This window comes from Heterodontus francisci, chromosome 33 (assembly GCF_036365525.1).
Source record: "Heterodontus francisci isolate sHetFra1 chromosome 33, sHetFra1.hap1, whole genome shotgun sequence".
NCBI classification, from domain to species: domain Eukaryota; kingdom Metazoa; phylum Chordata; class Chondrichthyes; order Heterodontiformes; family Heterodontidae; genus Heterodontus; species Heterodontus francisci.
In genome coordinates, this window is record NC_090403.1 from 22,837,302 (window position 1) to 22,981,480 (window position 144,179).

A 144,179-nucleotide genomic window follows, 5' to 3' on the forward strand; every position below is an offset into this window, starting at 1 on the left:
TGCTTTACAGGCAATGAAGTATTTTTGAAGTGCAGTCACAGCTTATAAGGTAGGAAATAGTCTTTTTATACACAGCAACATTTCTCAAACAGCAATGAAGTAATGACCAGATAATATATTTTAAATGATATAGGTTGAGGGATAGATATTGGCCAGGACACTGGGGAGAACACTCCTTCGAAACAGTCCTTTGGAATCTTCAACGTCCATCCAAGAAAGCAGATCAGGACTTGGCAATGTTCCCTCTAAGCTGTGTGCGTGTGCAGCTGTGCAACAACCCAGAAGTTACCTTGCAGGTCACGCACAATTCGTCCCTTTTAAAATACAGTGTGTGCATGGCTGAGCAAATAAAATTTAAAGGTACTGCACACTTAAATGAATAGGCCACACACAACAAAAAACAAAACAGGGGATGTTGGGCCTCGTTTTAATACCTTAGTACTACACTGGAGTGTCAACCTGGATTAAATACTTAAATCACTGGAATAGGACTTGAACCCACAACCTTCTGACTCAGAGGCGAGCGTGCTACCACTGAAACAAGGTTGGCACTGTACATAACAGTAGCATCCCTAAGGTGAGGGAAAGGAGGGAGACGGACCAGTAGAGATGACCTCTCCCTCCATAAAGGGCCGCACTCATTTGTGAAGGCCTCAGTCTTTGCCAGCACTTACAAAGGTACTTATCCTTTAATCTTCAGGGCTCTTTACCCCGTTAAATAACCAGCCTCCTCTTGAGCGTTGCAGTGTCAATCCTGCCACATTAATGTCACAATTTTGCAGTCACTGATGTAGTCCCTTTTGGCAGTGGGAATCCCTCTGGGAACCCGCCTTGCACCAATCATGACCCGACCCAGGGAAATGCGTTGGGGCTGACGCAGAGTCAGCGGAGATGGGTGGAAGTCCCAGGCTGTTGGTACTCCATCCCAGAAAAGAGAATCCCATGCAAAATCCCTATACCTTCAAGTATCAGAATCTCTCCATTCCCAGTAGTGGTCAGACCAGAGATGAGGATAAATGACTGACAGCGAATGTTGAGACGTAGTACCTGTTACAAAAAGAAGCCAATTTGTTCCATTAAACCCACTCTTTACAGTAGCCTAGCGCTGTCACAGTGGCAGCTTCAGGACAAAGCCATAAGTGGTGACATTCAATTACGAGCACTTAAAGCACAGAAACTGCACTCCTCTGTGAGCTATTTTAAAGCAGACACTAACCTGTTTATTTTAAATGGGTTAACACCAAACTAAAAAGATCAAGACGACAGTACCAGAGCATTAAGGACACAAGCTTAATTGAATCAAAAATATTAACCATTGTTCAGAGTATGGCCAATACTTGCAAACTCACTGCTATCAACATATCCATCTAATTCATCCGCAAAGGAGCTAGCTGCTTTAAGTCAGCTTATCCCATGCACCTACCTCTCTATGGGAGGGGGAGATATTCTAAATTTCAAATTCATTTGGTACTTGTTAATTTGACTTTCATCCTCTCTAATTCAATAATCACAGGTTAAGTCAAATGATCTCTACCTTTCAGCTCTTTAGAGCTAGACCAGGTCTCCTTCTCAGCTTCCCATTCAAAACAAAACACGTTGAATATTGTAAGCTGTTCCTTGTGACTTTCGTACACTCTACCGATGCAATAGAAACATAGAAAGATTTATAGCATTGGAGGTGGCCATTTGGTCCATCGTGTCTGTGGCGGCCTAAGAAGAGCTATCGAGTCTAATCCCATCTTCCAGCTCTTGGGCTGTAGCCCTTAGTTTACAGTGCATATCCAAGTGTTTTTTTCAAAAAATATGATGAAGGTTTCTCCCTCTACCACCCTTTCAGGCAGTAAGGTCCAGAACCCCACCACCCTGAATGAAAAAATTATGCTCTTGCAGGGGGTGGGGGTGGGTCTAGATTTGAGAGTCCTAGCTTTTTTCTTGGTGGGAAGATATTTATTCTGAACCCTCTTTAGCTGCTCCTTAAACACAACTCACTGCTCAGACAGATTTATCTCAAGTTGCTGTTTCTAGTCCACTTTTGCCAAATCATATCTCAGCTTAGTAAAATTGGCCTTTACCCAATTTAAAACATTTACTCTTGGTATATATTTTTTCCTTTTTCATAATGATTCTAAATCTAACTGAATTATGACCACTACCACCAAAATGCTCTGCCACTGATGCAGCTGTCACCTGCCCAGATTCATTCCCTAAAACGAATTCCAGAGTTGCTCCTTCTCTTGTTGAGCTTGCTACATACTGGGGGGGGGGGGGGGGGGGGTAAAAAAAGTTCTCCTCAATACATTAAGAATTCTTAACCCTCTGAACCTTTATACTGAATTTATCCCAGTTAATCTTTGCAGAAATTCAGAAACAGCAAAGTAATCGTAGAACAAAACTACACTGAAGTGAATTTTGAGCTATTAGCTTTGTGAAACTTGCATCATCACCCTGCACTCTTATCATATTTGCATTACCTTCTAGAATAACTTCAAACATCACTTCTATAGGTGTATTTCAGTTTGACTGATAAATTTTCAGATATTGGTATTGAGCATTCCCAGCTCAGGCACATTATTACAATTGCCCATAGGATAGGGCAGCTAGAAGATCATACTATGGAATATTGCCCATTGAGAGCACCTTAAAAACTGCACTGTGTGCTGGACACAAACTTCTGACCATTGTAGTAATAAATCGTGCACAGTGTGTCCAGGAATTTCTGACACGTACCGTTGGTGAACAATCTTAGTCACCTTGCTTGATTGATTCACAGAAGCAGGAGAGGGTTGTTTTCCCCCAGTGTGTTTGGTGAAATTGGACAGTGAATTCCACCCACCGACCCGCCCCCCTCACTTCCCCACAAATGTAGTCACAGTTTAGAGAGCTGTGCACAAGGTTGCACCCTGCAGACAGTGGGATGACCCTAGCTGTCTTTTCTCACCCTATCTGTACATAGGTTGGGTCATTGAATATATTCAAGGCTGAGTTAGACAGTTTTTTGATCTACAAGGGAGCCAAGGGTTATTGGGGGTGGGGCGGGGGGGGGGGGGGGGCAGGCAGGAAAGTGGAGTTAAGGTCACAATCAGATCAGCCATGATCTTATTGAATTCAGAGCAGGCTCGAGGGCCCGAATGGCCTACTCCTGCTCTTATTTCTTGTGTTCTTATACATACCTACAATCCTACACCCACCCACACACAAACATGTCATTAATTAATCGCATAGATTTTATTCAATCCCGTAGAATTTTTAACCCTATTAGAAATGTTCGATAAGATGATGAAAGTCACACTTCCAGGACAATGGATGGAGATAATTTTGAAAGAAATCATCAAGAAATACATTGGAAACTTCACTGGAATAAAAAAAAAGCAGCACAACACCCAAGGAGAAAGGCTCCCACCGGAAGTTTCATAACTGTTTAACCAGACCTCAATCCCTAGCACCAGAGTATCATGACGTTAAATCTAACAGATTTTAATTCAATGTCTTAGATGAACAAATGCTCTCAAGATACAGTTTCTAGCTCACTTGGCAATGATAGGAGCCTGAAACGATAAAGCTGTCAGACTTGGTAAACAATCCATTGAAACATTTTTTCAGTTAAGATTAAATTGTTTTTAAGTACAGAATGTTTGCATTCATGTTAAGTACACTAATAACTCTAAACAGAAGGGATTCCAGAGGATGAGAAAAGGAAGTTAATTGGATTTTTCGGCCATCACCAAATTTGACAATGACTTATCAAGGTGACAGATACACAAACAGATCACATGGGACAGTTCAAAGCATGCTCATTTGCAAAATTAATCAAATGCATGACAGCGGAAAGAGTTACAGGGCAAGTGTTCCCGTGCTTTGGGCTACTGGATCACCTGGGCATAGTGAATATAGGAAAATCGGGTGGGAAGTGCGGACACCCCTACTGGAGTCAGCCTAATTTCCACTATTACTTAAACAGACGGAAGATCAGACAAGCTCTCTTATGGCTGTGCACTCCTCCCAACCCGACTTCCTTTATGCTCTCCCAGTCCAGGCGATCCAATAATCCCAGGCACAGGGAAGAGGAAAGCCTGCCTCAAGATTTGGATTAAAATCTACATTATTTACTCAAAACCTATGGAGATGAAAAGACAGGATTCACAGTCTGATGGACAAAATGTCTAAATAAATTACAACCCGCATCTCATGTAGTCGTAGCGTTAAATCATTAAAAACATGAATAAACACAGTCACAAATCAAAATATTTCTAGAGACATTCCATAACGCAGGATACACATGAAAGCACATGCTGTATTTTAACACATTCAAAATTAGAAGCACCTTTGGACTTTAGTAGATTTACAGGAGCCTCTGGATATCTATTGAATGCCTGAACAGAGGCTGTTTAAATAGGTTTCTAAAATGTAATTTTAGGCCAGTCTCCAGGGAGAATGGCAAGTACAGTTCCTTTAACCATCAACTAAAGACAAAAGAACATTGAACTGGAGACAAAAGAGCAGTGATGGGGGGAAACAATTTAGATTTTTTTATTGAGCGTACAGCAGCTACCTTTCAATTATTCCAAAGTATCCTGCAGGCCAAGAGCCAATACTGTGGAACGTGATCACAGTCTGATGCACAGTGAGCATACAAGTTATTCCAATGAGTAGCAATTCACATCACATCTATTTCCTCCAAACCCATTTTCTACAGGTGCAAAGCCACCCTAAGGACACCATTTGGCATCCTCCCAGTGCATCTGGGCACCATCTAGAGTGAATAAGTAAAAAGTAGTTTGCTGCTTTCTAATAAATACAGGGTCAAACAGCAACCGTAGAAATCTTCATCAGAGGAGTGTCTTTTTAAAAGTCTAATTCCTGTTATTCCCCATACTGTGATTTAAAAAAAAAAAATCCCTGGATGAACAGTAACAGGCAAGGACTAGGTCACTCTGCACATTGTCCTCTTAATGCTGTTTGGAACCCACCATTAGATGGTGCATGCAGGTTCACTCATCTTCAAGAGCTTCTCATTCACTGTGGCAAATCACACTGAAGTCAACAGCTGCCTCTGAAGTATGGCTGGTAAAAGGAACTCATTCTCTCGGGAATTGTGGACTCAACACATGGCGCAGTGGGGTAGTGCAACACCAGGCAACTGGCCATTACCTGAAGCACTGGTTTGTAGCATTTGTCACGGCAATTATGGGATGCCTCATTTTAATGAATCAAGTGGTCAAGAGCTTTTGTTGAAAAATGCTGTTTTTTGAAATGGTCATCTCAACCACCTGGAATTACTTGACTTTTCTGGAAGAGAAAAGTTGAGGAATGAAAGGGAGAGTTACTAAAAAGTGGCTTCCTGGCAATACGCTCAAATTAGCTTTATCAAGCTTAATAAGTGAAGATTTCTTCTCCTTCAGGCACCACAAAACTAAAATGCTTAGAACCCAATACTTTATTTATTAGAATTATAATAATGAGCCTTGATCAAATCTTTGATCAGTGGTCCTATCCAAAACAATTGGAAGCATTACAAATCATATTTAAAGGACTTTTCGTCCAGACTGGTGGTCTGGATTTCACCTGGTCAACTTTGAAAAAGGGGGCAGAAGTCTGAAAACAACGAGCCAGACAATAGGCAGTCTTTTCATGGAAATACTGATTTTTTTTTTCCTGAGGCAGAGTCCGCAGGACGACACCTACTCATGTCAAGTACTTAACCGCCAAGAACATGATGATGCAAGTGACGACCATTCCACCAATCATGATGAACTTGTCCTGGAAGGCCCGTTTCTCAATTAGACGCATCACAGTGTTTGACATTCCCAACATATTTGCCACATCCAGCATCTTCTTTTGTGCTCCCTGCAATGACAGATAAATCATTAGGCAAGGCACAACACAGTCAGCAAGAAATAGAGCCCCAAATTACTGCAAAACCTTCACGATAGCTTGGACAAGGTCATTCTGGACAATGAGCAAATATGTCCTTTCGGATCAAGAGGCCATTTTAATTATCCAAATTAACAAGAATAATTATTCAATGCCCTCTCAGGTGGTTGTAAAAGATCCCATGGCAATGTTTCAAAGAACAGCCCTTCTCAAGGGCAATGAGGGATGGGCAATAAATGCTGTCCTAGCCAGCAACGCCCACATCCCACGAACAAATAAAAAAAAAAGCAAAAACAGCAGGCGAGTTTCCCCAGTGTACTGCCCAATATTCATCCCTCAATCAACATCATTAAAAAAAAATTGTTTATCTAGTCATTAATCGCATTGCTGTTTGTGGGACCTTGCTAAGTGTAAATTTGCTGCCTCATTTCCTATTACAACAGTGATTACACTTCAATGGTACCTCAACCTCAACTGCCTTGAAGGAGGGCTGCAGGTGCATGACAGCACCAAGTTCCCCTCCAGGTCACACACCATCCTGGCTTGGAATTGTATCATGCTCCTTCACTGTCATTGGGTCAAAATGCCAGAACTCCTTCCCTAAAATTTGTGTGATATACCCACACAACAGGGACCGCAGCAGTTCAGCAAGGCAGCTCACCACCACCTTGTCAAGGTCAACTAGGAATGGGCAATAAATGCTAGCTTTTCCAGCAATGTTCAAAGTAGGATGCCCTGAAGTCATGAAAGGCACTATATAAATGCAACTTCTTTCTTATCTTAATGTAATAACAATATTTCAAGTACACAGGATTCTTGGGTCAGTCCACTTACAGTAATTACAGCAGTTGCCCATAACATTCAAAACCATTAATTGATGAATAGTACTATCAACTATTAAAAAAGATTAACTTACCATTGATCTTACTGCTGGCTGTGGGATATTGCTGGCCTAAACTGACTAAACATTTTCTTACATAGCAACAATCACTGCACTTCAAAGTAATCAGTTGCATGAAGTGCCTTGTGATATTTGTGCTAAGTCACAATGAATAATATAGAAATTACAAGAATTTTTTTATTACATCCTCCCATCAGTGGAAGCACTGTACCACTGGCAGAAATGATGACACTGTGACAAGTTTACATGGACAGTTTCTATTGCAAACGTGAACATGGCAATTTATAATGGATACAAAAAAAAGGACAGCATGTATGACTTTAAAATGAGAACCAGAATACGTCAGCATGTTTCGGTCCAATTATACCTTGCCATATAACCCCATTCCAGCTGAAGACAACACTTGGTCTTGACTGAGTGCAACACCACAGAAGACAGACTAATAAAAAATATTGTGCACAGTGTCACAAAAACATGCTAGGTCACATGATTTTTTTAACCCACCGCTGGAAACCTGAATTAAATTGAAAAAAAAAGCAGATAAAAGGTGACTCTACAAGAGCAGCTAATGATGGCCACCCCAGTTTACATCACTGTACTCCACATTCCTCCAATGCACTGAGGTGGAGATGGATTGCCTGCACAGACCCATCAAGAACAATGACCTGGGGAATTTGAGTGAACTACCTATCCTGTTCCCATTAGCAAGGCATCAAGGCCATCACCTGAATATTAAACTGGTGGAGACGAACCACTCAAACCTGATCATTTGAACAATGAGACCCTGGTTGTGAGAAGGAAATTCCTAGACATGGACTAATTAAGTTGCAAGACGGAATATGTGCTGATAACCACCATGCTTGAATCACTGGGTGACAGTCATGTGGCAGGCCCACCACCTGTTTGCTTAAGCTGGTTTTTCTCTGCAGCAACCAGACAAGTAGCTAGACACTGACAAGAGAAGACCCAAGTGGGGTCCCTCCTTCCAAAATCTCTCTCTCCTATCCAACTTGCAAGCTTCGAACATTGCCTGCTGACCGTGACCACCTCGGTATATTCCTGCTGCAGACAGAGACTTCTTGAAGAAAATCAGCCGCATTGCTATCTCCAGGAGAACCACCGAATCAGCCGTCCACATCTTCAAAACCAGAAGCCTCGGGACCAAAAGGAAAAGTCACGCGACCACCGAAGTCAGCCTGAAGCCAGCTGAGTCACCAACCTCCAGATTGTATACATTCAACCAATTTATCCTTCCCTACTCTGTAATTTATTTGTTTGTGTGTGTGAACTTAGAGTGTGTGAAAGTTGCAGCATAATTTATTTGTTTACTGAGATCAGTTTAAGTACAGTAAAACTAACCTCTTTCTTTGTTAAACTCAAGAAAACCTGTCCGATTGGTTCTTTTTATGATCACAGCGCGTAAAAGATTAAATACTAACTGTATTGGCATGTTTATCCACTTCAAAAAGAAATAAACTTGTTGTGGTCAAACAAGGAGAGGGAAAAGAGGGGAGCCCTTCGACCCCTCCTTACCTGATCGTAACTTCATACACACAGACATGTATAATGCGTCAGCACAGCAGTTTATTTCAAAAGACCAGGCAATCACACAATGCAAAGTAAGTGAAATCCACTGTCTGGGAATATTCGGGAGGCCTGTCAGGCCTCTCAGGGAAAAGCTGTTTCAGACATTGGAAGATAGGATCGATGCACTAATAGCTAGCTTTGTGTTTTTTATCCCACAAGTGTTAAACTAATTGCGATACAATGTTTTTGGTAGGATATAGCTTAGACAATAGAGGACCACCATGTGGCTGAATGACACTTACGTTTTGCAGAATGTGATTTGTTTTTTGCTGATGACCATAGATATGATGCTGTGGAGAGAACTCAGGAATAAGACTGGTTGGAAGGAAAGCGGGCTCTGGGATTTGATTGGTCAGAGTTCTGGGATGCAAGTGTTTGAAGAGATGCTGGTTTCTTGTTCTGTGATTTCACTGGTCAAAATGACTTTCACTAGGGTATACACAGTTTTATTAAATAGATTCTTTGCAACTGTTGAGGCACCAATAACAAGGCAGCCTCTCATAAGTTTTATACATTAAGCAATTTATATTTGACAAAGTCTGTTTCTTCATGCTACCAAAACTGCCCTCAAAATGCTTCCATTAGCTTGACAGTCAAGATTCAATTTAGCATACAAGTATATGAAATGCTTCAGTAATTCACATCTATTAGATTGTTTCAGTTATCAACAGAATCACATTATATTATAAAGTCATTAAGTAAATCAATTTGCAAACTTCCTGCTGTTAAAATTAATTTTGGCAAATCTTTATTCACTCCTGCTGAGGGTCAATTATGGAACTCTGTACCCATCAACATAAAATTATCTCCAAATCTGCATAGATTTAAAGCAAATAAAACAGCCAATTCTTCCCACAGTAGAAATGTACAATCGTGGGTTGGCATAAATTATAATCTGTAACACTCAAGTATCCAGATGTAGATAAATACAAGGCCTTGCATTAGAACAGGAACTAGGTGCACATACTGAAACGGCTAGAATAGCAAAGGTGGCTAAGCATCTGGGTTTGATTATTGATCACTGTGGCATGCGAATTATCACTCTGAAATCAATGAGTTTTTAAAGCAAAAATCGTACTCAAGAAGCAAATTGCACTACATTTGGTAGCTGTACAAACCATCTTGCTGTAACAAGTCACTTGGTCGACTGAACATATCCAGTCGCTGTGAAACAGTTATCAATAGATCTCAAAGGCATTTCAATAAAAGCTGAAAGAAGTTATTCCAGTTTTGTGCAGATCACTGTTAAGGCCACATATAGAATGTGTGCACACATTTGGTCACCCAACTTGTAAAAACACAGTGATGCATTGGAAGGGATTCAGGAAAAAGTGTGGAAGAGGACTGCAAGCCTTTAGTTGTGGAGAAGTAAACAAGCAACGAAGAGCTTGTTTTCAAAGATTGAGAGGAGACATCCACGACATGGATGCTATAGCTCTGTTAATCAAGAAAGGCATTGGTGCAATTGTTAGAGATGACCTTGGTTCAGGAGATCAGATGTAGAATCAGTTTGGGTGGAGATGAGGAATAGTAGGAGAAAGAAGTCACTAATGGGAGTGGTCTACAGGCCCCCTAACAGTAACCACAATGTAGGACTAAGTATATGTCTATGATTGTTATTTATGTGGACTTACAGAAGGCATTTAATGAAGTCTGTCATAAGAGACTGTTAGCTAAAGTTGAAACTCATGAAATTGAAGGTAAACTATTAACTTGGTTAGGAAATCAGCTGAGGAGCAGGGGACAGACAGTAGGGATAATAGACAGGTACTCTAACTGACAGAATGTGACTAGCAGTGTCCTGCAAGGATCTGTTGGGCGGCACAGTGGCGCAGTGGTTAGCACCGCAGCCTCACAGCTCCAGCAACCCGGGTTCAATTCTGGGTACTGCCTGTGTGGAGTTTGCAAGTTCTCCCAGTGTCTGCGTGGGTTTCCTCCGGGTGCTCCGGTTTCCTCCCACAGCCAAAAGACTTGCAGGTTGATAGGTAAATTGGCCATTATAAATTGCCCCTAGTATAGGTAGGTGGTAGGGGAATATAGGGACAGGTGAGGGTGTGGTAGGAATATGGGATTAGTGTAGGATTAGTATAAATTGGTGGTTAATGGTCGGCACAGACTCGGTGGGCCGAAGGGCCTGTTTCAGTGCTGTATCTCTAAATCTAAATCAACAATTCACTGTATTTATTAATGATGATGGGATAGAAACTCATGTATCCAAGTTTGCCAATGACACAAAGATAGGTGGCATCATAAGCAGTGTAGATGGAAGCATAAAATTACAGAGATATTAATAGATTAAGCAAATGGATTTCAACATAGACAAATGTGAAGTCATCCACTTTGGACCTCAAAAGGCTGGAACAGGGTACTTTCTAAATGGTGATAAACTAGAAACAGTGAAGGTCCAAAGATCATTAAAATGTCATGGATAGGTACAGAAAATAATCAAAATGTCAAACAGAATGCTGCCTGTTATATCTAGAGGACTAGAATATAAGGGGGTGAAAGCTATGCTACAGCTATACAAAGCCCAGGTTCAACCACACCTAGAGTACTGTGAGCATTTTTGGGTAACACACCCTACGAAGGATAGACTGGACTTGGAGGGAGTACAGTGTAGATTTACCAGAATGATACCTGGACTCCAGGGATTAAATTACAAGGAAAGATTACACAAACGAGGGTTGGATTCCCTGGAATTTAGAAAGTTAGGCGATTTGATCAAAGTTTTCAAGATCTTAAGGGGAACAGATAGGGTAGAGAGACAGCGAGAGAAACAATTTCCACTAATTGGGGAGTTTTGTCCTCGGGGGCATAGTCTAAATAGAGCCAGCCTTTCAGGAGAGAAGTTAAGAAACACTTACACATGCAAAGGGTGTTAGACGTTTGGAACTCTCTTCTGCAAATGACAACTGATGCCAGATCAATTGTTAATTTTAAACCTGAAATTGATAGATTTTTGTTAACCAATTGCATTAAGAGGATACAGGGCAAAGATGAGTATTGGAGTTAGGTCACAGATCAGCCACAATCTCACTGAATGGTGAACAGGCTCAAGGGCATCCTCCCGTTTTTAAACTCCTACTGGATGTGCAGAATAGAGACCCAGTGAAAGCAGCTGTGGCAGTGCTGAGAAAGAGGAACTGATGAAGTGTTCTTCAGCAAACTGACAGGGGTGGCTCAACAGTGGAAATTATAAGGATGAATGATTTGGTTGCACTGGCCACTGATTAATGTACAACCATACAGCACAGAGGAGGCCATTCAATCCATCATGTCTGGGCCAGTCCTTTGAAAGAGCTATCCAATAGTCACACTCCCCTGCATTTCTCCCTTTTCAAGTATTTATCCAATTCCCTTTTGAAAGTTACTATTGAATCTGCTTCCACCACCCTTTCAGGCTGTGCATTCCAGATTATAACTCACTGCCCTTCCACTCCACACATCACTCAACAACACAGGACTCTTGTCCTGTACCAGGACCTGCACAGGAGCCACGCTTATTTGCAGGTCCCCTCACTGCAAAGATATTCCCTTTCAGTTTGCTGAAGCCTCTGTGCTTGTGGCCACTTATTACAGTGTACTGCCATCGTGCCACCACAGAAAACTTTTCATCTTCGCATTACACTGCGCAACAGATTTTCTGTACTACTGACAGGCACCAGTTAAGAACTTGATGCACAGAGCATGTTAGGACAGCATGTGAGATTTATTTGCATAACACACTGAATTTTAAACATTTCCTATGCAAGTACCTTTCATTCACCCATTTTAAGAGGAAATGCATTGTACTGAACTGTCCTATAAAAATAAATCTGATAAAAGGGTGATGTCTAATTTATGAGGATTTTCAGTTGCCTCTGTCACAGGAATTTATTTAATTTTGTTATATTTATTTAGAGATAAAGCACTGAAACAGGCCCTTCAGCCCACCGAGTCTGTGCCGACCAACAACCACCCATTTATACTAACCCTACAGTAATCCCATATTCCCTAACACCACCCTACACTAGGGGCAATTTACACCAGCCAATTTACCGATCACCTGTAAGTCTTTGGATGTGGGAGGAAACCGGAGCACCCGGCGAAAACCCACGCAGACACAGGGCGAACTTGCAAACTCCGCACAGACAGTACCCAGAATCGAACCCGAGTTGCTGGAGCTGAGAGGCTGCGGTGCTAGCCACTGCGCCGCCCATTATTTATATTTTACAATTATAATAGTCAGGGAAGTGACACTTTGTCCAAACCTTCTTAATGTCCCTGAAACAAAGTCACTATGAGTACATTCACTGGGCAGCAGTCATACTGATGTAACATAGAATCATAGAAAGTTCATGGCACAGGAAGAGGCCACTTGGCCCCTCGTGTCTGTGCCAGCAAATGGGCGAGCTCTGTATAAAATGGCTTCTCCTAGCCTATCTCTAACCAGCAGTTTAATAGAAAAAGAAAAAAAAAAAAAGACTTGTATGTATATCGGCTCTTCACCACCACCGGACGTCTCACAGCACTTTACAGCCAGTTAAATACATTTGAAATGTAGCTACTGTTGTCAAGGTGGGAAATGTGGCACAGCAAACACTCAAACAGCAATGTGATAATGACCAGATATTCCATTTTTGTAATGTTGATTGAGGGATAAATATTGGCCAAGCCATTGGGGATAACTCCCACTGCTCATCTTCAAAATAGAGCCATGGGATCTTTTACACCTACCCAAGCAAACAGATGGGGCCTTGGTTTAACATCTCATCTGAAAGATGACACCTTTGACAGTGCAGTACTCCCTCAGTACTGCACTGGAGTTTCAGCCTTGACTTTTATGCTCACAAGATAACACAGTATAGATCTCCAGCAACTTTACAAACACTGTTATTTAACACTGAAGGGATAATGCTGAAATGGGTGTTTAATTTTTATGTATTTTCCTGGTAACTTGCCAAGATTCCCTGTACTGGATTAGTGTAGGAGCTAAAAGCAAGTCTTCGTACATTAAATGTTTAAAACGGGGATAAGGGTTAGACTCAGTGCGGAGACGATGGCAAAAAAGAGCACTGTGACCAACCTGAGCCCCAAGGAGCAACATAATACAGCCATTACACACAACAACAATGTGGAGCACCACAAATTACAGTCAAGGAATATTGTACATCACCGTCCAGTTCCTAAGGTTATATATAATTCTATAACAGTGTAAAATCGACTGACAGATAAGCTAGCAGAATGGAAGTGACAGATGGAATTTAATAAGGAGAAGTGGGATTTAAATCAGTCAATCCTGAATTCAATTTTATGGAAAATAGTCTAATGCGCGCCTTAATTAGTTTGCTCCATACAGTTAGGAGTATAGACAGGGGTAGCAGGAGCGGCAGAACAGGTAAATGGATCTCTATACTCAATGCGTCACATTCCTCTGCATCAATATTGATGTAAAATGGTGACAATAAATAGACTGCAGTTTTGTTGGGATGCTGAAAATTGATGTGTTGCACACAGAAAAATACTGAGTAAACTCCATGCATATGGGATTATAATGCAATAAAGCTATTATTCAGACTAATTTGAATGGCATGTTCATAGACTCACCTGACATATCACTCAGTAAACAATTCTATAATAAATATCAGAACCAGGAGTGCAGCATGTTAAGTGCATGTGGAAACAAACAGCCTTCAAGCCAACAAGGTCCCAATCATTGATGAGAAACGTGGGAGCTGGCTGTACAGGAGGCAGCAATAAAATCCCTCTCCATGCACACTCAAAACCCAAATACTTCCTGGACCATCTCCAGCAATGAGTCCCTCCTACTTGGCGATGTAGCAGAACAGCATCCTAGAACTGACCATATAATAATCTGCTTTGTACTAAGTACTGGAAATACTTCAGAGACAAGCTTACTGCATTCAGTTCCAGGTGTTTGATATGCAAGGTTGACTGCTGTGCTGTTATCTGCCCTGAACCCAGTCCCCTGTATACAGGCATCCCATCCTGCCACGGAATCAATTACGACTGCAAAGCCATCTGTTGCTCTGAGACCCAGAGTTGATTCGAATACAATCCTTATGCACTGAAAAAGGGGTTCGGCAGAGACTCAGTGGCTGAGCAGATTCAGCTGAAATAATCTCAAACAGAGCCACCTTTTTAAATGGTGACAAACAAACCGTTGCAGGTTCTGGGACTCTCGGATCTAGAAGGAGGCAACTACATGACTATATAAAACACTGACGCAGCATGACCATGTGCATGCTAAGCATGTGGTTTTCCCAGAAGCTAGGCTTTACTGCTACTGTGCGAGGAGGTAAAATAATGAAGAAAGCAAGAATCTTCTTCCGTTCAAAAAATTGGAACAAAGATCAGAAACACCTTCATTGCAGACACTAGCTGACCAAGCAAAACATAAAATGAACCCTCTACATGAATTCAGCAAATATTGTTGTGGCCGTCTATCTACATGCTATCTGTTGTTTATATAGTTTACAGCTTAGATCATTTCTGAAGCTGTGAAAACAAGCCAAGGACACCGATGTTTTCTATCTGGAGGCAGCCACTTTAGAATTGATGGTTAAACCTACCTTGTGGGAACCAAGATCTACTGATCAATAGATAGCCTGGATCTGAACCATCCAATTCCAGGTTAGAACCAAATCCAAACCAACAGCTGGATATTTTGGACTTTTTTTTTTTAAAAAGGGGGTACGTGTAACACATGGATTCTTGTTCTCACACTGTTAAATTAGCCAGGATTATCCCAGGCTGCTGTAGAAGTTTTACTGCAAGTGATACCGGCTTCATTCAATTCTCTGCTCCCTGATAGAAGCAGGCAGGGCTTGCATTTCTCACAGTGCTGCTGTCTGCTCCTCATTTCCCAGGGACCACACCTTAGATAAAGAGACTGACATGCTTCCCACTGGCCGTCAACACAGATAGAGGAAAGGGCTATGACAGAGTGGAGAGAGGAAAAAATTGAACTGAATGCTAAACAAACAAAAAATATATCAGCCAAGTCACATTCTCACAGCCACCTTGGCAATTGGGCAGGCTTTTTCCACACTACAATGGAAATTTAAAAAAAAATTCAAACTTCAAGTAATCCATTAAGTGTTTATAATCTGCAAAATGCTGGTGACATAACAAGTACTCTAATTGTTGGAAATATACTGTTCAATCAATGAGAAAGTTACATGGTTTGATAAGTATTCCTGCAATCTTTTTAAAATATGTATAAAACGACCGTTATCGCTGAGGTTGACAGAATGGGTGGATTGAATTTTTCAAAGTTTGATGTTTATCATTTACTCAAGTCTGTCAAAGCAAGTTCCAAAGTAATCACTGCTGAAGGTGACAATATTGAGGTACTTTTTGGTCTATAAATACTAACATTTGAGGAATAAAAGCTATTGAGAAATAGTCACTTAAGTTTAAAATCAAGCCAAAAAGGTTGATCCCAATCTGACCTGACATTTGTGCATTGCTCCTAACAGTGACTTCTGCAGTACTCTGGCTGTCTGGATGCAGTTTGTCAGCGTACTGTGCCAACAATGGAGCCACTGAGTTTATGCAGGCAAAATTTTGCAGGGGTCAGTTGCAGCAGGCTAACTGAATGACAACAGCCCCATCAATGGTGACTGCAGTACAACCTGGGCGAATGCACGATCTGAATCCCTGCAATAGGTTAGCAGCAGTGAGATTTTATTTTGCTTAGATTAATGCAAATGCATCTCTGATTAAGGACTGCTTTTGTCAAGGTGATAATGTCCCAGATACCAGGACAGACCTGAAGAAAATGTGCATTGACCAGTTTGGAAAAATGGAACATAATTGCAAATAGTGAGAAATTAGTGAGTAACTGACCTAACATTTCTCCTGTGGACAGACTGAAGACTTTGGCCCCAGCTTACCCATAGAGCTCGACACAAGGAATAGTGAATACAACAGGTCAGATGTGGAAACCCAGCAGCTGCAGTGGTGCAGCTTCCAAGACAGTGCAGGATTAAAAGATCACAAGCAGGTATTGTCTCGCTCAATTTGTCCACTAAGCACAAAATTTCCCCAGAACCAGTCAAGCTAGGCTTCAATCCGACAATGTATGAAGAAACATTTAAATAAGGCACAAAAAGATACCCGTGTATAATTTCAGATGACAGCATCCACTGACAGCTTTTAATTTTTTACAAAAGGCAAGATGATGAACTATCATACCAGAATCTATGTAATAGACTTTCATCACCAAAGTGAGGAGAGAGATATTTCTCCCTCCTGGCTTGCACAGCACATGTTGCACCTTTAAAGTAAAGACATATCGCAAGGGACGTCACAAGTAGCAGCAAGGAAAGAAGCACTCAACCAAAGAGGGAGGTTGGGGGTAAAGAATGCGGTGAAAGCTTGATCAACTGGAAAATATCAAAATAGCTTTTTTAAAGGTGGAGATGTTTAGGGACAAACTATCAGACGGAAAGCTGTCTGTCACTAATGGGATAGAGGGAGAGAGTGGGGGGGGGGGAGGAGGCAGAGAAGGGGGGGAGAAGAGGCAGAGAAGGGGGGGAGAAGAGGCAGAGAAGGGGGGGAGAAGAGGCAGAGAAGGGGGGGAGAAGAGGCAGAGAAGGGGGGGAGAAGAGGCAGAGAAGGGGGGGAGAAGAGGCAGAGAAGGGGGGGAGAAGAGGCAGAGAAGGGGGGGAGAAGAGGCAGAGAAGGGGGGGAGAAGAGGCAGAGAAGGGGGGGAGAAGAGGCAGAGAAGGGGGGGAGAAGAGGCAGAGAAGGGGGGGAGAAGAGGCAGAGAAGGGGGGGAGAAGAGGCAGAGAAGGGGGGGAGAAGAGGCAGAGAAGGGGGGGAGAAGAGGCAGAGAAGGGGGGGAGAAGAGGCAGAGAAGGGGGGGAGAAGAGGCAGAGAAGGGGGGCGGAAGAGGCAGAGAAGGGGGGCGGAAGAGGCGGGGGGGGGCGGAAGAGGCAGGGGGGGGGGGAAGAGGCAGAGGGGGGGAAAGAGAGGGGGGGGGAAAGAGAGGGGGGGGGAAAGAGAGGGGGGGGGAAAGAGGGGGGGGGAAAGAGAGGGGGGGGAAAGAGAGGGGGGGGAAAGAGAGGGGGGGGAAAGAGAGGGGGGGGAAAGAGAGGGGGGGGAAAGAGAGGGGGGGGAAGAGAGGGGGGGGAAGAGAGGTGGGGGAAAGAGAGGGGGGGGAAAGAGAGGGGGGGGAAAGAGAGGGGGGGGAAAGAGAGGGGGGGGAAAGAGAGGGGGGGGAAAGAGAGGGGGGGGAAAGAGAGGGGGGGGAAAGAGAGGGGGGGGAAAGAGAGGGGGGGGAAGAGAGGGGGGGGGAAAGAGAGGGGGGGGAAAGAGAGGGGGGGGAAAGAGAGGGGGGGGAAAGAGAGGGGGGGAAAGAGAGGGGGGGGAAAGAGAGGGGGGGGAAAGAGAGGGGGGGGAAAGAGAGGGGGGGGAAAGAGAGGGGGGGGAAAGAGAGGGGGGGGGAAAGAGAGGGGGGGGGAAAGAGAGGGGGGGGGAAAGAGAGGGGGGGGAAAGAGAGGGGGGGGGAAAGAGAGGGGGGGAAAGAGAGGGGGGGGAAAGAGAGGGGGGGGAAAGAGAGGGGGGGAAAGAGAGGGGGGGGAAAGAGAGGGGGGGGAAAGAGAGGGGGGGGAAAGAGAGGGGGGGGAAAGAGAGGGGGGGGAAGAGAGGGGGGGGAAAGAGAGGGGGGGGATGAGAGGGGGGGGAAGAGAGGGGGGGAAGAGAGGGGGGGAAGAGGGGGGGGAAGAGAGGGGGGGGAAGAGAGGGGGGGAGAAGAGGCAGAGAAGGGGGGGAGAAGAGGCAGAGAAGGGGGGAGAAGAGGCAGAGAAGGGGGGGAGAAGAGGCAGAGAAGGGTGGGAGAAGAGGCAGGGGGGGGGGAGAAGAGGCGGGGGGGGGGCGGAAGAGGCGGGGGGGGGGGCGGAAGAGGCAGGGGGGGGGGGAAGAGGCAGAGGGGGGGAAAGAGAGGGGGGGAAAGAGAGGGGGGGAAGAGGCAGAGGGGGGGAAAGAGAGGGGGGGGAAAGAGAGGGGGGGGGAAGAGAGGGGGGGGAAGAGAGGGGGGGGAAGAGAGGGGGGGGAAGAGAGGGGGGGGAAGAGAGGGGGGGGAGAGAGGGGGGGAAGAGAGGGGGGAAGAGAGGGGGGGGGAAGAGAGGGGGGGGGAAGAGAGGGGGGGGGAAGAGAGGGGGGGGGAAGAGAGGGGGGGGAAGAGAGGGGGGGGGAAGAGAGGGGGGGGGAAGAGAGGGGGGGGAAGAGAGGGGGGGGGAAAGAGAGGGGGGGAAGAGAGGGGGGGGGAAGAGAGGGGGGGAAGAGAGGGGGGAAGAGAGGGGGGGAAGAGAGGGGGGAAGAGAGGGGGGGAAGAGAGGGGGGGAAGAGAGGGGGGGAAGAGAGGGGGGGAAGAGAGGGGGGGAAGAGAGGGGGGGAAGAGAGGGGGGGAAGAGAGGGGGGGAAGAGAGGGGGGAAGAGAGGGGGGGGGAAGAGAGGGGGGGAAGAGAGGGGGGAAGAGAGGGGGGGGGAAGGAGGGGGGGGGAAGAGAGGGGGGGGAAGAGAGGGGGGGGGAAGAGAGGGGGGGAAGAGAGGGGGGGGAAGAGAGGGGGGGGGAAGAGAGGGGGGGGGAAGAGAGGGGGGGGAAGAGAGGGGGGGGAGAGAGGGGGGGAAGAGAGGGGGGGGGAAGAGAGGGGGGGGAAGAGAGGGGGGGGGAAGAGAGGGGGGGGGAAGAGAGGGGGGGGGAAGAGAGGGGGGGGGAAGAGAGGGGGGGGGAAGAGAGGGGGGGGGAAGAGAGGGGGGGGGGAAGAGAGGGGGGGAAGAGAGGGGGGGGGAAGAGAGGGGGGAAGGAGGGGGGGGAAGAGAGGGGGGGGAAAGAGAGGGGGGGGAAAGAGAGGGAGGGGGAGAGGGGGGGAGAGGGGGGGGGAGAGGGGGGGGGAGAGGGGGGGGTAGAGGGGGGGGTAGAGGGGGGGGTAGAGGGGGGGGAGAGGGGGGGGAGAGGGGGGGGAGAGGGGGGGGAGAGGGGGGGGAGAGGGGGGGGGAGAGGGGGGGAGAGGGGGGGGGAGAGGGGGGGGGGAGAGGGGGGGGGAGTGAGGGGGGGGAGTGAGGGGGAGTGAGGGGAGAGGGGGGGGAGTGAGGGGAGAGGGGGGGGGGGAGAGAGGGGGGGGAGTAGTGAGGGAGGGAGAGAGGGGGGGAGGGAGAGAGGGGGGGAGGGAGAGAGGGGGGGAGGGAAGAAAGGGGGGGGAAGAGAGGGGGGGGAAGAGAGGGGGGGGAAGAGAGGGGGGGGAAGAGAGGGGGGGGAGAGGGGGGGGAGATGGGGGGTAGAGGGGGGGGGGAGAGGGGGGGGAGAGGGGGGGAGAGGGGGGGGGAGGAGGGGGGGGGAGAGGGGGGGGAGAGGGGGGGGGAGAGGGGGGGGGAGAGGGGTGGGAGAGGGGGGAGAGAGGGAGAGGAGGGGGGAGAGGGGGGGGAGAGGGGGGAGAGGGGGGGGAGAGGGGGGGGAGAGGGGGGGGAGAGAGGAGGGGGGGGAGAGAGGGGGGGGAGAGAGGGGGGGAGAGAGGGGGGGGAAGAGAGGGGGGGGAAGAGAGGGGGGGAGAGAGGGGGGGAAGAGAGGGGGGGAGAGGGGGGGAAGAGGGGGGGAGGAGGGGGAAGAGGGGTGGGAGAGGGGGGGGGGAGAGAGGGGGGGAGAGACGGTGGAGAGGGGGGGGAGAGGGGGGGGTGAGCGGGGGGGGGAGAGGGGGGGGAGAGGGGGGGGGAGAGGGGGGGGAGAGGGGGGGGAGAGGGGGGGAGAGAGGGGGGGAGAGAGGGGGGGAGAGAGGGGGGGAGAGAGGGGGGGAGAGAGGGGGGGAGAGAGGGGGGGGAGAGAGGGTGGGAGAGAGGGGGGGAGAGAGGGGGGTGAAAGGGGGGGGAAAGGGGGGGGAGAGGGGGGGGGAGAGGGGGGGGGAGAGGGGGGGGGAGGGGGGGGGGATGAGGGGGGGGGGAGAGGGGGGGGGGAGAGGGGGGGGGGAGAGGGGGGGGGAGAGGGGGTGGTGAGAGGGGGGGGGGAGAGGGGGGGAGAGGGGGGGGAGAGGGGGGGGGAGAGGGGGGGGGAGAGGGGGGGGAGAGGGGGGGGGAGAGGGGGGGGAGAGAGGGGGGGGAAGAGAGGGGGGGGGAAGAGAGGGGGGGGAAGAGAGGGGGGGGAAGAGAGGGGGGGGAAGAGAGGGGGGGGGAAGAGAGGGGGGGAAGAGAGGGGGGGGAAGAGAGGGGGGGGGAAGAGAGGGGGGGAAGAGAGGGGGGGGAAAAGAGGGGGGGGAAGAGAGGGGGGGAAGAGAGGGGGGTGAAGAGAGGGGGGGGAAGAGAGGGGGGGGAGAGAGGGGGGGGAAGAGAGGGGGGGGAAGAGAGGGGGGGGAAGAGAGGGGGGGAAGAGGGGGGGGGGAAGAGGGGGGGGAAGAGGGGGGGGGGGAAGAGGGGGGGGGAAGAGGGGGGGGGAAGAGGGGGGGGGGAAGAGGGGGGGGAAGAGGGGGGGGAAGAGGGGGGGAAGAGGGGGGGGGGAAGAGAGGGGGGGGAAGAGGGGGGGGGGGAAGAGGGGGGGGGAAAGAGGGGGGGGAAGGAGAGGGGGGGAAGGAGAGGGGGGGAGAAGGAGGGGGGGAAGGAGAGGGGGGGAAGGAGAGGGGGGGAAGGAGAGGGGGGGGGAAGAGAGGGGGGGAAAGAGAGGGGGGGGAAGAGAGAGAGGGGGAAGAGAGAGGGGGGAAGAGAGAGGGGGGGGAAGAGAGAGAGAGGGGGGAAGAGAGGGGGGGGAAGAGAGAGAGGGGGGGAAGAGAGGGGGGGGGGGAAGAGAGGGGGGGGGAAGAGAGGGGGGGAAGAGAGGGGGGGGGAAGAGAGGGGGGGGAAGAGAGGGGGGGGGAAGAGGGGGGGGGAAGAGAGGGGGGGGAAGAGAGGGGGGGGAAGAGAGGGGGGGAAGAGAGGGGGGGGAAGAGAGGGGGGGGAAGAGAGGGGGGGGAGAGGGGGGGGGGAAGAGAGGGGGGGGAAGAGAGGGGGGGGAGAGAGGGGGGGGAAGAGAGGGGGGGGAAGAGAGGGGGGGGAGAGGGGGGGGGAGAGAGGGGGGGGAAGAGAGGGGGGGGGAAGAAGAGGGGGGGGGAAGAGAGGGGGGGGGAGAGAGGGGGGGGGAAGAGAGGGGGGGGGAAGAGAGGGGGGGGGAAGAGAGGGGGGGGGAAGAGAGGGGGGGGGAAGAGAGGGGGGGGGAAGAGAGGGGGGGGAAAGAGAGGGGGGGGAAAGAGAGGGGGGGGGAAGAGAGGGGGGGGGGAAGAGAGGGGGGGGGGAAGAGAGGGGGGGGGAAGAGAGGGGGGGGGGAAGAGAGGGGGGGGGAAGAGAGGGGGGGAAGAGAGGGGGGGGAAAGAGAGGGGGGGGAAGAGAGGGGGGGGAAGAGAGGGGGGGGAAGAGAGGGGGGGGAAGAGAGGGGGGGGAAAGAGAGGGGGAGGAAGAGAGGGGGGGAAAGAGAGGGGGGGAAAGAGAGGGGGGGGAAAGAGAGGGGGGAAAGAGAGGGGGGGGAAAGAGAGGGGGGGGGAAAGAGAGGGGGGGGGAAAGAGAGGGGGGGGGAAAGAGAGGGGGGGGGAAAGAGAGGGGGGGGAAAGAGAGGGGGGGGAAAGAGAGGGGGGGGAAAGAGAGGGGGGGAAAGAGAGGGGGGGAAAGAGAGGGGGGGGAAGAGAGGGGGGGGAAGAGAGGGGGGGGGAAGAGAGGGGGGGGGAAAGAGAGGGGGGGGGCAGGGGCGGCGTTCTAAGCTCAGCTCGGAGTCGAACAGAATCTAAGCTTCTAGATGGTCTGGTTCAGCCTGAAGGAGGAAGGTGGGAGGGGGAAGTAAGCAGTGGCAAGAAAGCAGAATTGTTTTGTCTGATGTTTGCACCCTGTAACTTGGGAAAGGGGATGAGGCTGTACTAGGGAAGTGGTAGTGCTGCATGAGAGCAATTAATTTGATGGGACCTAGGGCATTGAAGGAAGAGTGATGGATTAATAAAGCAGATCGATAATGGCAGTGAAGGTGCTTCTTTGGGCAGGGTCCCAAAGACGAAGGAGTTGGGAGTCTGAGAGTGAGTTTCTGCGCATGTTTGGGGAGTACTTTCTCCGATGGAGAATGCATGGTATAATAGGGACTGGGGTGAGGTAGCGGGCCATGGTGGCAAGTGAGATGAGGAAGCAATCGAAGATAGCCTTCTCGATGAATAAGAATTTGGTTGTAGGGAGGCTGCAAGAAATATCAAGGAGGGTGAACTAGTATATGTCTGAGTGAGACTATATGAAGGATGACAGAGAGGGAGGACAGAAGAGCAGAGAATTCAAAGGGAACTAGGGGAGTTGAGATGGAGACTAAAAGTACTGTGGGCGAAGAGTCAGTGCAGAAGCTTTGGGAAGAGAGAAGGGATGACACCTCAGTCAGGAAGTGAGCATTAAGTTTGGAAAGGCAGCAAACAATGATTATAGATAGATATGAGGGATGAAAGAGAGTAATGTGCTTGAACAAAAAGATGATGCACACAGGAGAGGACATGGCAGTTTGGGCAGGGCACATGATTGAAATAACATGGAAAAAATATTCTCTCTGGCGAGTGGGTTAATAACTAAAGGTCATAGATTCAAAAATCATTGGAAAAAGATCTAGAGGGAAGATGAGGAGAAATGTTTTCAGAACATCACTGAGATCTCGAATGGTCTCTGAAAAGGTGGTGGAAGCTGATTCCATAAATAATTCTGAAAGGAAATTGGACAGGTACTTGAGGATGAGAAACATGAAGGGTTAGGGACAAAATAACCCCAGATGTGCGACTAAGCACAATTGCACTTTCAAGGAGCCAGCACTGGCATGATGGGCCAAGTGGCCTCCTTCTCCACTAAGAGTTTCTATAACACTATGAATTTCTAGTCAGGCAGCAAGGAAAGGTTGGACAGGCTCGGCTCGTATTCGCTGGAACTTGGAAGAGTAAGAGGCGACTTGATTGAAACATATAAGATCCTGAGGGGTCTTGAGAGGGTGGATGTGCAAAGAATGTTTCCTCTTGTGGGAGAATCTAGAACTAGGGGTCACTATTTAAAAATAAGGGGTCGCCCATTTAAACAGAGATGAGGAGACAGTTTTTCTCTAAGAGGTTAGTGAGTCTTTGGAACTCTCTTCCTCAAAAGGCGGTGGAAGCAAAGTCTTTTAATATTTTTAAGACGGAAGTAGATAGATTCTTGATAAGCAAGGGGCTGGAAGGTTATCGGGGTCAGACGGGAATGTGGAGTTGAGCTTCCAATCAGATCAGCCATGATCTTATTGAATGGCACAGTAGGCTTGAGGGGCCGAGTGGCCGACTCCCAATTTGTATGTTTGTATGTATGTATGTAAGGGTTCTGTAAGGAGGAAGTAGGCACACTCATATCCACAGTAGAATAAGAAAGCAGGGTAACAATGAGCAACGGACTCTATTCTTTGCTGAGAAATCTTTTCTCACATCCATTGACGGAATATACTTTTCAACCTCAGACTTCTGCAATATCATACACAGGATGTTAAAATGTAAAGGCAATGTGGGATGCTGAACATCAAGGACATCAACTCCTCAATCTGTATAAGCTTTAATGCTTTTATTGCATCAAACTGCTCATAAAGCTTTAACTATAAATCTAGAACAGTAAAACTAAGTAATGAAAGTGATTGACTTCAGCCCCCAACTGATATGACACAACCTGGTTCTTGGTTTCTAATAGTGATTTCAGCTTAACTTGATTTACACAGCACCAAGCTGAATTTGTATGCCTCATGCATTCAATACATTTGCTAACATACAAAAATCTTAGAAGGTCTTATGTCCCTTAGATCACACCATTCTTTCCTTCAATTTCAATTCACAAGATTTTTTTCTTACTCAAGTTTCTTCCATCCTACACCATTTCTTTTCTGACAATATAATCTGTATAGAATCTGTAATCTAAGTTGAGTGTTTGTCATTTTCATACTTTTTTTAAAATTTTATAAAGACGGCCTCTCTCCCTCAGTGATTATCTCCAACGTGGGCAATTTCGAAAACTGAACAAAACCTAATCTGTTCTTTGCTAAAATACCACCTTCCCCAAAGGATCACATGGGATGATGGCAACTGCCTGTGCAATGACCCACTCTGTTTGATCGTGTGTAGCCCTGGGATATGCCAGACCAGTATTCTAAATGTTGGTGCTGAAAACTCTTCGTAATATAACGTCACAAGTGCTGAACATACAACATGACACCAATAACATGCATTTATATAGTGCCTTTAATGTAGTAAAACGTCCCAAGGCACTTCACAGAAGCGATCAACCAAAACCTGTTATCGAGCCACATAAGGTGATATTAAGACAGGCAACTGAATGCTTGATCAAAGAGGTAGATTTTAAGTTTTAAGTAATATCTTAAAGGAGGAGAAACAGGTAGCGACACAGACAGGTTTAGAGAACAAGTTTCAGAGCATGGGGCCTCAGCAGCTGGAGGCTTGGTCATCAAAAGCGGAGCGAGGAAAATCAGGGCTGTGCAGGAGGCCAGAATTGGAGGAGTCCGGAGATCTGGAAGGGTTAATAGTTATTACTTTGAAACAAAACAACATAAAAGGATGGTTGAAGCAGATTCCAAAATAACTTCCAAAAGGGAGTCAGATATTTACTTGCAAAGGAAAATTTTGCAGGTCTGGTAGCTCTTTCAAAGAGCTGGCACAGACAGAGTAGATCAAACGGCCTCCTTCTGCACTGTATGATTCTCTGATATTAATTCATTGTAGAGTTTGGTAACATTAGTTACAGGCAGTAACAACTGCAGTTGTCAACACTTCTGTATACAATGGGAACTCACAAATTTGACAATACTACCTCACTTTTCACTAGGTCAAGGGATATCAATCTCTGTCTTAAATGCTGCAGGGCTTGATCACTGCAATCTGCACTTGTTCTATAATTTTCCATATTTGGAAACAATTTATCCAACAGTTCCAGATAAGCCATCCATGATTTAACTAACTTTTCACATTAGTCATAGCTTAAAGTCTTAGAGACAGACTGTTGAGTTTGCTATTAATATTGTCATATGTTTTATTTGAGCTATAAAGTGATATAAATCAATATCTTTTCTCTGATACTGTATGGACATCTGTGCAACAATGTTGAGACTAGTGCTGGCGAAGTGTTGTACAGGACTGATAGTCTATCTATGCAGTTCTGTACAACTGTGGGAAACTGATGGAAGCTAAGGTACACTACACTTGGAAGCAAATGTAAAACAAAGAGTCTTGGCTCCTTACTTTATTCGCTGAACTGGATACTTGTCTGAAATAAGCAACATCCAATATCTACATCTAAGTCTCATCTTACCACCCTGGAGAAGAAATCCAAGAAGGTTTTCATTATGGCTCAACTAAGCCCGATGGCTCAGTAGATGCACCACGAGGGTGTATTACTGAATTATACCAACCAGGAAATCTCAGGTTCAAATGCTGGCCTGTGCCACTTAGACAATCGCAGCCAAAGCAGCAATGGGAGCACTATACAATGACCAATTCTGGAAAGTGCATGTGTTCGGCAAGGGACGGGGAAACAATACACGAAGGACAAAATCAGGAGTGGTCACAAATTACCTCATTGGTGATTTGGCTTTCAGTCTGGGCTCAGGTGTAAAAAAAAAGTCATTTGGACACAAGCTACCAGACATCTGATGCCATCTACAGATGTATTACCTAGCATGGACAGGAAAAAACACTGCATGGTGTGGAACTGAACTACACAATAACAAAACAACAAGCAACAACAGTGTTATCAAACAAAATGCGTCACTGAGCCACATATGGAGATTTTAGAGGAGGTGACAAATACTACCTCCTCTACCAAGCTTTTCAAGTAATATCTTAAAGGAGCAGAGAGGTAGAGAGTTAGAGAGACAGAGAGAGACAGAGAGGTTTACGGGGCTAATTCCTGAGAGCTTTTAGGGGCTAGGCAGCTGAAGGAACGACCGACAATGGCGGAATAATGAAAATCGGGAATGTGTAAGAGGCCAGAATTGGAGGCTCGCAGAGATCGAAGAGTTTGTTGGGCTGGAGGAAGCTGCAGAGATGGGGAGGGGTGAGGTCATGAAGGGATTTGAAAACAAGCATTGCTGGACTGCAAGTCAACGCAGGGTAGCAATCACAGCAGTCGAAGTGGAGAGTGGGATGGAGATTTACAATGGCAAGCGACCTAAAGTTCAGCGTCATACTTGTGGACTGAACGGAGGAGTTCAGCCAAACAAACAATCAACTAATCTGTGTTTGGTCTTGCCACTGTAAAAGAGTGCATCATGAGCAACAAATAAAATTGAAAGTAAAACAAGTAAATTACTGTTTCACTTAAGAGTGTTTGGGGCCCTATATGGTGGGAAGGGGAGGTGCTGCATCTCCTGCACTTGCATGGAAAGGTACCATCATGGGAAAGGATGTTGGGAGTGATTGAAGCACGGACCAAGATGTTGCAAAGGAAAAGGTCCTTTCGGAATGCTGAAAGGGGGAGGGGAAGGAAAGGGAAATTTGATAGTGGCATCATGCTGGAGGTGGCGGAGGATGATTTGTTGAATGTGGTGGAGTGGAAGATGAGGACAATGGGAACTCCATCATAGTTCTGGGACACAGGGTAAGGGGCAAGAGCAGAAGTACGGGTAATGGGACAGACTTAGTCAAGGGCTCTGCCAGCTACCATGGAGGGGAAATTCTATCTTTAGGAAAAAGGAAGACGTATCAGAAGCACTAATCTAGAAGGTGGAAAGAACAGATGTGACAGAGACAGAGAAAACAGGAGAATGAAGTAGAATCCTTGCAGGAAGAGGGGTGGGAGGAAATGTAATCAAGGTCATTATGGGAGTCAATGGACTTGTTGTCGATATTGGTCGACAGTCTATGCCCAGAAATGGAGATAGAGAAGTTGAGGATGGGAAGGGAGGAGTCTGAAGTGAACCACGTGAAGGTGAAAATTAGAAGCAAAGTTGATAACATTTCCCAGTTCAGGGTGGTAGTAGGAAATGGCATCAATACAGTCATTAAAGTACTGGAAAAAGGCACGGGATGGGAACTGTGCAGGACTGAACAAAGAATGTTTCATGCACCTCACAAAAAAGATATGCCTAACTAGGACCATCATGACACCTTTTATTTGGAGGAAATGAGTGCAGTCAAATGAGAAGTTGTTTATTTAAGAACAGGTGCAGTCGGAAGGAGGAGGTTGGTGCTGGAAGGGGGCTCCATTCAAGAGAGGACCTTCAGGTTGTTCTGGCGACTAACCGAGATGTGGAGAAACTGGACACCCAAGTTGAAAAGGAGACAGTTAGAAAAAGTTGAAAACTACAGAAGTGGCAGAGGATGTCAAGAGAGACTGGATAACAGAAGAAAAGAAAAACAAGTTCAGTTAAGAAGATTGAGTTCCGGGGGGCCAAGAGGAGACTGAAATGATGGATTTACCAGGACAGTCTTGTGCACAGATCTTGGGAAGGAGACAGAAGTGGGCTGTGTGGGGTTGGAGGACCTTGTTGGGGGGCGGGGGCGGCAAGATCTCCAGAGGAGGGCGAAGTTAGAGACAGTCTGGAAGATGATAACTTGATGTTTAAGTGGTGGGGTTAGAGTCCAGGGGTAGGTAGGAGGAAGTGTCAGAGAGTTGCCATTCAGCTCAACAAGTTGGAGGTTGGTTCGCCAAAACAACTTTCCCTTGTCAGCAGGTTTAATGAATGTCAGGGTTGGGACTGAAAGAGGTTCAGAAGAATGTAGGCCAAAGTAAGCGAGGGGAGCAGAGAAACTGAGATGGGCGATACCATGCCAGCAGTTCCCAATGAAAAGACCAGATAAGGTAAGAGGTCAGAGGGAGGAATCCAGTTGTACAAAAATTCTGAAGACAGGAGTGAGGGTCCACTGTGCAGGGAAGACTTCGGGTCAAAGATGTAGGCATGGTGGCGAAGGCATCATGTCAAGCTCAAAATTCACTGAGGTGGGGTGTAAAAGTGCCGAATGAGGCGAAGGATGAAATGGAACCAAGAACCAGGACAGCTCTGAAATAGCAAGTGAGTACCACTGAAGAGAGAGGTCAAGAACACGCAAGTTGCGGTGTATGGCATCGAGTGTGAATCTCCGGTGCAGCGAGAGCAGTGGTTCCAGGAACACAGAATATCAGAGATATTTGTTATCACAGGTGGATCCAAAACATGAAGGGCGAAATTTAATTGAGAAACCATGTGGAATAAGTCAGAGCCAGAGACAACTGCTATGGAAAGTCTCACAGCTGTGAAAGTGAATTTTAGTACATACCTGATCAAACCAGAGTAGGGAAACAGAAAGCAATTAATGTGAAAGAGGTGAAAGAAAAATGAAAATCCCATAGGATATGGGCAGCAGTTTCGAATGAGGTCAAGTTTATGAACGATGGAAGGCCGAACAGGGGAGCATTCGAATGGTCAAATATCGAGGTAACAAAGCATTTCATCAGCAGATGAGCGAAGGTTGGATTGGGGACAAGCAATGTTTGAGGTGATGGAGAAGATTATTGGGTTGGAATCCCAGCCTAGGGTCAAATACAACGCCAAGGTGTTTGAAAGTGGCAGGAGATATCGAGAGTGGTTAGCAAAACTACAGTGGCGCAGTGGTTAGCACTGCAGCCTCACAGCTCCAGGGACCCGGGTTCGATTCTGGGCACTGCCTGTGTGGAGTTTGCAAGTTCTCCCTGTGTCCGCGTGGATTTTCTCCGGGTGCTCCGGTTTCCTCCCACAAGCCAAAAGACTTGCAGGTTGGTAGGTAAATTGGCCACTATAAATTGTCACTAGTATAGGTAGGTGGTAGGGAAATATAGGGACAGATGGGGATGTTTGGTAGGAATATGGGATTAGTGTAGGATTAGTATAAATGGGTGGTTGATGGTCGGCACAGACTCAGTGGGCCGAAGGGCCTGTTTCAGTGCTGTATCTCTAATCTAATCTAATCTAATAAGTACAGGCATAGAGTAAAAAAGTAGGGAAGTTATGCTGAACCTTTACAAAGTTCTGATTCGGCCACAACTAGAGTATTGCATCCAGTTATGGTCACTCCACTTTAGGAAGGACGTGAGGGTCCTTGAGAGGGTGCAGATGAGATTTACCAGAATGGTTCCAGGGATGGGGGATTTTAGTTACAAGGATAGGTTGGAAAAGCTGGCATTGTACTCTGTGGAACAAAGGAGATTTAGGGGAGATTTGATAGACATGTACAAGATTATGACAAGCTCAGATAAGTTGGACAAGGAAAAACTGTTCCAATTAACTGATGGTACAAGGTCTAGGGGATGCAGATTGAAGGTTTTGAACATGAGATGCAGGGGGAATGAGAGGAAGAACTTTTTTTTGTTTTACACAGCGAGCGATAATGACTTGGAACTCTCTACCCCAAGGGTGGTGGAAGCGGAGACAATTAATGATTTCAAAAGGAAATTGTATGGGCACTTGAAAGCAATAAATTTGCAAGGCTATGGGGACCAAGCAGGGAAGTGGGACTGACTGGACTGCTTCGCGGAGAGCAGCATGGACTTAATGGGTGAAATGGCCTCCTTCTATGCCATAGATGACTCTATAAGGTTGCGAACTGTCTGGTTGAGCCTCAGGCAGTGGCCAGGGAGAGGGCTGGAGTCAGTGGCCAACACAAACCGGTTCCCATCAGTGGTCTGTGCAGAGTTAACAGATTTCAATGGAGCAACAACTGGATGTATGATTTAAGGGGACTCAGTTCCAGATCCTGATCCCTGTCCAGTGACCCTGATGAAAAGTGCTCATGTATGGACATCTGGGGAGGACTTGAAGTGGCTTGGTTCCTGCATGAACAACTGTCTTTGTAGCAAAACAGCATAGGTGCCAGCAACCATGGAACTCGACAACCACATGAGTCAGTCACAAGAGACGAGTGAAATGAACAGATGGCAGGGGGAGTAAACCACATTAAGATTATAAGCTTATATGAAACAGAAAGCTGTACCACTTCAGACAGAGGAGGTGGAATGAGCTGTGCATTTATCCTAGTACATCATTCAATCGAAGATTCACATTGGACAGCCATGACTAATTCCATCAGAACTGTAGTCCGGGATCATATCAGATATGTGGAGAAACAATGAAGGTGTTGGCTAATTATTGAAAAACTAGTCTCTTACATAAGGAACATTATTTTTAAATAAAAAGATACTGATGTTTTCACATTGATGTAAATTTTAATCCCATGCTCTCAAACTGTACAATCGTTGCTGGTATATTTGTTATAAAAGGACAACCAGCAACAATCTTCCCAGTGTGATGATGAGGTTATAAGGCGTACATTATTTTAAATAAAGAGTTCATTGTGTCACTGCATTTTAGACTATTTACTGTTAAAGATACTCAACTCTGTGTCTTCTCAGATCTAAGGTGAACTCCAGTCACTTTGCTTAAACTCAAGGTGACTGCTCAGAAGCATTTATCCAGTTTACAGCCACAGAACACTAAATGAATTAAGTTGTTTAATTCTAAATTATATACGACAGACACTAAAGAAAGTGTGTATTTACCTTCTCATTTGCATTTCTGGGCATCATCTTTGTGTTGTATTCTTAATTTATTTTAATAATCTGCACTACGGCATGTGTCAAAACAGTCTTTGTTGTTTTGATCACAATTGATAACAGCCACATCTTCAAAGAAATTGGGGTATAACACAAGATTATCATTTGGAGTTTGCAGTTCTGCTCAGGTTGCTGGCGTTTGCTTAGATGCAGAAATCCTCTACATGTCTGACTTACATTTTGCCTGGTAAAAAGTATAATATTTCAAGAGATTAACCTTTCTGTGCCTCAAAAGGAAGGCCCAAGTGATTCAACCACAAGTAGTATGAAATATATTTAACTATATAAAAGGGAGAAAGATATGGAGGAACAAATCTGCAAGAAAATTACAGAAAGGTGCAAATACTACAGAGTAGTTATAATGGAGGACTTTAATTCTCCCAATACAGACTGGGATATTAATAGTGCAAAGGGCAGAGAGGGAGAAGAGATTCTAAAGTATGTTCAGCAGAATTTTCTACATCAGCATGTTCCCAGTCCAACGAAGGAGGAGGCGTTGCTGGATCTGATTCTAGGGAACAAAGTGGGACAAGTGGATCAAGTGTCAGTCGGAGAACATTTGGAGGACAATGATCATAGCATCATAAGGTTTAGGTTAGCTATGGAAATGAACAAACAGCAATTCAGAGTAAAAACATAATTAATTGGGGGAGGGTTAAATTTAATGAGGTGATAACGGGTCTGGTCCAGGTAAATTGGAATCAAAGATTGGTAGGCAAAATCATAATTGAACAATAGGCTACCTTTAAAGAGGAGATGGTTTGAGTACAGTTGAGGTACATCTCCACAAGGGGGAAAAGGTAGGACAGACAAAGCCAGAGCTTCCTGGATGAACGAGATAGGCAATAAGATGAAGTAGAAAAAGGGTGCATATGATAGGTTGATAAAACAAGTGAGAATGAGGCTGAATACAGAAAGTTCAGAGGGGAAGTGAAAATGAAATCAGAGCTGCAAAGATCGAGTACCGGCAGCTAACATAAAAGGGAATACAAAAGTCTTCCATGAGCATATAAATAGTAAAAAGGTGGTAAAAAGACGGCCGAATGGGGACCAAAAAGGGGATCTATGCATGGAGGCAGGGAACATGGCTGGGGTACCAAATGATGACTTTACATCTGTCTTTCCAAGGAAGAAGATTCTGTCAAAGTTGTAGTGAAAGAGGAGGTAGTTGAGATACTGGATGGGCAAAAAAAAATTGTGGAGGAGGTATTAAAAAAGCTGCTCAACTTCAAGTTGATAACTCACCATGACCAAATGAGCTGCATCTGCGCATACAGAAAGGACTAAGATTGGAAATTGCAGAGGTGCTGGCTATAAACTTCCAATCCTTCTTAGATACAGGGGTGGTGCCAGAGGCCTGGAGAATTACAAATGTTACAGCCTTGTTCAAAAAATGGGTGCAAAGAAAAACCTAGCAACTACAGGCCAGTCAGTTTAACTTTGGTGGTGGGAAATCTTTTAGAAGCAATAATCCGGGACAAAAATTAGCAGTCACTTGAAAAAATGTGGATTAATTAAGGAAAACCAGCAAGGATTTTTTAAGGGCAAATTGTGTTGAACTAAACTGATTTTTCAATTTTTTAGATGAAGTAACAGAGAAGGTTGATGTAGTGTACATGGACTTCCAAAAGGCATTTGAAGAAGTGCCATATAACAGGCTTGTCAGCAAAGTTGAAGCCCATAGAATAAAAGGGACAGCGGCAGCATGGAAACAAAGTTGGTTGAGTGACAGAAAACAGGAAGTAGTGTTGATTGGTTATTTTTCTGGACTGGAGAAAGGTATATAGTGGAGTTCCCCAGGGGCTGGTATTAGGACCACTGCTTTTCTTAATCTATATTAATGACCTAGACTTGGGTGTGCAGGGTACAATTTCAAAATTTGCAGATGACACAGATCTTGGAAGTATTGTGAACTTAGAGGAACTTATAGTGATAGACTTGAAGAGGACTGGTGGAATGGGAAGACATGTGACAGATGAAATTTAATGCAGACAAGTGTGAAGTGATGCACTTTGGTAGAAAAATGAGGAAAGGGAATATAAAATAAAGGATACAACAAAAACTTATATTTATACAGCACCTTTAATGTAATAAAGCGTCCCAAGGTGCTTCACAGGAACATTTCAAAACCAACTATGACACCAAGCCACAAAAGGAGATATTAGGTCAGGTGACCAAAATCTTGGTCAAAGGTTTTAAAGGAGGAATGCAAAGGGGAAAGACAGAAACCTGTAGAGAGGGTATTCCAGAGCTTAGGGCCTAGGCAACTGAAGGTGCGGCAGTCAATGGTGGAGCTATTAAAATCAGGGATGCACAAGAGGCCAGAATTAGAGCAGCACAGATATCTTGGAGGGTTGCAGGGCTGGAGATTACAGAGATAGGGAGGGGCAAGGACATGGAGGGATTTGAAAACAAGGATGAGAACTTTAAAATCAAGACACTGCTTGACCAGGAGCTAACGTAGGTCAGCAAGCACAGGGGTGATACCGGAACGAAACTTGGCGCAAATTAAGACATGGGCAGCAATGGTTTGGATGACCAAATGTTTATGGAGAGTAGAATGTGGGAGACCAGCCAAGAGTGCGTTGGAGTAGTCAAGTCTAGAGGTAACAAAGGCATGAATGAGGATTTCAGCAACAGATGAGCAGAGACAGGGGCAAAGTCGAGCAATGTTACGGAGGTGGAAATAGGCGGTTTTAGTGATCATGAATGGGAGGTCGGAAGCTCAGCTTGGGGTTCAATATGACATTGAGATTGCGAACAAACCGGCTTAACCTCAGATTGTTGCCAGGGAGCTGGGGATCAGAGTTTGGAGCGGGGACCGAAAACAATAGCTTCAGTCTTCCCAATATTTAATTGGAAGAAATATTTGTTCATCCAGTACTGGATGTCAGATAAGCAGTCTGATAATTTAGCAACAGTGGAGGAGTCAAGAGAAATGGTGGTGAGCTCGAGCTGAGTGTTGTCAGCATACATATGAAAACTAATGCTGTGCTTTCGGATGATGTCGCTGAGGGGCAGCATATAGATGAGAAATAGGCGAGCCGAGGATAGATCCTTGCGGGACACCAGAGGTAACAATGTGGGAGCAGGAAGAGAAGTCAATTTTACAATTTTAAAGGGGTTCAGGAGTAGAGGGACAAATCGCAAACATCGTTGAAGGTGGCAGCGCAAACTGAGAAAGGTTGATAAGGCACACAGGATCCTGGGCTTTATAAATAGAGGCACAGAGTACAAAAGCAGGGAATTAATGGTGAACCTTTATAAAACATTGGTTCAGCCTCAACTGGAGTGTTGTGTTCAGTTCTGAGCACCACACTTTAGGCAGGATGCAAAGACATTGGAGAGGATGCAGAAAAGATTTACCAGAATGGTTCCACAAATGAGACTTCAGTTACGGTGATAGATTGGCAAAGCTGGGTCTGTTCTCCTGACATTAGAGAAGGTTGAGGGCAGATTTGATAGGGGTGTTCAAAATCATGGTTCAAAACCAGAGATCTGTACACAGTAGATCAGGAGAAACTGTTCCCATTGGTGGAAGGGTCGAGAGCCAAGGACACCAATTTAAAGTGACTGGCAAAAGAACCAGAGGAAAAACTGTTCTACACAACGAGTGCTTGGGATCGGGAATGTACTGCCTGAGAGCATGGTGGAGACAGATTCAATTGTGGCTTTCAAAAGGGAATTGGATAACTATCTGAAGAGAAAAAAATTGCGGAGCTACTGGGAAAGGGCAGGGGAGTGGGACTAGCTGAACAGCACTTAAAGAGAGCCAGTAAGGACAAGATGGGCTGAATGACCTCCTTCTGTGCTGTAACCTATGATTCTATAACCTTCGTGGACTACTTCTAGAGGTTTTATATGCATTTATTGTGTTTTATAGTAATGGCCAGATATCTTTACTACTGGAAATTATTTAAATATGAATACATTTGATTTGTTGTTTTTGATTTACAACATTCAATTTTTTGTTTTTCAAGAAACTGGATATAGTGGAAATCCTGTGAAACCATGGAAGCAGCTTAACAAACAGAATTAATTATTAAACATGGGCTATTTTAATTTCTGAGAGAATAGAAAGTGAAAGACAGATCTCAGATTGAAAGGCACACAGCTAGTCCAGCTGTTTCAAGAAGGAAAACTGTGTTTGAAAAATCCCAAACTTAACAGCTATAAAATAATCTGGTGCCAAGCAATCGATTAGCTGTAAACCCGCAGTCAGTTTTCATTCAATTACCAAGGTAGATCTTATCCTTTCAACTGTGGAAATCCAATTATTAATTCTGAGAATATCTGAAGGCCAATATGAAAGTTTGAGATGCTATCTGCCGTATGATTATGCATTCAAATAAAATGATCTGTGTGCATTTCACACAGGAAGGAAGGAAGGCAATCACCCTGAGCCAGTCATGTGCACCTTTCAGCATTGTTATAAATGGTATCTTGCAATGGGCATAGAGCAGGTGCCCAGCCCATTTCCCTCAACAAATTCATGTGGCAGGGAGAAAATTTTTTATGCGCAGGAAGCACTAACTTAGGTACTTTCCCTCTTCGATCAAGGATTTTTTTTAAAAGCTTCTTCTTTGATCCTCTTCTATTCGTTGTTTTCTGTTAGTCAGTGTCTTCTCTTTCCTCTGTTCAGCTCGTGGCTCACCTGGCCTAAGGATGATGCCAGTCTTAGCATTCAGCATTTTCTCTGCTCTCTTCTCCCATGCGACAAAGCAATGCAACACCAGGCAGAGGTATAACAGCAGCATCTGGATTACAGGAGTTCTATTAAAATTGTAGCTAATTAGAGGAATTTCACTTGTGTTGTGTAGGCTGATGTGGTCTGGTTTCTAACAACAGAATAAGAGAAGTAAAAAAAGAAAAGGCCGAATCCCAGTTTTATCAATACCCCACATCGCGACAGAACGCAAGAACACAAGAAATAGGAGCAGAAGTAGACCATATGGCCCATCGAGCCTGCTCTGCCATTCACTATGATCATGGCTGATTCTGGGCTTCAATTCCACTTTCCTGCCCGCTCCCCATATCTCTTGCTTCCCTGCGAGACCAAAAATCTATCTGTCCCAGCCTTAAATGTATTCAACGACGGAGCATCCACAACCCTCTGGGGTAGAGAATTCCAAAGACTCACAACCCTTTGAGTGAAGTAATTTCTCCTCATCTCAGTCCTGAATGATCAGCCCCTTATCCGGAGACTGTGCCTCCACGTTCTAGATTCCCCGACCAGCGGAAACAATCTCTCAGCTTCTACCCTATCAAGCTCTTTCAGAATCTTGTATGTCTCAATTAGATCGCCTCTCATTCTTCTAAACTCCAGAGAATATAGGACCAATTTACTCAACCATCATAGGACAACCTCCTCATCCCAGGGACCGATTTAGTAAATCTTCTTTGCACTGCCTCCAGTGCAAGTATATCCTTTCTTAAATGTGGAGACCAAAATTGCACACAGTATTCCAGGTGTGGTCTCACCAATGCCCTGTACAATTTTAGTAAGACTCCTTAGTCATGTACTCCAATCCCCTTGCAAGAAAGGCCAACATTCCATCTGCCTTCTTAATAGCCTGCTATAGCCGCATGTTAACTTTGTGCATTCCTTGTACAAGTATATCCAAGTCTCTCAGAACATCAACACTTATCAGTTTCACACCTTTTCTATTTTTATGACCAAAGTGAACAACTTCATACTTCCCTACATTATACTTCATTTGCCATCTTATTGCCCACTCTGTCCAACAAAACCTGCCTATCTCTCTTTGCAACCTCTCTATGTTCTCCCCGCAGCTTACCTTTCCACCGAACTTTCCAACTTTAGGTCTTATGCTTGACTTTAGGGCAAAGTGCAGTGATAAAAGTCTCCTCTGTCTGGCTGCTATATAGGCAATGAAATTTGTGCAGTTGTAAATTACAGCCCAGTCCAGACGGATGGTGCACTACCAATTATTTGGCAGAAATATAGTCACAAGCATGGCTGAGGTATGAACAATTGAAATGGTAGATTACCAGCTGTGCATAGTCTCTTTTAAATAATATGCATTCCCCACATACTGTAGGAGCAAAGTCCTGCTTGATAGATAACAGATGCTTCTAGCACATACATGGAAATGCCATGATATTGCACATGCTGCATCTGTTCTCCACCTCCAGCATCGGGTAAAGTTAATTTTGACTTGAAGCTAAACTGAAACTGATTAACCACCACCAACCCCAACAAAAAATTGTATTGACGCGAGATCTATGAACATGAAAGATGGGTGGAGGATTAACACCATTTGGAAATGTTCCTACCAGGTAGGTAGTCCATTGTTTTGAATCTGTATCCTCCACACAGAACAGGAGCATACTTAAGTGGTACAGATTTAGAAAGATGGGGGCCCTGAAAATGGAGAAGGCATAACACAGTGTCAGGCCAATCTGCCAAAGGCATTTGGTGCTGCAATTAAATCTTCGCAGTTGCATTTCACAATCCTGCAAGGATTGTTTCATAAGGAAGTCTTAAATACGTCACCAACTGGAATATGATTGAGTTATACACAGGACCCAATACAATGACCATTAAACCTGCCCCTCAGCTGTCTACCTGCAAATGGCTTTAGTAGTGGCTGCACTCAACCATCCATTGGCTGTCTGCCGCACTATCACCAATTGCTTTGGGCCCTTCTGCCATAAGCAAAGAATGACTGCTGAGATTATCTATATTTCTTTGTGTGACCTGGGGTGCTGAGAATTATCTACATCATGGAGATGATATTCCAGTTCTGGCCTGTGTAGTAGTGAATAAAATGACAGAATTATTTCTTCACCCAAACAATACTAGGAAGTGATCATAGGGAAAGCATTTTCCTCTGCAGCACCATTGCGATATTTCCATGTAAGCGATCAGTGTGCTGTTCCCAAACTGATGAAGTGAGACTAACCGCCTACACTATGTGGAGGATACAAAATGAAGATAGTGGGCAGTGCTCTTCTAAAGGTCAGGTTATATATAAAATCTCAAACTAGGCAGAGAACATATATTAAGTGATGTACACAATATAAATGCAAAATCAAAACAAGAATTCAACATCATGAACTGACCTTGTAAAATATCCAAAAGTATGTTCGAAGCTTAAGAGTTAAATAAAACAAAAATAGCAGTTTAAAAGTACATATGAAAACGTTCTGTGTGGCGCACGAACATAATGGCGCTGTTAACTATATTAAATGATTGTAAGGTTAGGTTTTGCCATTTCCATCCTTGACAGCAGGATGCAAAGGAAATGCATGGGAACATTCTCACCCAGCTAGAGAATGAGGCTTTTATGTCAGAAGTGCAACCAGATTTATGAATACAACAAACTATTCAACAGTTTTAGAATACTGACTTCAAGGAAATCTACAAAGTATCATTTCACCTCATGGATACTTAACTCCGTCTGTTACACAATTGAGGAAACCCATTTGTGCAATACACGTTGTATTCCACTTTTTTTTTTAAAACATATAAAAGTTCTGGGGATAATGACCTTAAAATAAATTTTGTGGAAAATATTTTTAGCTGTGATTATTACAATGAGGAATCTTCAATCCTCTCCTCTACATCAGGTAAATCCTCTTTATACAAGGTCCTAAATGAGGAATGATGCATTAAATGTGCAGTCAATGGCGTTTAACATGAAGTATTTCACTGCTACATTATTTTGTTGGGAGTCACTGGACACAAAGGTGAGTTGCTCTTGCTGCTTAGACTCGAGACATTGAGCTAGAAAAATGGAGACAGTCATAAAATCAACAAAAGATCCTGTGGATTAATGGCTCCAACCAGTGATGGGAGGAGGTGAACAATCTGACAGGAGCATACCCAACCCATTCGTCTATGTTCTACTCGCTCTCAAGTTAGTAACCTTAATCAATAAAAGAGAACACCCACTATGAAATATTGCTTTAAAAGTCAGCAAAAGGAAATTCAATATAAAAGGGTTACATATAACAGGGTCCTTTCTAGAGATCCTGCATGTTTTGTTTTGTCCCACCTTGAGAGTCATCCGCTGATCCCGCATTCCGGTCAAAATAGAAGACCCGCTCCCCAGGAGATCGTCCATTCCTTTGTGTGCATTGTGTAAAGAAGTGTTAAACTGCAAGGTCTCGTCTATTGCTATTGAGGTGTCAGCATCCTGCACAAAAAATGGGAGGTCCTCATTACCCACTCTGATTCCTCTTAGTATCAATATACAACAAAGTTTATAAGGTTCCGTTAAGTATGTTTTTTTTAAATCACTTATTCGGGCAATTGTGCTTACAGGTTACTCCTCAAACTCTGTCAGGGTGTCAGATTTCTTTTTAAAAAAAGGTTGCAGAAATAATATAGTAAGAATGCAAGAATTAAATGAATTGTCAAACAATATGAAACCACACGAGACCTGCATTGCTACTGTATATTGAGGTAATTATCATCTTTTTGATCCATACCATTGTGATATTATCCAGGACCAAAGAAGAGCACATCTCCAATCATTCATCTAAATTTGTTTGTATGAAAGTGTATATGTGATGTTTAAAGCTGCATTTTCTCTGCAACTATACTGTTGGTATGAACCAGTTTTCGTTTTGACTGAGACTCTCTGCTTCTCACAAGTCTAGTCAGATCCTGACTCGGGATTTGCATGGCAACAAGTTAGCATAGTGAGAAGTGCAAACAATCACGCCCAAATCTACAGTTGGAATGATTAGGCTGCTTTAAAAGAAATGCAATATGGTTCAACCCGTTAAGGCAGTCAGTTCGTAATCTATACAAAAGCAGATACTGAGTTAGTTCTCAACCAGGGCGGTGAGGAAGGATATTAAAACTGGTCATGCTGTTTGGGGCTTTGAGGGTGGGAGTGGTGGTGGAGGTGGGGGTGGCAGGAGGAACATGAGATTTCTTGTTTGCTGTCAGTAAACTGCTGCTGCAAATACACATTTGTGGTCATCAGCTGAGGACAGGAGCAGGCTCATGGCTGAGCTGCCCATCAACATTTAACGTCTAGACTGACATGTAGAATGGTCACTCAGGCAACATGCAACAGGCACCAGGTATCCATGGAACAGTCAATGCTGCAAGAGGAAAAAAGGGGGTGAATTGGTGATAAAAAACAGTTGCAAAACATAGGAAATGACCTGATGTGAAAACCAAACTGTACAGAGAACAAGATTGATTTCTATTGTGAGAGGAATGAACCGTGACCAATAATATGATAAGCAAGCCCTCTTCCAACTTAGAGACATTTCAAATGACCCAACAGAGCTATATGATAGAGAAAATATATCTAACGATTCCAGATACTTCAGGCCAGTGAGATAAGACGACTCAGGTTCAGGATTATGATGTGCAGGTTTTGGGCCAAAAAGAGTTTTCTTTACATGAGGACAATCAATAGCTGGGACAGATTACCAGGAAGGGTGGTGGGATAAAACGGACTCCTTTAAGAAACAGTTAGAGGTGATAATGGAAGTTTACCAAGGTTGGTATTCTAGAAAGATAAGTTCAAATAGGCTGAAGGGCCTTCTGTGTCCAAACCTATTGGTGATTTTGGTCCATGACTATTAAGTAACTATGTTGTGTACTTCAACACTGCATCCTACATTGTAAATTACCTTTACAGCCTTGTTAATTGGTGAGCAAAATTGCAAAAATTAAAACCTCTCAGGTGGCTCACACCTAAAGGTCAAGTATCTTAATACTTCACAACAGAAACATTAAACATATACAAATGCAGAGTTATTTTAACACCAGATTACATTATGTCATTCACTTAAATTCAGAGAACACAGATATACAAAACTTTATTAAACTACTCCACTGGGCGAGCTAGCAGGATGACCTGGATTTTGTAATTAGATTCTCTTTGCCCTTCCATGTTTTTATTACACAAGCTTCTTTTATCACTTGATACTTCATGAAATGGTATCAGGAGGAACAGATATTACTGTAGTTCAGTAACCCGCACAGGAACTGCTCTGAGGTCTTGTTTCTGATGCTACAACTCATAATTCATGACCGATGGTTGTCTCCGCAGCTGGGGGAGACAAACAGCACCCTTATGCCAAGAAAATGATTGGGATCTGAATTTTCTAGTTCTAACTTCTTTTTTTAAAAAAAGATTGCAAAATATAATCCGACAATAAAAAGACAATTGTAAACAGCTTCAACAACTAACTTAATTACAAACAATGTCTTATCGCTTGTGCAGGAGACGAAGCAGCCTGTGTGTGCAACTCAGTGTTTTGGCTCTGTTGCCAAAAGTGATAAAAAACTAATGGGTCACAAGTGTTCAAAAATCAATAAGTATAACAGACTGTCAAAATAACCATCTTTAACAACTGCATCCAAACCTTGATGAGCTTGAACTTGTGCCTGGAAAGGCGAGAGAGAAATACCACCAATGAGAAGGGACACCACCCAACTCAGTGAAAAGGAAGCATGACAACCCATAAATATACACACAAAAAACTAATTCCAATTAACCAACTCACTCACTTACATTGAGCTGCTTCTGAACTAAGCAAAAACTACCATCCTTTCTACAACTGGATGCCAATCTCAGCACTAACAGTCTGTAACAGCAGCACTGAGCTGCCAAATCCTTCAACTGCTCCAGGGTCATCTGCCTCCTCCAAGCTCCCTTCCTTGCCCCTCAATCCTCATCTTTGATGCAGAGGGAAGAGCTTATGGATTCCCATCTTCAGAAGAGATTATTCATTTAGTTGCCACATCTTCTTGCTCCACTATTTCTCTTGCTCCTGAGCACCCACTTGCCACAGCTCCCACTCCACAACACTTCTTCCCAATCTCCTGTTGTCAAGCTTTCACAAGACTCCACTAGACCCAGTACCTGCTCTCTTGACTGCCATCAACTCAGCTAATTTTTCTTGATCCACCAACTGCTGTTTCTGGCATTGTTCCTCTGCCTTTCAAAACCAGTGTCATCAGCCTCCTGTTTAAAAAAAGCCTATCCTGGATCCCTCAGTTCTGTCCGACAACAGCCCCATCTGGCAAGTGTGTTGCTGCCAATGAATTTTTCACCCACATCTTCCAGTTATTCCTCGTTTGAATTTCTTCATGTCTTCTACCCCACCCACAATATATAGGTCCATATAGTCCAAGTAGTCAATGGCATCCTATGCAATTATGACAGTGGGCTTTTAACCCTCCTCAACCTTTCCACAGCTTTCCATGGGACGAATCACTCAACCTTCTCCACCATCAGTCTCCAGTACTGTGCCACCGAATAACAGCATTTGGTGTTTGTTGGATCACTAGATGCCTTCACCATTAGGATGCCAAGTCATAGTTCTATTTCAACCTATCCAAACAGCAATCAAACCACCTGCAACAACATGTCCTTCAAAGTTCGCACTCCAACAGACTACCTCTCAACATCACCATCCACAGGCACACTGCCGACATCCAGCTTTACTTCTCCACGTGTGCTCTTAACTACACAAACTTTGTTGTCAATTGCTTGCTCAGCATCAAGCCATGTTGAGCCAGAATCATCTTAGCTGAAGACTGGCAAAACAGGTGCCATTCTTTGTAGCCCTCTCCAGAAACATTGCATCTTATTCATGATTGCATCCCCATTCTCAACTCTTTGTTCAGGCTGAACCCAATGGTGCACAATCTCAGTGCCCTGCAAAACTTCAACCCCAACAACAACTTGCATTTATGTCACACTTTTAACATAGCAAAACATCCCATGGGGCTTCACATGAGCGTTATTAAACGCCAAGCCACATAAGGCGAGAGGAAAGATAACCAAAAATTGGTCAAAGAGGGAGAGATTAAGGACTGCCTTAAAGAAGAGAGATAGAGCAGGGAGAGTCTTCAGGATGGAATTCCAGAGCTTAAGACCTTGTCAGCTAAAGCCATGGCTATCAATGGTGGAGCTATTAAAATCAGAGATTCGCAAGAGGTCAGAATTGGAAGAACGTAGAGACGAGGATTGCAAGGTTGGAGGAGGCTAGAGAGATCGGCAGGGGCGAGGCCATGGAGGGAGTTGGAAACATGGAGGGAGTTGGAAACAAGGAGGCGAGTTACAAATTTGAAACATTGCCAGACCAGAAGCTGGTATAGATCAGTGAACACAGGGGCGGTGAGTGAACAGAACTTGGTGAGAGTTGAGATACAGGCAGCAGAGTTTCAGATGAGCTCAAGTTTAGACAAGGTGGGAGATGGGAAGCCGACCAGGAGGGTATTGAAGTAGTCAAGTCTAGAAGTAACAAAGGCATGGATGAGGGTTTCAGGTACAGATGAACTGAAACAGGGGTGAACATGGATGATGTTATGGAGATAGAAGTAGGCGGTCTTGGCGACAAAGTCAGACATCCAGGTCTACCTTAGAGTGACTACTTCCACCTCTGCAATACTTCCCACCTTCTCCACGACTTTACTGCCACTTCCACCAAAACTTGATCCACACCTCCATCATCGCCAAGTCCAACTTTTCTAAAGCTCGTCAACTTCCCAAGCTTCCATTTCCGCATTGACCTCATTGCAGTACAGAATGCTCCTGGCAGCTACTTTCTTTAATCTCAGACCACTAAAATACTCCACCCAGTTCTTTCTGTTCTAAATATGCATACAGCAGTTTGGGAAGCACCTACCCCCATTTTATAAAATAGCTGCAGGTCATATATAACAAACATACCCGATTTCACAGCAAGTGTGAGGTAATGGTCAGCCAAACCAAATATAACATGTGGTAAACCCCCCTTGTAGAGAATATTTATCATGCACTTTGAAGAAATAACAGAATTTCTATAATCAGACAAGTCTACTCTCCAGCTTCTACAAGTTAAACATTTATTTTTGTGTTCTCCGCATAACTGCGATTATCCATGTGTCTTGCTTCATTTAGAAGGAACAGGCATCAAAGCCACATCACAACTTCTTGGAAAGAGGCAACAACACAATGGACTAAATTTTTCCAAATTTATTTCAGGCAAACAGTTGACTACAGCATGACATTTCATTCTGTTCCCTTGACTGAGAATTGATCAAACTCCCACAATGAGGCCTAAAACGCCAAGTATCATGGAGACTTAAAGCTGCAGTACCCACACTGTCATATAATTCTAAATGTATGGCATTGGGATCATGAATGTTGTGGTTTTAACGATAGAACCTGCTTCAGCAACACATATTGAAGATGTTATGGCAGGAAACTTAGAAAAATTCAAGGTAATCAGGCAGAATCAACATGGTTTTATGAAAGGGAGATCATGTTTAACCAATTTATTGGAGTTCTTTGAAGTAACATGTGCTGTGGATAATGGGGAACCAGTGGATATAATGTACTTAGAATTCCAGAACGCATTTGATAAGGTGCCACATCAAAGGTTATTGTAGAAAATAAAAGCTCATGGTATAGGGGGCAACATATTGGCTAGCTAACAGGAAACAGAGAGTCGGCATAAATTTTCTGTTGGCAGGATGTAACGAGTGGTGTGCCACAGGAATCAGTGCTGGGGCCTCAGCTTTTTACAATTTATATCGATGACTTGGATGAAGGGACCGAAGGTATGGTTGCTAAATTTGCTGATGACACAAAGATAGGTAGGAAAGTAAGTTGTGAAGAGGACAAAGGGCTATAGATAGGTTAAATGAGTGGGCAAAAGTTCTGGCAAATGGATTATAATGTAAGAAAATGTGAAATTGTCCATTTTGGCAGGAAGAATAAAAAAGCATATTATCCAAAAGGTGAGAGATTGCAGAGCTCTGAGATGAAGAGGGATCTTGGTGTCCTGGTGCATGAATCACAAAAGTTTAGTATGCAGATTCAGCAAGTAATTAGGAAAGCTAATAAAATGTTATCGTTTATTGTGAGGGGAATTGAATACAAAAGTAGGGAAGTTATGCTTCAGTTATACAGGGCATTGGTGAGACCACATCTGGAGTACTGTGTATAGTACTGGTCTCCTTATTTAAGGAAGGATGTAAATGCGTTGGAAGCAATTCAGAGAAGCTTTACTAGATTAATACTTGGAATGGGCGGGTTATCTTATGAGGAAAGGTTGGACAGGCTCGGCTTGTATCTGCTGGAGTTTAAAAGAGTAGGAGGTGACTTGATTGAAACAAATAAGATCCTGAGCTCTGTGACTTTGTCCTATCAACACCTTCTCCTTTGTTATCTCTTGCCCCACCCCCACTTTACTTGCTTAAAACCTATTACATTTCTAGCCTGTGCCAGTTCTGATGAAGGGTCACTGGCCTGAAACGTTAACTCTGCTTCTCTCTCTACAGATGCTGCCAGACCTGCTGAGTATTTCCAGCATTTTGTTTTTATTTCAGACTTCCAGCATCTGCAGTATTTTGCTGTGGGCGGTACAGTGGCGCAGTGGTTAGCACCGCAGCCTCACAACTCCAGCGACCCGGGTTCAATTCTGGGTACTGCCTGTGCGGAGTTTGCAAGTTCTCCCTGTGACCGCGTGGGTTTCCGCCGGGTGCTCCGGTTTCCTCCCACAGCCAAAGACTTGCAGGTTGATAGGTAAATTGGCCACTGTAAATTGCCCCTAGTGTAGGTAGGTGGCAGGAGAATTGTGGGGATGTGGTAGGGAATATGGGATTAATGTATTAGTATAAATGGGTGGTTGATGGTCGGCACAGACTCGGTGGGCCGAAGGGCCTGTTTCAGTGCTGTATCTCTCTATGACTCTAAGATCCTGAGGGGTCTTGACAGGGTGGATGTGGAAAGCATGTTACCCCTTGTGGGAGAATCTAGAACTAGGGGTCACGATTTAAAAATAAGGGGTCGCCCATTTAAGACAGAGATGAGGAGAAATTATTACTCTGAGGGTCATGAGTCTTTGGAACTCTCTTCCTCAAAAGGCAGTGAAGCAGAGTCTTTAAATATTTTTAAGGCAGAGGTAGATAAATTCTTGATAAGCAAGGGGGTGAAAGGTTATTGGGGTAGGAGGAAATGTGGAGTTGACGTTACAATCAAATCAGCCATGATCATATCGAATGGCGGAGCAGGCTCGAGGGGCTGAGTGGCCTACTCCTGCTCCTAATTTGTATATTTGTCACATAACCTGCCATGCATTGCTCTGAATTTGCCGCACTGCTGGTACAGCAAGAGGAGCTTAAGCAATACCCTAAAACTAGTGTCTTTATGTAAAGTTCAATTGTATTTTACCAAACATTTAATGGAGACTTTGGGGGGGGGGGGGGAAAAAAAGTTTTCATGCTGAAAGTGAAATACAATTTTTCAAAACTATCACGTTAAAATAGATTTAAAACACTATCACCTGAAAGTTATAGTGGATGAGGGATTCGAAGATAAGGGTATGATAACCAGAAATCAGTTTTTTAATATTACTTCTTTTGGCTTGTTAATCAACAGAAACCAAGGACTAAGGCAGAGGACAACTGGATAACAAAAATCTTGAATTCCTGATATTAGCCAGCACTGAATAGAAATACCTTCATAATGAAAGATACTAAAAGGAAAACATTTTAACCAGGCCTGCTTAGCTTCCTTACAATGCAATGGAGAAGGTATGTGCGTTATTACCATAATTGCAACTTGATAGCAAACTTACAACTTTCTACCTGTAGACGGTGCTCAACAGATCATCTGCTGCCACCATCACAGTCCCAATTTTAGATGGAACCCTCACCGCAGTTGATACAAAAACTTATACGATGTATACATTCCACTGATAATCACCCACAAATTTTGGGCAGCGTTTCTTTCTTAAGCTAAGAAGCACAACTAGCTAAAGGCAGATATGAAGAGTTTTTGTTTCCTCGTGTTGAGAACAAGATTCCTTTTATTTTTCTCTTTCACGTTTCTTGGTTCCCCCATCATCTTTTCCAGTAAAGAGGGATTATGAGCTGCGTCTGAGCTCTCACCAGGGCTGAAACTTGCCACTAGAGACAGGGCAAAGTACGCTCAATTTCTCCTCCCTTGCTCTGGGCAATCATGCCTCCCCATTGCATCTTAGTATATAGAGACATTACAGACATAGACCAAAATCTCACCATTCCACAAGGCAGAGCATTGGTGCCTCAATGTACTGCACGACCTAGCTTTCTTTTAGCGGATTATGTATTAGCAACCAGTCTCACCTACGCTAATAAAGTGTGCAGGTTTAAACAGTGTTAATAATTCCTTACATTGGTTGTGAACGTGCGTGACAACAGTTCCTCTCGCTCTCGATCCTGCTGTTCACGGGCATACCGGCGGTGCTGGAAGTTCTTCAGAGCCGTTTGCAGATGCTGGCAGTCATATTTCAGTTGATCCACTCGGCTGGAGGAGAGAAAGGAAGCAATGAATATCAAATTTTAAAGAACACACGTTAAAAGCGATCATAAAAACATTTCAGTACAGAAACTAAATATGATAGACCCTGTCCTAAGAAGAGGGTTAATCCTAAAGGTTTTAGAAGCCATTTAGGGCACAGGAAAAAACATGAAGTGGTTAAGATAAAGTATTTGCTTTTATGTAATACTTTCGTATCCTCAGGACATCAAAATACACTTCACAGCTTTTCCAAGAAAAAAAAACTTGTTACTACCGGCAACATTTTTTAAAATTATGCGGCCTAATAGATCTATTGAGTGTATGCCTGCAAGGCTAGTGCTCTATTTGCATATACGGATGGACAATGTTCTACTCTCTCAGCAGTCTCTTTTTCATTAGGAGAGAATGGACAGATTAAAAAAGAGAAAAAAAATTAAGAAAATCAGAAAAGTAAGAACTTGCATTTATTTTGTGCCGTTTATGTGCTAACAAAGTCTAAACATATTTAGTCCATTCCAGGGTTACACTACTTTTGTGTCAATGTGCACCTAAAACTACTTTGCATTGATGCGAATATGGCAACATAACTGAAGCCCAAGAACAAACTTAAATACAGCTCGATTATATTTCTAAAAGACTTTTCATTAAACCACATCTTACTATGACTCTCAGGGACCGAGACTTCATTCAAGTCATTCATTTCTTCACATCATCAACTCTTCTTTAGATTTACAAGTTGAATTTTTCTCTCTGGTTTCTTATTTCAGCCACAGCTCACTATCATGCATTAGGCTACTTAAATTGCTAATGGCAGCTTTTATTTCCAGTGAGGGCAAATGTCATTGCAAGTGTACATTGCCCACTCCTCAGTTCATTCAAAGGTACATGATTGGGGCCTGGGGAGAAGAGGCAACATATATGATCTGCAAAATAATTAGTCCCTTGGTTATACAGTTATTTGGTGACATAAATCTGGTGCACCTCTAGTTTCCTCCAGGTGCACCAGGAACAGATTTTCTATTTCAGACAGTTATACTGGCCCAATACAAGAGACAGTGGGTGGGGTGGGGGAAGATGAAGTGTTGGTTACATAATTACACCAACCCAGAATGCGCTGTACAATCTGACAATGCAACATCGCACCATGCCTTCTGAATCATGCAACCTGGGAGATGATTTAACTTTCCAGTATACTGAAGCCCAGAGGTGTGCTGGTTTCATTTGTTTTGGTTTTGATCAGTTTAGAAAATTTATACTCAAGGATTGGGGAGTCGATTTGGGTTGAGTTCAGAACCAGACTGATTCCCAGTACGAGCACAAATGAAGTGCTGGAATCCTAGATTTTAATCAGAACTCCTGACACAAAAGCTAGGATACATTTCCCCAAGGCAGTTAGCAGATACAGACACAAAGTTCTCTTGACCATAACTACGTGCTTAAAAATTAACAAAGGGAGTAATTTAATGGAAAGAAAAGTTCGCATAGGATTTACAGCCCTTTAACTCAGGGCAGCAATCAGAAACACAAGGTTAAAATACTTTACAGAGACATCTGTTCTGGGCTTTTTACCCCCAGTGTGTTTCATATTACAATTATGTATTAAATATATATATTTTAAGTACACAACTATCCTGTTACACTGGATACTGGACACAGTCTCAGAAATTCCTGAGTATTAAAACTGCATTAAACTCTCACTACTTCACCTAGTTTGTTTAAGCCAAGGTTTCTTTGTGCAAAATTCAACATTTATCTTAATAAATAAATCTGCAAAGGGGTATAATAATGTACATTAAAATGGCAACCAGACTTACAGTTTGGCATTCTGCCGTCTGTTTGGAGGTTCTTTGCTGGTCAGTATTTCAAGTCGTTCCAAGTTGCTGAAAATCTGATCTATTCTGGCTTGGATTTCATTTTCGACCACTGCACCAGCAACAGAATTGTCAGATCATTAAAACAATGGAAGAAGTAATGGGAGAACTATGCAAGTTCCTCAAGTAATAGTGTAGGCATCCAATGTATCAACACATCTGTATATTAGCACTGTGCATTTATAGTGTCAGCTGTGGGTCAGTAATAGTACTCTCGCCTGAGTCAGACGATTATGGGTTCAAGTACCACTCCAGGGACTTGAGCACAAAAACCGAGGTAGACATTCCAGTGTGGTACTGAGAGTGTGCTGCACTGTCAAAGGATCCATATATTGGAGGAGACGTTAACCGAGGCCCCTCTGCCCTCTCAGGCTGACATAAAAGGTCTCCGGCACTATTTTGAAGAAGAGCAAGGGAATTGTCACCAGTACCCCAGCCAATATTTATGCCTCAACCAACATTATAAAATCAGATTATCTGGTTACTACCACATTGATATTTGAGAGCTTATTGCGTACTAATTAGCTGCCATGTTTCCTACATTACAACAGTGACATTCCTGGGAAATCCTGAGGTTGTGGAAGGTGCTATATAAATGTAAATCTTTTATTCTGTTAATACCCACAGGGTCTACTGTTACGGACAGCAAGACTACGCTGGACTGGCCCTTTAAAATATAAAAAAAACCTTAGTCAGAAGGCATTCTGTGAATTTTAAATCCTGAATTATGCAAACTCCAATTAAGAGAATATCAGGATGCTTCCCTGATGGCTCACTTGGTAACTTGCAACCGAGACATACAGCCCACAAGGCTCAATTCCAGTCTGCTGAGTTAAACTGATTTAACCTTGGGTGGCAGTAAGGGATGATACAAATTGGCCTCACTGCCCTGGGTGACCAACAAGGGGGGGAAAAAACAATATTCATCCAGGGCTCCTGCTCACTGCTTTTATTCTTCTTCTTCTTTGGCCTCCTTATCTCGAGAGACAATGGATAAGCGCCTGGAGGTGGTCAGTGGTTTGTGAAGCAGCGTCTGGAGTGGCTATAAAGGCCAATTCTAGAGTGACAGGCTCTTCCACAGGTGCTGCAGAGAAATTTGTTTGTCAGGGCTGTTACACAGTTGGCTCTCCCCTTGCGCCTCTGTCTTTTTTCCTGCCAACTACTAAGTCTCTTCGACTCGCCACACTTTAGCCCCGTCTTTATGGTTGCTCTGGCAAACGCTGGCAACTGACTCCCACGACTTGTGATCAATGTCACAGGATTTCATGTCGCGTTTGCAGACGTCTTGAAGGCAGAGACATGGACGGCCGGTGGGTCTGATACCAGTGGCGAGCTCACTATACAATGTGTCTTTGGGGATCCTGCCATCTTCCATGCGGCTCACATGGCCAAGCCATCTCAAGCGCCGCTGACTCAGTAGTGTGTATAAGCTGGGGATGTTGGCCGCCTCGAGGACTTCTGTGTTGGAGATACGGTCCTGCCACCTGATGCCAAGTATTCTCCGGAGGCAGCGAAGATGGAATGAATTGAGATGTCGCTCTTGGCTGACATACGTTGTCCAGGCCTCGCTGCCATAGAGCAAGGCACTGAGGACACAGGCCTGATACACTCGGACTTTTGTGTTCTGTGTCAGTGCGCCATTTTCCCACACTCTCTTGGCCAGTCTGGACATAGCAGTGGAAGCCTTTCCCATGCGCTTGTTGATTTCTGCATCTAGAGACAGGTTACTGGTAGTTGAGCCTAGGTAGGTGAACTCTTGAACCACTTCCAGAGCGTGGTCGCCAATATTGATGGATGGAGCATTTCTGACGTCCTGCCCCACGGTGTTCGTTTTCTTGAGGCTGATGGTTAGGCCAAATTCATTGCAGGCAGCCGCAAACCTGTCGATGAGACTCTGCAGGCACTCTTCAGTGTGAGATGTGAAAGCAGCATCATCAGCAAAGAGGAGTTCCCTGATGAGGCCTTTCCGTACTTTGGACTTCGCTCTTAGACAAGCAAGGTTGAACAACCTGCTCCCTGATCTTGTGTGGAGGAAAATTCCTTCTTCAGAGGACTTGAACGCATGTGAAAGCAGCAGGGAGAAGAAAATCCCAAAAAGTGTGGGTGCGAGAACACAGCCCTGTTTCACGCCACTCAGGATAGGAAAGGGCTCTGAGGAGGAGCCACCATGTTGAATTGTGCCTTTCATATTGTCATGGAATGAGGTGATGATACTTAGTAGCTTTGGTGGGCATCCAATCTTTGCTAGTAGTCTGAAGAGACCACGTCTGCTGACGAGGTCAAAGGCTTTGGTGAGATCAATGAAAGCAATGTAGAGGGGCATCTGTTGTTCACGGCATTTCTCCTGTATCTGACGAAGGGAGAACAGCATGTCAACGGTCGATCTCTCTGCACGAAAGCCACACTGTGCCTCAGGGTAGACGCGCTCGGCCAGCTTCTGGAGCCTGTTTAGAGCGACTCGAGCAAAGACTTGCCCCACTATGCTGAGCAGAGAGATCCCACAGTAGTTGCTGCAGTCACCGCGGTCACCTTTGTTACATTTGTTTTTATAGAGGGTGATGATATTGGCATCGTGCGTGTCCTGGGGTACTGCTCCCTCGTCCCAGCACAGGCATAGCAGTTCAATTAGTGCTGAGAGTATAGCAGGCTTGGCACTCTTGATTATTTCAGGGGTAATGCTGTCCTTCACAGGGGCTTTTCCGCTGGCTAGAGAATCAATGGCATCACTGAGTTCTGATTTGGTTGGCTGTATGTCCAGCTCATCCATGACTGGTAGAGGCTGGGCTGCATTGAGGGCAGTCTCAGTGACAACATTCTCACTGGAGTACAGTTCTAGGTAGTGCTCAACCCAGCGGTCCATTTGTTTGCGTTGGTCAGTGATTATGTCCCCTGATTTAGATTTGAGGGGGGGCGATCTTCTTGATGGTTGGCCCAGAGCTCTCTTAATGCCATCATACATTCCTCTGATGTTTCCGGTGTCTGAGGCCAGCTGAATATGACTGCATAGGTGTTGCCAGTAGTCGTTTGCGCAGCGCCTGGCTGTTCTTTGTGCAGTGCTTCTGGCTGCTTTAAGTGCTGCAGATGTTAAATCGCTGGGGGCTTTCTTGTAGTTCAACAGTGCAATGCGCTTAGCGGCTATGACAGGTTCCAGCTCTTCATTAAGAGATTGAAACCAGTCTGCATTTCTCTTCGCACTTTTGCCGTAGGTGGTCAAAGCTGACTCATAGATGGCGTCTCTGATGTGGGCCCACTTGGTCTCAGCATCCCCTGTGGGAGTGTTTTGAAGGGCTGTTACAAGTGAATTTAGAAATTTTTGTAATAGCTGTGGGTGAGAAATTCTGCTCGTGTTGATCTGCAGGTGGCCCTTCTGCTTGGAATGATGCAACTTCTTTGGTCTGAGTCTAACCTTGCTGCACACCAGGGAGTGGTCGGTGTCGCAGTCCGCACTGTGGAACCTGCGTGTGATTTGAACACTGTTTAAGGCGGCTCGCCTTGTGACAATGAGGTCTAGCTGGTGCCAACGACGCGATCTTGGGTGCCTCCATGAAACCTGATGACAGGGTTTAGTGTGAAAGAACGAGTTGGTGATGCAGAGGTTATGATAGGTACACAACTCAAGCAGTCTCTGCCCGTTCTCATTCATCCTTCCAACACCATAGCGCCCAAGGCAGGAGGGCCATGAGTCATGGTCGGCCCCAACCCTGACATTAAAGTCCCCCAGCAGGAATAGGTGTTCGGTGTTGGGGATGCTGCTAATGATGTTATGGAGTTCCTCGTAGAACTGATCTTTAGCTTCAGGTGGAGAGCAGAGTGTTGGAGCATAGATGCTGAGTAGGTGTACTGGACCAGAGGTGGTGAGCTGTCGGATGGACAGTATGCGTTCCGAGCCATTTGAGGGAGGCTCTATCATGCTGAGGATGGCGAAGACCACTCCATGCTGTCTTGGTTCTTCAGGATCCCTGCCCTGCCAGAAGAATGTGCAGTCTTGCTCTGCTAGAGATCCACTCGCGGGGTGGCGAGTCTCCTGAAGTGCTGCAATGTCTACATTGAGTCTACTGAGCTCGTTGTTAATGATGGCGGTCTTCCGAGAATCGTTGATTTGTGTAAGGTCTTCCGACAGGCCAGGACACATAGTTCTGACGTTCCAGCTTGCAAAGCGAAGGGCTGGTACCTTCTTTCCTTTTTTTGTGTTGTTTGGTGCGGTGTATCGCTCCTGTTAAAAAAGGTACATGTGTGGATACTGGGCTAGGACAAGATCTGGCTCCATGTCCTGCACACCACAGTCTGGGAGTGATCACACAGGAAAAACACCAGAGGATAACTGTTGCTCGGGGAGGCAGCAAAAGCATGGGGGTAGCCATTCTGAACAAAGTCAAAAAATGCTGTTTTTCTTTAAAACAAAACCTTAAAAGGGCTTTGCTCTGAAGGCAAGCAAAAGGTTCCCATTTACCAAATTTCCTGGGGTGAACAGACATACATGCAACATCGCACTGCCAACAACAAATGCCATATGGCAAACAATAGTAAATCTAAAATATTTTTTCTAATACATTATCTAGTAACTCATCCGGTCATTAAAACACATTATGTGAAATTTATTTACTAAATAATTTTATCAGCAGCTGTCCTGATGTTTTAGCACTACATGATGCAAGTTATTTACTAGATATATACTGAAAATATAGCGTTAAGCAAAAAGGATGGAAGCATAAACTTCTATCAGGACAGTTTGCGAATTGGGATTGTATGCCGCAATCAATCCATTACAATTCCAACTTTGTTACCCAGATTATGAGGCCACTTGGGGAACCGGTCATAAATTACTGTCTTTATTGAAGTGATGTGCTGGACACACAGACTATCCTTTCGCCTCTGGAGGCTATTTCTTAGCTCCAACGCAGACAGTAGCCCTAAGGACCTTCCCTGAAATGAGCGTGGCCTCAAATCTTATGTGGAATTGTCCACATTCACTGGAAATGCCAACCTCCCTCAGCAAGGAAAAGTGGAAATATCACACCAGTACAGTAGGTGCTGCTGTTATGAGCATGGGGTTACTGTGGCATATTAAGAGAGGTGCGCCGATTTTAATCTATATCTAACCTACCCTGCATCAGGCCTGAGAGGACTTACTCATGTAGGAAAGTGCATCAACGCTTAGCAGTCATATCCTCAGCTTGATGAGAACAAAAATTTCACCCCTCAAATAAACACGTTGCCCCTCCTTCAATCCATTAGTGAACTAAGAAACAGGTGAACAAGCTCCAGTGACATCAGGGGACCCTGCACAATGTCCCAGAACATTGACACCTTGGATCAATATCAGTGCAGTCCCGCTTCCCTGGGAAGTCATAAGCAGCCTGTTATGTGGAAAAAAAGGTTGAAAACAAAGACTGTGGTCTGTCTGGCTCTCCCCTCACCAGTGTGAGCAAAACAACACATGAGCCAAACCAAAGCCCAACTCTTCAACTATTGGCACAATGAACATCGGAAATTACCCTCTGACAAGAAAATAAGCGAATAACATTACTCCTGGCCATACATACAATAGAGAACATATTGCAAAAATTCAAGTGTTATCTTTGTTTTAAAGCAATGCCAGTTTTGGTTGGTTACTTATCCAGGCCAGCTTGATAAAGTAGGTTTACTACACAGAGAATAATCAATACCCATGAGCAGCAATAAGGAAACAACTCAGCTGCTTATAAATGAAATAGCAAGCTTGACAACACACCCATATTTCTACATATTGTGGAGTTCAGGAGAATAATTTCCCCCCCTGCCGACCTTGCCCACCAAGCCACTCGCCCCGCTCCCCCCCAACAATGCACCTGGGCTGGAAGCAGGTAGCATACGAGGTCATCAATTACCAATGTGCTCAACATCAAGGCATAAAGAAAGCCACACCAAGTGATTATTGACTGGTATAATCCAAGCAAGTTTAGTATGATCGAATCTACTGTTCATCACAACTAAAGTAATACATTTTAAGAGATGCATTCAAAGTTACAATGAATAAACTATGGGTTTGTGGTGTCCTAGAGAAATTTTAAACCTGTGTGTGGAAGGACTTTGAGAAAAAGCAGTAATGTCCCTGTACAAGGCATTGGTTATACCCTGATCAGTCACCTTGTAATATGTGACGTAATAAGTCACCCATCCCAGGACTGAAAACAATACCATTATTTCTTTTGGCAGAGCTCCATGCCCACGTCACCTCCTCCCCTGCCTTGGCACCAGGCTGGCTCTGTTTACATCTCTTAATTATGAATACTTACAGTGAATAGACTGTGTGTCCGCCTTCTCCAGCTGCCCCATGTGGGTCTGCACCTCATGGATCTGCCTGTTGAGGAGAGGCAAGAGGAAATGGGTGGTTTAGCATATATCTACAAACCTGGGCAGGGCCCGTCAGAGGAAAGACAATTTTTTTCCCCTATATTCTGTACAAGGACTCCCTATCAGCCCTTGGGAAAACACGACAAAAGCATGAGGAGTGGCTCCATTTACACAGCACAACTGATGGCAGAGATAGCGGGAGACTGGAAATGTGCATTGGAATGATGTAAACGTACAGTCTGAGGCACAGTGACGAATCTCCGGATCTTCCTGCATGGAACATACCCACAATCAGCTACAAGTCCTAGGTCACTGTGTAAACAGACTGGTTAACAAGGTTATAGGGAAAAGCTACTTCACAAGTAGGCACTGCCGGCAGTCAAAAGAAAAAAGATCAAGTCAGTAACATTGAAATGAAGCAGCCAAATTAGCAACTGTATCGACCTACTTAAATAAATATTACAAAATATCTGAAGTATAGAAATAGGCCATTCAGTTCAACAGTTCCATGCCAGAGTTTATGCTCCATACAAGCATCCTCCCAGCCCTCTTCATCCAACCCCATATCTGTCTATTTCTTTCTCCCTTGTGTTTATCTAGCTTCCCCTTAAATGCATCTATGCCAATCACCCCAGGTACTACTTTTAGTAGCGAGTTCCACATTCTTACCACTCTTAAGTAGAATTAGTTATGAAAATCAAGTATTTATTTCTGGTAAATAATACACACCAACTCTGCAACCATACATATGAATAAATGTACCATCCTTTACCCAGAGAGCGATTAGAATGTGGAACTCATTACCACAAAGAATAGCTGAGGCGAATACCATTTAAAGGTAAGCTGGATAAACACACACGAGGGAGAAAAGAATAGAATATTATGCTGATAGGGTTAGATGAAATGGGATGGGAGGAGGCTCATGTGGAGCATAAACACTGGCACGGACTAGTTGGGCTGAAAGGTCTGTTTCTATGCTGTACATTCGCGGTAATTCTATGGAAATGCATCATGTAATAAGGTGCTAGGCCATACAGACATGAAGATTCTAATTCAATCAAATTCTGACAGATTCCAATTAACCTGACCTCAGTCAGAGTATTACTTCAGCGTCCCAAGCAGTGGGCAGAAGGCTAGTTAAGGTTATCTGTGATGGTCCCACAGCGGAATACTGACACTTGCCATCTCGGCTCATTAACGATGACAGGCCAGTTAATGATGGCAGTGAGGGTGAGGGGAACCACATGTTAAAATTAACATTTTAATATGATGACAGAGGGTGGAGGGAGAGGGACTGCTGTTTAGTTTAACTCCTCTTTGTGCCAGGTTCAGTCATTTGCTCCTGACTAATTCTTGGAGTATCACAGCCATTCACTGTTCTAAAAAGTAGATTTTTTTTTAATAAAAAGGAACATTTTTAAACAAAATCAGAATTGAGAAATGTGTGTTGATTAAAATTATTTCAAATTGTTTGGTTTTTGAAAGCATGCCACAAGCACTGGTTAAGGAAGGGAGTCATTTGACTTACAGAAATAACTAGTGCTAATATACAAAAAAACCTCAGAAACTAAACAATGTAGAAAGTGAAACAGAACTTTGCTCCTCGATAACTCAGTAGAAAATTTAACTTTTCTCTTTAAAAGCATTCAGTAAGACAATCTCCAAGTTCCCCATCATTTTCAGTGGTACCTTACCTCCTTTTGAGTGTGCCGAACTTACCTACCACAACCTTTCATGTTGCAATAACTACATTTCCATTGAGCAGATACATCTCAGCTCTAATCACATCTAATACCACATTCAAACGGTTAGTGAAATGGAGTCAATCAGATCAATTTAGATATAAAGAGAGATCCAGCTCACCAAGCCTGATCTAGTCACAGACTACAATCTGAGAGACAAATTAAACATTTAAATTTTTTAAAAATAAATTATTGCAGAAGTGAAAACATAGGTGTACTAGAAGGAGGATATGGAACAACTGTTAGATAGCTGCAGTAAATTACGGCACAGACACAATGGGCCAAATGGCCTCCTTCTGTGAAGCAAATTTTCTATGTTTCTATGAACTCTTTCGGTGTTTTTGGTTGAGGGGGGCGGGGGGAGAAGAGGGAGAAAATCTTGGGGTAGGAGACAACAGAAGCATTGATGCAGTCTTCATAATGAAAACAAGCTCAAAACAGAGCAGATTGGTACGAGGTATTCTAATCAGGAACCAAAAGGTAAGTTCAGAGGAAGAGATTTTAATTTTTTTTAAAAAAGTGACATTGCCAGGTCATTTCAGGGCTTCTTGAAAAACAACTGGCTAAAATGATCGAGGTCTTCCATGGTTAATCCACATAGTTCATTTTTTTTTGTTAATTTTTGGTATGTTACACAGCTTTTTGAGAGACATGTGAAATGAACAATGCAGATACTGAGAAGAAAGTGTAATTTAGAGTGGGTGAATTCAACGTCAAATCAGATATAGAAAGAAGAAAGAAAGAAAGAAAGACTGGACTAGGAGAGAGAGAAAAGGCAGAAAGAAAAAGTAATGTTATTCCAATTTTAATTTCTACATTTTTAAAATCTCCAACCTCAATTAAAACCTGAAGGAAATAGACTGAATTTGTAATAGTTAATTTTCAGTACTAGAGAGGTTAGCTGGTAGTAATTACCAGTTATGTAACTAAAGGGGTCAAAGACTAAAATGGGCAAGACTTATCTTGCAGTGGCCAGTTTAGTTCATAGCTACCATGCAAATTATACACCTCTCAATGAGTTTCAATCGTGAACCAGACACCAAGAAGCAGTTTTCATGTCACTAACAGCAGAACTGCAACAGCAACTTTTGGATAGCCATGTTTAACTGCACACCTGCACCTTACCTGAAGTTGTTGTACCATTTGTATTTAAATATCAGTAAGTGCCATTAGCATCACAGTTATTTTGACAACAAATTATAGGCCAATAGCCATACTTACCGTAAATAAAGAATTCCAGTACATAATTAGTGTAAAAGTGAAAATATTTGCTACAGAATTACATTTTCAGAGTGATCTGTCATTGCAAACTACTAACCATGTGCAATTAATTCAATGAACTGAGGTGAGGCACCCTATAAAACTAAGTATTTTACATCGAGAGGAGAAAAACAGGGGATGTTTATGTCGCTTGGAAAAGACACTTTCGTACAAGACAATTGTGAAAACTGGCACTTATGTTGTTAAGGTTATTCAAAAGCAGTTGTTATACCTACCTTCCTGACTCACTGAGAATTTCTGATAGAGAGAATACCAGTCAACTGCAGGCTTTTAATTATATGCAAGCAAGCTACCTCCATGTCAAGTGTATTTTTACATCATCCACAGATTAGATATATACACATTTCAAACCCTAATCAAGAGGTGCATCCTCATGGGACATAAGGCACCTACAGTTCATACAGATTGGGTTAATTTTCAGAGCCATACAGCACAGGAGGCCATTTTACCCCTTGTGTCTGTGCCAGCAATTTGAAAGAGCTATCCAATTAGTTTTATACTCCAATACATTAATCTGATGTTTTTTGTCTTTTTCCCATTTGAGTGGCAAAGTTACTGAAATAAATGACTTGGTCTGGATCAAGCGGAAACCAAAAATCAAAAGCCTTAAAACAACAGGAGTTGAAATACGTGATATTCATGTGCTTCACAGCTTGTGAAAGGAGACTTTTTTTTTTAAAAAAGATTGCAACTCAGTGACAGAATAACAATGTTCACCAGAGTTTCAATAAAGAGTAATAAAAATTTTCAAGCTGTGTTTACTTGAACTGTGAAAGATATCCAGCAGTACAATTATAGGCTCTGTTCTTCTAAACTTGGATCACTTCTCCAAAATGCACTTTGAGCTGTATAACACTGGGGTGAAGTACTGGGCGTTACAGGCTTGTCACAGCTAGTGGCAGTGCTGGGAGCAATTTGAGGTGAAATAAAAATATCACAAAAGATATCCTGCACTGTACAATAAAGACTGTTTTTCCCACCATAGTTTATTGCTACCAATACTCAAAATACATCATTGCAACCTCAATACATTTAAAATACTACAATTCATAATAACTGCAATTAAATACAAAGTACAAGGTACTGCTTAACATGCATCAGTGGGTAGCACTCTCGCCTGAGTCAGAAGGCCAAAGGTTTAAAAGTTCCACTTCACGAGCACATAATCTAGACTGACACTCCAGCACAGTACTCATAGAGTCACAGAAATTTACAGCATGGAAGGAAGCCATTCATCCCATTGTATCCATGCCGACTGACAAGCAGCAATCCAGCCTAATTCCACTTTCCAGCTTTTGGGCTGTAGCCTTGTAGTTTACAGCACTTCAAGCGCACATCCAAGTACTTTTTAAATGTTATGAGGGTTTCTGCCTCTACTACCCTTTCAGGCAGTGAGTTCCAGATCCCACCACCGTCTGGGCGAAAATATTTTCCCCTCTCAACCTCCTACCCAGAATCTATGCCCCCTGGTTATGGACCCCTCAACCAAGGGGAATAAGACCTTCCTATCCATTCTATTTAGACCCTAAATCATTTTATACATTTCATAGAGAGATACAGCACTGAAACAGGCCCTTCAGCCCACCGAGTCTGTGCCGACCAACAGCCACCCATTTATACTAATCCTACATTAATCCCATATTCCCTACCACATCCCCACCATTCTCCTACCATCTACCTACACTAGGGGCAATTTACAATGGCCAATTTACCCATCAACCTGCAAGTCTTTGGCTGTGGGAGGAAACCGGAGCACCCGGCGGTCACAGGGAGAACTTGCAAACTCCGCACAGGCAGTACCCAGAACCGAACCCAGGTCAGTGGAGCTGTGAGGCTGCAGTGCTAACCACTGCGCCACTGTCAACTGGGTTTCCCTTCAGCCTCCTCTGTTCCAAAGAAACCAACCCAACCTAACCAATCTTTCCTCATAACTATATTTCTCCAGTCCACGCAACATCCTCAAATCTCTTCTGTACCCTCTCTGGTTCAATTACATCTCCAATATTGAGTGGTGACCAGGTGTGCATGCAGTACTCCATTTGACATTGACATGCTGTTCTCCCTTCGTCAGATACAGGAGATTTGCCGCGAACAACAGATGCCCCTCTACATTGCTTTCATTGATCTCACCAAAGCCTTTGACCTCGTCAGCAGACATGGTCTCTTCAGACTACTAGATAAGATTGGATGTCCACCAAAGCTACTAAGTATCATCACCTCATTTCATGACAATATGAAAGGCACAATTTAACATAGCGGCACCTCATCAGACCCCTTTCCTATCCTGAGTGACGTGAAACAGGGCTGTGTTCTCGCACCCACACTTTTTGGGATTTTCTTCTCCCTGCTGCTCTCACATGCATTCAAGTCTTCAGAAGAAGGAATTTTCCTCCACACAAGATCAGGGGGCAGGTTGTTCAACCTTGCCCGTCTAAGAGCGAAGTCCAAAGTACGGAAAGTCCTCATCAGGGAACTCCTCTTTGCTGACGATGCTGCTTTAACATCTCACACTGAAGAGTGTCTGCAGAGTCTCATCGACAGGTTTGCGGCTGCCTGCAACGAATTTGGCCTAACCATCAGCCTCAAGAAAACGAACATCATGGGGCAGGATGTCAGAAATGCTCCATCCATCATTATCGGCGACCACGCTCTGGAAGTGGTTCAAGAGTTCACCTACCTAGGCTCAACTATCACCAGTAACCTGTCTCTAGATGCAGAAATCAACAAGCGCGTGGGAAAGGCTTCCACTGCTATGTCCAGACTGGCCAAGAGAGTGTGGGAAAATGGCGCACCGACACGGAACACAAAAGTCCGAGTGTACCAAGGCTGTGTCCTCAGTACCTTGCTCTATGGCAGCGAGGCCTGGACAACGTATGTCAGCCAAGAGCGACATCTCAATTCATTCCATCTTCGCTGCCACCGGAGAATACTTGGCATCAGGTGGCAGGACCGTATCTCCAACGCAGAAGTCCTCGAGGCGGCCAACATCCCCAGCTTATACACACTACTGAGTCAGCAGCGCTTGAGATGGCTTGGCCATGTGAGCCGCATGGAAGATGGCAGGATCCCCAAAGATACATTGCACAGCGAGCTCGCCACTGGTATCTGACCCACCGGCCGTCCATGTCTCCGCTTTAAAGACGTCTGCAAATTCGACATGAAGTCCTGTGACATTAATCACAAGTCGTGTGAGTCAGTTGCCAGCGTTCGCCAGAGCTGGCGGGCAGCCATAAAAACGGGGCTAAAGTGTGGCGAGTCGAAGAGACTTAGCAGTTGGCAGGAAAAAAGACAGAAGCGCAAGGGGAGAGCCAACTGTGTAACAGCCCCGACAAACAAATTTTTCTGCAGCACCTGTGGAAGAGCCTGTCACTCTAGAATTGGCCTTTATAGCCACTCCAGGCGCTGCTTCACACACCACTGACCACCTCCAGGCGCTTACCCATTGTCTCTCAAGATAAGGAGGCCAAAGAAAGAAGACTCCAGCTGCAGCCTAACTAGTAATTTATACAATTCCAGCATAACCTCGCATATGCCTTCTTGACTACTTAACTACCTGTCCAGCCAACTTCAAGGATCTGTGGACATGCACTCTAAGATCCCTCTGTGCCTCTACACTTCTCAGAACCCTATTATTTATTGTGTATTCCCTTGCTTTGTTAGCCTTCCCTAAATGCATTCTCTCTCATTTCCCTGGATTGAACTCCATATGCCACTGTTCTGCCCACCTGACTAGTCAATTGATATCTTTCTACAGTCGACACCTTTCTTCATCAACCACACTGCCAATTTTTGCATCATCTACAAACTTCTTAGTCAGACCCCCTACATTCAAATCCAAATCATTGATACATAGCACAAAAAGAAAGAGATCTAGTACAACCTTCCATTCACAAAAACACCCATTCACCATTACCCTTTGCTTCCTGCCTCTGAGCCAAATTTGGATCCAGCTTGCCACTTTGCCTTGGATCCCATGGGCTTTTACTTTCATGACCAGTCTGCCATGTAGTACCTCATCAAAAGCCTTGCTAAAATCCATACAGACTACACCAAATACACTACCCTCATCGACCTTCCTTGTTACCTCCTCAAAAAATTTAACCATGTTAGTCAGTCAGCCGCTGAAGTACTAAAGAATTGTGCTCCAAAACTAGCAGGAGTTCCTCAGGGTAGTGTCCAAGGCCCAATCATCTTTAGCTGCTTCGTCAATGACCTTCTCTCCAGAAGATCAGAGGTGGGGATGTTCGCTGATGATTGCACAATGTTCAGCACCATTCACGACTCCTCAGATACTGAAGTAGCCCATGTCCAGATGCAGCAAGACCTGGACAACATCTAGGCTTGGGCTGATAAGTGGCAAGTAACATTCGTACCAAACAAGTACCAGACAATGGCTATCTAAAACAAGAGAGAATCCAACCATCTCCTCTTGAAGTTCAATGGCATGAAATCACCATTGACCAGAAACTAAACTGCAGCAGCCACATAAATGCTGTGGATGTAAGAGGATAAAAAAATTTATCCTTTTATCCCTTTTTAAGCAATGGTACAACATTAGCTGTCCTCCAGTCCTCTGGCACCACACCTATAGCCAGAGAGGATCGGAAAATGATGGTCAGAGCTTCTACTATTTCTTCTCTTGCTTCCATCAACAGCCAAGGATACACTTCGTCTGGGCCTGGGGATTTTTCAACTTTCAAAGATGTTAAACCTCTTAATGCTTCCTATCTCACGATGTTACTTTCATCTACTATTTTGAACTCCTCCTCCCTGATTGCAATGCCTGTATCATCCCTCTCTTTTGTGAATAAAGAGACACAAAGTATTCATTAAGAACCATACCCACAACCTCCGCCACTACACACAAGTTACCATTATGGTCCCTAATAGACCCCACTCTTTTAGTTATCTCATGCTCCTTCTGTATTTATTTTAAAAAAAATCTTTGTTTTCCTTGATTTTACTTGCCAATATTTTTTCATGCCCTTGCTTTGCTTTCCCAATTTCCTTTTAAATTTCATCCCGACACTTTTTATGCTCCTCTAGATTTTCAGCAGTATTGAGCTCTGGGTATCTGTCATAAGCTTCCCTTTTTTCTCTCCTTTAATCCCCTTGGCATCCAGGGGACTTTGAATTGGTTAGTTCTACCCTTTTTCTTTAAGGAAACATACTTGCTCTGAATGCTCACCATCTCTTCCTTGAATGCCTCCCACTGATCTGACACTGATTTACCTTCATGTAGCTGTTTCCAGTCCACTTTAGCTAAATCACATATCAGCTGAGCAAAATTAGTTATTCTCCAATTGAGAACTTTTATTCCAGGTCTATTTTATCCTTTTCCATAAATACCCTAAATCTGAATTATGATCACTTGCACCAAAGTGCTCCCCAACTGATACCCCTTCAACCTGCCCAGCTTCATTCCCTAAAACGAAGTCCAGAAACAAAGGAACATAACAGCAGGAGTAGGCCATTCAGCCCATCGAGCATGCTCCGCCATGGTTGATCATCGACCTCAAAACTACTTTGCCACATTATCCCCATATTCCTTGATGCCATTAATATCTAGATATCTATCAAATTCTGTCTTGAACATGCTCAATGATTGAGCTTTGGGGTAGAGAATTCCAAAGATTCACCACCCTCTGAGTGAAGAAATTCCTCCTCATCTCAATCATAAATGACCTACCCCTCATTCTGAGACTATATCCTCTGGTTCTGGACTCGCCAGCCAGAAGAAATATCCTATCTGCATCTACCCTATCACACCCTGTTAGAATTTTGTAAGTTTCAGTGAGATTACCTCTCATTCTTCGAAACTCTGGAGAAGGCAAGCCCACTTTAATTTAGTTTAGTTTAGAGATACAGCACTGAAACAGGCCCCTCGGCCCGAGTCTGTGCCGACCATCAACCACCCATTTATACTAATCCTACACTAATCCCATATTCCTACCACACCCTCACCTGTCCCTATATTCCCTTACCACCTACCTATACTAGGGGCAATTGCTAATGGCCAATTTACCTATCAACCTGCAAGTCTTTGGCGTGTGGGAGGAAACCGGAGCACCCGGAGGAAACCCACGCAGACACAGGGAGAACTTGCAAACTCCACACAGGCAGTACCCGGAATTGAACCCGGGTCGCTGGAGCTGTGAGGCTGCGGTGCTAACCACTGCGCCACTGTGCCGCCCATATTTCCTCAATCTCTCCTCATAAGACAATCCCGCCATCCCAGGGATTAGTCTGGTGAACCTCCGTTGCACTCCCTCTATGGCAAGTATATCCTTCCTTAGATGAGATGACCAAAACTGTACACAATACTCCAGGTGTGGTCTCCCAAGGCGCTATACAATTGCAGCAAGACTTCTGTACTCAAAACCCCTGGTGATGAAGGCCAACATACCATTTGCCTTCTTATTTGCTTGCTGCACCTGCATGCTAGCTTTTAGTGAGTCATGAACAAGGACACCCTTTGGACAGCAACACTTCCCAAACTCTCACCATTTAAGAAGTACTCTGTCTTTGTTTTTTTGTATCAAAGTGGATAACTTCACACTTATTCACATTATATTCCATCTGCCATGTTCTTGCCCATTCACTTAGCCTGTCCAAGACCCCTTGCATTCTCCTCACAATTTACATTCCCACCTAGTTTTGTGTCATGAGCAAACTTGGAAATATCACATTTGGTCCCCACATCCAAATCATTTATATAGACTGTGAACAGCTATGGTCCCAACACTGATCCGAGAGGTACCCCACTAGTCACAGCCTGCCATCCTGAGAATGGCCCGTTTATTCCTACTCTGTTTTCTGTCTATTAGCCAATTCTCAACCCATACCAGTATATTACCTCCAATCCCAGGTGCTCTAATTTTGTTTACTAACTTCCATAGAGGCCGCGCGCCGCCCACACCAACCACCCCCCCCCCACCCAATATTACGTGAGGGGGACGGGACTGCTGGCTCCGTGCTGCACACCGGCACCGCTGCGAGTCATGTGCTGGGGCCCTATTTAAAGTGCTACCAGTACAGCAGCTGTGCCTCCATCAAAGATGATTCCTGGACACAGTATGACAAATTAAGGGGATACAGCAGCATTACAGAGTGGCACCACGGTTCAGTGATGTCTCCCTGACTGCTCTGCTCCAGGCTGTACACACAAGGCAGGAGGTCCTCTTCCCCAGTGTTGGCAGGAACAGGCCCTCTCGCTTGACCAAGGCAGCCTGGTGAGAGGTGGTTCAGAAGGTGAGCAGCCACGGTGCCATCTGGCGCGACTGGGTGCAGTGCCAAAAACGAATGAATGACCTAAGAAGTGCAAGAGTAAGTACCAATGTCCATCAGGGCTCCTTTGAAACTGGGTGCACCCACACAGAGTGGCAAATGTGTGCCACTGCTGTGTTGAAGAATGGGAGGTTGGGTGGAGAGGGAATAAGCGCCATGACTGGTGCAATGTATGACACAACCTACCCTTGTCCGATGCTCAGGGAATGGCACCTGCATAAGTGGCTCACTCAGCAGTGCACACTAAGAAACCCCCCACCTTTGTGGCCAGCAACTGTTTTTTGATATGCGTCGCCCTGTTGACATGCCATTGTTAATATCTGCCTACTTGCTCCTCCAGGCGAAGATGGCCCACAATTTGAGGGAGTCCTCCCACACAGAAGGAGGTCCTGCCAATCTGCTTAGACTGACGGATGCCGAGGAGGAGGCCCCGCAGCTGTCACCAAGACAGCAGGCGCGCTCATTTGGGCAGACTGACATTGGGCTCCAAGGTCAGCAGACATCCAATTGATATTAAAGATGGGCACTGTGTACTGTTGGTTCGCTAATGATGCTGACATTATAAAGTGTGTTACAGCAGAACTGACAATGTCCTTTCCCCATTGTGTCTTCCAGATGAAAGAATAGAGTCGAATCCAGCTGCAAGTGTGCCATCCGCCACCTTGGAGGAAGAACCATCCCATGACACGAATGCACCTTCCACTAGCACAGATACTGTCACCTCGGTGGGTATCCGTCCGGCCTTAGAGTGCGGGTCACAATCTGGAGAGAGCACTGCACACGCGCCCAAGCAGCTGACTGAGGCTGAGACAGTCATGGCTGCAAGTGGCCAGGCCCATACTGAGTCCCAGGCTACTGATGACCCTCCGCTGTCAACAGACCAGGGCAGGTCAGAGCTGTTGGAAAAGTTAAGACAACTGCAGGCGAAGATGCCACAGGCCATGCGCAGCCTTGAGCGGACAATAGAGGAGTCTATCCACGCCGTGACTGCTGCCATGTCGCAGGCATACGAGTGCCTGGCTTCATCCATTGAGGCGGCAGCGGCCCTCATGGTAACCCAAAATCAAATAATACACTCAGACCTGCTATCCCTCGCCGCTACCGTCACATCCACTGAGCAGTGGCTAGGCGCAAGACGAACCAGGGGCATGGAGAACGTCCCTGCTCCTGATCCCTCCTGGGAGGGCAGAGCGGTTCCAATGAACCCGGAGATGGAGGGGGTGAGCCAGCGTACCATATCTGGGGTTCCCCCCTCCAGGCGATTCCAATGTGGATGCTGGCCCCTCTGCCTTTGAGTGAAGCTCCAACAGCCACGAACCCTGAGGAAGGTTCTGTGATGATGCAGGACCCTCCCAGCCAACTGGGGCTCCCCAGGCCTCATGCGCGCAGAGGACAACCGCCAAAGTCATCCACAGCCATAGGGCAATCTGATCAGCAGCCTTCCTCCAGTCAGGTTGCTAGCACAGAGGTTGCACCGAGAAGGGGCACCCGCAAGTGTTTAAAGAAAACACACTGAAACAAATGGGAATGCACTGGTGTCACAGCAATGCAAGTACATCTTTCACCAAATGTTCCTCACCAACATGTGTCCTGTTCTCTGTGTGAATGATGTGTGCCAGCATGTAGCACCAATGTCACATCCCTTTGCACCACTTGCCCTTCAGGAGAGCCAACGTATGCAATAACATTGCCATGCCACCATTACTCATGAGGGTCTCCACGGATGCAGTGACATGGACATGGACTCAGTCAGCTGCTGCCTCTAATGGTTTACAAGGGATAATGCAGATGTGGACAGGTGCACAGCAGATGAGCGAGGGTGATGTGTGGCTTGCAGAGCTCATGTCAGTTCCTATAGAGCAGACAGCCTTTGTCTGATAAGCCACTGCCATACATCCCTAGCTTACTGCTAAGCCTTGCATGTAGAGCCTGGGTGCCATCTGCCCTCCCATGTGTCTTGCATGTTGTAGGTCCTCAGCGTCCTCATAGTCCGAGGAGGAATCCTGTTGATGTCTCTCATCATGCCAGGTCTGGCCCCTATTGGGTGCATAGTTGTGCAGAGCAGCAAAGAAAGGAGCTGGCCTTTTCAGCCCGTAGTACAGGGCATCACCCTATCCATCCAGGCATTGGAAGCACTCTCTCAGCATGCCGATCTCCTGCTCAATGGTGGCTCTTGTAGCTCAGCGGCTGGCACTGTATCTCTCCTCTGCAGCAGTGGTGGGGTCTCTCACTGGTGTCAGGAGCCATGTCTGCAGAGGCTAGCCCTTATCTCCAAGAAGCCACCCCTCTATCTGAGCCAGTTCAGTGAACAGTGGTGGCAGCTGGGACTGGCGCAGGTCCCAGGTGTCATGGCAGTTGCCTGAGAAGCAGTCACAGATTTGCATAAAGCATCTGCAGTGATCACATACCAGTTTCATCCAGGTTGAGAGGATTCCTTTAATGGTGATGTCTGCAGGTGATGGCCTGGCGGGAGGCCTGATGGCCACGAGTGCAGTTTATGAACACTACAACCTATGGTTCTCCGGCAATGGTGCCAAAACCAATGACCCTCTGGGCCTGGCTGAGAGAGTCCGCCCTGAAGCAGCAGTGCACTGCTGAGTGTGTGACCCCACAAAGGTCTCTGGTGGACCCCTGAAAAGCTGCATAGGCATCAAGCTTGAGGACTACTGCCACTATGAGGAACAAAGGCATGGGATGTCCACCGAAGCCCATGGGCTGCAGGTTATCTTTGAGCAGGGCACAGAGACGTGTCACCACCCTCTCTACATGTGCAATCTTCTCTGACACTGGTGCTCTGACATATGATGGCATGTCATGTGGGTCCTGTAGATGCACGGCAATCGTAATGGCGAGCTCTCCTTGGGGGGTGCTGCTCACAACCGAAAGCCTCTACATGGCTCACACCTGCCAGTTGATTTTGCCTCTGGTGCATACCGATCCTCACAAGCAGAGAATCACACAATGTAGGATGAGCCATACCTATTTCCATGTGATAAATAAAGTTGAACCCTTCATGTATTTGAAGGTTCCTAACAGGGCAGGGATTGGTGTTGACGAACATCAGCTGCTTTCCTGGATCAACTATGTGGCGTGCCATGGCATTGCCCATCTTGGCCAACACTCAGAGTGACACAGCATGACCACATCAAGATCCTACCAGCTGAATCGATTGCCCCCACCATCCATATAACCTTAATGCTCCTACCCTTTCTGGCACCCTCCCCACACACAGGGTGACCAGAGTGCCATTGCTCCTTCACAAACACGAGCAAACGCAGAGCGTACACTGTTTACGGGAGGAGGGTACACAGTACCTCCCTTCATGCCTGCAGAGCTTTCCCTCCAGTAATCCCAGACCCCTTTCCTCCTTTTAAGAATGCAGAGCTGAGAAACCTGTAATCCCCACTCCTCCCTTCCAGTATGCAGATTGGGACCCCTGAGAATGGAACTTACCTTCTGTCACAAAATCTTCTGCCTCCGATGACCCGCCAGCTTTTCTAATTGTGAATGGGATGGTTTAGTTTAGTTTAGAGATACAGCACTGAAACAGGCCCTTCGGCCCACCGAGTCTGTGCCGACCATCAACCACCCATTTATACTAACCCTACACTAATCCCATATTCCTACCACATCCCCACCTGTCCCTATATTTCCCTTCCACCTACCTATACTAGGGGCAATTGCTAATGGCCAATTTACCTATCAACCTGCAAGTCTTTGGCATGTGGGAGGAAACCGGAGCACCCGGAGGAAACCCACGCAGACACAGGGAGAACTTGCAAACTCCACACAGGCAGCACCCAGAATTGAACCCGGGTCCCTGGAGCTGTGAGGCTGCGGTGCTAACCACTGCGCCACTGTGCCGCCCCGTGTCCATGGAGAGACGGCGGGCTGCATAATCTGCAGAGGTAAGTACCGTTTAACATATTATAATTGGGGTGCCGCCGCCATGCGGCGGGGAAGCCACACTGAGGTCCTCCCGCCACCGGTAATTTCTTCTCGACGTCGCAGGCCAAGGCGGGCCTCTCCCCGCAGAATTTTACTGGTCCCCGCGCCGCAACCTGTGGCGTCAAGGGGCCAGTAAAATTCAGGCCCTTGTGTGGGACCTTATCAAAAGCTTTCTGAAAATCCAAATACACCATATCCACTGGTTCTCCTTTATCTACGCTACAAGTAACATTCTCAAAAAACTCCAACAGGTTTCTCAAACATGATTTCCCTTTCATAAATCCATGTTGACTCTGTCCAATCGTGTCATTATTTTCTAAATGTCTAGTTATCGCATCCTTTATAATAGATTCAAATATTTTCCCTCCTACACACGTCAAAACTAACAGATCTGTAGTTCCCCATTTTCTTTCTTTCCTTTCTTAAATAGTGTGATTACATTTGCTACTTTCTAGTCTGCAGAAACCTTTCCAGAATCCTTAGAATTTTGAAAAATAACTACCGATGCATCCACTATCTCTACAGCCACCTTCTTCCACACTTTGGGATAGAGCTCATCTGGTCCAGGGGATTTATCAACCTTCAATCTAGTTAATTTTTCGAGTACTACCTCTCTATTAATACTAATTTCTTTCAGTTCCTCATTTTCACAAGTCCCTTGGTTCCCTAGTATTTCGGGGAAATTTTCTGTATCTTCTTCCGTGAAGACAGGCACAAAGTAATTGTTTAGTTTCTCTGCCATTTCCCTATTCTCCATTATAAATTCTCCTGTCTCTGCCTGTAATGGACCTACATTTGTCCTTGCTAATCCTTTCCTTTTCACATACCTAAAGAAGTTTTTACAGTCTGCCTTTCGGTTTCTCGCTAGCCTGCAGTCATATTCTCTTTTCCATTTCTTCATCAGTTTCTTGGTCATCCTTTGCTGGATTCTAAATTACTCCAATCCTCGGGCTTGCTGCTTTTTCTGGCAACCTCATAAGCCACTTCCTTTGATCTAATGCAATCTTTAACTTCTATTATTATCCACGGTTGATTCATCTTTCCTGTTGGGCTTTTGTGTCTTAGAGCAATATATATTTGTTGCAGACCACTTAATACCTCTTTAAATAATAGCCATTGCCTGTCTACTTTCAAATCTTTTAGCGTATTTGCCCAATCCACCACAGCCAACTTGCCCCTCATACCTTCTTGGTCTCCTTTGTTCAGATAAGACCCTAGTTTCAGAATGAACCATATCACTTTCAAACTTAATGCAAAGTTCTAACGTATTATGGTCACTATTTCCCAAAGGCTCCTTTGCAGCAATGTTACTAATGAGTCCTTTCTCATTACATATTACTAAATCTAAAATAGCCCAATCCCTAGTTGGTCTTTCAACATACTGCTCCAGAAACCCAACTCATACACACTCCAGGAATTCATCCTCCACAGCATTTGTACGATTAGGTTTATCCAGTCTATATGTAAATTGAAGTCACCCATTATTACTGTATTACCCACGTTAGATGCACCTCAAATTTCCTAATTTATACCATGCCCAACATTAAGGGTCATGGGATTTGAACCCACGCCCCTAAACAGGGACCAGAATTCACCAGCCTTCAGTAAGGCAAGGATCAGCACTCCTCGAGTCTAGCGCCTTAGACCACTTGGCCATCCTGACACCTGGCTAACCCTCTCTCTCTTGTTGGGCTTGCTACACCGTGGCTAAAAAAAAAAAGATCCCCTGAATTCTGCTCCCTCTGTGCTTTTCACACTAATTCTATCCCAGTTAATATTCAGGCAGTTGAAATTCCTCCACAATTACTGCCCTATTGTTTTTGCACTTCTGATATTTGCCTACATATTGCTCTTCTATCTCCCTCTGACTGTTTGGGGGTCTATAGTACACTCCCAGTAGTGCGATTGCCCCTTTTTTGTTCTTCAGTTCAACCCATATGACCTCATTTGATGATCCTTCTATCATGTCATCTCTCTTTGCAGCTATAATGGTTTCTTTAATCAATATTGTGATTCCCCCCTCCTTTTTTATCCCCCTCCATCTCGTCTGAAAACCCTGTAATCTGGAATGTTCAGCTGCCATTCCTGCCCTTCTTTCAGCCATGTGTCAGTAATAGCTATATCATACTCCCACATATTAATCTGTGCTCTCAGCTCATTTGCCTTATTCCCTAGACTTCTTGTGTTGAAGTATATACCATTTAGAACTGCCAAACTGTCTATTTTCTAGCCTTTGTTTCCTCTGCCTTCCAAGAACACAATAATTTTCTGCCTTCATGCTTAACTTTTTTCCTCTCCCTTCTGAATCTACTCACAGGTTCCCAACCCTTGCCAAGCTAGTTGAAAACCACCCCAACAGCACTATGCGAGGACTACGGTAGTGGTACACCGTCAGAGGTGTGATCTTTCCAATGAGATTCAACCAAAGCCCTGCCTGCCCTCTCAGGTGGATGGAAAAGATGCCAACATACTATTTCACAGAAAAGCAGGAGAGTTCTCCCCAATGTCCTGGCCCATATTTATCACTCAATCAACATCACTAAAATGGATTGTCTGGTCATTATCTCATAGCTGTGTACAAAATTGGTTGCCATGTTTCCTACGTTACTAAATTTGAAAAGTACTTCACTGTCTGTAAAGTGCTTTGGGATGTTCTGGGGTTGTGAAAGGTGCTATATAAATGCAAGTCTTTTACTTTACAACAATAGGAATATAGGGACCAAAAAAGACTGCAGTCCATCTGGCCAGTCCTCAATCACCCACTCCCTGAAATATCTATCCAATTATCATTCAAACCTTCCCACACTATCTGCCTCCATCACCTCCCTGGGCAGTCTATTCCACATATTCATCACCCTCTATGTAGTTAAATCGAAGCTGTCTGCATGTTCCCTGGCTTAAATTTAAGACCTACCTTCCTTAAGTTTGAGGTCATGTCCCCTTGTTCTAGAGAGTGCCAACCTCTAACATATTAAGGCTTAATTTATCCATTCTCTCAAAAATCTAGAATGCCTGAATAACATTTCTCCGACGCCTTCTCTACACTACAGCAGACAATCCCAAGACCTACCCTCTTAGAAAAAAAGATGCCTTAAGCTAGGTATCAATTTTTTGTCCTTTTCTGCACTGCTTCCTGAATATCCTTACTATGATAGTGACCAAAATTGTACACAGTACTCTAGGTGTGGCCATACTAGTGCTTTATACAGCCATGTTAATAGCTCCTGGGATTTCTGCTCTATTCCTCTGGCTATGCATGTCAAGATCTGGTCAGCTTTCCTTACTATTTAAGGATTGGTTAGCTAAGTGGTTAAAGGAAAAGGAGGATAAACGGTTTCGATATCTGAACAGGCACATGGGATGAGGAACACCGATTACTGAACTAAACAACCTGTTTCAAATGTTGTAATTTCTATGTACAACATCCCACATTGGACTATTGCTAAGGTGTCAGCCTCAGTTATGCGCTTAAGTCTTGGACTGAGGCTTGAACCCACGGGGCGGCGCAGTGGCTAGCACCGCAGCCTCACAGCTCCAGGGACCCGAGTTCGATTCTGGGTACTGCCTGTGCGGAGTTTGCAAGTTCTCCCTGTGTCTGCGTGGGTTTCCTCCGGGTGCTCCGGTTTCCTCCCACATGCCAAAGACTTGCAGGTTGATAGGTTAATTGGCCATTATAAATTGCCCCTAGTAAAGGTAGGTGGTAGGGAAATATATAGGGACAGGTGGGGATGTGGTAGGAATAGGGGATTAGCGTAGGATTAGTAAAAATGGGTGGTTGATGGTCGGCACAGACTCGGTGGGCCGAAGGGCCTGTTTCAGTGCTGTATCTCTAAACCTTCTGACCCAGAAGCAAAATTGCTCCAACTGAGTCATGCCGATGTTTGGCTTAATAGAAGCATTAACCCTTTCATTATAAATGAAAATGCCTCCACTAATATATTGAGGCCATGTCTCTTTGTTCTAGAGACTGCCACTCTCAAGCATATTAAGGTTTAATAATGCTCATGCGCTATTACTGCCAACAGCAATTTCTACCCTTAGGTTTGCAATGGTGAATTACAGCACCACTAAAGTACTACCTAAAATCTGACCTACACATGACTCCAGCCACTCACTCTGTTATTGACTCAGTACCTTCTGAAGTGACCCAGCAAATTGTTAACAATTCATTACAAAGTTCAATAGGAACAAAGTTGGATGGACCTCGCAGCAACAACCCAGGTACAGTATCAGCGCAAGATCAAGATAAGCCCAGCCCAATCAATCCTGCAAAGTCCTCCACACTAACATTTGGGAGCTGGTGCCCAAGTTGGGAGGTCTGTCACACAAATTAGTTAAGCAACAGCCTGACAGTGATATCATTCTGTGAGTCTGACTGTCAGCCAATATCCCTGACTCCTCCATCACCATCCTTCGTTATGTCCTGCCTCAACAGCAGGATAGACCCATCAGAAGTGTGGGCACAGAGATATACAGTCAGGTGGGAGCTGTTCGGGGAGTCCTCAATATTGGCTCTAGACTCCATGAAGTATCATGTCGTCAGGTAAAACAAGATCAAGGAAACATCATGCTGATCAGCCCCACCTATTTGAACAGCACTTGGATGAACCTTAGAAACTACGGCACTGAATGTACACTGGGTGGGAATTTCACTGTCCACAAGGAGAGGAGGTCAGTAGGCCCATCACAGCCCTGCAAGACACAGCTGCCACACTGAGCCTAGATCAAGCAGCACAGTGGCGCAGTGGTTAGCACCGCAGCCTCACAGCTCCAGCGACCCGGGTTCAATTCTGGGTACTGCCTGTGTGGAGTTTGCAAGCTCTCCCTGTGACTGCGTGGGTTAGAGATGGTTAGATTCTCTCTTGTTGGAGATGGTCATTGCCTGGCATTTATGTGGCGTGAATGTTACTTGCCAATTATCAGCCCAAGCCTGGATATTGTCCAGGTCTTGCTGCATTTCTACATGGACTGCTTCAGTATCTGAGGAGTCGCGAATGGTGCTGAACATTGCACAACCATTAGCGAACATCCCCACTTCTGAACATCTCCACTTCTGACCTTATGATTGAAGGAAGGTCATCGACGAAGCAGCTGGAGATGGTTGGACCTAGGACACTGCCCTGAGGAACTCATGCAGTGATATCCTGGAGCTGAGATGATTGACCTCCAACAACCACAACCTTTGTGCTAGGTATGACTCCAACCAGCAGAGAGTTTTCCCCCTGATTCCCATTGACTTCAGTTTTGCTGGGGCTCCTTGAGACCATATTCAGTCAAATGCTGCCTTGATGTCAAGGGCAATCACTCTCACCTCATCTCTTGAGTTCAGCTCTATTGTCCAAGTTTGAACCAAGGCTGTAATGAGGTCAGGAGCTGAGTGGCCATGGCGGAACCCAAAGTGAGCGTCACTGGGCAGGTTATTGCTAAGCAAGTGCCGCTTGATAGCATGTGAACGATAACTTCAATCACTTTACTGATGATTGAGAGTAGACTGATGGGGCAGTAATTGGCCGGGTTGGACTTGTCTTGGACTTGTCTTGGACGTGTGCAGGATATATTGGAGCAATTTTCCACATTGCCGGGTAGATACCAGTGTTGTAGCTTTACTGGAACAGCTTGGCTAGGGATGCGACAAGCACAGGTCTTCAGTACTATTGCAGGAATTTTGACAAGGCCCATAGCCTTTGCAGTATCCAGTGCCTTCAGTCATTTCTTGATATCATGCGGTGTGAATCGAATTGGCTGAAGACTGGCATCTGTGATGCTGCGAGCTTCAGGAGGAGGCCGAGATGGATCATCAACTCAGCACTTCTAGCTGAAGATTGCTGCAAATGCTTCAGCCTTATCTTCCAAAAGGCATTTGATAAAGTGCCGCACAACAGACTTCTAAGCAAAGTTAGAGCTCCTGGAATAAAAGAGACGGTAGCAACATGGATACAAAATTGGCTGAGTGATAGGAAACAGAGAGTAGCGGTTAATGGTTGTTTTTCAGACCGGAGGAAGGTTTATTGTGGAGTTCCTTAGGGGTTAGTGTTGGGACCCTTGCGCTTCCTGATATACATTAATGACCTAGACCTTGGTGTACAGGGCACAATTTCAAAATTTGCAGATGGTACAAAACTTGGAAATATCAGGAACTCTGAGTAAGATAGTGTAGCACTTCAAAAAAAGGACATAGACAGGTTGGTGCAATGATCGAATAAGTGGCAGATGAAATTTAATGCAGACAAGTGTAAAGTGATTCATTTGGTAGGAAGAACATGGAGAGACAATATAAAATAAAGGGTACAATTCTGAAGGGGGTACAGGAGCAGAGAGACCAGGGTATAGATGTGCCGAGATCATTGAAGGTAGCCATACAAGTTGAGAGAGCAGTTAATAAAGCACACGGTGCCCTAGGCTTTATCAATCAAGTATAAAAGCAAGGAAGTTTTGTTAAACTTGTATAAAAAATTGGTTCGGCCTCAACTGGAATATTGCATCCAGTCCTGGGCACCACACTTTAGGAAGGATGTGAAGGCGTTAGAGAGGTGCAGAAAAGATTCTCGAGAATGGTTCCAGGGATGAGGAACTTCAGTTGCATAGATAGATTGGAGAAGATGGGACTGTTTTCCTTGGAGAAGAGAAGGTTGAGAGGAGATCTGAAAGAGGTATTCAAAATCACGAGGGGTCTGGACAGAGGAGATAGGGAGAAACTGTTTCCATTGACTCTCGACCCTTCTACCAGAGGGCACAGATTTAAGGTAATTGGCAAAAGCAGCAATAGCCACATGAGGAAAATCTTTTTCACACAATGAGAGATTAAGATCTGGAATGCGCTGCCTGACAGGGTGTTGGGAGGTAGGTTTAATCGAGGCATTCAGGAGGGAATTAGATTATTTGAAAAGGAAGAATGCACAGGGCTATGGGAAGAAGGTGGGGTTTTGGCAATAGGTGAATTGCTCCTTCAGAGAGCCAGCACAGATAGAACGGGCCAAAGGGCCTACTTCTGTACCTCAACCATTTTATGATTCTTAAAGTCTTGGATTCCTTGCATCAGAAAGTCAACAGTACAATGAGTTGCCTCAAACCCAGAAAATTTGTGCCCTGACTCAACGAGTCTGAAGGCAGGAGCGAGACTTGAGGAACCCATAATAAGCAAGGAAATAAAGAACCTAGCAGGAGCAATAGAAATGTTGAGCTCTCAATTTTAATCGCTTCACTACTGCCAGCTCTGCCTTCAGCTGCGTAGGCCCCAAGCTCCAGAATTCATTCCTTAAGCCTCTCCACCTCTCTCATCTTTAAAGATATTCCTTAAAACCGACCTCTTAAACAAAGCTTTTGGTCAATGTTCTCTCTCGATGTGGCTCAGTGAAAAATTTTGACTAATTATGGTCCTGTGAAGTACCTTGGGACACGTTTACTACATTAAAAGGTGCTATATCATTGCAAGTTGTTGCTGTTCAGGTGCTGTGGAATTTCCCTTAACAGTACAAACAGTGTGGGCTCCACAGTGCCACTTATTTACAATATTACTGAATTTAAAGGTATAAAATTTCCACTGCCCTGGACCAGGTAACACTGCAGCATAAACTTAATCACATATCTGAAATTTTTTTTTAATTTGTTTTAACAGCTATTATTTCAGTAAGTAAAACTGCCTGAAAACTCCCCGGTATAGAGACCTTAAAGCTCCTTAAATCACCAGAAGGTGAAACATCGGTTAATAACTTGCACAAAAGCATAGATTTATATTACCTCCAGTGAGTTTTAGGGCAGATCACTAAGGTCATCTTCCCTCCCCCCACACCTCACCTGTACTGAATTTGCATAGCAGTAATCGCATTCAGAATAGGTGGTCTCAGTGCTCCAGTGAGAGGTCAGCTTCTCAGCTGCTGCAGCTCTCCTGCACGCTTGTCCTCAGTTGTATCTGCTATAAGTTTCTAACACCTGTCCTATGGGCAGATGTGCTTTTGAGGATTCCTTCTATCCTCAACAGTCAATGCAAAAATTGTTTAATTTACTGGCTCAATTTACAATTTGGAAGGAATGAAATCAATATAAGAGCTAAATTAAATCACTGTAAACAGAGATGCTACAGCCTCAGGCTGACAATAAAAATGCCTGCTTTGAATAACTAAACTACAGGAGGACATGAAACCTCAGGGACCAACCAGGAATTAGATTTGATCTATATCAGCACAGAAGACTACATATAGGATAACACATGTGACAGTGAGTTACAGCTTAATGCAATTCAATCAAATGGTTCTGCTGGCATAAATGGTGAGAACAAAACTTGTGGGTTTTTGAATGCCAAAACTGCAACATCGAATTTCTTATTCTGCTGCCAAGTTTTGTTTCACTCCATAGGTTTTTAAAAAAATATTTATTACTGTTATACACCTGAGAATGATAAAGGTAGAGACAGATAGAGGAGCAAATCTGCAGGGAAATCACAGATGTGCAAGAACTATAGAGTGATGATACTGGAGGGATTTAATTACCCAAATATTGATTGGGATAATTTTAGAGTAAAGGAAGAGGGTGATGAATTTCTGGATTGTGTTCAGGAAAACTTCTTTGATCAGTATGTTCTCAGCCCAACTAGAAAGGAGGCATTGCTGGATCCGGGCTGGGAAATGAGATGAACCAAGTGGACCAAGTGTCTGTGGGGATCGCTTGGCAAGAATGATCATCGTATCATGAGGTTTAGGCACGCAATGCAGAAAAGCAAGGAACGAATGGAATGGCTAGATTGGAAGGCGGCTAATTTCAATGCCATGAGAAGGGATCTAGCCAGAATAAAATGGAACAAAGACTGACAGGAAACACTGTACCAGAACAATGGGTTATCTTTAAGGAAAAGATGCTTCAGGTACAGGCTAGGTATATTCCAACAAGGACAAAAGGTGGGAGAACCAAAAACAGGGCTCCTTGGATGACGAGGGAGATGAAACAAAAAAAAAAGAGGTAGTATGATGCATGTCAGGTGAATACTTCAAGTGAGAACCAGGCCAAATACAATAAGTTGAGAGGGGAACGGAAGAGGAAAGTATAACTGACAAAGAGAGAATATGAGAATAGAATGGCAGCCAACATAAAAGGGAAACTGAAAATCTTCTATCGACATGTAAATAGTAATTGGGTAGTAAGAGGTGAAGTGGGGCCTATGAGGGACAAAGAGGGTAATGTATGATTAGAGGGACAGGGCAAGGCTAGAATACTTAATGCGTACTTTGTCTCGGTGTTTACTAAGGAAGTGGATGCTAACAAAATATCCATAGAAGCAAAGAGAGCAGAGGCAATGGGTAGGGTAAAAATCGAGAGGAAGGAGGTACTGGAAAGGCTGGTTATGCTCAGGGTAGATAAATCACCTGGCTTGCATCCCAGGTTGCTAAAGGAAGTGGGGGTGGAGATAGCGGAAGGGCTCGCCATAATCTTCCAATCTTCCCTAGATATGGTGGAGGTGCCAGAGGTTTGGACAGTGGCAAATGTGACACCCTTATTCAAGGGTGTAAGGACAAGCCAGTTAGTTTAACGTCAGTGGTGGATCAGGTTTTAGAAACAATAATTAGGGGGAAAAAATTTCAACAGGCACTTGGAGAGGTTTGAGTTAATTAAAGATAGACAGCACAGATTTGTAAAACGCAGATCATGCCTGACTAATCGAACTGAATTTTTTGATGAAGTAACAGGGAAGATTGAAGGGAATGCGGTGAATGTTGTCTATATGGAATTTAAGGAAGCGTTTGACGAAGTACCACAAATAAGGCTGTTTAACAAAATTGAGGAATAGGAGGGTCAGCATCCAACTGGATAAAAAATTGGCTTAAGGACAGAAAACAGCGAGTCATGGTAAATGGTCATTTTTCCAGACAGGAGGATAGCAAACTGTGGTGTTCCCCAAGGATTAGTGCTAGAACAACTACTTTTTTTGCTATATATAAATGGCTTGGATCTTGTAATAGAGTAGAATTTCAAAATTTGCTGATACCACCAAACTTGGAGGAGTTGCAAAGAGTATGATATGACCCACCTACAAAAGGACTAGATAGGCTAGCAGAATGGGCAAACAAGTGGCAGATGGAATTTAATGCAGACAGTGTGAAGTGATGCATTTTGGAAAAGCAGGGAAATTATGCCGAATCTTTATAAAGCTCTGGTTAGGCGCCAACTAGACTATTGTGTCCCCTCATGGTCACCACACTTTAGGAAGGATGTGAGGGTCCTTGAGAGGGTGCAGAGCAGATTTCCCAAAATGGTTCCAGGGATGAGGGATTATAGTTGCAAGGTTAGGTTGGAAATTTGGGGTTGTTCTCTCTGGAGCAAAGGAGATTGAGGGGAGATTTGATAGAGGTGTACAAGATTACAACAGGCTTAGATAAGTTAGACAAGGAAAAACTGTTCCCACGAACTGATGTTTCAAGGACTAGGGGGACACAGATTGAAGGTTTTGGGCAAGAGAGGCAGGGGGAATGTGAGAAAGAACTTTTTTCACACAGCGAGTGGTAATGACCTGGGACTCGCATACCACGAGAGTGGTGGAAGCAGAAACAATGATTTCAAAAGGAAGTTGGATGGGCCCTTGAAGGCAGTAAACCTGCAGGACTACTGGGATCGAGCAGGGGAGTGCTCCTCAGAGAGTTGGCATGGACGCGATGGGCCAAATGGCCTCTTTCTATGCCGTAAATGACGCTATGACTCTATTGGGAAAGCAAAAGATCTTTGTGACTTGTGAGCTGCGGACACTATAGTTAACATACTTTTGTGTCTACCATAGGATATGGGGAAACTAAAGCAATGGTGCGACAGCAGTAGCATTTCACATGACAAAAGCAGGTCTTTTAACTCTCCAGCAATGAAGCATAGTGAGCAGTGAGCTTCTCTAATTCTGGCCTCTTGCACACCCCCAATTTTAATTGCTCCACCACTCTTCCCTTCAGCTGCCAAGGTCCAAGCTCTGGAATTCTCTGGAAGTCTCTCCACCGTACTTTCCTCCCTTAAGACAGTCCTTAAAAACCTACCACTTTAGTCAAGCTTTTGGTCATCTGCCCATGTGGCTTGGTGTCAAATTTTGCTTTGTAATATACCTGTGAAGCAGTTTCAGATGTTTATGTTAATGGTGCTATATAAATACAAGTAATTGTTATCTATTCACCTCAATTATCCCATTTGTACAATTTCTAAATTCCAGTATCTAAAAGCATATGTAATTTTGTTGAGATAAGTTTATGCAAAGTGACTTGTGAGGAGATAACATGGAGATACAAGGCGTGCCTCAGACATCTAGTCAGATCTGCGAGTACAGGGGCTTTATTGCCAAACTTTATAGATCGAACACTGATTTCAAATGTACCCTTGTTCACTCTGCTCCTGAAAGCACTGATTTGTGCTGGAGTTCAGTTCCACAAACACCGCGCGAACATTCTTCTTTAGCCTAGATAGTGACTATTTTTGCAACCGCAACGTGCATCACAGCCAGCAAGTAAATCAAAACTTAGTTGAACTTTAAAACAGGCATGCACTCTCACCTTCCTCGTTTCTGCTTATGCTACACAGGCAATCCCTCTGCTCTGTTCTTACCCATAGCTGCCAATAGAAATGCAGATCAAGTAGAAATCCAGGTCCAGCTACCCTGTGATGCAGTTGCTGCAAATCAGCTTTTTACTTTATCTTGATTTTTTTTTTGTAGAATATGCAGGTGTGAAGATTTAACAAAACTCATGCTAAGTCAGATGGTATACTATTTTATAAGAACAGAAACATTTATACCACATACTACCCAATCTATTATTCACTGCTGGAGTGAAGCTATATTCCTTTCAAGCTGCAAAGTCAAACTAAGTAAAAACAGAGGTGAGGTCAATTGGAGTCTAATTGTTATTTGGTAAGGAACTTTGTAGGTTACATTGCTTTTGTAAATTTCAGAATTTATGCCAATTACTGGAATACAGTTTGTGAAGTCTGTCTCCCATAAGTAAACCAAAAAAAAAACTACAAATCAACTTTAAATCTTTTTATTTCAAATTAATTTTACGCAATTTCCTAAGTATTTGTTTATTTGCTGATATATGATGATATCAAGGATCCAGAGTAGGACGATTCAAATACAATGAAAGTAAATTAACCTAGTGAGAGAATGACTAGGTCACAGTTTAGTAACCAGACTAGAGCATGGCTACCCGACCAGACCCGACGACGTGTCGGGTTCGGAGCGGGTCGGGTCTCTCTTCCGGGTCTGGCATTCGGGCTCGGGCTGGGTCGGACACAGTGCTGCCTTTTGGTCAGAGAGGGAAAAGCTTCAAAAGCTGAACAGCCAGGATGTCAAGGCGGGAAACGTGCATCCGGACTCCGCACTAGTCTGCAGTGAGCGATTCCATCCAAGGTAGAGCACAACCTCTTTGATACAATCAACTTCATTCCGGTGGTCGGGTCAGGTGCAGGAAAAAAATCAAAGGACTCGGGACGGGTTGGGTTTGGGTTGGATGTGGTTCTGTCGGGCTCGAGTTGGGTTTCAACTGCATACCCGAGCAGGCCTTTAAGCCAGACCCTCAGAGAAATTCAGTTTTCACACACAATCAGACTCAGTATTTTCTAATCCCATGCAATTCTCTAGTGATCACCACCACGTAATTTAAAAACAAAAATAGTCATAGACCAAAAACAAACAGGGTACAAAAAAAATGTAACCATAGTTATGTGCAACCATTTGATTAACAGGTGGTGTGACGTCCCTTTATACTATATTTGACTCAAAATCTAAATATAGATCTCTGCCAATGAACAAGTGAAAGAAATGACACAGGGTGTCATTTTTAAAAATATATAAGGCGCCTGTTCTCCGATAGTTCAGTTGGTTAATCTAATGATTAGCTAAGCCACACAGACCAAGGTTGTCCTATGCTCGATCCCTGGTCTGTGATGTTATCTGAGCTCATTTGTGACACCACTAAAGGTGTTGCAACTTACCTCAGTGCTACTGGCCTGGTCTAGAGTGGAGAGACAATAACTGCTCCTGATCTCTATCCAGTGACCCCTGGTGGAAGTGCATATGCCTGAAGACTAGATCAAGCAAAATCATGATGCCACCCATTGCCAAATAACTATACAATAGTCACCGTCTAAGCAAATCCTTGAAGAAGAGTTACCAGAGGGCACACATGGAACCATGTCCCAGCAAGGAGTCAAGGCCTTCAGGAGAGGGGAAAAAATGGTAAAAGGAACGGGGAAAAAATGGTAAAAGGAAGGGAAATACTTGGCCTGACATGAACAGATCAACAGCTCGTCACCCAACCATGCTTTTGCCCTAAATGTTGACACTCATCCTTCCTGTTAACGGACATTAGGATTTGGAATTTCTAGGTTTTCCTACATGGAAACAGCTGGCGGTGTTGAACACAGATAGTGGAGGAAATGCAAGGCTGCCAAATGTATTAACTGCATCAAAGCCAACAGACACGTTTAAAGATGGGACATTCTGAGGAAAGATTTTCTGTGACTAGTTTGAATTTTAAAACTGACTTACATACTCAGTGCGAGGCTTGCAGTAGTTTTTGCACTATCAGAATTTTGATTCTCTGACTTTACCACTCTTGGCATGCAAGACAAATCTGGCTTTGCAAGCCCAAAATTTCTCATGCCTTAAGTTACTTAAACAGGTCTAGGTCTGTCATAGCTAGTTTAACTATAGAATCTTATAGCACAGTAGGGCGCCATTCAGCCCATTTTGCCTGTGCCAGCTCTTTGAAAGAGCTATCCAATTAGCCCCACTCCCCTTCACTTTACCCATAGTCGTGCAAATTTTTCTCCTTTAAGTATTTACCAATTTTTTTTTAAAGTCACGACTGAATCGGTTTCTACCACACTTTCAGATAGTGCATTTCAGATCACAACTCACTGCATAATTTTTCCCTCATTTCCTTGTGTTTTTGCCAATTATCTTAATCTGTATCCTCTGATTATCGACCCTCCTGCCAGTGGAAACAGTTTATCCTTATTTATTCTTACCAAAACCCCTCATTATTTTAAACACAATAGGTTGTTTATTACTATTTAGCACTGCTGCTGCTAACATTCTGGAATCAGCTCTGCATTGGCTAGTCTAGAGATTCCACATAAACTGGACAGCCCAAATCTAAGCCAATCTACCTCAGAAACAGCAGTTCCTGGATTTCCTCCAGAAACACATTGTCAAGAAAACCCCATATGCCAAATGAGAAATATTAATTTCATCAGTTGAAAACTTACATTAGACTTTTAATGGAAAAAAAATCCTACAGTAACTTTAAAAAAAAAACTAGCAGCCAAGATGGCCACCGCAATTTGCATCTGAAATACCAGGAGACTGAACTTCAGACAGAGGTCTGAGAAGCCCTGGGCCCAGAACAATAGCTTGCTCTAAGTAACTGAATTACATAGCAGAACAGTCATGGCCATCCTGACACATTGACTTTGAAAGAGCCAACCTCTTCAAGTGTAAATATTGGCATCTTGGAACCTGTGGAGCCAATCCTGAACATTGTATCTCATTAAAAACAAAGGGGATTGAGAGAACCATGTGACCGTCTGTCCATCTCTGCAAAAACAGGAGTTTTATTACACTCACAGAAGACAAGGAGTAACTGAGACTGCAGCAGAGAAAGCTGCATGCTTCCCTTTCTCTCTCTCCGGAAAACATCAAGTTTGAAAACCATCTGCGACTGGAGGACCCTCTAAGCCTACAGAGTGCTACAGCCAGCGACCAGGGAAAGACAGCAAACTACAATTCTGCCTTCAGGAAAACCCTGAACAAAGAAAGCCAGCCAAAGTGCACTTTGATAGCGAGGACTACCGGCTCATCCACTTCACAGACTAAGGATTTAAGTCCCATCTATTCTGGACTTTAATCCAAGCACCAAATCTAATTTTCCCTCTGTAATCTATTTGTGTGTGTGAGATTCTCATGCAAGTGATTCTCATGTGAATGTGAAGCGTATTTTTTCTATTTTTAAATCGGGGTTAGAGTGTTAAGTATAATAAATGTACCTCTTTCTTGTATAAACGCAAGAAAACCTGTCCGATTGGTTCTTTCACAATCACAGTAAAGGTAAAAGGTAAAACACTCACAGAGGTCGTAAGCACAACCACAGTTTAAAATGGAATAAACCTTGTTGCAGTCAAATAAAAGGAAGGGCAAGAGGAGGCAACTATGACCCCCTCCTCACTTGGCCAAACCAACATGGTCCAACAGTATGGTGCCTGACTTAGTAGCACAATCTTCAGTGGAGGTCATGGCAGTGGGAGCAGGATACAGTACAGGATTAGATAGTTGTAGGGAAGATCAGAAAGTGACAATCCATGTTTCTTTTCTAAATACCATAAATGTACCAACTTACAAATCTGGAGGTGCCTCACAACTCAACATAAAGATCAAATAAGATGAAGTAAAAGTGGAAATAAGGAACAAGCTTTCTAAATCCCCACCAAAACAGAAAGATACAGACTTAGCATGAGTCATGGAAACAGCTCGTGGAGTTGAATATAAGAAACAGTGAAGAATATATATGGCAGGCATGTGTGGAAGTACAGAAAAGGTCCAAATAAATGAAGTTTGTTCAAATCCATCCTGGTAAGACCATCCACACAGGAGAGGGAAGTAACACTCAAGTCATTTCTTTTCTGCATCCATAGACAGTACCATTGTGTATGAGTGGGTGTTATGAATGCTGTATTTTGTAGCGTGATTATATGTTAAAAACTGTGATTTTTAATGTAGTGCAAGATAGAGACAGAGGCAACCTGTTATCTCACACCAAGTCTGCTTACAGACAAGACAGGAATCTTGGTTACCAGAACAAGGAACCCAGATCAAAAACCCTTTTGAAAAGTAGAGAATGCAAGGTTGTAACACCCCACAACGGGTTTCGCCTTCCAAACTCTTAGAGCGTAAGCAAGGAGCCAGTGGTTCTGAAATTGCAAATGCGAATTGCAATTGCTAACATGTGAAAACAAAGGCCCAGGTGGTTCGACATATGGGGGAAAAAAATGGCTATTGACCTTCTGATTCTGGATATATTCTGAGAAATCAGCACACTGTAAGTATGATTAGAAGACAAAAGACCAGAGGTGACAGTCTCAGGAGGGGGAGAGAGGGGGAAACACCTGCTCTCAGAACACTGATACAGCAAAAGGCTGAGAAGATTCGAGCCGGATTTGAAAGTAAAGGTTTGCGGAGAAGGAAAAGACCAACAGGATCACCAGAGATCACCTTATCCACCGAAGTCTAGGTCAAAAGTGCTCACATGAAGTGAGCAAATAGGACATTGACTTTGAGAAGGTCTGGGAGATCCAACCCATTGCAACTGGGAGGATTTTACGGGACTTGTAGCTGCAAAGATTTCGCTTCAAGGAGGACTGTGTAATGTATAAATGTGGTGAGATTTCCAAGTGTTTTAATAAGTGAAGAAAATACCTCTGTAATATGGAGTATCAGCTATTTACAAAGTACTATTTAGAAAATCAGGATTTTTAGTTTAATTGTTATAAAAGTCTTAAAATGTGAAATGTTGTTTAATTCTTTAAATTGGTCTGGGGAGTTCATATCTCGTGTTTTAATGTTAATGGTCTCACTGAGTTCGTAACAATGGGGAATACTCATTAGAAAGCTTCCTATAAACGTGATAGAATTTCTGCTCTATCCAGAATTAAAGCCTAAACAACTACATTAAATCTTCAAATCATAATTAAATAGAGAAATTGTTTTCCAGGAGACATAATGGAAGGTAGCTATATCTTTAAGAACAAGTACACCAGTGCGGTACTGAGCCTTACAGACAAGACTAGATCCCTGGTCTGTACAGAGTCAGCAGTTTGGCCCTGTAGCCAAATTCACCCCTACTGGGGAACCGAAGAGAAAAATATAAATCAGGCAGGGCCTCCCGATTGTGATCGCTATCCAGGGACCACTGCTGCAGAGTGCAAGTGTGTACAGAATGATAGGTACTGGGCCCAGCTGTGACCTCGTCCAGGGTCAAATAGCCTGTCAACACACACTGCCTCAGCTCGCATACAAACACTGCTTTTAGAGCAACGAATGTGCTGGCGGAACCAGCCCAGCAAGAGTTACTGCCTTCAGGAGACGAGGGAAGATTTTTCTTTTTGAAAAAAGGATAGCAATATGTCAGCTTCACAGCAGATGTACTGCCTGAGTTTAGTTGTGGGAGGTGGGGTGGGAAGTGATAATTTACAGTAGAAAAATTAAAAGCCAGCCAGTGGCTTTGACAAACTGGCCTGCTCATCTTCTCAAAATGGGGGAAATTGCACAGAAATTAACCTCATTAGTGTTTGCAGTATTATCCAATTTCAAGGAGAGAGGGGGCAGAACTTTTAACAGCCATGTTAAAATATGTTTGGATTGTTTCCAAGGTAATAGGAGGTTTGCAACTATAAACTGCATGTGGAAGCCCCTAAAACTTTCAACTAATTCTCACCAGGTCAGATGAGATGAAGCTACCCAGAGGCACACCACAAGAACAATCCTGCTCATCTCTTCAGCTGCAATGCAATGGTTAAAGTGCTCCTGATTTATCGCCATGCTCACTATATCCGATACTGGGCAAATCTAACTGTACATTTCATGTGTGGAGTAAGAAAACAGTTCAACTCCGTTTTTGGCCCAAGTCTAGGAATTTTTACATTTGGGCGAGATTTATGTTCCAATTCAAAGGACATCAATCCATTCCTTATAGGAATTTCGGGAGGCCACAACTTCCTTTTTCCTCCTAGAGAAAAGGAAATGTTATCAAGGAAGATACCATGGCTCTGGAAAAAAGAGACTTGGAGAAAAAGAAACATACATTTTAAAAGTGCCATTCTGGCTGAATTCACAAGTGAGAGGTCAGAGATACACACTTGGAATACAGAGTAGAACTTCAAAATTTGCCAATGATACCAAACTTGGAGCAGTGGCAAACAGTGAGGAAGATATGAACCACCCGCTCGCAGAATAGGCAAATATGTGGCAGATAGAATTTAATACAGACAAGTGAGAGGTGATGCATTTTGGCAGAAGGGGTACGGTGAGGCAATATAGACTTAATGGTGCAGTTCTAAGGAGTGTTCAGGAACAGAGGAACCTGTGGGGTGCATGTGCATCAACTTTGAAAGTGGCAGAACATATTCCAAGAGTGATTAGCAAAGCATATGGGATCTTGGGCTTGATAAATACAGGCATTGAGTACAGGGAAGTTATATATCTCTGGTGAGGCCCCAACTAGAGTATTGTGCCCAGTTCTGGTCACTCCACTTTAGGAAGGATATGAGGGTCCTTGAGAGGGTGCAGAGCAGATTTACCAGAATGGTTCCAGGGATGAGGGATTTTAGTTACAAAGTTAGGTTGGTAAAGCTGGGGTTGTTCTCTCTGGAGCAAAGGAGTTTGAGGGAAGATTCAATAGAGGTGTACAGGGTTATGACAGGCTTAGATAAGTTAGACAAGAAAAACTGTTCCCATTAACTGATGGTACAAGGACTAGGGGACACAGAGTAATAATGACCCGGAACGCACTGCCCACAAGGGTAGTGGAAGTGGAGACAATCAACAATTTCAGAAGGCAACAAACTTGCAGGGCTATGGGGATCAAGCGGGGGAGTGGGACTGACTGGATTGCTCTGCAGAGACCCGGCATGGACTCAACGGGCCGAATGGTCTCCTTCTATGCCATAAATGACTATGATCAGTCCACATGGAAGCCATCTAATCACTGAAAATATATTATTGCCCTTGAGAGATACAGAGGCAAACAACCAATAAGATTCTCAATAACAAATTTCATTTAGGAGAGGGTTACAACTGACACTTATATAGTCCCTCTAACATGGAAAATGTTCCAAAACACTCAAGAGAAAAAGACAAGGTAAGGGAATGGATTCTGAGCCATGGAGGGAGCGATTAGTAGTAACCAAAAGCTTAATCAAGACGACAGGTTTTGAGAAGGTTCTTAATGCTGGAGAGGAGAGAGGGAGAGTTCCAAATATTAGGGCCAAAGCACTGATGGGCCAATGGTGGAGGAAAAAAAGTGAGCAATACACAAAAGGTCAGAGTCAGCGGACCGACAGGTGTGGAAGAAGATACAAGGCTGAAGGATGTCACAGAGATAGGGTGGGATGTGCCCATGGAGGATTTAAGACAAGAACTGACTTGAAGTCAAGGTAGGTCAACAAGGGCGAGAGGTGTGCAGAACTTAGCACAGGACCAGATGTGGGTGGCTCAGCTTGCACTCTTCAAAAATTAATCTTAAATGAGGTTTTGAAAGCTGAATCTGGCAATTTGCTCACTTATGAAAAATTCAAATGTCAAGTAGTACAGGGTAAAAATGAGCAAGTAAGGAGTACTGAGCAAAGGCAGACACAATGTTTTTGCCAAAGGACAACAGACCTCTCTATTAAGTTACCAAGCAAGGTAACTGTTCTTGTTTCCAATTTCCAGCTTTATTGTTTGTACAATTTGACTTATCATGGATTCAACTCAACCCAATATCCTAAAGAAGATGGTCAGTCATAAGTAAAAACTACAAGATAATGAGGCAGTCCATTCCCATAAGCAGCAAGGTTTGGACAACATCCAGGCCTGGGCTGATAAACATCAAGTACAATCTGCACTACACAAGTGTCAGGCAATGACTGTCTCCAACAAGAGAGAAGAGGAGACGGGGGCGTAGTGGTAATGTCACTGGACTAGTAATCTAGAGACCTGGCCTAATACTCTGGGGACATGGGTTCAAATCTTACCATGGCAGCTGGTGGAATTTAAATTCAATTAATTAAAAAATTAATTAAAATCTGGAATTGAAAGCTAGTCATCGATGTTGACCATGAAACTACCATCCATTGCCATAAAACCCAACTGGTTCGCCAATGTCCTTTAGGGAAGGAAATCTGCCATCCTTACTTGATCTGGCCTACATGTGACTCCAGACCCACAGCAATGTGGTCGACTCTTAACTGCCCTCTGAAACAACCTAGCAAGCCAGCTGTACAAAAACCGCCACACAATGGTGAAAAGGAATACAACTGGACGGAACACCCAGCATCGACCGAGACAACAGAAACAACAAGGGAAAACCCAGCCCTGTTGACCTTGCACAGTCCTCTTTACTAACATCTGAGGGCTTGTGACAAAATTGGGAGAGCTGTCCCACATACTAGTCAAGTAACAGTCTGGCATAGTCATATACATAGAAACTACCTTACATCCAATGTCCCAGATACTACCATCACCATTTCTGATATGTCCCGTCCCACCGGCAGGACTCATCAGAAGTGGCAGCAGCACAGTAGTACACAGTTGAGAGGGAGTTGCCCTGGGAGCCCTGAACACTGACTCCGTAACCCATGAAGTCTCATGCCATCTAGTCGAACATATGCAAGGAAACCTCCTGCTGATTACCATCTGCTGCCCTCGATCAGCTGATGAATCAGTACTCCTCCACACTGAACACCATGGAAGAAGCACTGAGGGTGGCAAAGGCACAGAATGTACTCTGGGTGGGGGACTTCAATGTCTATCACCAAAAGTGGCTCGATCGCACCACTACTGACCAAGCTGGCCAAGTCCTGAGGGACATAGGTGCCCAACTGGGCCTGAGGCAGGTGGTGAGGGAACAATCTACTCGACCTAATAAAAGCAAAATACTGCGGATGCTGGAAATCTGAAATAAAAACAAGAAATGCTGGAAATTTGCTGAGTATTTCCAGCATTTCTTGTTCGAATCTACTCGACCTTGTCCTCACCAATCTACCTGTTGCAGATGCATCTGTCCACAACATTATTGGTAGGAGTGACCATCGCATAATCATTGTGACAATGAAGTCCCATCTTCACACTGAGGGTGCCCTCCATCGTGTTGTGTGGCACTACCACCGTGCTAAATGGGATGGATTCAGAACAGATGTGACAGCTGAAAACTGGGCATCCATGAGGCACTGTGGGCCATCAGCAGCAACAGAATTGTATTCCACCACAATCGGCAACCTCGCCACCATCTGCAAGGCACACCAGGAGCAGGGTAGAATACTGACCAATTGCCTGAATGGATGCAGCTGCAGCAACACTGAAGAAGCTCGACACCATCCAGGACAAAGCAGTCCTCTTGATCAGCAGTCCATCCACTAGCCTAACCATGTCTAGCCTTCACCACTGGAATACCTTAGCTGCAATGTGTACTATTTGCACTGCAGCAACTCATCAAGGCTTCTTCAGTGGCACCTCCCAAACCCGTGACCACAAAAACCTAGGACAAGGGCAGCATGTGCTTGGGAACACCATCACCACCATCCCGACTTGAACGTACATCGCTGCTCCTTCATTATCGCTACGTCAAAATTCCCAAACTCGCTACCCAACATCACAGAGAGCACCATGACCACATGGATTGCAGAGTTCACGAAAGCAGTCCACCACCACCAAGGGCAACTCGGGATTAACAATAAATACCAGCCTTGCCTGTGATTTGACAAGTGCCACTGACTTGTTGAGATGATGTAAGCCAAAGAGATTCTATTGGAATGTGCCCTCGCAATCAGACTGTTGAGACCAGAAAATATTTTTCTAGTCTCCCAAATACAGGCTTTGCATTAGTTTTCATTGCTCAGACAATTTTTAAAATAGCAGTATAAAGTCAAAATGGAAGAGAAGTAATAACGTGCAGGCCATTTTAAGCATACCGGCAGCAGTGGCAAAACATTAGAGACAGAAAGTGTACAAGTGGGATGAATGGGAAATTGTATCAATGGGCATGAAATACATAACTCAAGTTCTAAGACACAAGGGAGTTATTCCATTATATAACAAGCAGTCACGTAGTCATGTTTAGAATTCTTGGTGTTCTATCCTTACACAGTCTTGTCATATTAGAGAATAAAGCAGCATCGTTGCCAGAGTTTGTCTCATTCCTTTGTAGACCAATATTGCAGTAAAAGCATTTTTCAAAAGGGAAAAGGGGAGACTGAGTCCCACTCTAGCTAGGCCCACAATACAAAACTGACCCCCTATCTCCAGTTGAAGGGAGGCAACATCAGATGGATGTAAAGTAAAACAAAGAAAACCGTTCCTTAATAGTTTTGGCTTACTTCAAGCAGATTAACAGGTGCCGAAATGTTGCTATGATCTCAGGTTGTGATGCAATGATTCCACTGGTGGTCCATTATAGAAATAATCCATTTAGTGTAGCCACTGATACTGACACAATGCACGTCATACACCTACAGAACATCTGGTGAATGGCGAATTACAGGTGTGCAACGTCCCATATTGATTAAGGATCAGTAGGATGTTTGTTGGATGATCCAAAGCAGCTGCAACTCATTCATCAGCTGCTTTCAAAGTTTTGGGGCAAGTGTATGCATGATACAGACACAGTATACCAGACTGAAATCTGGGAGATATCGGTGCAGCAAGGTACAATAGAAGGTGACAGAGATAGATAAAAGATCTATCCTTTATAGCTCCACAAACAAACATATACACAACTGGATTGCTTATGGCTGCTCTTTCATAGAAAACAATACCCTCACAATGCATCATTTTTGTAAAGCTGAGAAATATTGTTTGTAGGGGTGTCAGTGCATTCATTGTAGCCTGTGATGTAGTGTATTAGACAACTTACATTTAAATACAATAAACACAAAAACATCCCAAGGCAGGATGTGATTGACAGGTGAACGGATGCTAAGTCAGAGAGAAATTAGAAAGGGTGTCCCAAAACTTTGAGCATGCTTTTAAAAGTGAGAGAGTAGGCAACTGGCAGCTGATGACTCGCATCAGTAAATGGGAGGGCGAAGGACAGGGGAGAGGCACTAAAGACCAGAGTCATAATATCAAAGGGAAAAGTGATACAGGGCTAGAGGAAGTAGCAGGAATAGGGCAGAGTGGAGCTGTGGAGGAATTCAAAAAAGAGGATTTTAACCCCTAATGCATTGAATTAAAGAAAGCCAATAATAGGTTAGTGAGGATGGGGAGGTAACTGGCAAGTGAAATTAGTGTAGGATAGGAGAGGGGCTGCTGCAATTGAGTTTGTGGAGGATAGAAATCTGGCAAGGAGCGTTTTGGGATAAATCAACCCTAGAAGTGACAAAAGCATGAAGAAAGGTTAGCCAAGGGAATGAGGCATGGCATGTTGTGGAATTGGATGTAAGCAGCCTTGGTGATGAAGAGCATATGGGGTTTGAAGCTCAGGTCTGGGTTAAACAGGACACCAAAGTCTGGCATGTCACTGATTTTGGGGTCACACACAGCAGCCCAACAAGATGAAGGGTCACTGACCCGAAACGTTAACTCTGCTTCTCTTTCCACAGATGCTGCCAGACCTGCTGAGTGAATCCAGCATTTCTTGTTTTTGTTTCAGATTTCCAGCATCCGCAGTATTTTGCTTTTATATTATTAAGATAAAACTTTCCACAGTCTGCTGGTTACAAGATGTGAAAGGAGTTTGGGCAGTTTCAATCTTAGTTCCTTTTAGAACTAAGCCAAAAGCAAAAAAACTGCACCAAGCTAATACCAAATTAGCAAGCCTGCTCCAAGAGGTCACAAGATGCCTGGTATAGAAAATGAGAAAATGCTGTTAAATTGAGAGATGCTGTCTCGAGCTTGGGCAAATGAGAAGATCTTTATTTCTAATACGATATGCCTGGGAGCGTCTGATTGGGATACCAAACACCCAAGATGGAAAATATTCCATTCTGTAGTACTATTATTCTTCACCTAAATGATCAGAAATTTTGCAACCAAATAAAATGTACTCCAAGAATAAAATAATTTGCGCTGTGATTGCAAACTGCTGTTTGAATGTGAAGATATTTGCATTAGTGCAGCGTTTACAAACCAGAGAACTAGTTTTACACAATTTGAACAAAGTGTCTTTCATTTTCATTGCAGAAAGTGCAGATTTCCACAGAGATTACACTTTAATTTACAAAGTCTGCACTTCAAAATACCAACAGGTTTTCACTATGTAATATTTTTGGAACTTAATTTTTCAGTTACAATTCATTTCACAGGATCAAACTAAAAGAGGTTATTCCCTGTAATATGCAGGCGCAGTGGTTAGCACCGCAACCTCACAGCTCCAGCGACCCGGGTTCAATTCTGGGTACTGCCTGTGTGGAGTTTGCTAGTTCTCCCTGTGTCTGCATGGGTTCCCTCCGGGTGCTCCGGTTTCCTCCCACAGCCAAAGACTTGCAGGTTGATAGGTAAATTGGACATTATAAATTGTCCCTAGTATAGGTAGGTGGTAGGGAAATATAGGGACAGGTGGGGATGTGGTAGGAATATGGAATTAGTGTAGGATTAGTATAAATGGGTGGTTGATGGTCGGCACAGACTCGGTGGGCTGAAGGGCCTGTTTCAGTGCTATATCTCTAAATAAAATTTTAAAAAACTGCAATACAAATCACATGCTTCAACAGCACTGCTGGTTCTGACTTGTAACATTGTGACATTCATCGCTCTAGATTGAGCTTGTGAGTTAGCCCTACTACTTGTTTCTGTGGAACTCGTATTCCACTCAAATTGCAGAACCACATGGAAATTGTTGAGCATAAAGCAATTGCCTATTTTCCAAATTTACCTGGTTTACAGTACAGGCACAAATACCAGACACATATAGAAATTGGAATAGCAGCAACAACTTGCATTATCCTTCATTACGAGAGGAATTGAAAATAAAAGGAAGGATGTGATGCTTCAGTTATTTAAGGAAGGATGTAAATGCATTGGAGGCGGTTCAGAGGAGGTTTACTAGATTGATACCTGGAATGAGTGAGTTGTATTATGAGGAAAGGTTGGCCAGACTGGGCTTATTTTCAAAGGAGTTTAGAAGAATGAGGGGAGACTTGATTGAAGCATATAAGATCCTGAACAGTCTTAACAAGGTGGATGTGGAAAGGATGTTTCCTCTTGTGGGTGAGTCCAGAACTAGAGGGCACAGTTTGAAAATTAGGGGTCGCCCTTTTAGGACAGCGATGAGGAGAAATTTTTTCTCTTAGAGGGTTGTGCTACTTTAGAACTCTCTGCCTCAGAAGGTGGCGGAGATGGGGTCATTGAATATTTTTAAGGCAGAGGTAGATAGATTCTTGTTAGGTAAGGGAATCAAAGGTTATCGGGGTAGATGGGAGTGTGGAATTCAAAACACAAACAGATCAGCCATGATCTTACTGAATGGCGGAGCAGGCTTAAGGGGCCGAATGGCCTACTTCTGCTCCTAATTCGTATGTTCAGATAGCACCTTTAATTTGTGAAAAAATCCCAGGAGCGCAATCAGACAAAAATTTAGTAAGAGCTAAAATATATTAGGATAGGTAACAAAAAACCTGGTCAAAGAACTAAGTTTCAAGGAGAGTCTTAAAGCAGAAGAAAGAAGTGAAAAGGCTTGGGAGGGAATTCCACAGCTAGACTGCTGAAGGCACAGCCGCCAGTGGAGCGAAGGAAGCAGGAGATGTACACGAGGTTAGAGTTGAAGGAACATAGAGTTCTTGAAAGGCTGGATGAGGTTAGAGAAATAGAGAGGTGCAGTGCCATGGAAGGATTTGAACATCCAGATAAGAATTATTAAATTGAGGCTTTGTGGACCAGGAGCCAATGTAGCTCAGCGAACACAGAGGTGAATGGGATGGTACAGGTGAGGATTTAGGCAATAGAGATTTGGTTGAGCTCGAGCTTATGAAGGATGGAAAAAAAGCCAGCCAGATGATCACTGGAATAGTCAAGTCTGCAGGTTAAGGACAGATAAGGATTTCAGCAGATGGTATGGGGGTGGGGAGAACTGGGGGAAGACATGCAATATTACGGAAGTGGAGGTAGGCAATCCTGGTGAGGAACAGGATAAGGGATTGGAATCTCAGATCTGCGCAAAAGGATGCCAAGGTTGCAAAAAGTTCTGGTTCAGGCAGCTAGTGTCCAGGGAAGGAGATGGAATTGGTGGCTAGGGAAAGGAGTTTGTGGTGGGGGCCAAAGACAATTGCTTCAGTCTTTCCAATATTTACTTGGAGGAAATTTCAGTTCATCCAGAATGGGATGACTGAACACAAACCCAGCAGAGGGGGTCATGTGTTCTGGTGGTGTTGAGGTACAGCTGAGTGTTGTCAGCATACAAGTGAAACCTGGTCGTGTCTTTGCATGATGGAGCCAAGGGGAAGCACGTAGACGCAAATTAGAATGGGGCCTGAGGATAGAACTTTGGGGGACTGATAGCACACAAGCAATCTTAAAGACTACTTGGTTTTTTTGGGGGGGAAGGGGTGGGGAAGGAAGAGACTACATGGGTGGGCCAAAACAAAATTACAGTCCGATATTTTGGTGATATCCTGAAATCATTTATCCTGCTAAATAAGAGATATTGACAGCTACCTAGAAAAAAGTAATAGCTTTGCTCCACCACCTCAGAAAGGAAAAATGAATAGATTAGGATAACTAAAAATACCCTCTAAAAATAAAATGAAAATTGTAGTAGAGCCCAGAACTCTCAGAATCTTACACCACAGAAGGAAGCCATTCGGCCCATCATGCCTGTACTGGCTCTTTGGGAGAGCTATCCAATTAGTCCCACTCCCCCCTCTTATACAATGTTTTTTTACAAGTATTTATTCCAATTTCCTTTTGAAAGTTACTGCCGAATTTCCTTCCAGCGTCTATCTGGAGCTGAGGGGAAGCCTGAAGAGTCTCAGGCCCCGGACACCATCCCACTGCCAATCGCAGCCCCGCTCAGCGGCCGCCACTTACTTGTTGGTCTGGTGATAGAGCGTCTCCATCCTGGAAGCGAAAGCGGAGCCTCGGTGATGGGAACCAGGGCCTGTCCTCGGTAACGGGGGGACCAGGAGCCGGGGCTTGTCCTCGGTGACAGGGGCCCGGGAGCCGGGGCCTGGCCTCAGTGACGGGTGGACCAGGAGTCGGGGCCTGTCGTCTCCTGCTCAGGAACACGTCAGCAACCACTCCGTCAAGCCCCCGCCGCCACAATGAATAATCGGCAGCGAGGGAAACGGCCGCCTCAGCACTCCAACATTGAACTGGTTTATTCTGCTAGTGTCGCTGTGATTTTATTTTTTTTATGAATCCTCCATCATCGTCCACCTCTCAACGGCGGGAGATAGGGCAGATTCTGCCGGCGTCCTCAGCGGACACCTCACAGTCCTTAGGCCCCCGCTTAGTCCCGGGATCCCAGAGTTAGTAACAGCGAAATAAAAGCAAAATACTGCAGATGCTGGAAATCTGAAATAAAAACAAAAACTGCTGGAAAATACTCAGCAGGTTTGGCAGCATCTGTGGAGAGAGAAGCAGAGTTAACGTTTCAGGTCAGTGACCTTTCATCAGAACTTAGTAACAGCGAACCTGCAGACAACAGAGCTCAGGGGCAGCTCCAGCTCAGCTTATGCAAGATAGATTTTGTCCTGTTGCTTTAAGAGCCATAGCCATTGCAATGTGTATCAATAATACTTAATTTAAATAAACCTTTCGGCATAAAATATAAATAACAGCACCAAAGTAAAATACTGCGACTGCTGAACATGTGAAAAAAATGCTGCAAATACCCAGCAGGTCTGGCAGCACCCGTGGAGAGAGAAACAGAGTTAACATTTCAGGTCAATGAACTTTCATCAAACCTCATTCTTTTTCTGCTGTGTTTAGTAAGTTTTTATCCCATAGTACCCCAACTTCCATATATTAGAATGTTGTATCTCTTAGTGAGATACTGGTATAGTGAAGCTTCTGAAGGAGCAGTGTAACTCAGACAGCAACTTCCTGATTTCTGTGTTCAACTGCGCATGTGTAGTCACCAGAATTTGCCACCCAATTTAATTTTAAATAATGGTGAGTCAGCATTGATCGCCTCACCATTATTTCCATTGCAAAATCCACACCATTAAGGCAGGTTGTAGTATAAGGGCCTGAAGGGTTCATCTTAAGACGGTGTAAAGAATACCTCCTACCATAATCATGTAACAGATCACATGTGAGAAAGACTCAAGAACAGATGCAGCATGGCCTTTGGAGGAGTCACACAGGCTAGTGTGGAGTATAAATAGTTATAATGCAATAAAGATTAATGTTTAACTACTACAGACTAAGAATCCCTCTGATGGGATTAAATAAGGTGGCAGCGGTGGGATTGAAAACAACAGAAGTTCTTAACATCCTACGCCCAGAAGAAAAATTTGAAGCAACTAGTTGAAACGGTCTGACCTGGAAAAAAGTGCCAAAACTACAGATCTCGAGAACAGTCTGAGAGAAGCTCCACCGGACAGAAGTGTGGTTGCCTGCAAATGAAATCCATCGATTGGGTGAGTTACAGTGTTGATAGTCGAGCATCCTACGCAACAGGTTGTTAACTTTATTAACTAAATTGAGTCATATTTGCAAGTCACTGCAAGACAATGGCTGGAAAGTTCAAATAGAGTCCAACAAATTCATCAGGTGCAGAGGTGAGGTGAAGGATGCATCTATGCACACCAAAATTGCGAGCAAGGTTGGCCATAACAGAGTCCCAAGGGTAAGAGGATGAAAATCTTCTTCAAACACAGAAGACATTTTACCATAATGGATGGTTTATTGATATATGACGAGAGACAGACTGGTGATTCCAGAGTCACTCAGAGCAGATATCTTGGAGAAAATACAGGAGGGTCATATGAGCATAACTAAATGTGGAGCACAGGCTCAAGTGTGGTGGCCAAGAATCTGAAAGTTTATTGAAGAACAGATTTCAAATTGTATGTGTAGTTCACAGACAGGATCAGAAAGGACCTCTAATTTTGACCCAATTCCCAACTAGGCCGTGGGAACGGTTGGCAATGGATTTATTCTTCTTTGATGGAAGATCCTATCTAATTATAGTCCATTACTTCTCAAGATGGATCGAAGTTAAACAGGTGTACGCAACAACAACTGAAGCAGTCATCAGAGTTTTACAAGACGTTTTCGCAACACATGGGATACCTGATCAGATAGTGTCCGACAATGGACCACAATTTGTAAATGATTAATTCACACACTTTACGGAAAAATGTGGATTCATTCATCTAACACGTTCTCATAGGTATCCACAATCTAATGGAGAAGCTGAGCGAGCAGTCAGGACTATTAAAGCAATGTTGAAGAAGATCAAGATTTCCAATTAGCACTTCTGACCTACAGAACTACTCCGTTATTATGCAGATTAGCACCATCCAAACTCTTAATGGGAAGAGAACTCCAAATGCTACTTCCAATTCTACCCAAGAAATTACTTCCAGGGTTGCAAAGCAAGGATTATGAGAGTACAAGACAAAGAAAAGTTTTATTGAAAGAAACAAGCCCATAATTATAACAAGAAATACCATACCAGAAACCTACCGATGTCAGAAGGGCAAAAGGTATGGACACAAAACCAAAACAGAGAAGGAGTAATTCTCCAGAAAGACGAGAATCAACAGTGATCTTATTTACTAAGAACTCCAGATGGCACTAATCTGCATAATACGAAGAAATAGAAGAAATCTTATTTACAGCAAAGCCATCAATCAGTAATACATTTAGACAAATGTTGAACTGGAAATTCAGAAAATACCGAATGCTACAAACCTCAGTGAAAGCCGTCCAAGTCAAGATACAAGAGATCAGAGAAAGACACCAACCTTCCACATCTGATAACAACAAAATCAGGGAGAGTTGTGAAGCCTCCTGACAGATTGAATCTATGAAGTCAGAGACTTGGGGGGAGATGGGGTAGTATGTAAATAAAAAAGTGAATGTATGTAAATATTGTTACACCAGTGTGCTTTGTTGAATGATAATTTTCTTGAATCCACTGACTGGAGATCTGAATTTATATTTTTTTAAAGCCAGTTTTCAAAGACAAGCTGCCAGAAAAGTCATCCTTTCAGCTTTAGATGATCACCTAGTTTGCTACACTATTCTGCGTTGCAAAGGACTGTGAGGAGTGCAACAAAATGTCTGCTCAGTCCCCAGCAAGAACCAAGGCCCAGGAAGTTTAAAGGAACTACCTGTTCTCTTAGCAAGCAGAGAAATATTGCTAACTGCCATGTTTGAATGACTGAGTGACTGTCATGTGACAAGCCCTTCCCCATCTGTGGTTTTTAAGATGGTGTTTTTCTCTGCAGCAGACGAGACGCAGATTGACTCTGACATGAGTGGGTCTCTCTCTCTCTCTGTCTCTCCCCTTTCCAGCTTGAAAGTTTTCAAATCCTGCCTAATGACTGACCACCTTTGCATACTCCGGCTACAATCAGAAGGAGGAAATCATCCGCACCAGTGTCTCCAAGATACTCACTGAATCAGTCATCTACCTCTTCAAACTAAAAACCTCAGGACAATTGAATTCAGCTAGAAGCCAGCTGAGTCACCAAAATCCACAGACTGTATACCTTTTTTTATGGACACTAATTCAACCAATCTATCTTTCCCCGTTCTGTAACCTATTTGTGTGTGTGTGAGAGAGTGAAAGTTGGCACATTGTTTGTTATTTTATTGGTAGGTTTAGGTACAATAAAGTTAACCTCTTTCATTGATAACTCAAGAAAACCTGTCCGATTGGTTCTTGTTATGATCATAGCAAGTAAGTAATCAAACACCTACTGAATTGGCCAATTAAACCTTTTGAGGTCTAACAAGGGTGGCACAGTGGCGCAGTGGTTAGCACTGCACCCTCACAGCTCCAGAGACCCGGGTTCAATTCTGGGTACTGCCTGTGCGGAGTTTGCAAGTTCTCCCTGTGACCGTGTGGGTTTCCGCCGGGTGCTCCGGTTTCCTCCCACAGCCAAAGACTTGCAGGTTGATCGGTAAATTGGCCATTGTAAATTGCCCCTAGTAGGGGAATTGAGGGGATGTGGTAGGAATATGGGATTAATGTAGGATTAGTATGTGGTTGATGGTCGGCACAGACTCGATTGCCCGGAGGGCCTGTTTCAGTGCTGTATCTCTAAATAAAATAAAATAAGGAGAGGGAAAGCCCTTCAACACATCCTCACTTTTTTTATTTCTTTGGGGGATGTGGGTGTCACTGGCTATGCCAGCATTTATTGCACATCCCTAATTGCCTTTGAGAAGGTGGTGGTGAGCTGCCTTCTTGAACCGCTGCAGTCCTTGTGATGTAGGTACACCAACAGTGCTGTTAGGAAGGGAGTTCCAGGATTTTGGCCCAGTGACAGTGAAGGAACAGCGATATAGTTCCAAGTCAGAATGGTGTGTGACTTGGAGGGGAACTTGCAGGTGGTGGTGTTCCCATGCATCTGGTGCCCTTGTCCTTCTATGTGGTAGAGGTCACAGGTTTGGAAGATGTTGTTGAGGGAGCCTTAGTGAGTTGCTGCAGTGCATCTTGTAGATGGTACACACTGCTGCCACTGTGCGTCGGTGGTGTGCCCATTTTGCACCTCATAATCCCTGAACTACATAGAGGAAAAACAGCTAGGTTCCACTTCTTAATTACCCTCCACTCCAGTGATTTCCATCAGAAGTCTGATGTCTGTGGACATTAGGACAGATCATTCTCAGTTGGATGCCCACCATGATTCAATAGCCTGCTGTCATCCAGTGTCTATCTCACACATGAAGGCCAGGATTTTACGGGCCCTCCTGAGGCGGGGTTGGAAGCGGAGGGTGGGGGGGTGCCAAAGAGTATCGCGATGGGTGTTGGTGGGGCGGCAGGCCATCGCCTCCCCATTGCCCAGCGAGCTTCCCAGGAGCAGGATAGGCCAACGACAGCCTTCCTGCCCAGAGGCCATTGAGATCCTTAAGTGGCCTATTAAAGGCGTCATTCCACTGCTGCTGGGATCTTACCAGTGGTGTGGGTGGAGGGGGCGTCTGCCGCACAGGGAGGTTGTCTTATAAAACGAGGCGTCCTCCCTGCAGGCTTGGGGGTGCTTTTCCTTCATGGACAATTTGTAGCCGGAGGACTCCCACCAGGAACGACTTTACCTCCCGAGCCCACCTCCCCCACCACCTCCCCGGACTGAAAGACCATACTCCCCAGCCTTCGGGACTGGCACCGGCTGTTAAACTCCAGAAATTTTGTTATGGAAGGATAATGCTGGAGCCTATCTTTACTCAGTTTCACATTTATTGTACATAATAAAAGGATTACAAACATGTTGTTCCTCACCCAACCCCTCCACCAGTCTCTGTAAGTGTCTGCTTGTAAGTGCTCAAGTAACACCCCAATTAACACCCTCCATCTGCATTAAAGGCCGGCTAGGGTCTGTAAATGAAACCCGACCCCACCCGAGCCCGACAGAACCGCATCCGACCTCGAGCCCGACCCAGCCTGAGTCCTTTAATCTTTTCCCGTGCCCGACCCGACTCAACCATCAGTTAACGTTGCTTCCGTTTTTCATTTTGCTGCTTATCTGCACAAGTTTAAATAACTGTAACTAAGCAACCTTACAAGTACAAAAAGTACATTAACATTAGAGCCGCTTACCGGAAGTGTTGATAGAGTGTGACCGACCTGGCCCGACCCAACCCAAGCCCGAATGCCGGATCCGGAAATGCGACCCGACCTGAACCCGACACATGTCGTTGGGTCCCGTTGGGTTCAGGTCAGGTAGCCATGCGCTAAGCTGCATATAATCAAGCAATTGATACACAATTAACAGATTAATACTGGTGACCCCACCTCACCTACCTCTGTTCCGGGGTTCCACCGCTGGGCCTGGGTCCGAGGCCTCTGTAGTACCGGCAGTGGCCAGTGCTCCCAGTACTACTGAGTTGTGGCCCTCTGATTGACTGGCAGCTCTTGGAGATGGGATCCCCATCCCTTTAAAGGATGGGGATCCCACTTCCTATGACTCAAAAAGACCGGAGGATTGCTCCTGAGGGAGGGAAAGGAAAGGCCAAGCCAGGGTGTCAGCTGCCTTTTTGGCCCAGTGCCGGGAGCGCTCCTCCAGCAGAAAATCCAGGCCGAAGAATGAGGTATCAGCACTGAGGAAGGGCTTTCGGGTGGATGTAAAAGATCTCATGGTAATATTTTGAATATAAGATGAGGAATTTTCTCTTGTCTACTGGTCAATATTTATCCCTCAACCAACAACACTAAAACAAATGATCTGGTAATTGTTTGTGGGAGTTTGCTACATGTAAATTGGCTGCCACTTTACCGACATTACAACAGTTACTACGCTGCAAAAGTACTTGATTGGCTGTAAAACACTATGGGACATCCTGTGATTGTGAAAGGCACTATATAAATGCAAGCATTTCTTTTTTTTCCTTTTTGTTGTAGAATGGTCAACTCCCATGGAGTGAGATCTTACCATGATCTGCCAGCTTAAGGAACAGAGGAGAAAAAAGGGGAAACAAAAATAACAATTGCCAAGTTCCGCAAAGGAATTTCAGCAAAACAATTACAAATTTCACATACCCAAACTTGAAGTTTGGAGTTGGTATAGCAAGTTGGATGGAGGAGGGGAAGCACTGCTGGAAAGGGAGTAGCTGAATGTTATCAAAAGAGGAGATTTGACTTGGGATGGTGAGAGATATGAGTCAGTTTGGGTGGAAAAGTGTGACGCAAAAGGAAATTAATAATTGTGAATTGTTGCAGACCATCTGGGCAAGAGGAGGAAATTGATATGGAATTATTTGAACAAATATAAAAATGCATTGGAGAGAGGATGGAAGATAACTATGAGGCTTTTAATTATACTGATTTAAAATAGAATGGAGAAGGGAGGGAGGATCTTCTGAAAGGTCATTTCATGGAGAAATGAACAACTGCACTGGACATAATCGGGAGAGATTCCACATTCCCAGTGGGAAGCTGTAGTCGCATGGAGTATCTGTTGGAGAAAGAGCTAACTGTAGTCCTAAAGCTCTGGCCTGCACTTGCTGTAAATGTGCCTCCCCATTAATAGTGCAGGAATCACCATTCATTTGTCAAAAAAGGCATTGCTTTCATGAATAGAGGAGGAGAATGTAATACCAACTGTGACAATCCATGGGAATAACCCAGCAACAGCAACAACAAATTCTATTTATCTAGTACCTTTAATCATAAAGCACTTAACAGGCAGGTTAGGAGACAAAAATCGACATCAAGCTAAAGAAGGAGCCATTAGGACAGGTGGCCAAAATCTTGGTCAAGCAGCTAAGTTTTTTGTTATTCATTCATGGGATGTGGGTGTCACTGGCAAAGCCAGCATTTATTGCCCATCCCTAATTGAACTTGTGAAGGTGGTGGTGAGCTGCCTTCCTGACCCTCTGCAGTCCTTGTAGCGAGTTGAAACGAGCCTCCTCAAGGAGGAGAGAGAGGTAGAGAGACAGAAAGGTTTAGGAAGGGAATTCCAGAGCTAAGGCCTAGACAGCTGCAAGCTTGGCCACCAATGGTGGAGTGAAGAAAATCGAGGTTGTGCAAGAGGCCAGAATTGTAGGAGTACTGAGATCTTGGAGGTTTGTAGGGTTGGAGAGATTACAGAGATAGCGAGGGTTAAGGAGGGTGTTGGTGGACTCGAAGCTAATGTAGGTCAACAAGCACAAGGTGATGGGTGAATGGTACTTGGTGCAAGTGAGGATACAGGCAGCAGATAGCTGCATTTCTGTCACTGCTACTTTCAATGATGCATTACAATGTCATTAATTACAACATGATTTCCTCCAAATATCCGCCATGGCAGAAGGTAAACCTTTTATCATCTAAGCAATTCCTATATTCCATAAAGGTTGTAAGAACATCATATGCGCTGCCCCAGGAGGCAAAAATTAAAGTGTTTAAAAGAAGGATAAATACTTCCTTGGGAAAGCAATGTATTTCGGGATGTGCAGAAAATCCAGATAATTCAGGTTAAAAAGATAAAGAGCTGCTGTGTTCCAAGCTCTCAGTAAAACTACTTGTTTACTATGCAGTTGTCAATATTGAGTGGATAACAGTGAGTGAGCCAAAGAAAAATATTGGGTTGAAATTTACTGGGACAGTTGAGGACCCGCAGCCTGCCTAAAAGAGGGAGGCGACCCCTCAAGGCGGGCAATAGGACCCAGAGAGGCATCTTCCCAGTGGTGGCCAATTAGGTGACTGCCACATAGGCTACCATCCCTATTAAGGATGGCAACCCACCCCGAAGAGCTGCCAGCCCTTTGATTGGGCTGGCAGCTCAGCAGCCTCAGCAGTGCCACCCGTAGCGGTGGCTATTTTTGGGGCTGCACCTGCACTTTGAGGGGGAGCAATGGCCATGCACGCTCAAAAACAGGTAAGTGGGCTCTGGGGCGCCAGGACCAGGCAGGCAGGCCCCGGTAACCGGGAGGTTGGGGGGGGGGGCGGTGGGGCGACCAATGGACAGGTTGCTGAGGGTAGGTGCTGCTGTTGCCAAGGGGGCAGCCATTGTCACTGGTGGGCTCCTCCGTGGGTCATGGACTGCCCAAAAGGAGGACCCCTCCCCGCCGCCCCCCCCCCCCCAAGCAGGCCACAAAATGCCTGTGGAGGCCAGTCGAGGCCCTCAATTGGCCACTTACATGGCTCAATTGAGATCCCAGTGAGAAGCACATCTGGCATAAATGACAAGGCAGCGAGAAGAAGCTGGGCACACCCTCCACACCTTCCCACACCATTTTGCCAGCCTTCCCGTCTCCCAAGGGGCTGGTAAAAATCTGGCCATTGACATAATTGTCGCATTGAAAAGTCATTGTAAACAATCCATATCACTTGTATTTCAAAAGCAGACATTTTCAGGTATGTAACCAGGCGATCTAATTTACTCCAAACATGGCGGGTGTGTTCGTTTAACTTCGTTTGTCATGCCTGTGTACGCACAGTGGTGTCACAAGTTTTGGAAGAAGCGGGGATTTCCGAGTGTCCATGTGACCAGTGAAAGCACACAGAAGTCATGCTGCCTGCTCTTTATCATTATTTCTGTATGTAGCCAGCACTCCCCATCCAGTTCATTGCCTACATGCATCAGCAGGGGGCACAATGTCATTCGTAACTTGTGCTACTTAAAACTAAACTGTACTACTTAAGGGGGAGGTGCATCGTGGCTGGAGTAAGTGCTGGGAGTTTACAAGTGAATCTGACCTGGGAATGAGTGAAGAATGGCTGACCATGGAAAGAGCAGGAACCAAGGTTCTTGAACACTGCACTGGAGGTCTTGCTGGAGGAGGTGGAAAGGAGGAGAGTTGCCCTATATCTTCAGGGGGCATGATGAGAAGGCAGTGGAAACAGATAGTCGCAGAGGTCAATGTCAGTAGTATAGCCCCAAGGACTTGGATACAGTGCTGGAAGAAGTTTAATGATCTCACACAAGTGGTCAACGCAAGTGAATGCATCTTTAAATATCATATCCTAACAAGTGCACTACTAGCCTCAGCCACTGATTTATCCAGCAAAACTTCATAACAACTACTAACAATCTCTATCAATCAGGACTCATACCGAGCATTCATATACTTTACCTCATCCTCACACATTTCGCACTGTTGCAAGCCTCACACCCACAGTGCACAACTCACACACAATGGCAGCTAGTCAATCATGACAGCACCCAAACATATTGCAGGACATTCACTGAAACACTTCCCTTTCTCTTGCAGGAGAAGGCAGTGCACAACCGGTGACAGCAGGATGTGGAGAGGCGTGTCTGCGTGTTCTAACCCCAATGGCAGAGGTGGTATAGAACATAATGGGAAGGGGCATTGCTGAGGTCATGGCCACCGGCAGGGCTGATGACAGTATCCTCATGCCTCATCCTCCTTCCCACATCTCCCTCATTGCTCAATCTCTTCTGACTTACAAACTACTGTTCTGAACACTGGACTTTGTGGCATGGTTACTTTTTTTTTAACTGTGACCTTTAATACAATTTAAATTCTACCCGGAGACAAGCCAGAGGTCTTGGTTACCATAACGGCCAAGAGTATTGTAAAAGGAAGACGACTATTGACCTTTGATTCTGGATAAATTCAACAGGCTTTCTAGGTCTGCAGGTTGTAAGGAAGAAAGGAAGACACAAAGACCAGCAGCAGTCTCAGAAGAGAGAGAGAGAAAACAACTGATCTCAGAGCACAGATTCAGCAAAAGGTTGCTAAGACTTGAACCCAATCTCTTTGCTTCCTGCCCATTCATGTATCTGTCTAGATACATCTTAAAAGACGCTATCGTGCCCGCGTCTACCACCTCCGCTGGCAACGCGTTCCAGGCACCCACCACCCTCTGCGTAAAGAACTTTCCACGCATATCCCCCCTAAACTTTTCCCCTCTCACTTTGAACTCGTGACCCCTAGTAATTGAATCCCCCACTCTGGGAAAAAGTTTCTTGCTATCCACCCTGTCTATACCTCTCATGATTTTGTACACCTCAATCAGGTCCCCCCTCAACCTCCATCTTTCTAATGAAAATAATCCTAATCTACTCAACCTCTCTTCATAGCTAGCGCCCTCCATACCAGGCAACATCCTGGTGAACCTCCTCTGCACCCTCTCCAAAGCATCTACATCCTTTTGGTAATGTGGCGACCAGAACTGCACGCAGTATTCCAAATGTGGCCGAACCAAAGTCCTATACAACTGTAACATGACCTGCCAACTCTTGTACTCAATACCCCGTCCGATGAAGGAAAGCATGCCGTATGCCTTCTGTGACCACTCTATTGACCTGCGTTGCCACCTTCAGGGAACAATGGACCTGAACACCCAAATCTCTCTGTACATCAATTTTCCCCAGGACTTTTCCATTTACTGTATTTACTCTTGAATTGGATCTTCCAAAATGCATCACCTCGCATTTGCCCTGATTGAACTCCATCTGCCATTTCTCTGCCCAACTCTCCAATCTATCTATATTCTGCTGTATTCTCTGACAGTCCCCTTCACTATCTGCTACTTCACCAATCTTAGTGTCGTCTGCAAACTTGCTAATCAGACCACCTATACTTTCCTCCAAATCATTTATGTATATCACAAACAACAGTGGTCCCAGCACGGATCCCTGTGGAACACCACTGGTCACACGTCTCCATTTTGAGAAACTCCCTTCCACTGCTACTCTCTGTCTCCTGTTGCCCAGCCAGTTCTTCATCCACCTCGCTAGTACACCCTGGACCCCATGTGACTTCACTTTCTCCATCAGCCTACCATGGGGAACCTTATCAAACGCCTTACTGAAGTCCATGTATATGACATCTACAGCCCTTCCCTCATCAATCAACTTTGTCACTTCCTCAAAGAATTCTATTAAGTTGGTAAGACATGACCTTCCCTGCCCAAAACCATGTTGCCTATCACTGATAAGCCCATTTTCTTCCAAATGGGAATAGATCCTATCCCTCAGTATCTTCTCCAGCAGCTTCCCTACCACTGACGTCAGGCTCACCGGTCTATAATTACCTGGATTTTCCCTGCTACCCTTCTTAAACAAGGGGACAACATTAGCAATTCTCCAGTCCTCTGGGACCTCACCCGTGTTTAAGGATGCTGCAAAGATATCTGTTAAGGCCCCAGCTATTTCCTCTCTCGCTTCCCTCAGTAACCTGGGATAGATCCCATCCGGACCTGGGGACTTGTCCACCTTAATGCCTTTTAGAATACCCAACCCTTCCTCCCTCCTTATGCCAACTTGACCTAGAGTAATCAAACATCTGTTCCTAACCTCAACATCCGTCATGTCCCTCTCCTCGGTGAATACCATTGCAAAGTACTCGTTTAGAATCTCACCCATTTTCTCTGACTCCACACATAACTTTCCTCCTTTGTCCTTGAGTGGGCCAATCCTTTCTCTAGTTACCCTCTTGCTCCTTATATATGAATGAAAGGCTTTGGGATTTTCCTGAACCCTGTTTGCTAAAGATATTTCATGACCCCTTTTAGCCCTCTTAATTCCTCGTTTCAGATTGGTCCTACATTCCTGATATTCTTTCAAAGCTTCATCTTTCTTCAGCCTCCTAGACCTTATGTATGCTTCCTTTTTCCTCTTTGCTAGTCTCACAATTTCACCTGTCATCCATGGTTCCCTAATCTTGCCATTTCTATCCCTCATTTTCACAGGAACATGTCGCTCCTGCACGCTAATCAACCTCTCTTTAAAAGCCTCCCACATATCAAATGTGGATTTACCTTCAAACAGCTGCTCCCAATCTACATTCCCCAGCTCCTGCTGAATTTTGGTATAGTTGGCCTTCCCCCAATTTAGCACTCTTCCTTTAGGACCACTCTCGTCTTTGTCCATGAGTATTCTAAAACTTACGGAATTGTGATCACTATTCCCAAAGTAGTCCCCTACTGAAACGTCAACCACCTGGCCGGGCTCATTCTCCAACACCAGGTCCAGTATGGCCCCTTCCCGAGTTGGACTATTTACATACTGCTCTAGAAAACCCTCCTGGATGCTCCTTACAAATTCTGCTCCATCTAGACCTCTAACACTAAGTGAATCCCAGTCAATGTTGGGAAAATTAAAATCTCCTATCGCCACCACCCTGTTGCTCCTTCATCTTTCCATAATCTGTTTGCATATTTGTACCTCTATCTCACGCTCGCTGTTGGGAGGCCTGTAGTACAGCCCCAACATTGTTACCGCACCCTTCCTATTTCTGAGTTCTGCCCATATTGCCTCACTGCTCGAGTCCTCCATAGTGCCCTCCTTCAGCACAGCTGTGATATCCTCTTTGACCAGTAATGCAACTCCTCCACCCCTTTTACCTCCCTCTCTATCCCGCCTGAAGCATCGATATCCTGGGGTATTTAATTGTCAATCATGCCCTTCCCTCAACCAAGTCTCAGTAATAGCAATAACATCATACTCCCAGGTACTAATCCAAGCCCTAAGTACATCTGCCTTACCTACTACACTTCTTGCATTAAAACAAATGCACCTCAGACCACCAGTCCCTTTGCGTTCATCATCTGCTCCCTGCCTACTCTTTCCCTTAGTCACGCTGACTTCATTATCTAGTTCCTTACAGGCTTTAGTTACTACCTCCTTACTGTCCACTGACCTCCTCATTTGGTTCCCATCCCCCTGCCACATTAGTTTAAACCCTCCCCAACAGCGTTAGCAAAAGCACCCCCAAGGACATTGGTTCCAGTCCAGCCCAGGTGTAGACCACCAAATTTGTAATAGCCCCACCTCCCCCAGAACCGGTCCCAATGTCCCAAAAATCTGAACCCTTCCCTCCTGCACCATCTCTCAAGCCACGCATTCATCCTGACTATTCTTTCATTTCTACTCTGACTATCACGTGGCACTGGTAGCAATCCTGAGATTACTACCTCTGAGGTCCTACTTTTTAACTTGGCTTCTAACTCCCTAAATTCTGCTTGTAGGACCTCATCCCATTTTTTACCTATATCATTGGTGCCCATGTGCACAACGACAATTGGCTGTTCACCCTCCCCCTTCAGAATGTTCTGCAGCCGATCTGAGACATCCCTGACCCGTGCACCTGGGAGGCAACATACCATTCAGGAGTCTCGTTTTCGACCACAGAACCGCCTATCTACTCCCCTTACAATCGAATCCCCTATGACTATAGCCCTTCCACTCTTTTTTCCGCCCTTCTGAACAGCAGAGCCAGCCACGGTGCCATGAACCTGGCTACTGCTGCCTTCCCCTGGTGAGCCATCTCCCTCAACAGTATCCAAAACGGTATACCTGTTTTGGAGGGAGATGACCGCAGGGGACACCTGCACTGCCTTCCTGCTCTTTTTCTGCCTTTTGGTCACCCATTCCCTTTCTCCCTCAGCAATCCTAATCTGCGGTGTGACCAATTTAGCTGGACAACTGTCTCTTCCCCATCACAGCCACCTCAAAGCACTGAGACTCCAGGCGTGCAGGAAGGATTTGACGGGGGAGGGCTCTCCTCACCACGAGCCAAGTTATGAACTGGTGCTTGTTTGAAAGTTCTGGCAATCAGGCATTCTGCCAAATAAGTTTGACAATCTGCTCGGGAAACCATCCAACAGGATCCACCATCTCCGTTTCCCGCAGGGCCTCAAGGACGTTACGTGCAGAACTGCTGTCTGATGGACTTGTGGTCAAAGGTGTTTTTCTGTACAAACTTTTCCACGAGGGTCAGGTGGTGTGGCACGGTCCAGCTAAATGGAGTGTTCCACGGCAACATGGCCAGACCCATCCTTCGCAACACCGGGGACAGATAGAACCTCTACACGTAATGACACTTGGTGTTTGCGTACCAGGGGTCTATACACAGCCTGATGCAGCCACAGAAAAAGGTGGCCATCACGATGAGGGCGACGTTGGGTATGTTTGTGCCCCCTTTATCTATTGAACATCGTGTCCCTGCAGACATGGTCCATTTTCGATCTCCAGATAAAGCGGAAGATGGCTCGTGTGACCGCCACGGCACACGAGCAGAGTATGGGCCAGACCTGCACCACATACAGCAACACCGAGAGCACCTCCCAAGTGATGACCAGGTTCTTACCCGCAATGGAGAGGGACTGCTGCTCCTACGTGACCAGTTTCTGTTTCACCATGGCTGCTAGCTCCTTTCAGTTTTTGATGCACGCCCGCGCCCCTCCAAACCATATCCCCAGCACCTTCAGTTAGTCTTACCTGACAGTAAAGGGGACAAAGGATCGGTTGGCCCAGTTCCCAAAGAACATGACCTCGCTCATGCCGTGATTTACTTCTGAGGCCAGTTCAAATTAGTCACAGATGCTCAGCAGTCTGCGAACTGACAGTGAATCCAAGCAGAAGACAGCAATGTCATCCATGTTTTTTTCTATTCGTTTGGGGGATGTGGGCATCGCTGGCTAGGCCAGCATTTATTGCACATCCCTAATTGCCATTGAGAAGGTGGTGGTGAGCTGCCGTTTTGAACTGCTACCGTCCGTGGGGTTGGGGCACCAACAGTGCTGTTGGGAAGGGACTTCCAGGATTTTGACCCAGCAACAGTGGAGGAACGGCGATATAGTTCCAAGTCAGGATGGTGTGTGGTTTCAAGGGGAACTTGCAGGTGGTGGTGTTCCCATGCATCTGCTGCCCTTGTCCTTCTAGTTGGTAGAGGTCGTGGGTTTGGAAGGTGCTGTCAAAGGAGCGTTAGTGAGTTGCTGCAGTGCATCTTGTAGATGGTACACACTGCTGCCACTGTGCGTCGGTAATGGAGGGAGTGAATGTTTGTGGATTGGGTGCCAATCAAGCGGGCTGCTTTGTCCTGGATGGTGTCGAGCTTCTTGTGTGGTGCGAATGTTACTTGCCACTTATCAGCCCAAGCTTGGATGTTGTCCAGGTCTTAATGCATCTGCACATGTGCTGCTTCAGTATGTGAGAAGTCGTGAATGGTGTTGAACACTGTGCAATCATCAGCGAACATCCCCACTCTGACCTTGTGATGGAGAGAAGGTCATTGATGAAGCAGCTGAAGAAGGTTGAGCCTAGGACACTACCCTGAGGAACTCTTGCAGTGATGTCCTGGAACTGAGATGATTGACCTCCAACAACCACAACGATCTTCCTTTGTGCTAGGTATGACTCCAACCAGCAGAGAGTTTTCCCCCTCATTCCCATTGACTCCAGTTTCACTAGGGCTCCCTGATGCCATACTCAGTCAAATGCTGCCTTGATCTCAAGGGCAGTCACTCTCACCTCACCTCACCTCTGGAATTCATCTCTTTTGTCCATATTTGAACCAAGGCTGTAATGAGGTCAGGAGCTGAGTGGCCCTGGCAGAAGCCTAACTGAGCATCAGTGAGCAGGTTATTGCTAAGCAAGTGCCACATGATAGCACTGTCAAAGGCCTGTGTGCCTCCACTGCCTGGGACTGACACCCCTCTTATGCCCATATCCTTCCTGATAGATTCAGCAAAAGGTTTGATATGGCAAACAAACAAGACAGGGGAGAGAGGACAGCCCTGGCTGACACCAGATTTGACTGGAAAATTTTCTGATTCCCACTCATTAATTGAGACTACACTACTGATGTTTGTGTAGAGCAGTTGGATCCAATTGCGGATTCCATCTCCAAACCCCATTTTGGAGAGCACATCCATCATATAGATACGCGATATCCTGTCAAAGGCCTTCTCTTGGTCCAAGCTGATGAGGCAGGTGTCCACCCCACTGTCCCACACATCGGCGATCGTATCCCTGAGTAGCACGAAGCTATCAGAGATCTTCCTGTCGGGTACAGTACAGGTCTGCTCGGGGTGAATCACCAACTCCAGAGCAGATGTGACCCGACTGGTGATGACCTTGGACAGAAGTTTGTAGTCCACGTTAAGCAGTGAGATGGGCCGCCAATTTCTGATTTCCACCCTCTCCCACTTCCGCTGGTAGATGAGGGTGATGGTGCCTTTCTCGTGGATTCTGACATGCTGCCGGGCAGAAGCATACTCGCATACACTTCCAGCAGTTCTGGGTCAATCCAGTCCCTCAGAGTTGAATACAACTCAACCGGTAACTTTTTTTTCCCAAAATATACTTTATTCATAAAAATCTGTAAAAAAAAAAATGCATTACAAAAGAGTTCAAAATAGCACCAAGTCGACATTCCAAAAAGTGTAAAGGAAATCAGTTTTCTTCAATACTGGAATGAGTTGCCTCACAACCCTTCCATTCCATTTTACCTGCCATGTACATTTTACAGCAAAACCATATTTGGTGTTTACAGCCTGAGGGGTTTCCCATGGATCCAGCCCCTCAATTCAGCTTGGCGGGAGGACCTTACACAGTGGTCTTTCCCCATTGAGCCTTTGCAGCAGCTGCCCCAAGCTTTAGTGCATCCCTCAGCACGTAGTCCTGGACCTTGGAATGTGCCAGTCTGCAACACTCAGTCGTGGACAACTCTTTGCGCTGCAAGACCAGCAAGTTTCAGGCAGACCATAGAGCGTCTTTCACCGAATTGATGGTCCTCTAGCAGCAGTTGATGTATATCTCAGTGTGCGACCCTGGGAACAGCCCGTAGAGCACAGACTCCTGTGTTACCGAGCTGCTTGGGATGAACCTCGACAAAAACTACTGCATTTCCTTCCACACCTGCTTTGCAAAGACACATTCCAGAAGGAGGTGAGCAACTGTCTCATCCCCATTGCAGCCACCTCGAGGGCAGCGTGTGGAGGGGGCGAGACTCCGGGCGTGCAGGAAGGATCTGACGGGGGCGGGGGGAGGGGGTGGGGTGCCCTTTTCACCACCAGACAAGCTACATCTTGGTGCTTGTTTGAAGGTTCTGGTGATAAGGCATTCTGCCAAATGACTTTGGCAGGCTGCTCGGGGAACCATCCAACTGGATCCACCATCTCCTTTTCCCGTAAGGCCTTGAGGACATTCCATGCAGACCACTGCCTGATTGATTGGTGGTCAAAGGTGTTTTCCCGCAGAAACTTTCCCTCCAGGGCTATCTGCAATTTTTTCAATTGAACGTTAGCAATCTTCCACTAACCGTGTTGCAGCTATTCGGGAATCACCTCATAGGAGCACTAGGACAGTCAAACGTACAAAAGCCACTAATGGAATGTACAAGGGTGATTACTTTATTTTTGTAGGCAATATAGCATGATTTAATTCATAAATTTGGATTGGAATGTGTATTTTGTGTTGGCTTTTATTTTTGCATTGTGAGAAAGTAAACAATGCAATGTTCAGTGACAGATGAAAGGGAAGGAGTATGGGACTGTTGGTGAATGGGGAATTGGGGTTTCGGTTCCTAGCACCACTCTTGAATTATTTATTCATGTACAGTCCAGAACATACCCTGAATGCTGCCAGGATACTGGCATTGACTGACATGATGCACTGCCTATGATCAAACACCAGCTGCACATAGAATCATAGAAAGTTTATGGCACAGAAAGAGGCCACTTGGCCCATCGTGACTGTGCCAGCTGAAAAACAATCCAACTAGTCTAATCCCACCTTCCAGTACTTGGTTCGTAGCCCTGCAGATTACGTCACTAAAGGTGCATATCCAGACTCCTTTTGAATGAGTTGAGAGTTTCTGCCTCAACTACCCTATCAGCAAGTGAGTTCCAGACCCTCACCACCCTTTGGGTGAAAAGGTTTTTCCTTATGTCCCCTCTAATCTTTCTATCAATCACTTTAAATCTATGCCTCCTAGTCACTGACCTCCCTGCTAATGTAAATAGGCCCTTCACCTCCACTCTATCCAGGCCCCTCACAATGTTGTACATTTCAATCGGATCTCCCCTCAGCCTTCTCTGTTCCAAGGAGAGCAACCCCAGCCTATCCAATCTTTCCTCATAGCTACAATTTTCCAGTACCGGCAACATCCTCATAAATCTCCTCTGTACCCTCTCTGGTGCAATTACATCCTTTCTGTAATGAGGTGACCAGAACTGCACACAGTACTCAAGTTGTGGCCTAACCAATGATTTATACAGTTCCAGCATAACCTCCCTACTGTTATATCCTATACCTCGGCTAATAAAGCAAAGGATTCCGTATGCCTTCTGAACCACCTTATCGACCTGTCCTACTACCTTCACAGGTCTGTGGATATTCACTCCAAGGTCACTCACTTCCTCTATACTTCTCAGTATTTTCTCATTAATCATGTATTCCTTTGCCTTGTTTGACCTCCCCAAATGCATCACCTTACACTTCTCCAGGTTGAATTCTATTTGCCACTTTTCTGCCCATCTGATCAGACCATCAATATCTTCCTGCAGCCTACAGCTATTCTCACTATTTATCACATGGCCAATCTTTGTGTCATCTGCAAACTTCTTGATCATGCTCCCTACATTGAGGGAGAGGAATCCCTTTCGGTTCAGGTAAATGGCAGAGTTGACACAAAGCATATGAAATAGCACTGTGTGTGCAGTGAAAGGCACTCTGCACCATGAGGAAGCTGTAATCTGAGCAAACCCTCGGGCTCACTCTGCCTGCTTGTCTCTGGCAAGATGGAATGAGATAAAACTGTCTCTCTGTGTAGAGAGCCTCAGCAATGTACTGCAAACTGCCAGATGTTTCTTATATCTCCAGCGTCAGACTGGAAGGAGCCAGATGCATTAAAATTCAGAGCCACGGTCACCTTGAAAGACACAGGCAGTGGCATCCTTGCCGTACTGTAAGGTTGAAGTTCTGATGGTAGTAATTGGCAAATGAGAGCCCTACTCCCCCCTACTCCTCCTCCCTCTTCTAGCAGTTTGTCCTGCCTGCATGACCTCTCTTCATTTTCCCAGTCATACTCAATTCCAAGAGAAAGCCTATTTGGCAACCCATGGTCTACAACAAACTGGTTTGTGCAGAAGTCTTGAAGTCAGCAGAAAAGTACTTTTGCACTTGCTACACCACTCCCTGTAGACTTTTGAAACTTTAAACAACTGTAGAAAGCATTCAAGATGTGTAGAATTGATGGGCCATATAGTCTACTCCTGCTTCTGTTTCTTGTGTTCAACAACCAGAAGAAATAAACCAGCAACCACCCTGAAAGCAGTTGATGATTTGTTTAAATAGTGCTGGTGGTCATGGGGATGCTGCTTCATGCTGCTTAACACTGTGTTCAGCAGTACGAGGTTAAGAGAGGGCATAGGCTGGAGCATAGAGCTTCAAAATGGCAATACTAGTGTCAAATCAGCTTTATACTCTGATAGACATCATGATCGTCCTGCTGCTGGTAGCCATTAGGCGCACACATGCTAACCACTTTATCAATATGGCATCCAGCGCACTACATATCAGAACTGTACATGTGGACCACGGACACCATTTCTGAACCTTTAGGGACCTCAATGTGCTCAGAAAATGGTCGCTACCAAGCCCAATTTCGTCCCCCAGGAGTCAAACTTGCACCGCTGCAATAGAATGCACTTTTGGATTCTCATTGGAATTTGAGCAGTTTCCATGGATAATAGAAATCCCATTGAATGGATGATCTCAAGAATTGCTTAACCGTATTTCTTTACCAATTAAGGTCAATGGGTATCATGCATAAGGCATAAGCATGGCTTCCTAAAGTGAAGGAAGCTGAGGGCAATCAGAGGGAAGTCAGATCAAAATGGAGGTTTGGCAGTTGTGGGGAGGAGGGTCAGATCAGTATTGAGTGAGATGCCCCTGGGGTCAATGCTGGAATCCCTCCTGTTTCTGGTATACATACATGACCTGGGTTTTCAGTCTCGGTGCATGGCAATTAAAATTCACAGGTGACACCAAGTTAGGATGTACTGTGGACTTGGAGAAAGCAATCAAGGTTTTACAAAGAAACCCTGACAACGGATGCAGCTGGCTTAATTAGTGGCAAATGAAGTTCAATTTGAACAAATGCAAGGTACTGCATATTGGAAATAAAGATGTGTACTCTGGGCGGAATAGAATTTGGATGGAATAGACGAAAGCCTAATTCTTCACCATGTCTAAGCTCTGAGGGGTAGTGATAAACCAAGCAAAGATTGAGTATAATTCACCATACAGTTATCTTGTCACGTGTACCTACAGCACTGTGTACCATTCGTGCCTTGCTGATCAAAGAGGAACATCTGGGCTTGAGTGGCAGTTTGGAGGAGAGCAATGAGACTGATGCTTGGTGTTAGAAAGATGAGCTACCAGACATTACATAATAAGCTAGAGCCCTTCATTTTTAAACAGAGGTCTTTTATTGAAGTATATCCGATAATTAACAGAATGGGGAAAATAAATCAGGAGCAACATTATCAGACACGATAGCAGGGCACAGATTAAAAATTGTGAAAGGGAACAACAGGTTGTATTTCTTCACACAGAGGATGATTCACAGCTGGAGTGGGTTTCCAGGAATAATGTTTGAGGCCAGGACACTGAAATCATTTAAGAAACGACTGGATGCTGTAACGGGAAGTTGAGAGGGTTGGTATTCTGGAAGGATGAGATCAATAGAGTCAAGAGGTCTCCTTTATCTGCACCTATTGTGCAGTCTTGTGTTCCTAGACTATCCACGTTCCCACAGTATTGGAGCTGTAGTTTCCAGCAGTCCTGCAAATGATGCTGGAAGTGTTATGATACTCTGCATGATGATTCCTTGCCTCTTCCTTTCTAGGCATCCTTTAAGCACCAAATTAAAGAATCCTGGCCTGTGCAGAGAAACTGTTGTCTCTAGATACCCTATCAATACAATTTGTGGGGGGGTTGAACGCCAAAAAACACATGTGTAAATGTTTTTAAACTGAAACAGCTTAGTTTGGAAATAGAATATGAGGGTGGAGACAGTTCAGAAATGTCATGGAATGTATCCAAACTTGCAGGAAAGGAACTGTGCATGCCCAGCTCAACCCGAATGTCATGGAACTTCCTGTAACTCAGCTGAAAATATAACAATGAGCAAAAATTTCTCCACTATTGCCAATTGTTGGGGGTGTGGGGGGGATTGGATTTTGCAACTGTGTGGATTTACAGCTCTTGAAAATCAAGTTGTTAATCAATGAGTAGGAACATAGATATTGAATGAAATGTCGCACACCTGCGGCTGCTTCCATCTGCTGATTAATTAACAAAAGGTCTTTTTATTGTTTTGTGTGGAGTGTCTTGTTCCGTAATGATTAAGACAAAACACCAGGCAGCTCGTGGTCTTTGTTGCTGCTACAGTTTAGGTGTTATTCTGATAACCAGTTAGTTTGTGATAAATTGGGAACCTGTTTAATTTCCTAAATTGACCTATAACAGCTTCAGAACTTGAATCTGTGGCCAACTTATGTGACAGCCCTTGATACCTTATCAGTGGAGTTGCTGCTGCTTGTGTTGGGTGTGAGTTGGGTTACATGGGAGCAGGAGCAGGCCATACACTCCCTTGAGCCTGCACACAGGAACAAGAGTGGGACAGTCAGCTGCTTGGGCCTGTTCTGCCATTTTGGCTGATTTGCATCTTGACCATTTACCAGCTTTGCTCTAAGTCCCTTGATAACCTTACCCTGCAAAAATCTATCAATCTCAGTCTCTAAAGTATTAATTGACTCCCAGCATCCACAGCCTTTTGGAGAGAGAGTTCCAGATTTCTAATATCCTCTGTATGAAGATGTAGTTCCTGATTGTACTTCTATATAGCCTAGCTCTAATTTTTAAGATTGTGCCCCCTTGTTCTCCTCCAGAGGAAATAGTTTCTCTCTGTCTCCCCTATTAAATTCCTTTATCATTTTAAAGAGCTTGATTAGATCACTCCATACTATCGCAAGGGAACACAAGCCATGTTTATGCAACCTGTCCTCATATTTTAACCCTTTAAGCCCTAGTATCATTCTGCTGAATCTGCGCTGCATCCCCACCAAGGCCAATATATCCTTCCTGAGGTGTGGTGCCCAAAACTGATGCAGAACTCTAGAAGGGGGCTAATCAAGGCTCTATACAAAGAAGCATAACTTCCTCACTATTGGACTCCAATCGCCTTGACATAAAGGCCTGCATTCCATTAGCCTTTTTGATTACTCATTGTTTAGTTTAGTTTAGTTTAGAGATACAGCACTGAAACAGGCCCTTCGGCCCACCGAGTCTGTGCCGACCATCAACCACCCATTTATACTAATCCTACACTAATTCCATATTCGTACCACATCCCCACCTGTCCCTATATTTCCCTACCACCTACCTATACTAGGGGCAATTGCTAATGGCCAATTTACCTATCAACCTGCAAGTCTTTGGCATGTGGGAGGAAACCGGAGCACCCGGAGGAAACCCACGCAGACACAGGGAGAACTTGCAAACTCCACACAGGCAGTACCCAGTATTGAACCCAGGTCACTGGAGCTGTGAGGCTGCGGTGCTAACCACTGTGCCACTGTGCCGCCCAGTGGCAGTGTGTATCAATGCACTGGCTTTTATTGACCTGTGCACATGGTCAACTAAATGCCTTTCCTCCTCCTCCTCGTCTCCTGGACTTTCACCATTAAGAAAATATTAGTCTTTGTCTTTCTTGGATCTAAAATGGGTGACCTCACATTTTCCTACATTGAACTCCATCTGCCACAGTTTTCCACTCACTTTGTAACTTCTTGCTCCCATCTACCAAGCTTATTGTGCCTCCTAACTAAGTGTCACCTGCAAATTTGGATGTACAACTCTCTTTTCCTTCATCCAAGTCATTGATGTACATGGTGAAAAGGTGGGGCTCCAGTACAGATCTCTGGGGGACGCCACTTGTCCTGCCGATCGGAGAATGTTCCCCGTATCCCTACTCTCTGTCTCCTACCTCCCAACCAATTAAAAACCCATGTCACAAGGTTACCTCCAATTCCACGGGCTTTTGCTTTTGCTGATAAACACTTGTGTGGAACCTTATCCAATGCCTTCTGGAAGCCCATGTAGGTGACACCCATATACAATCATCCCATGGCTCAACAATGTGTATTCTACTCACATGACCAGGGAACAGATGTGGCAAAAGATATCACACCTTGTGGAAGCTATCTGGGTATGTTTACACAACAGTACCATTTATGTTTTTGGGAGCACAGCCAATGTTGAGTGAAGAATGTGGACTCCAACTGGAGGCTCGAGGATCACCCAAAAATGGGCTCAGGCCTCTTTTCAATAATCTGGACAAGCTGTTTGAATTTGCCAGCATTCAAATTTCAGGCATCCGCCATGTTGGTGGCAGCTGTCAGGTAAGTCCTGGGGGGTGTAGGGGTGGGGGGACAACTGGAGGGAAGCAGCAGCACGGAGGTGTACTGTGGAACTGGGAGGAGAACTCCTGCTTCTCCTGCTTCCACAGGAACATCTTCTTGGGCAAAAATGTACCTTTTGTTGGTGGTATTTGATTAGGCTTCAGTAGCAATCCTGAGCAGTGTAGGCCCAGAGCCTGCTTCTCCTATTGCTCACTAATTTAAATGCAGGAAGCCTGAAAGAGACACTAGGCCACTCATTCGGATATATAAGGGACCTAAAGCCTGTTTCGGGCATGCGCCATGGGCACCTGTGCAGATACCTATGCCAATTTGGTGGCACTTGTACCCCGCTGAGACTAGTGTCGCTTCCTGAAATTGGCCCATGTTGTGCCCCTTTCACACGTAAAGCAATGAGGACCAATTTCTACCCCAAGGGCTTCGTTTCTTGATAACTAAGAAAAAAAGATTCTGCTGGAAGGTCTATGCCATGGTCCAGCTCTCCTAGTGAAGAATCACACTTGTCAGGAACACATTTCTTCGGGTAATCGCAGCACATAGTCTGTGATTTCACATCTGTCATAAATGAATGGAAGGAAAAACCATTGGCCACGTGCCCATATGATGCTCTCTGCCTGCAAAGGTCACGCCCAACTTGGAGCACTGGATCACAAAATCATCAGTTGCCGCCACTTCCTCGAAATATCCCTTGAATTGTTTCACATTATGATTATCTCACTTGTAAGTGTAGTCTGAGTAAACTGTAACAGGACATTACAATTGATGTTTTGTAGTGGAGTTGTTTAGAAGCCTCTTTATTGCTTATTTTAACCCGTGATGCGCTAACTGCCAGCAGAGTGGGAGGAACAGTGGATTTGTACACCATCCTTTCTGGCCCAGAGCAACGACACATTCTTCAATATGAATGTAAGTTGTCATTAAACATTCCTGCCAATTTTAAGCATAAATTTGGACAGCCTCCACTCAACTCCAGCAGATATGGATTACAGGGCGAAACTGTCTCATAATTCAATACAAACTGGTGTCACATTGTAAACCTCACTCAGAGAGACCATGCTTGCTATGGGAAATGGTCAAATTTAGGCTGGTGCAATAAGGCAAGTTTTTCCAGAGTTCAAGTCCAGCACATTGCTGGGCAGAGTGAATGGAACTTTTAGTTATAAAGACAAGTTTGCGTAGCTGTGCCCCCGGCCTGGAGCTCTGCTAGACGGGAACACGGGTCAGAAAGAGAGAGTTATAACACAATGGGAATGGTTCTTAACGCACATTCATGTCTAATGAAGCCCCATGGCATTTATAAAGCCTCACAAGTTTATTCCTGTATCTGTCTGTATTATACATTATCTATGAGTGCTTGGTGCAAGCACTTAATATCAAATGTGGAAAGGTGCAATTATTTCTTCAACACTGACATCCCACACAAAAGAAATGTATCCAAAATACCAACTGAGTATCTATTTGCTGGTATTGGTAATTTAACACTTTGGTAATAATAACATGCAGTCTTTCCATTCAAAGAAACAATTTTATATTTACAGCATAAATGCTGTGGTTGTCACATTTTGTTTTAACCTCAGCCCCAGTGGATATTTTGTGAAGTGGAATATTCTTCTTAAAACAGTTCTCATTGATACTCAAATTTCTCCCGCTCAACACTGACAGGAGTCGAATTGCAGTGTGGGGTGTACACAGATCCTACTGGGTGGCTGTCAGCATAAAAGATGTTGCCATTGTAGTATGTAACCTTTTTCCCATATTAGGTAACAAAACAAGACACAGTTGGGAGGACCCATAATGAGCAAAAACAGTTGATGAAATTGACCCAGTAGTCATTCAGAGCACAAAACATCCTGGAAAATTTCTGCCCTGAGGTGCCAAGTGAGAGGCACAGCTTACCATTGCTGAACTGACAATCCAGGTCTAACTAGTGGGCTTAATGCTCCATCTAAAATTTTGACCGCATAGGATCAGAGTTCCAGGTAACAATCTATAAGATAGTCACTAATAAATCTAATAGGGAGTTCAAGAGAAACGTCTTTACCCAGTGGGTGGTTAGAATGTATAACTCACTACCATGTGGAGTAGTTGAGGCAATGTAGATGTATTTAGGCAGAAAATAGATAAACACATGAGGGAGGAAGGAATGGAAAGGTTATGCTGCTTGGGGTGGGAGCATAAACATTGGCATAGACATGTTGGGCCGAATGGCCCATTCCTGTGCTGTAAATATTTATGTAACTATGTAAATCCAGGAGAGACTTTCACAGGAAATGGGGGAGGTGGCATTCTGCTTGGAATTTTTGTGTTGAATTAGAATATAGAGGTGTAACCACAGTAGCATTTGCATAAACATGGGGGTCTGGTTCAAGTATCTGTAACTCTTAGAATGCAACTCTACTCATGAGAGAGGACTACTGGGTTTTTCATGTCTCTGCAATGTTCAGAAATAATACTGTGGTCCACACAATCCTCCTACTTTTCACCTGTGGACTCAAATCCCACTCCCCCAATCCAGGTTAGTTAGATATCAAGCTAGATATTAAATAGGGAGGGGAGGTAATCTTAGTGGGGCGGGGTGGGAGGCGTGGTGGGGAGGTGGACAGGCACTGCACAGCCAGCAGCCAGTTGGAAGATTTTTGTGCAAAATCAAATGCTCCTCCACCCACCACAAAAATTAAGGACACTGAGGTTTTTGCTCAGCTTTCAGAACAGCCTGCAGCGGTCCCCTTAAGGATGGTTGGTTAGATTGTTCTATGTCTGGTACCTGTAGGTGAAGCATGTGCAGCTCAAATTCCATCCATTGGTGCCTGAAGATTTCATCGGGGTCCTATAACCGGCATATGACTGTCTGAGATGCCTCCCAAATGCATTCTCTACTAGAGGGTGAGAGCAAGAATTGCTGATTCCTGCCACTAGCATCATCTGACATGCAGAGGATGGACGTTATGACACACTTGAGAGAACAAATGGGTCCTTCTGAACTTTGGCTGCATGGGACCTTCCTGCGTTGTAAGCATGCTATGGGTGGTGCCTCAAAACTGCTTTATATGTTTGGCATCTGTCCACCAGTCCTTGGCTATCAACAGCAAGTGAGGGTGAGCTACCTGACCTTGAAAGGAAGGGAAACAGAGATATGGAGGAAAGAAAACAAAAAGAAATAGAATTGAGGGAATGAATGCAGAAAGGAAGAATAGAAAATGGGGATTAAACCAAGAAAGCAAACTCTGTTAGCCTACAAATAAGACTGGAGAAAAGGGAAAAAACTCAATATAAAACTAACTAACTATGTACGCCCCTAAAAAAGAGCTGTGCAGGTGACCCTTACGTGTGGGGTATGTCCACTATTGAACATCTAAGCAGTGAGCGTCCAGTTAATAAACAAGAATGGAATAAACATTAATTCACGCTACAGTTGTGTAGAGCACTGGTTAGACCACATCTGGAATATTGCGTTCATCTCTGGCTACCAGACCTCAGGGAGGATGTATTGGCATTGGAGGGGATGCACTGCAGATTCACCAGAATGAAACTGGGACTAAAAGGGTTAACTTACGAGGACAAGTTGCCGAGTCTCGTATTTCCTCGAGTTTAGAAGATTAAGGAGTGATCTAATTGAAGTGTTTAAGAAAATATAAAAACAGAAAATGCTGGAAAAACTCAGCAGGACTGGCAGCACCTGTGGAGAGAGAAGCAGCGTTCATGTTTCAGATCAACGACCTATCATCAGAATGTTTTTAATGAAAGGTTATTGATCTGAAACATTAACTCTGTTTCTCTCTCACAGATGCTGCCTGACCTGCTGAGAATTTCGAGCATTTTTTGTTTTTCTCCCAGATTTCCAGCATTTACAGTATTTTGTATATACAGTATTTTAATTTTTAAGATGATTTCAGAGTTGATAGGTAACAGTAACAACAGCTTGTATCTATGTAGCTCTTTTAGCGCAATAAAATGTCCCAAGGTGCTTCACAGGAGCATTATAAAACATAATATAGCACTGAGCCACACAAGGAGTTATTAAGTCAGATGACCAAAAACTTGGTCAAAGAGTTAAGCTATAAGGAGTATCTTAAAGGATGAAAGTGAAGTAAAGAGGCTGAGAGGTGTAGGGAGAGAATTCCAGAGCTCAGGGCCTAGGCAGCTGTAGGCAGGGCCACCAATTGGGGATACTCAAGAGGCCAGAATTAGAGGAGTGCAGAGATCTCGAAGGTTTGTTGGGCTGGAGGAGATTACAGAGATAGGGAGGGAGCGAGGCCATGAAGGAATTTGAAAACAAGGATGAGAATTCTAAAATCAAGGCGCTGCTTGACCGGGAGCCAGTGTAGGTCAGCGAGCACAGGGGTGCCAGGTGAATGTGATTTGATGTGAGTTAGGACAGCAGAGTTTTGTATGACCTCGACTTTACGGAAGGTAGAATATAGGAGGCTGGCCGGGAGTGCATTGGAATAGTCAAGTCTGGAGACAACGAAGGCATGGATGAGGGTTTCAGCAGCAGGTGATCTGAGGCGGGGCGGAGTCACGTGATATTTCAGAGGTGGAAGTAGGCAGTCTTAGTGACGGTGCAGATATGTGGTTGGAAGCTCATCTCAGGGCCAAATATGACACTGAGGTTGCGTACTGTCTGAGCATACAAATATACAGGTATTAGGAGCAGGAGTAGGCCATTCAGCCACTTGAGGCTGCTCCGCTATTTGATAAGATAATGACTGATCCGAATGGGGCCTCAACTCTACTTTCCTGTCTGTCCCCCATAACACTTTACTCCCTTGTCTGGTTTAGCATCAGACAGTTCCAGGGAGAGGGATGGAGTTGGTAGCTAGGGAACGGAGTAAATGATTTCAATCTTCCCAATATTTAATTGGAGAAAATTTCTGCACATCCAGTACTGGATGTCAGACAAGCAGTCTGCCGATTTAGGGAGAGTGGAGGGGTCAAGAGAAGTGCTGGTGAGGTTCTTCTCATTCCAGTGAGCCATGCAGACCAGAGGGTTCCCATAGCTGGTTCCCAATGTGTGTTGTGTTACTTGATACCTTCTGCAGCAGTATTTGCAGTGACATTACAACTGGGGCTAGAAAGGGGGAAAAGGGCTCCCATTCATACTTGCAGTCAAGTGACCTCAGCTGGACAGAACACTTGTCCAATGGGGACAGGACTGGGTTTGTTGGTGATGCCAAACGTGTTTGAATACCTCACTGACTCATTGTTTCATCATATATGGCTGAGATATTGGAAGTCTGGTAGTGCCTGAGGAGCGATACCTCAGCTCAAGTCAGCATCATCAGGCGAGTGGAGGAGGGGATGGAGCGGTGCTCAATTGTGAAACCTGTACACGAGCAACAGACAATTGTGGGACAGCCTTAGCTGAAAGGGATGGTGAAGCAGGTCCCTGCCAGGCCACCATAGTTCAAATGTACTTTTTTTTTAAATGTACTTACATAGGCACTATTGAAAAATATACATTTTGGACCCTGAGGACTCCGTAAATATAAAAAGAAAATCACGAATGCTGGACACCTGAAAGAAAAAACAGAAAATGCTAGAAATACACAACAATCAGTCAGTGTCTGAAAACAATCATGAAATTCTGGGCAGGGACATGATTATTGATTTTCGGCAGGGGATATAAAACAATTCCCTTATTTACGGAACTTTCTGTCTTGCTCTCATACAATCCCAATGCTCTGGGAGTTCACCAATAATGGCTCAAGCACAAACTGCAAACAGGGGAAGAAAATATGGGTCCCAGGTTGTCATTTTTGTGCAGATTCTTGCTGAGTTAGGACAGGTGTGTGGGAGTCAGGAGACCAGTCAATCCCCTCTCACCAGGCTAGTCAGTAACTCAGTTCACACAGCCACAACAGCCAGCAGCAACAAGCAAATGGAGTGTGTCAGATAAAGCCAATGTATTGTAAATAGGATTAGAATATCGGGTGCAGTGGGCCACCACTGTACTGCGTGTCCCCAGGTGATTCTCTCACTGGAGCTCGGCCAGATTCACCCAGGAAGGAGGACAAATGAAGAGCTTTATCAGGAGGAGCCTTCATGACCTGAGGCAGGCAATGGGGGAAATGAATAGCAGAGGGCTGATGAATACGCTAAGTGAAGCACCTGGAGCTATGGGCTGACGCGTCCCAGCTTTGTCAGTCTCTGTTACACAAAACAGGTCCTGGCTGCACCTTCCACCACTGCAGGGGATAAACTTGACAAGGGTGTAAGAAGCTCATCCATCAAACGTTCCAGAAAGAGCTGGAAAACTGCAGAGCTACTTTAATGTTAACCCTCTAAGTGAAGGTGTTGTCCTCTCTTTTGAACTGTCTGTACATTTTTTTAAAACTCGAGGGAAGAGATAGCAGAGTCACTATTACACACATTTAATAATTCATTAGAAAAAGGTGTCATGCCAGAGGACTGGCTGATAGCTAATGTTATATCTATATTTATGAAAGGAGATATAACATGTCCAGAGAACTATAGACTAGTCAACTTAACATCAGTGGTAGGAAAGATAGTGGAATCCCTACTAAAGGAGAAAATAGAAAAACATCGAGAAACCAGAAATACAATAATGTATAGTCACCATGGATCTCAAAAAGGTAAGTCTTGCTTGAAGAACCTCACTGAATTGTTGAAGAGGTAACAGAGAAAGTAGTCAAGGGTAATGCAATAGATGTAATTTATCTAGATTTCCAAAAGGCCTTCGATAAGATGCTTCATAATGGAATAATGAATAATGAAGCATGCGGAGGCAGGGGACAAGTTGCAGAATGGATAGCTAACTGGCTTCAAGACAGAATGACAGAAGGCAAAAAGCAGGGTCCCACAAGGATTAGTGCTGGGACCGATGTTTCCATTAAGTTGCATGGGTTGCACGGCTGCACCTCATCCTAAAAGGTACCCTGCAGGCCTTGTTCTGTGATAAATAACATGTGTGCACAATCATGCAAAACAATTTAAAGCACTGAAAAATGGACCACGTACATCAAATAAATTTTAAAGAGAACATTGGCTGGGACCACTGTTCACAATTTATGTTAATGATTAAGACTTTGGAATCAAAAACACAATTTCTAAATTTGCAGATGACACCAAATTGTGGAGCGGGGGGGTGGGGGTGGGGGGGTTGTGGGGGAGTGCGCGAATAGTCAATACTGAGGAGGGCTGCAACAAATTACAAGAAGGCATTACCAAACTTGCAGAATGGGCATAGAATTGGCAAATGAATCTCAATATGGATAACTGTGAGGTATTACATTTTAGTAAAAAAAAATGGAGGTCACATATTACCTAGAAAATAAGAATCCAAATGGGTCCAAGGAGCAAAGAGATCTGGGAATACAAATGCACAAATCACTGAAGTAGTGACACAGGTTAATAAGGTCATAAAAATCAAGCCAAACACTAGCATTTATTTCTAGAGGGATAGAATTGAAAAGTAGAGGAGTTATATTAAACTTGTTTCAAACATTTGGTAGAGAACACTCGGAGTACTGTGTACAGTTCTGGATGCCATATTATAATAAGTATATAGACACACTGGAGAGATTTACAAGGATGATACCAGAAATATGAAGTTATACCTATAAGGAAAAAATGAACAGGCTGGGTCTCTTTTCTCTTGAAAAGGCTGAGATGTGACTTAATAGAGATCTTTAAGATCATGAAAGGTTTTGATGGAGTAGAAAGAGAGAAAATGTTTCCACTTGTGGGGAAGAGCAAAACTCGAGGCCATCAATATAAGATAGTTACCAAGAAATCAAAGAGAAAATTCAGAGAAAGCTTCTTTACCCAGAGAGTGCTGAGAATGTGGAACTCAGTACCACAGGGAGGGGTTGAGGTGAATAGTAGAGGTGCATTTAAGAGGAGGTTAGATAAACATATGACGGAAAAGGGAATAGAGGGTTATGCTGATAGAGTTAGATGGGGAAGGATGGGAGCTGGTTTGAGTGAAGCATAAATGCTAGCATGGACTGATTGGGCCAAATGGCCCGTTTCTGTGTTGTATATCTATATAATTCTCTAATACTGCCCAGTTCTACTAGTTGCCTGGATTTAATTTGAAAGGCACAGATCCGGATTGAATTGAATCAGCTCATTTGCACAGGATTGTCGCTGTATTGATTCAGATGATCTATCGGCTCAAAATCCTCACGACATATGGAAACTATGAACGTGAGGGCCTTGCATGTTTCTCCAAGAATTGTCTTCAAGAATGATGAGCAATAAAGAACAGTAACTTTGGTAGAATTTACACTCGAGATGGGTAATCTTAACTTAGGGGGATGAGTACAAAATGGGCAATATGGGATCAGCCTTCCATTATACATCTCTCCGATTTTTATTTCCACTAAAGTCGATTGGGCTTAGATCTTGTCTTTGTGCAATAGTGGAAACTGGATGATAGCGAGTCAGCAGCATGTTTTACATTTCTCTTTATTTTTATTTCTCTTGACTTCAGTGCGAATAAAAATCAGGAGACCTGTATAACGGGCGGCTGATCCAATATCACCTGATTTACCCCATCAGCCCAACTCAAAATTGCCCCCAATAGCTCTGTAACATGCTACAAGGGTATAGTAGTGTCTCAGCTCTTTCTGGTCATGCTTCACCATACTTCAATAGTACTTCACCATCTGTTTCCGTAACTGGTGACTGCCACAGATCCAACCTCAGATAAAAAAAACACAGCAGTGGCAGTAAAACACCAAACGGCAAAGCTTAGGTGTTGTAGCTCTACTGCTTATTTGAAGTATTAGAACCCATCACAAGAAGGAATGCTTATAAAAGAGCATCCAAGTCAACTTTATGACTACAACTGAACTCTAGGTACCTGCCCACTGTGCATGTGAGAGGCAATATAATAAAACCTAATGGAGAGCTTGTCATTCACGCATATTCAGAATTCAATATTTTTTGCTTATTTTAAGTTTAGTGAATTGAACTTAATTTTAGCTGTCAGAGTTTGCAATTGTATTCTCTGATTCCTTGGACCTGTTGGAATCTCTCTGTATGACCACAAGTTAACTAGTTATATTAATCCTTATCTCACTACAATGATTTTTCTACAGTCATTTTAAAATTGGACCACAAATTCTCAGAGGAGTTTAGGTACCAGAGTAAATCCACACATTTCAGGCTCGTTGTTCCCCCTTCCCATTCAGCTAAACCTACCAAAAGAAAATTTCAGAGGTTAAGTGCCTGTTATAACTTAGAATAGACAAATAGTATATAAATATTTGGAAAGTACTCAGATTGAAGCTATCTTCCATGTGTTAGAGTACAAGGATAAGATAATATTTAAACTGCAGAGAAAATTCCATTCCCAAAGCTTTTGTGCCTGCTTATGTGACATAGAAGCAAAATATTATACTAACTTATTTTTGTTGGAGATTTTTGTGCAATCTGAGAGTGAATCCTCTGGAATCAGCTACAATTGAGACATAAATTCTCTCACAGGTGTCCCAGCCAAGGCCAAGCACCCAACCTAAAACATCATAGGCAACATCTTCTTCAAAAGCATAAACTGCTTACAGCACTGGTGCCCATACTGCATCTGCCCTTCTCACCCATCACCGGTGGCAGACGGGATGGATACTGAGTCCAGTGACGGGAACACTCATCAAATAAGATGATTATTTGTCCAAGGAAGCCGAGCAAAACTGAATTCAATGGTGGGAGGGGCCAATGTGAAAACCCACCAGTGATCTACTCCATCCATGATGGTATTGAGTTTCCAGAGTGTTGCGGCAGCTGCACCCCTCCAAGCAAATGATGAGCATTTCATTGTACTCCTGATCTGAGTCTTATTGATAGGGAAGAGGTTTCAGGGGTCGGGAGTGAGCTGCTCATCATGGACTATATGCCCTCCTGTTGTATCCACTGTGGCTGGTCCAGTTAAACCTGATCATTGATGATCCTGACGATAATGGTGCCATTGAAGGCCCATGTCTGGGCTAATGTTACCTGCCATTTTTTGGCCTCAATCTGGATGTTATCCAGGTTTTTCTGTAGGCTGCTATGAACTGCTTCATTATCGGAAGAGTTGCAAATGGAGTGAACACTCTGGAATCATCAGGGAGCAGCCCCTCTCCTGACTTTATGGCCAGGATTTTACTGGCCTCTGGGAGCTGAGGTGCTGGTAAAATTTTGGGGAACCACATTGGTTCAGCAACTGACGAGGTCCCGCCACTGGGGCATTTTACCTTTGACCTCCATTGAATTCAGTTTTATTAGGGAAGATTGATACCATACTTAATCCAATGCTGCTCTTTTGTCAAGGCTTTCAACTCCCTTCTGGCATTCAAGACTTCTTCTGTATCAAGAATGAAATCTGGAGGTGAATGGTTCTTGTGGAACCAAACTGAGCATCAGTGAGGGAGTTATTGGTGATTAGCCGTTGCTTGATAACGCCATTGATGATTATTTCCATCAATTTTCTGAGGAACAGGAGGTGTCTGATAGAGCAGTAATAGGCCAGATTAGAATTGTTCTTTTTGTGGACAGAACATATCTAGGAAATTTCGTACATTGTCAGTTAAATACCAGTGCCATTGCTATACTGGAACAGTTTGACTAAGGGGAGTGGGTAACTCTAGTGCACAGGTCTTCAGCACTACAGGCAGAATTTATCAAGGCCTATATATAGCCTTTTCTGTCTTTAATACACACAGCCACTTCTTAATGACACATGGAGCAGCTAGCTGTGGTGAACAGGGCTTCAGCATTACTGATGGGATTTTGTCCAACCCATAGCCATTGCACTCAGTCACTACATGTCACATGGAGCGAATTGGATTGCCTGAAAATTGGCAACTATGATGGTGGAGACCTCAGCAGAAGGCCAAGTATGATCATAACCTGGCACTTTTGATAAACACTTGCAAACATTTCAGCTCGTCCCTTGCATTCACATGTTGGACTCCACCATGGTTGAGGATGGGTATGTTTGTGTCGCCTCAGTCTCCTCCTGTTAGTTGCCTGGTTCTTCACCAACATTCTCAGCTGGATGTTGTGGGTTTACAGAGCTTTTCTCTTCTCTGTTGGTTGGTGCTGCTCCTGGCATGCCCTTCTGGTGTCGATGGCCCACAGCACCTCATGGATGACCAGTTCCGGGCTGCTAGGATTGCCCTTAGGTTGTCCCATTTGGTAATTTCTATCAATGCTATCGTGGACAGTTATGTCTGCGACAGGCAGACTGGTGAGGACAAGGTCAAGCAGGTTACTCCTCGTGTTGGTTTTCTTGTCACCTAATACAAACCCAGTTTGGTAGCTATATCATTTGAGACTCAGCTTGGTCACTGGTTGTACGACCAAGTGACTCCTGGTGGTGGACATTGAAATCGGAATACTTTCTCTGCCCATGTTTCCCTGACTCAAATGGAGCAGTACCATGTTGTCACAATAGGCAGTGATCACTAGGATGTTTCCTGAGATGTTGCCTGATCTATATGATTCTGTGAGTACCCCTAGGTCAGCTCTTTCAAATTGTGCATTAATCCTGCGATGTTAGTGAGGAAGACTTTCAGGATTGTCAGGGCTGAGTTTGCCTTAGCGATATACTGTATCTGATAGCAATCGTTTCCACCGAGTGGCTTGCTCGGCCATTGAGAATTAAAAACATAGTGTGGTGCCGGGGTCACATGTAGACTAATCTGGGAAGGGATGGCTGGCTCCCTTCTCTGAAGGCCACATTTTTCCTGCTGCTAATCCAAAATGTACTGAATTCAGTTTTATAGCTTACAACAATGGGATTTAAACTCATGATCTTTGGGTTGCTAGCCTAGTACCAAAGTCAATAGGCTAATGTATTTGCAATATTTAGAATGGAGAGAAAGGCTGAGTTAAAAATATGACTACACTCTAGGCTGGCACCCGTCTGCAGGCCTGCAGAGCAACTCAGCAAAATAACAACATAATTATTGTTGTCTTACTAAACCACTGTTGTTATAATGGTTCCCTCTTGAAGTTGCTGCAGTTGTTACATTTGGTTCTGTCAAAACAGAGGGAATACGCTGTGAGTTTGTAACAAAATTTCAAAACTTGATTCCGGCCACTTCAGGTTGGATTTCCTGCTTTAACGTTACCTAATGTTTCAGGCATGTTAATGAGACATTCTAGATGTTATCAGACTTACAGGAACACAGCCACATGCATGGGCAGGGGCAATGCAACAGTGTGCCTCTACAGGCCTCATCAAAAGTCCATGGTGGAATCTGTCTACCCTGCAGCCATGATAATAAAGCCCCACCAAGAGAAAACTGAAATCTCTATTGTCACCACCTGACAGGTAATAAGAGGATGAAGAAATAATTATGACTGGAAAATAAAATTACCCTTTAATACTCTGACATACCTGTACAGCTGTTACAAAGTTCGGTCCAGAGTTTCACTGAAATTATTCCAGATTCCTAACACAAGTTGCAACATGGGCAGCTATCAGGGGAAAACCAGATTTCATTACCTGTAATTTTGATTCTGGACCTTCCTTGCTCATAATGAGATTAGAAATGATTTACCAAAGTGATAAAATAATGCAGTAGGTTAGCACAATGCTGCTTCACCATTGGGGCCGACGTTTGAATCCACTTAAGACCGATGGAATGGGAATCTCCTCTGTTTTTCTGCTGGTCATAAGGAGCCTTATGTAAAATAACATGTACTGTCTCAACACAGCTTCCAGTGACTAAAGTCCCACAGTGCAAAACCCTGCTTCTAATTTGTCTCTTCTCTTCTTCTCTCTTATTGGAAATCTGACATCTTACTCTTCACTTGGCTATGCTATACCTTACCCGTGAATGCTGGCAGGCACATTGGGTAGAATTCTATCTGCAAAGCAGGGACAGGTTTGGGTGCAGGCTTGGGGTTAAATACAGGAAAAATGCTGCCGTGTCGGAAACCTGACATGGTCCGACCCAGCTCCGGGTTTTACCGAAGTGGGTTACGAGGCGAGCGGGAAACCCTTGTGGAACAGTGAGGTCAATCATTTAAATATTCAAACAAGCAATTAATTGTGGCTTTAACCCGGGATTCTGGTTTTAACAGCCAGCACATGGGTTTTCTGAGCTGTATGGAAATCACCAGGGTCAACATGATGAGAAAACAGCGGGGAGCAATTGATCAATGAAACTGGTAGGCTGTAAAGTCTTTAAACAGTGAAACTGCATAGCTGCTTCCCTGCCTATGGGAGTCTTGTGCTCATAGCACTTGTTCTGAGAGTGTAAACTCACTGCTTCTTAGTTGATTTCTAAATTTTTGGAAGTCATTTCAGCTACCGTGGACTTTACTCACCATGATCAGATCTTCCCTGCTATCAGCCTTCATTGCAGCATAGAAGCAACTCATGCAGCTGTAGCATGGACCTCTGATGAGGAACATTGGGAGCAGCCATACCAACACCAGCAGCACCAGAAGCAGCAGGAGCCAAAGCACCAGGAGCATCAACAACAATAGCAGCTGCCTTTGCCATAGAAGCATGACACTCCACAGGACAGAGGGATTGATACATAGTCTTCAGCTCAAAGGACTCGATACGCCAGCACAGGGTTACAGACAGAGGATCAGTTTCCTCAGCTTGACTGACACCAATGCTTCAGGAGGCTATGGTTTTTGCCGGCAAAGGGGTAAAGACCTGAAAAGTGGTGTCAGGTTGGGAAACCAGCATTATCCCACCCACTTCTGGGTTTAACCCAGGCGGGTTTGCAGGTGAGCAGGAAACCTCTGCGAATTCCCATGGTCAAAAACGCAACCGTTGCATTCACATCCTTTCCTCATCTTCCAACCTGGTCATACCATTCTCCCAAAGGCTGCTGTCTATTTGGAATTCAGGATGCAACAAAGTAAACTGCAGGAGAATGAAGAACTCAAATAAAGTGTTTCATTCATTTAAAGAAACATATACATAACAACATGAATATTGTTATGCACACCAAACTATTAAGTCTTTCTCATCCGCTATCTGGTAAGTAATTTCAATATTTAAGTAGTAAATTAATTGTGAACTTAAACCAGTATTCTGCCTTTAACAGCCAGCGAATGGGTTTCCTGAGCTGTGTGGAACTCGCCAGGGTCAAGCTGGAAGGAACACAGCAGGGAATAATTGGTCAATGAAACTGACATGCTGCAAAGCCTTTAAAACAGTGAAACTGCATAGCTGCTGGGCTGCCTAAGTGAAAGACTTGTGCTTCACAGGTGATTTCCAACTTTCTGGAAGTCATTTCACTTACCGTGGACTTCACTCACCTTGATATGCATTTCCCTGCTGTCAGCCTTCACTGCAGCCTGGGAGCAGCTTCCACAGATCTACCTTGCACCTCTGATGAGGAAGAAGAGGAGCAGCAATGCCAGCAGCAGCAGCTTTCTCCTCAGCCACATGTCATACCACAGGACAGAAGAGATGGACATAGACCTCCAGCTCAAAGGAGGCGATACTCCCAGCATAGGGTCTACAGGCAGAGGATTAGCTTTCATGACATGAAAAATATACAAACTGGGTGGTTTTATTTTAATAAAAAAAGTCAATAGATGTAACTGTCTGCCGAACAAAGGCGGTGGCACTGAGCTACAGTGTCTCAGGAGGCTCAGACTTTCACGGCAGGTTGTTGCTGACATCTGCAGCTTCCTGGAGCAAGACCTTCTTCCCAGTGAACTAGGTGGACATATCATGCCAGTGGCCATCAAGGTCACCACAGCCCTGAATTTACTTGCCTCTAGCTCCTTCTAGGGATCTGCTGGTGACATCTGCAGGATTTCAATCAAATCTGCTGTCCACAAGTGTATCTCCCAGGTGACCAATGCCGTGTTTTCCAGGGCTGCCACTTATGTCCACTTTGACAGTGATGAGGCCAGTCAGAATGAGAGGCCTCTTGGATTTGCTGTAGTGGCTGGATTCCCACAGGTGCACAGAGTTATTTGACTACACACATTTGGCAATCAAGGTGCCCTCACCTCAGCCTGGAGTATTTATCAGGGATTTGATTCCCTCAATATTCAGCTTGTAGGTGACCACCGGAAGGTTATCATGCAAGTCTGTGCAAGATATCCTGGAAGCTGCCATGATTCCTTCATTCTTCAACAGTCACATCTCCCACAGGTCTTCACAACTTCAGACAGTGTGAATGGGTGTCTCCTTGAAGACAAGGGTTATCCTCTGAGGACATGGCTGATAACAAAAGGAGCCCTAAAACTGATACAGAAAGGTACAACAAGAGCCACATGATAACACGGACAATCATTAAGCAAGAAATTGGGCTGCTGAAGATGTGATTCAGGTGCCTGGACAGATTTGGGGAGCCCTTCAGTATCTACAGCAAGGATCTCCAGAATGGTAGTGGTCTGCTGTACAACATGGTGTTGCAGAGAGGAATGGCGCTGCAGGAGGAGGAAGGTTCAGATCACTCGGCATCCTCAGCGGAGGAGCAAGATGTCGCCAGACGCCTGCAGCCACTCACCTGGCTGCCAGAGAATCCTGCGACAGCCTTATACAGACATACTTCAGTTAATCTAAGTGTGTGGGACCATATGGCAGTGCAATCATAAACCCTCTGCCCCCCTTTTAGAATTAGAACATTACAGCGCAGTACAGGCCCTTCGGCCCTCAATGTTGCGCCGACCTGTGAAACCATCTGACCTACACTATTCCATTTTCATCCATATGTCTATCCAATGACCACTTAAATGCCCTTAAAGTTGGCGAGTCTACTACTGTTGCAGGCAGGGCATTCCACGCCCCTACTATCTGAGTAAAGAAACTACCTCTGACATCTGTCCTATATCTATCACCCCTCAACTTAAAGCTATGTCCCCTCGTGTTTGCCATCACCATCCGAGGAAAAAGACTCTCACTATCCACCCTATCTAACCCTCTGATTATCTTATATGTCTCTATTAAGTCACCTCTCCTCCTCCTTCTCTCCAACGAAAACAACCTCAAGTCCCTCAGCCTTTCCTCGTAAGACCTTCCCTCCATACCAGGCAACATCCTAGTAAATCTCCTCTGCACCCTTTCCATAGCTTCCACATCCTTCCTATAATGCGGTGACCAGAACTGCACGCAATACTCCAGGTGTGGTCTCACCAGAGTTTCGTACAGCTGCAGCATGACATCGTGGCTCCGAAACTCGATCCCCCTACTAATAAAAGCTAACACACCATATGCCTTCTTAACAGCCCTATTAACCTGGGTAGCAACCTTCAGGGATTTATGCACCTGGACACCAAGATCTCTCTGTTCATCTACACTACCAAGAATCTTCCCATTAGCCCAGTACTCTGCATTCCTGTTACTCCTTCCAAAGTGAATCACCTCGCACTTTTCCGCATTAAACTCCATTTGCCATCTCTCAGCCCAGCTCTGCAGCCTATCTATGTCCCTCTGTACCCTACAACATCCCTCGGTACTATCCACAACTCCACCGACCTTAGTGTCATCTGCAAATTTACTAACCCACCCTTCTACACCCTCTTCCAGGTCATTTATAAAAATGACAAACAGCAGTGGCCCCAAAACAGATCCTTGCGGTACACCACTAGTAACTAAACTCCAGGATGAACATTTGCCATCAACCACCACCCTCTGTCTTCGTTCAGCTAGCCAATTTCTGATCCAAAGCTCTAAATCACCTTCAACCCCATACTTCCGTATTTTCTGCAATAGCCTACCATGGGGAACCTTATCAAACGCCTTACTGAAATCCATATACACCACATCCACTGCTTTACCCTCATCCACCTGTTTGGTCACCTTCTCGAAAAACTCAATAAGGTTTGTGAGGCACGACCTACCCGTCACAAAACCGTGCTGAGTATCGCTAATGAACTTATTCTTTTCAAGATGATTATAAATCCTGTCTCTTATAACCTTTTCCAACATTTTACCCACAACCGAAGTAAGGCTCACAGGTCTATAATTACCAGGGCTGTCTCTACTCCCCTTCTTGAACAAGGGGACAACATTTGCTATCCTCCAGTCTTCCGGCACTATTCCTGTCGACAATGACGACATAAAGATCAAGGACAAAGGCTCTGCGATCTCCTCCCTAGCTTCCCAGAGAATCCTAGGATAAATCCCATCTGGCCCAGGGGACTTATCTATTTTCACACTTTCCAAAATTGATAACACCTCCTCCTTGTGAACCTCAATCCCATCTAGCCTAGTAGCCTGAATCTCAGTATTCTCCTCGACAACATTTTCTTTCTCTACTGTAAATACTGATGCAAAATATTCATTTAACACTTCCCCTACCTCCTCTGATTCCACACACAACTTCCCACTACTATCCTTGATTGGCCCTAATCTAACTCTAGTCATTCTTTTATTCCTGATAGACCTATAGAAAGCCTTAGGGTTTTCCCTGATCCTATCCGCCAATGACTTCTCGTGTCCTCTCCTTGCTCTTCTTAGCTCTCCCTTTAGATCCTTCCTGGCTAGCTTGTAACTCTCAAGCGCCCTAACTGAGCCTTCACGTCTCATCCTAACATAAGCCTTCTTCTTCCTCTTGACAAGCGCTTCAACTTCTTTAGTAAACCACGGCTCCCTCGCTCGACAACTTCCTCCCTGCCTCACAGGTACATACTTATCAAGGACACGCAGTAGCTGCTCTTTGAATAAGCTCCACATTTCGATTGTTCCCATCCCCTGCAGTTTCCTTCCCCATCCTACGCATCCTAAATCTTGCCTAATCGCATCATAATTTCCTTTCCCCCAGATATAATTCTTGCCCTGCGGTATATACCTGTCCCTGCCCATCGCTAAGGTAAACCTAACCGAATTGTGATCACTATCACCAAAGTGCTCACCTGCATCTAAATCTAACACCTGGCCGGGTTCATTACCCTGTACCAAATCCAATGTGGCATCGCCCCTGGGTCAATACAAATCATTCCATTGGTCAGAAATGCAACCATTGCATTCACACCCTCTCCTCATCTTCTAACCTGGTCATACTATTCTTCCGAAGGCTGCTGTCCATTTGGAATTCAGGATGCAACAAAGAAATGTGCAGGAGAATGAAGAACTCAAATAAAGTGTTTCATTCAATAAAAGAAACATATACATAACAACATGAATATTGTTATACACAGCAAAATGAATCCCCTTGTGAAACTAATAAGTCTTTAGCATCCGCTTTCTCTTACTCCTACATGGTGCAACCCCTGTGGCTTCAACATGGCTGGAGGCAGGCTGCTTGTTCCCCTCCTCTGACACATGAAATGCACATGATGGATGTCCTCTGGGTTTTGGAGCCCATGAGGGCCCAGCCACAGACTGCCCACCTGCACCTGTGCAGCGATAGACTCGGTCATCAGGGCAAAAGGCAGCATGTACGGTGCTATCTTGGAGGGAGTGGAGGGCAAACGATGAGGTGGGAGTGCCTTGAGAAGTCTCCACTTCCATTTGCCCATTCTCCAACCTCCCTCTCATAGTCCATCTGCACTTCCCTGCTAGCCAAGAGCTGGAGAGCCCTTTGCTGTATGTCAGTGTGGCATTGAACCACCAAGACGAGCCTTTCATCCATTCTGTATAAAGTGGCAATCACAGATTGCAGTTGGTCTGGGCCAGCACGCACCCAGTGACCTGCCATATCTGATTCTCCATGCTGATGGCCAGTCTCTCCATGGAAGTGGACATCCGCAAAAATGCCAGCGACATCATGGCACTCACGCCAGAGATGGACTCCTCCAGGGGTGGGCACGACCCCTGGTAATTTTTCCCGTTGCTGCTCCAGAAGTGCCCTTTTCGTAAATAATCCTGAAGCTCAGCATTCATGTCCAGCTGAGCATTGCTTGGAGTGTCCTGCGCCTCTAACAGGGACTTTCCAAGCAATGCTGTCCCTGTCTTCAGCACTAGCTCCTGCTCCTGCTGGCTTACGATATGCACCTCACCACGTGACAACCTAGCTATCGCAACTGCAGTACCCACCAAGGAGAATGCATCTGCTCTAGTGCAGGATGCGCATGAGTCATGTGCATCCTCAGAGTGTTCGCCCACCTGAGGGGTCCTCAGCCTCCTCCCACTGCAACTTCTCCATCACCCTTGAAGGACCTGTGGGAGATAAAAGACATAATATATTGATGACATGGGGAAAGAGTTCAAACTCAACATTGTGCATATCATGATGACATCATGTCATGAATGATGACATCAATTCAGCATGACTGTTATGCACCAAGTGGCAGTGAGATATCTAATTCTGTCACCAGGTCTGTAGGAAACTCCATCTCTCCATTATAGAAGCAAAATACTGCAGATGCTGGAAATCTGAAATAAAAACAGAAAGTGCTGGAAATACTCAGCAGGTCAGGCAGCATCCGTGGAGAGAGAAACAGAGTTAACCTTTCAGGTTTGTTCTGTGCTGCCAGACCTGCTGAGTATTTCCAGCACTTTCTGTTTCTATTACATCTCTCCATTGCCTATGCCCATGGATGTGCCACCCTGCCAAGATCCAATGCCTCCTCCTCCCCAGCAATCAATGTGGCTACGACTGTAGGGCCACCCCTGGTTCTCTGCCACCTCCTGGAGTTGTGCACTCTCTTCTGAAGTGAGAGAAAACAGAAAGTTATGAGTGTGAGAAGTCGAATGTGTGGAGTGGAGGGAATGACAGCATTTGTGGAGGGTGACTGTGAGGCGGGTGTGTGAGATGAATATAAGATGAGGGTGAGCGTGAGTGTTAGCTGTTTGGATGGGGGTGTGAGGACGTGCCTGGAGAGAGAGGAATGATTGAATGCAAGGTCTGCTGTTCTGAAGTGTGCTGTGCAGGAGAATGCTGAGGAAGTCAGAGCATGAGGGTTGGCACCTGAAAGTGTTATGCCACTCACCTTTCCTGCTCTTAGTAGGTTATTAAACCTCTTGCGGCACTGTATCAAGGTTCAAGGGACCACACCTGCTGCTCACTACTTCTGATACTTCCAGCCACGCCTGCTTGATTTAGGTGGCTGGCATTTTCTTCCCATCTGCAGGAAAAGGACTGGCCTTCTGGTCCTTCCCGCCTACAGCATCACGTCCAAGGAAGAGTCAGAGAACCTTGGGGGCAGCCTTCCCATGTCTCCCTGCCATCATTCGTCTTCCTGCAGCCTCACAAAGAAGGCAGGATGCAGCCATTCTGACCCCTGTGGGGTCCCTTTAAATATAGAGCTTTCCACTGACATAGTATGGGTCATCATCACTGCACTTTGTGATTGGTCGGAAAGCCTGAATGTGGGACGCTACTGCTGTGGCTGAGTTAAGCATTGACAGCAAAGCCCGCTGCTGAAACAAAGGGGTTCCCAACCCACTGCTGGACCCCAGCTGGGAGCAAGTCTGTTGAAATAACCTATTGAATCTAGTCATAAGAGAAACAGAGGCAAACAAGCTGTCATTAGAACTGACCCAATTGACCTAAAACTCTGGAATGTGTTATGGTCATCTAATTCATGGTTTATATTAATTTTCTAGAGTTAACTTTTAATTTGGGAATTGAATTCTTTTTAATGCAAGACAAATGAAAATACCTGGTTTGAGAAGCTGGCAAACAAACCTAGGGTGGTTACAAATCAAAGGGTGGCCCATGTTTATTTAGTAAGGTCATAATGGGAATTGTGAAGACCTTAAACAATGGGAACTTCTCTGAACTTCTTGATGGAGATGGTGTACCTGCAGCTGCGTCAATCAGGAGTTTAAATTATTCAAAATGATTTCCCAGAGCAAAGAAATTTGGAATTGGAAATAATTAGTTTAAATTGCTATCTGGCACATACCAGGTGTACTACTTGCTAACGGCGATAGATGATGCTGCGGTGCCTGTTGGTGTTTTGATCTGTGAGCTTGCTAACAGACAGCAGTTGGGTTTTGGAAAGCAGTTGATTTCAGACAATCTGTTGATCACAGGGAAAGCTGTTGGCTTTGGAAATAGCTGGGCTCAGGAGCAAAAAGGCCATTGGAAATCAGAGGTGCTGCTGTTTTGAGTAAGGCCCGTGCTCAGGCTGGGAAGTCCACATTTGGGAGATTTTATTCCTCAAAAGATAGCTGAGAAATTAAGGAATCAAAGTAAATTCCTAAGAGCTGTGGTACACTTTGGATTGGCCCCAGGAGAAGTTAACAAACTGCCAAGATCCTGTACTGTATAGGGGAACTCTTGAGGTAGAAGTAACAGTCAAATGGGGGTGTTTTTGTTGAGGTTTAGAGTTTAAAGTATACGACTTCATGTTCTGTTAAGTTTAAATTATGTGTTTTCAAACTAGTGTGAATTTAGTAGTGTTTTGCTTAGTTTAATCCTGTGCAGTAAAGCTTTTGTTTAAAACATGAAATCTTGTGGTGTAATTCTATCAATAATAAGTGGGAATTCGACTTTCTCTTTTTAAAAGTTATCGGTTCCTAATGGGAACCACTGATGGAATGGCCTCCAAACTGAGAGACCTGCGTTAATTTCCCAGGTCAAAGCAATATTTGATTCCAGTTATCCCTGTGGGTGGTGAGGATGAATTTCTCAGTTTCAAGTAATGGCAGTAAAGGAGAGGACACTGAAATAAAAACAGAAAGTGCTGGAAATACTCAGCAGGTCAGACAGCATCTGTGGAGAAACAAAGGTAACATTTCAGGTCTGTGAACCCAGACCTGAAACAGACCTGAAATGTTAAATCTGTATCTTTCTGCACAGATGCTGCCAGACCTGCTGAGTATTTCCAGCTCTTTCTGTTTTTATTTCCGATTTCCAGCATCTGCAATATTTTGCTCTTATTAAGGAGAGGACACTGCTTGGGAGGGGATTTATTTCCAAACCATTCAGGTTCCTCCATCCAGGTATGTCATGAGAATTCTTTGGAACAGGAAAAGACCATTGGGCACAACAAGCCTGTTCCTTTCGGAGAGATGTCACCCCTCACCTAACCTGCCATTCTACCATTTCCAGAGAAACATTTAATTATTTCTTGAAGCCTTTTAAAACGTCCACTTAACAGCCTCTCCTAGCCATTTGTTCCACATCTTTATTACCCTTTTATAAAAATTTCTACTAACTTCTGTTCTGCAAGCTTGTTGAGCTTTTTTTTTAACCTGTCCTGTGTTTGCCACAGTGAAGATTTTGCCTGGAACACCTTGATCAATCTCTTACAGTTCATTGACCTCGAAGTCAACTAAAAGGGGCACTGACGCATGGAGATGTCCCCAAACAAACAGAATCAAATGGCTGTGTTAGTCTAACTTTAGAGAGAAGATGAAAGTTTTATTTAACTCATAATACAGGGGGATAGCCACAGAGACAAGGTGGGTAGGTAGTGGGTTGAATCAGGTGGTAGCAAATTACCACTTTGATATAACCTGCCTGACTTTCAGCCGGAATGTATAACAAGCAGCAGCGATCTGCTACCACCCACTTCCCATCCCCTCGCAAGTTGAAAATTAACCATAAGAATTCCGTTGAAGAAAATTGCTTCCTTTTTGAAAACTGGAGAACATTTTTCACTATAATGCACATCAGTCTGGACTTACTTCCTACAGTACAGTGTGTGCTAATCAGTTCCTATCAAAAAGTTCTAGAAACTGGGACTGGAGGGAGGGCCATTTTTTCCTCGCCTGTTCATTAGGAAACTGATGGGCTCGGACGCAATAATGATTTTACACCCCACATTGTTTTACTCTCCATTGAACTCATTGCTTTGTGAGCTAAATAGCCAGGCCTTGAGAGCTGCACATGGCCTTAATAGGGTCCCAGGTTAAGCATGCTTGCCTGAAATAACAACTGAAACGTGATGAATAGCTGCCTCTGTTGTGCCCTTTTACTGGTGCAGTTAGAATGCCGGCCGAGTCCTGAATTTGACGCACTTCTCCCTAGAAAAGCAATGGGGGTAAAAGTTCAACATTGGCAGGAGCTCAAAATAGGCAACAGTGGATCAGCTGCTCGTTACACACTCTACCCAAGCTCACTTTCCATTCCCTGTTCTGTGGTCCCTTTGCAATTAAAGTTTAGCCCCAATGTTAGGACTGGTCAGAGGGAAACTCCAAAGAATCGAGTTTAGGTGTAAACAATCTACTGTTACTCATTTTTAAAATTCCAGTCTACCCCCCATAGTCTCCTGTAAGTAACAACTCACACTGGGTACAATTCCGCATGTGCCCCCTTTGTCTCACCCAGGCAGCCAGAGCTGAGATGGAGGCCATCATCGTCCTGATGCAATCATGTCTTTATGTGGCATCCATACTTCACAGTTAGCATCAATGGATAGTAATCAGGAGACATATCTAATTTCTCCTTTCCCTAGCTCGGAGGAAGTGGAGTGGGGGGGAAGCAATGGGAAAGGATAACATCCCTACTGCCACTCAGCGTGAGAATTACTAACTGTCCACAGATCAGGCATTAGAACTTGGGATCTTCCCAGTCTGTATGATCCAGTACAGTGCACCTGACCACAGAGCTATACGGGGTGGCAGGGGGTGGGGGGGGGGTGGTGGTGGGGAGGAGGTTTCTACTCAAATATACTCCTCACACTCTCTCACTCTCTCGCATTACAAAAAGTTAGAGAATTAGCAAGGAATTACTGACAATTGTTCAAATGCACCACAAAACAAATAGGTCAACTAGATAGCTGTAGAGCTATGGAGGACCAGGGGTCACAAGCTCACGTTATTTAAAGACAGAACTAGCTTAGATGTCAGGAGGTGGCTGTTTTCCCAGAGAATAATGAGCCTCTGGAACAGGCTGTCATCTCGTGCAGTGAATGCTGATTTGCCAAATTCCTTCAAGCGAGAGCTGGACCTGTTTCTAACTGGGCTGGAGGTCAACTTATACAAGAGGCAGGTACTGAATAACACTAATCAGGGCCAGAGTCATCTCATGGACTAGCTTCGATCTCCTAAAGAAGCCAGAGAGGAATTTTCTAGATTTATTTGTTCCTTAATTGGTTTGCATTTTTATCTTTCTTCTTGCCTCTCCTAGGAGATCACATGGTTTTGGGTGGGGTGTGGAGTGTCTTGTGTTATGATGCACAAAATATCACAGTTTTGGGGAACAGGCTGGATAACCAGCGGGTCTTTCCTATCCGTCATTGTTTGTATGTTCATACAAAGTGCACTGCACGCT

General features: G+C 44.7%; 1 protein-coding gene across 2 annotated transcripts; it reads right to left on the reverse strand.

The window, feature by feature from the left end:
- Positions 1 to 3,453: 3,453 nt before the first annotated feature.
- On the reverse strand, positions 3,454 to 96,794 carry gosr2 (golgi SNAP receptor complex member 2). Of its 2 annotated transcripts, XM_068013166.1 has the most exons (6): positions 96,384 to 96,788; positions 55,337 to 55,401; positions 49,005 to 49,113; positions 47,064 to 47,196; positions 38,941 to 39,081; positions 3,454 to 5,844 (listed from the first exon to the last, which is right to left on the reverse strand). In XM_068013166.1, exons 1-6 carry the CDS (start codon positions 96,410 to 96,412, stop codon positions 5,683 to 5,685), a joined length of 639 nt encoding a protein of 212 aa, XP_067869267.1. In that variant the 5' UTR covers positions 96,413 to 96,788; the 3' UTR covers positions 3,454 to 5,682. The 2 variants fall into 2 exon arrangements, with proteins under 2 accessions (XP_067869267.1, XP_067869268.1); XM_068013167.1 differs by lacking the exon at positions 38,941 to 39,081 and having other exon boundaries at positions 96,384 to 96,794.
- Positions 96,795 to 144,179: the final 47,385 nt, after the last annotated feature.

Coding starts and splice junctions, on each gene's coding strand:
- gosr2 (XM_068013166.1), bottom strand. CDS start 96,412: ATGGAGACGCTCTATCACCAGACCAACAA. Junction 47,197..49,004: donor AGACGGCAGAATGCCAAACT/GTAAGTCTGGTT, acceptor TCTCTCCTCCAG/CCGAGTGGATCAACTGAAAT. Junction 5,845..38,940: donor ATCAGCGGATGACTCTCAAG/GTGGGACAAAAC, acceptor CTGTCATTGCAG/GGAGCACAAAAGAAGATGCT.